Below are 144,179 nucleotides of genomic sequence, written 5' to 3'. Positions count from 1 at the left end.
GGGGACCGTGTGTGTGTGAGCGCGCGCACGCGTGCTTGCGTGTGTGTGTGTGTAAGGAGAGAGGGGGGGGGTGAGTGCGGAACGGGGGACTGTCGGAGAACCGTAAATTAAAAATAAGGTGTCTCCCCCAAAAGTTTTGGAGTCTTTCTTAGCCCACTCTGGAGGCTGAGGGTTCAGAACGGAAAAGAGGAAATCTCCCCGTGCGTTTCTGACTACGGTCAGAAACGAGAAGTCATCGCGCAGGAAAGGTTCAACACTTGGATCAAACTGTTCGGACAGCACAACGTCTGCAAACACTTCCTCATTCAAAACTCAGAGAGAGCACATAAGACGGCCGACCAGCCCGTCCTTTTTACATCCCCGTGCATCCCCTCTGGAGCGCCCAAGGCAACGCCTCCTTCCGTCGCAGCCTTGCCTCCATGACAACCGCAATCACAAAAGTACGAAAGAGGTCCGCGGAATGCAGAAATACTGCCACGTAGTCCTCAGAACGTCCACGTTTGATAGTTTCAGCATTGTATAGTGTAAATGCAAAAATCAGATACGGGTCACTTTTAAAAGATGATGCAAGCGGATCGTCAAAAAAATCGGATATAGTCAGAAAATCGGATATGAGCATCAAGACCTGCAGTGTAAAGGCGGCCGAAATGTCCTCCCCCTCCAATGTAACCACAACTGATAAAGTGGCTCTCGGATGCCATTAAGCTTAGGGAGTCGTCACGCAGCTGACAGGTACCTCAGTCCGTTCATGTCCCTCCAAGAAAGAAATAAGACATGCTGAAGGGAATATTTATCTCATTGGTTGAGCAGCATAACATGGATAGATGATTGGTAGACTAATTACCTTTATTCCTATTTAAAACTTTTCTCTTTTTCAGACCTTACTGCCTGTCAAGATAACCCAACAACTCCACCAGCAACAGGTAAAACAAAATATCCCTTCAGTCCAGTGATACACACTATAAATATATTTTCTATTTTTAACCAAAGTAAAACACTCTATAATTGATTTCTACATTATTTTTAAGTCAAATGTTGCACTTGTAAATCAAGAGAACATGAATATATGTGTACTTTAAAGGTTAATGGAGAATCATTATAAAGTTGTATCTAAACTCTGCATTTTCAGCAACTGCTTGGACTAGCCAAAGTTTCAGAACCACGGGAGCTAATGACTTAACATCAGTCAACACCACAGAAACAACTTACAGTTTGACGACTCCTATTATGTCCCCTACGCCAACTACAAGATTTTCTATTGGAATCCCCACCACACCCAGAGAACCGACAACTGCCAATTCCACAGTTACATCCACCACAAGAAAAGAAACAACTACTGTAATATCCACAGGGTTCCCCACAACTCAAACTGTTGCAATTTCCACTGATATTCCTTCTATAACTGAAGAACCAACTACATCAATTTCCACAGTTATCAGCGCCACAACCAAAGAAATAACAAATGCAAGATCCACAGCTATTCCTACTACAACCAAAACACAAACTCCTTCAGTTACTATGGTTAGTCCTATCCCAACCGAAGCGACTACAAATGCAGTTTCCACAGTAATTCCTACCACAACTGAAGAACCAATTACTGCAATTATTCCAACCACAACTGGTGAAACAACTGAAACACAAACGCCAGCAGTAACTACAGTTATTTCTGCCACAACTGAAGCAACAAGTAATGCAATTTCCACAGTTATTCATACCATAACCAAAGAACCAACTACTGCATTTTTAACAAGCATTACTACAACAACAAAGGAAACAACAACTCCAGCTTCAACAGTTATTTCTACAGCAGAAACACAAATGTCACCAATTACCATATTTATTCCTAGTACAGTTGAAGCAACAACCAGAGAAGTTTCTACAGGTTTTCTTACAAAGACCGATGAACCAACTACTGCAACTTCAACACTTAGGGCAACCACAACCGGACCAATAACAACTGTAAATCCCACAGTCATTCCTACCACAAGTGAAAAACCAACTATTAAGGTTGTCACAGTTATTCCTAACACAATCAAAGAACCAACAACGGCAATTCCCACACTTCTCACCTCTGACAAAGTGCCAACCACTGCACTTATTCCCACTACAACAACTACTACAGCCACTACTACTACTTCAACAGTGCCCACTACGACCACTAAGCCTATGAATAACACAACAGAAACTATTGCTACAACTACCACCGCTACAGCTACAACAACTACCACCACAAAGGCTACCACGACTACCACCATAAATAATACCACTACTACTACTACCAAGGCTACCACGACTACCACTACGGAGGCTATCACAACAGCCACATTTACAACAATTAAGCCCACTACCTTTACCCCTTCTTTTACAGGTAAGACTGTGTTATTGAATAACTTTTAGATAGTTTACAAATGGTCAAAACTTTAATCAAATTCAATGCAGAAAAAAAACGATTTTACACAAAGGTAGATTTATTTCTATGAGTTACACAATTTTGTTTCAACAATTTTTTATTTCTCTGATTACAGTCTTTTTTTAGTTCACATGTAAAAACAGGCTAATTACCGGTATATCAGGTTTTTGTGAACTTTTGAAAATTGTTTTTAAATGTTTACCTTTAAAATAAATATTTCATTGTACTTTTCACTTATTTCAAACAGCAATTGACATTGCAGTGTCAGTCACATTTGACATGGTGTTCAGAAATGAGTTCAACGATAAGACAAGCTCTGCATACCAAAGTCTAGAAAAAAATATTACTACAGAGGTGAGTGCATTTAGTAAAAACGTTAAAACTTTCAGCCTTTTCATGAATGTACTTTGATTTTTTTCTACGATTCTTTTGTCAATTTTTTATCATTTTTCCTATGAATTATTATGCGCAACTGGATATGGGATATGAATTACAGGCTTTTATTTTCCTTTACTTTATTATTTTATTCTGGGATGCCCTGTGTTAGTTTTATGTATGAGAAGTGCTATAGTAACTACAGTTGATTAACATAAACTAAGGTTCATATTTGTTCACATTGTTGTTTCCTAAAACCATAATGCCACAGCTAAAGAAACAGTACAGCTCTATCAACGGGTTTGTCGGAGTGACCGTGACAGGATTCAGGTATGTACATTTCCTAAAATGAACTTTTAACATTCTAAATACTTGGCATCACATATAGAATTTCATTTTTATTTTTTGCGTGTGTGTTTTTTTATTTCTTAGACAAGGAAGTGTTATTTCAGATTTTGTCATTTCAACAGCAGAGGATTCTGCAACACAAATTACTGAAGCAAACAAAGACCTCAAAAACACTTTAAAGTCTATTGCTCCTGTACTGAAGTCTACTGCACAGTATAGAAGTAAGGGCTGGTTTGTCTTCTTTCTCAACAATAAGAAGGCAGGAACTGAACAATTAAGTGTAAAACCATAACAGTAATTTATTATTATCCCAAGGTTCCACCAAGATTAAATTCAATTCTACCTACCTAACTAATACAACAATGACGTTGATATGTGGACCTCCTAAGGGTGATTTACTTGACATTGTAGGAAATATTAACAGTGCTGAGTGGAAATTTGAAAACATAAACATTTCACCAGGACGTCGGACCTTTACTACTCGCAGTAACACTTCTATACTTACTGTAAACAATGTCAATCCTTTCGATGCTGGTAAGTAGAAAATTTTTTTTTACTTGAAAAATACTTGTACATTTTACAATTTAAGTGCCCAAACAATTTTTATAGAATGCTTAAGCATAATATTTTAGAAAGGTAACTAAAGTTTTGATATTACTAAAATCCAAACTCTTTTGTTTTTAATTACAGGGCTTTATGAATGTGTCCTCAAAGGAACAAACTTTGAGTTTTACCAAAATGGAACTGTTGAAAAAGTTAATATTCAAGCAGCTCCTGATGTAAAGGTGGTCACAGTAAAAAACATTGAGTGCAATGTGGGAAATAAAGCAAACCTTAGTTGTTGTGTTCAGCCAATCTATAACATCACCTGGGCTCAGCCTCCATCAAGCGTACAAATATCAAGTAAATATGATTCACAGTTGTTGAAATTTCAATTATAGGATAATGGAAAAGACTGTTTCCAATTTAATAAAATCACCTAATTTTAGGAACTACAAGCTCTCCTGATGAATACTGCATCAACAACGAATATACAATAACCAGCTGCGATGACATAACATTCACATGTAAAGTTAATGAATACGATGGGTACGAAAAAACAACAACACTGAAATTCTTTAAAGGAGGTAAATGTTGAAAACATGTTCACAATTTGTTCTTTTACTGCCCCATTAACCAAACAACTCTATGTCTTAAGCTCCTACATGCACGGGTGATATATACGGGGACGGAAAAGAAGGTTCCATAGCAGATGTTGCATGTCCAGAAGGTCAAAAAGGAAGAAAAAAAGCCATATGTAAAGGAAATAAGTGGGAACTCATTGAAGACAACTGCATTCTAACCGTAATAACTGATTTATTTGATAAGTCAACGGTAAGTAATTTTTCTGTAACAAATATAGCATCAACATTTAGAATGAATACATACTTTCCACCAGCACTTTCTTGCATTTTATCTTTTAAAATAAAGAATTTTCAACATTCTTTTTAATGCTCTACAGATTTGTAATTTTTAGATTACAAGTTTCAATTAACCAAAAGAAAAAGAATCCTTGAACACCATTCAGCCTTGCTAAAGTGAAATGAATTGTGATGTTTCAGCGCTCAGACCCTCATCAGGAAATTTTATTTCTGCAACTGCAGTTATATTAAATTTTTTTTATCTTATTTTTTGCTACACATAAAAATATAAAGCCAATCAAACATGTCTCTTTTAATTATGCAAGTATGACAGAACATACCTCAACAACAAGGTCTGTTGCACATGATTGACAGAAAAAAAGAAAAAATACCCTAAGTGTTTTAGTCAGTAAGCTCTTATCCCAACTGCATACAGATTTTTTGCAAGACCAGGAGACAGTTGTTTATTTTACTTCCATGTGGTTTGGTGGTAAGTTCTGGTTACTTTTTTTTTTTCAATCTTTGTTCTTTTAGGAACTGGTGCAAGAAAATGTACAGACTTTTTCAAGTGATCTCCAAAAGGCTGTTAATGATAGTAAAACTGAAATTGCAAAGTCATCTAAGAGCGTATCTACTATTGTCAACATTCTAACTACCATCGCAAATGTGTCAACTTCTGTCACTACAGATGTCATGAGGGTAAGAGTCTATCTTTTAGTTGACTGCAATTAGAAGACCCCAAAGGTTTAATGGGGTTTTGCTCTAACTATGAAATGTCTGATTTACAGAATGTGCTACAGACCATTGATGTCCTCGCAGATGATGGCGTCAAAGAGTCCTGGGAAACCCTGAATAAAGATAGAAACAATAATGCTGGTTCAAAATTACTGGAATCACTGGAGACACTCTCAGGATCCTTGAGTGGGACGGCTGATATCTCCACTGAACAAATTCATCTCATCAGAACAAATGCTACTAACTTTGAATCTCCAAATTCCACAGTTTCCTTGAAAATCTCAGACAATGATGGTTTTTTTGACAATGATAGTTTAATGACCATCATCATTATGAGCACCTTTAATAATGTCATGCCAGCTCGAAACTCATCCTTTGACTTAAGTCTCTTTAATGGAACCAGTAATGGAACATCTAACCCAAACAATGCAAATCGTGCTATCAATGCAGCTGTGGTTCTTGTCAAAGTAAATCAAACTGTTCAAAATGTCAGTTTTGAATTCCAAACCTTGAATGAAACCCTGAGCCAGGAAACACAGTGTGTCTTCTGGAATTTCACGCTCTTAGAAAACTTTGGTGCCTGGGATGATGAAGGATGCAAGTTTGTTTCTAGAATTAACGATAGAGTAACCTGCAACTGTACCCACCTAACATCCTTCTCGATTCTCATGGCAACAAGCATCCCTGAAGATAAAAGAGACATCCTGGACATAATCACCTACATTGGAGTTGGAATATCTCTGGCAAGCCTCGTCATATGTCTCATCATAGAGGGATATGTATGGAAAGCTGTCACCAAAAACAGCACTGACTTGATGCGTCACATCTCTATTGTTAACACAGCCCTGTCTCTGTTGATCGCAGACATTTGTTTCATCATTGCAGCCTCTTACTCACAGAAGGCCCTTGATAACAAAGATGGAGACTTTAAAGTTCTGATTGGACAATGCAGTGCAGTGACATTTTTTATGCACTTCTTCTACCTTGCTCTGTTCTTCTGGATGCTCGTATCAGGCCTTCTGCTCTTCTACAGGACAGTGATGGTTTTATCCCACATGTCAAAGTCCCTCATGATAGCTATAGGCTTTGTTATAGGCTATGGTTGCCCTCTGATTATTGCTGTTACCACTGTTGCTGCTACAGCACCAAGTCAAACATACATCAGGAAAAATTACATTTGCTGGCTTAACTGGACTGAGTCTAAAGCCCTTCTGTCATTGGTCATTCCAGCCCTGGTTATAGTTGTGATCAACATTATAGTTGTAATTGTGGTTTTGTACAAAATGATGAGAAGAACTTCAGCAAACACCATCCAGCCGGATGAGAAGAACAGCTTTGTAGTTATTCTAAGATGTCTGGCCATCCTGACACCTTTATTTGGACTGACTTGGGCCCTGGGGATTGGAACAATGGTTTCTCCAAGAGGAAAAGGAATCCACATAGCCTTCGCATTCTTTAATTCCCTGCAGGTATTTATACATTTAAAGATAAAAGGCAGCATATTTTTACAAATGTTTCAATATTTTGGGTGTTTTTTTGTCCACACTTTGTTAATGTAAACATGTTTGACTCTCCACAGGGTTTCTTCATTCTGGTGTTTGGCACCTTGTTTGATTCCAAGGTAGGTTGGGTCAGAGGGGGCCGTATAAAGACAAAACAAATCACATCATTTTGCTATTAATAGTAAAGTTCACGTTTTATTTTAATAAATCATTACAGCTGTAAAAAAAAAAAAAGATTTTTGCCAATTTGACATGCCAAACATTAAAGACTTTGTTTTAATTCTTTTCAGATTTAACCCCAAATCAATGAAAAGTAGAAATATCGCATGAAGTCTACCAGAAATGTGTCAAATGTCTGTTTTATTTAGTTGTTTAAAGTTTAAGATGACATTACTAATGATATCACACTGTTTCTACACAGATTCGTTCAGTTCCCTCAAGCAGAACTCCTTCTATAAACTTCATTTCGACAACAGTAAGTCAGTAAAACAATGTATACATTACATGCAGTTGTATTTTTTCACCAGGGGGCAGGGGGGGACTTCTTTTTATGTCACAGAACAGTTTGTTTTCTTTTTAACCTTTTCCAGAAATAATGTAATACTACCTCATTTACCCCAATATAAGTAAAGAAAAACTCACAAATGAAATTTGAATCTTAATTTATGTCCTTCATCATGAGAAAAATACTATAAGAACATACAATAAACACCAAAACAGAAAACATTTGCATCAGCATGGATCTTTAAATACAATAGTTAAAAACAGCTGTGGATGATTATAAACATTAACCTGGTTTCACCAAAACTAAACTGCACAATCTGCAGGAATTTGACATACTGGTAACGTTTTGAAGTTTTCAAGTGAATAATGATGACCCATTTTATAGTAAAATCAACATTAAGCCAAATAGTACTTTATTTGCAGAGTTCAGAACATAAATATGATGGTTTTGACTCACATTTTTTTCCTTACCACAATGGTGTGTTTTTTTCCCTTAAAGGTTCAAACAAATACATTGCTTGCTAGCTAGGCAATGACATCCTATTGTGACTTCTCTGTCAGCCAACAGCTACTTCACTTACTGAAGAGTTGGCAACATTATCTCAGTCACACAGGCCTTTAGGCTATGCTCGCCTCACTCACTGAATGAACATTTACTGAATCCCTCTTAAAACTCAGGTCTTTCCCACAGAACATAGTTAAAGTTGATACAGACATCTCTAGTTACAAAAATACCTTAAACTGACACAAGAACAATGTTTTACATTAAATATTTCCCCAAGCTACATTCTGTGCTTACCTTGCTTCCCGATGCAATTGAGAAAAAGAGCAGAAGCAGCAGAAAGCTGAAACAGGCCTTCAAAATAAAAGCATTTCTTAAAACTGTCATTTATGGAAAAGTTCTGAAATGCAATCAGGATTTAGACAAAATTGACACCAGTATAATTATTTATGTTACATACAAAAATCAAACCTTTTTAAGCTGACTTTGCCATGTTTTGTCTTTCAGAGCACAAGTGGAGGCACGTCTTCTTTTGGTGGATTAGTGAACCAACTCCGTGGAAGAAGAAGTAAGTCAGTTTTCATTCAAAATCTGTCCTTTTTATAAATCTCAATTACTCAACTGTTTTGTTTGTTTTGTTTTTGTTTCCAGATGTTTACCAGGTTTCCCAGGCCAGGAGCCACGGCAACAACAGCGGTTCCTCAGAGTCATACAGCATGATATAAATCCTGACAGTAATGCATATGCAAGCAATAAGAAGAAAATGTGTCTTATTTGAAATGTGTGTTTTGTCTTAATTCTAAATGAGATGTGCAAAAATCAAAATTAAGTGCAGAATAGTTTTTAGTGTGAAATTTTGTGCAATTGTACTCTGAAGAACAACTTTTCAGTTTTTTGTGAATTTTGTGACTTGTAATCCTTTTTGTCCTTTTGTGCAGAAAATAATATAATGTAAAGAAATAACTTAAACAATACAAGTTCTGTCAAAGCTACATTAATGTAAATTAACAAATGTAAATGATAAAACAATGTAAATATGAAAAAAATTAGAGGAAGTGTGTTCTTAATGAGGTGATGATGCACAGATTTTCAACTGTTTAAGCTTCAAGATGACTGAAGCTAGAAACAACTGAATAATTTAACGATGTATGTGAAAAATAAAAATACCTAAACTACTAACTACTGTTTAAATATGATCATTTGTGCTTAGTACAGATCTACTTTGATATGATTGTTTACTTTGCCTCTTCTACTGAAGATGTAAATGACTGTTGGGCCTTTGGGTACCTGGGCTGTCTCTCAGGGGTAAACTTCAGGTGACCAGATGGAAATTTGCCTCAGTGGTAATGCAATGTTTGAAAGCACTTTAGAGTTAGTTGTCATGTGAGGGAGGCTCGAGAGCCGGTAGGACCCAGACGCAGAGACGGGAGGCAAAACGGTTCCAGTACTAGAGGGTTTAATGACCAACAGACAAAAGGCGCTGCAGAGCAGGATGACAAGAACAAAACAAAAACTCACTGTGGCGTGGCGAGGAACATGAAACGAGGACGCTAGACAGGAATGATGTAAAACACACGACCAGACGTTAATGGACCAGCACAAGAGGAAGGCAGAGACAAGACTTATATACAGACAGGGCAGACAAGACACAGGTGAACACAATCAGGGCAGATGGGGACCAAAAAGTACAACTCAAGACACGACAAGACAGGATCCCTTTCAAAATAAAACAGGAAACAGAACCAAACAAGACAGAACAAGAACTAAAGCAAAAACCAAGACAAAACAAACTCAAACCATGACATTAGTCACCACAAACACAAAAACAGCTGAGGTTTGTCAATAGCCAAGAAGACGTATAATATTTTATTTTTTGAGTTTACCATTATTTGTTGCAATTTTGAATCTTGTTTGGAACTGAACCCTAAGAAAGCCATACAAAAACGTAAACATAAACAACCCCTAGAATTTAGGAACTAATAAAAGCCTGCTGGTGCTAGACTCAAAATTTGGTTTCAAAATTCTCTGTGGCTTATGCCGGATGCCCTTCCTGACGCAACCCTCTCAAACAATCCGGGCTTGGCACTGGCACACAGGAGTAGAGAAGGGAACAGGGAGCAGCCCGGATTGGAACCCTGGTTTCACGGACGGAAGGCGCTGCAAACCAGCACGAGCTTAACCGGCTCACTTATGTATCTCAATGATGTTTGATGTAGATATTATTCATAATACTATTATAAAAACTCAAATCAAGAAAACGGCTTTCAAACATTATAAATGTTCTCATTTATTTAAAAGTTATTACATATTTGATCTATATGAATAAAGGATTAATAGAAACTAAAAAACATTGCACATTTCCAACCCTTTAAAAAAAGAATAAGATAGAAAAATGTCTTCCTGGATTAATATAGAAACCTTCCCCCTAAATACTGAATCCATATTTACAATTAATACCTCTAGAAAAAAAAAAGACCAGTTTCATTTCTAGCAATCTGGCCAACTATAGACTAATATTAATACCAATATTAATATCGCCCCATTATTTCAAAAATCCTGGAAAGAGTTTTAGTTAAGCAGCTTTACTGCCACCTACAGGACAATAGCAACCTTGAATATTTTCAGTCAGGGTTCTGAAAATACCACAGCACTGAAACTGCATTAGTTAGAACAGGGATGCTCATTACGTCGATCGCAATCGACCAGTCAATCTTCAAGGACATGAGGGTAGATTGCAGGCCAGCAAAAAGAAATAACCAAAAAAATAAAAATATATTTCTAAAAGAAATGTCAGCGAATCAAAATCCTTAACGGGAAGCGACTTGATTGACATGCAGAACGGCCAGTCGAACGTCCTCTGAGACATATGTCACTGTTCATGTATGTTTAAATACACTGAGCGCAAATTCTGTCTAAATCTTAATTTGAAATTCCAAATGGTAAGAAGAGCAGCATTAACAATTTCAGAATAATTGTGCACTAGTTGAGTAACTTTGAAAGATTTTTCCAGACATTATGATTCTGAAAGCTGACCTGAACCAGCTGTAGAAGAAGGCATAGATTAAAGGGTTCAGCATTGAGTTTAACAGTGCGAGCCAGTTTAGTGTTTCAATCACAGGGATCTGGGGAGGGGTGACAAACAAAGGCTGGAAAACAACACAAATAAAACAAGGAGTAAGACATAAAAGAAACACTCCCATGACAATAGCCAGAGTTTTTGTGGCCTTTCGCTCCATCTTACTAACTTCACTCTTTGAGCTGCTGGTGTTCTGGATGCTGTTCACCTGTTTTTGTGCTACGAGCAAAATCTTAAAGTAAATGCAGAGCATTATGATTGCAGGAAGGTAAAACGAGAAAACTGGTCCTAGAGAGTTAGCCACCACAACTTCACTTGAACAGTTCTCCTCACATGAACCTTGACTGAATCCAGCAACTGTAATGGTGATCCCAATAAACACAGAGATGCCCCAGCTCACCAGGATCATGATGGCAGTTACCTGAGCTGTGATTCTTGTTCTGTATGTCAAAGGCTGACACACAGCATAGTATCTGTCAATGGAAATGCAGCACAGGTTCAGAATGGAAGCTGTGCATAGAGTGATGTCAAAGCTGTCACGGATTTTGCAGAAAAGGTCCTCATGATACACACATGAGCTTACAGTGACGGCCATACTGAAAGGAAAGACTAGAACTCCAACCAGCAGATCAGCAACGGCTAGAGAAAGGATGAGGTAGTTAGTGGGAGTGTGGAGCTGTTTGAAATAAATGACAGATGTGATCACAAGAAGGTTTCCACATGATGTGACAATAGAGAGCGAGCCAAGGAGAATATACAACAAGACACAGACAAAAGAGGGGTTACTTGTAAATACATACGTGCTATTTTGTAAATTATAGCAGGGATGTATATAGCTGAGAACATATAAACCAATAAAATTGTCCTTCCTGTCTGAGCTGGTCATTTCTGTGGAATCAACCTGGAATATAAAAAGAGGAAAAAAAGAAAAAAAATGTTTTTATCTGTATTGTTTGTAAAATTCAGCATTTAAAATTTACCAATGTACTTACCTGAGAAAATACAGATTTCAAATTCTGTTGCAAATTTGTCAAATGTCTTTCAGTTTAAACGATCCTTATTGTGTTCAAATATTTTTCAAAAGTTCTTTTTTATGTTTAGAGGTATAATATGAGGAGGAAAAGTAAGATTGCAGTACTGTAGGTGCTCCGGACCATTTTCAACACGTTTTCCGCTCAAAAGTTGATATTTTTCTTTATGTTTTTCCTCGTCTGGAGTAACCTGCATAACAGTGAAGTTAAATTGTGTTAAATTAATTTTTCAATAAAAACACACAGTGTTCTTTTTGTTGTCTACAAGACGTTAACCTTCAAGTTTTCCAATACATGGATGGTCTCTTTCTGTTAAACATGGATCACCTTAGTTATATTGATTTCTTTAACATCTTTTTGTATAGAATTTCATTAATCGCAACAATAACAAATATTCTCTAACATGCTGTAACTCCTTAACTGTTTACATGTGACAATTTTCTATATAATATTGGCTATGCACCAATATGCAACACATTTGTTAAGTGTTGCATAAAAACACAAAGCTGCTTTTCTCTGCTGATTTACTTTCAAAGGCTGCTTTTCTGGAATTACGTTCATTACATCAACAGTGGAAAAGTTACAGAAGTTGAATGAATGTCAACACTGGAGCAAACACTCTGGTGTGAAACCAGTTGAATTACTATTAGGTTTGTTTTTTTTGTCTTGTTTTGTACTATATTGGATGATGCATTTTTTAGCAAAGCACTAACACAAGTATTGAGTACGGGTGGAAAGTCAAAAAGTTCCTTCTGCATCTGAATTTTCTTTGCTTTTGCATGCTTTCAGTATGTGAAGCTGTTCACCACTAGAGGGCGGTAGTTCCTCACAGACATCCAGCTGATGATGGGTTAGAAAAAAAATCACCTTCAAGACATTTTAGTCTTGAGTAACACTATCAAAGGTTTTTTTTTCTTTGAAGAGAAAAGAAAAGTGTCTATATATTTATGACCTGCATCTTTTTCCTATTTACATACTGCACACATTAACCCGGAAGAGCGACCTTTACATCCTTAACCCATAATAACCAATGGTGAAATCAGTGTAATAGAAAAACATCAGAAACATGTTGGTTTGTGGTATATTCCACATCATTTTATCTTTAGGGGAAATAGGTCTTTGTTCTTCTGGATTAAGAAAATTCCAGCATCTAAGATTCTGGGTTATCTGACTGTTGAAGAACTTAAGCAGCCAACTGTCATCACACCATCTATCAAATCTACAGAAAAATGATAAGGAAGATCAAACACAAAAAAGATGCAAAGAATGCAAAAGTGAGCAGAATAATTTCAGATTTTTTTTTTTTTACCATACTCTTATTAACAATTTGAGTGATTGTGCAATCACATAATCATAGCAGTTTGTTTTCCTTTACCTCCGCAATACTTCCATTTAGAACTGGTTGTTTTGGCTTTTTTAAAACTTCATATTTATTATACCAATATGATATTTCAATGATATTAAACCTTATCTAGGATCCTTTGAAAAATTTTAAGTATTTAAATGTATTTAAAAAAATCATTTTAACAAACCATTTATTATTATGTTTTTATAAGTTTTTTGCAAAATAACATGTCCATGTGGAAAAGAAAACCAGGCTGACAAAGGTGACATCACCTCAGGAGTAAGTATAAAGGGGTGGCCATGGTGATCGCTAGAATTTTGGCATCTAACCCTGACAAAGAAACCCAATTTTTGTTGTTTGGTCAAGTCAAAACTTGAAAAACAACGAAGGAGGAAGGCTGAGCCAATGATTTATGGTTGGTTTGCTTTTTTTCTCTCCAAACTTCTCTTCTGAATTTTTTAAATGTAGCACATTGCACCAATATTTAAAAGGAGCAATTCATAACCTTAGACGCTATGTTAATAAAAGCACGTAGTAAAATCATGTTAACTCAATTACTACAGAATTTAAACCCAGACACAAAATAAATGTAAGCATACAATCTACTCTATTCATGTTATTGAGACATTCAGTCTGTTCCAGAATGCGCTGAACGTTGCTTTTGAATGCACTTTTGTTATGTTGTTCACACTGGACTTCCACTACCTGATACTAGCGCATGTAATAACAATTGGATCAGGCTTGGTCAAAAATGTCAAAGTGGTGCAAACATCGCCAATCTTGCTCAGCCCTTTTCAGTCACAGATCCATTCTGATTTATGAAAGACTTTGTGTTATTTAATTTCGGTCAAGCACAAATAGCAGATATTAATTTCTCTTTCATGATCACTTTTCAAGCAATTGGCTCTTCTGTGTTTTGAAAAGAACACTACTCATACATCACTACCATAGCCGAGGCCCTGGTTGGTCAAAGATCACCTGGTTTAACTTTTTTTGCATTAGTGACATAGTGTTTTGTACATAGAGCCCAAAAACAGACTTTAAAACTTGGGTAGCGATGTGATAACATGAGTGTTATAACCGCAGAAGCCCGACTTTCATAGGAAGCAGTGGCTCTAATGTGTGTCCCAGCTTGGTGAGAAAATAGCATTACAGTGCAGAACTCCAGTGTTAAAGCCTTAACAGTCTTTTGCGAAAGACAAAAGTCACCAAAGTAAAACAAGGATAATATCAAATACTAAACAAATACAAATACAGTGTATTGAAGTGCTTTCTGGAAACAACAGGCAATACCAGCAGTGAAACCTGGCACAGTTTCAATAAGGAAGACCAACCTCGCTTCCAGTAACTTGGAGGTATGTTTTATCTCTACGCATTCCAGGCGGTTTCATCAAACATCCATTACCCAATCCCAATCCTCTGTACTCTTCTATTGTCTGAACTTATTCAAGGTGTCTGGGTCCTAACCGCAAAAAATTAATAGATTTATTAAACGTATTACTTATTTTTAGACATTTAAAGTTTTATGTGGCTACAATATCTTTTTAACATGACCTAAATTTTAATGTTTTTCTTTAATTTAAAGTTTTGCTTCTTTTTTTCCCCTCCCAGCTTGTTAAAAAACTTGATAAAATCATGAACTGTCAATTCATTTATCTATGCAGGACAGTTTAGGTACATGTGTCCATCCACGAGACTGATAATAAAATTATTTTACATATTTTTAGAAAACGTAACATTAGGGATTTTTTTCAAAACCTGGACAGCAAGTTAAAAAAATACAACTGGAAAACAATAAATGTATAAATTGTTGTAATTAAATAAAACTTTCCTTGCATATTTGCTTTGTTAGAAATTTGAGCTTTGTGCTAGTTTAATGAAATTCTACAATTTATTCTCCAAAGCCACAGAGGTGGACCCATTACGAGTTGGTTTAAGGTTTCAGTTAAACTACACAGGGAAGATAATGTGGTTTTAGTGGCATCAATTTGCAGATTGTTATTAGACGTGTGAGAAACCAGCAGAGCAAGTTTCCCAATCTGGACACAGATCTGTTGTTAGATTTGATTGTGAGTTGGTATATTAGTGCAGACAGGAGTTTACTGAGTTTCATGGACCTGTGAGCTGAAGGAGATGTCTGTGGAATACGGAGATGTCCTGATACTTTTCTGTCTGGAAATTTAAAGTGGCGTTTAGAAGCCAAGGCCGTCATTTTTGAAAAAAGGAGATGCTTTTGGATGAAGGCAACTTACTTGTTACCTTTAAATGAAGGTAAGAAAGGATCTTTAGTTTCATATTTGTTGCATTAAAATAATTTCTATAAAGATGATGCAATCTAATTCTTACAGTAAATTTGTGTTGTGAAACTACTAAAGAAAAAATTGATAAACAGGTTATGTGTGATGGTAGAAAATCTGTCCTGTGTAAACATCTGGGAGAAAACTTTCCAAACCTTTCATGATGTGACTTGATTTTAGAAAATATGGATAATAAAATTCAGAAGCTTATATTTATTAATATGTAGATAAATAATATATTATAGATTCTAAAATGAACAGAGATGTAGGTTTAGTTTTTTTTTTTTTAGACGATTCTCCTATGAGCTTTTTGGGGTTTACTAGTTTTGCTATTATGATTGAGTTTGCTGAGCAAAAATTGGTACACTGGAAGTTTATTAAGTGTAAATGAGTATAAGTGTAGCAAGACCATGCACTGAATTTGAACATTTTAGTTTTACTATGTAGATAGTACATACAGAGTAAACTTCAAGTATACTGCCTCACTTTTAGTATAGACAAAGTATACTTGCAGGACACTTAAATTGATTACTTCTTGCTAAGGGTTTTTTAGTTGAAGTGTTTTATATACAGTCAGAACCATAAATATTTGGACAGAGACACATTATTTCTCATTTTGTTTCTGTACATTACCACAGTGAATTTTAAATCAAACAACTCAGATGCCATTGAAGTGCAGACTTTCAGCTTTTATTCCATGGGTTAAACAAAAAGATTGCATAAAAATGTGAAAAACTAAATATTTTTTTTAAACATAATCCCTTCATTTCATGGGCTCGTAAGTCATTGGACAATTGACTTCCATGCTATTGCATGGGCAGGTGTGGGCAATTCACTCGTTATGTCATTATGAGTGAAGCAGATAAAAGGTCTGGAGTTGATTAGAGGACTCATGCTTGCATTTTAAAGATTTCGCTGTGAACAGAGACCATGCGGTCAAAGGAGCTCCGAGAAAAAGATAGAAAGCACTGGTGAACTCAGCAACCCAAAAAGACCTGGGGCCTCATTTATAAACGTTGCGTACGCACAAAAGAAGGCGTACGCCACTCTCTACGCAATAGTTGAGATTTATAAAAAGCAAACTTGACGGGAAAATGTGCGGTCCTTCACGCAAGCTCTGACCCAGGCGTACGCACAAAAACGGGTGAAATGAGAAACGGTGACACCGTCGGCAGATGGAAGAAACACGTGAAAGTGAAAATGACAATACTGCCTCTCATAAATAACATGAAGACTTCACAAAGCAAGTCTTACAATTAACAGCCTACATGAACACCCGTTTGATCGATCAGCAGTGAAACAAAGAAAAAAAATCAAACGAAAATTACAACAGAAATTCAAATGAACACTTATTTGCAAAAAGAAAAGTGAAATATGTTCTGCAATATTGGCATGTTGTGCAATTCATCCTCATAAATAATATAGTTAACAGAACGAAATAATGTACAAAACTGACATTCCCGTCAATGTGTCCGTCTGGCGGAGCAGATATAGGTGCAATCAGACAGACAGATGGATAGATAGAGAGAGATGCATTAATTGTCCACTGGGGAAAGTTGTTTCCATAGTAAAACATGTCTTCATAAGCTACAGAATTATGGTATTCATGCATATGGCTTTAGTTTGTTTTATTCTTGATAAAATAATGTATGGCGTATGTCTCAACCATTCAGAAAGCAACAAGAAATTACATTTGCGCTGAACAATTTCCCATTTCCACCTCGATTATTACCGACATCTGTAGCTTGTCAGATGTAATTAAATGGAGGGAAATAAAATGCCCCATCACAATGCGTAATGACGCACAATGGCTGATCTTGCGCTCTTAGAAGATGTGGAAAATGGAAGAATTTGGAGTGAACGGATATTTAGACAGCAAGAAGACTTGCTGGCAAACGAGGACGAGTGGCTTATGAGCCGGTTCCGACTTCCTCGAGCCGTCCTGTTGGACCTCTGCGGGCTTTTGGGGGGGTGTCACCCCGTGCATCTGGCACGTTGGCGTCCCCCTGCGCCTCAGTCACCACTCCACTAAGGGATTCCCCAATTCTTGGCGCTTGTCTCTCATCAAGAGGGGTCAGCTCCAGTACCCCCCCCCCCCCCCCCCCCCCCGTGGCAGACACACTCTGGCGATGCAGCGCCAGACGTTTTTTTTGCCTCGACTTTGATGTACGACCATTTCTTTTTTATTTAACTTAACCACGGTCCGAGGTTGTGAGGCTACAGTATTTACGGCGTCTGCCACCGTTTGCCACTCACGTGGCTTTTAGGCATTAGTAATGCCCACACTGTGCCCTCCAAACAACACTTTTCTCCTCTTTTCCACCTCGCCAACGATAAATTCTACTTCACATTGAGTGAAGTTACGTTTTTTTCATTTCCTCTCGGTGTGTGCCATGGTTTCGCAATCAATGAATATTCATTTGTGGGCGTTTCACTGACTATTTATGGGCAACTATGGGCGTGTCATAAAGCCGCAAAAGCTGCGCTGCATTTAGAATTTGTTGTGATTTATTAAGGGAAGGATGCGTAGGATGTGCGTGCGCACGGTTTTATAAATCTGAATATTTCTGTGCGTACGCACGTCCTATGTTTCATCCGTACGCCACTTCTGACGCAAATCCTACGCAAAGTTTTATAAATGAGGCCCCTGGACTTCCACGGAAGACATCAGTGGTGGATGATTGCAGAATCATTTCCATGGTGAAGAGGAACCCGTTCACAACAGCAAACCAAGTGAACAACACTCTCCTGCAGGTAGGCGGATCAATATCCAAGTCTACTATAAAAAGAAGAATGCATGAAAGTAGATACAGAGGGTACACTGCAAGATGAAAGCCACCCAGAAGCCTCAAAAATAGGAAATTTAGATTGGACTTTGCTAAAAAGCATCTAAAAAAGCCAGCACAGTTCTGGAAAAACATTCTTTGGACAGTTGAAACCAAAACCAATCTCTACAAGAATGATGGCAAGAGAAAAGAACACTACCGTCCGCTCCAACATCAAAGATTTTCAAACATGATTGAAATTAATAAAGTTTGGCTTCAATTACAAAAGGGGTTTATTCAGACATACCTCTGGTTTGTCTGAAGATTAATAACCCCTGTTGTTAAAGTAAAATATGTCCAACACAAGAGGCCCTCAGTCTTCATCTGCCTGCCCAGCTGTTGGACAGGACAAGTAAAAAAAAAAAAAAGTATGGAGAAGGCGTGGAGAAGCTCATGATCCAAAGTACACTACATCATCAGTAAAACACTGTGGAGGCAGTGTGATGGTCTGGGCGTGCATGGCTGCTAGTGGCACTGGGACACTAGTGTTTATTGATGACGTGACACAGGACAGAAGCAGCCAAATGAATTCTGAGGTGTTCAGAGACATACCGTCTGTGCAGATCCAGGTGAATGCAGCCAAACTGATTGGGCGGCATTTCATAATACAGATGGACAACGACCCAAAACATACAGCCGAAGCAACTCAGGAGTTTATTAAAGCAAAGAAGTGGAATATTCTTGAATGGCCAAGTCAGTCACCTGATCTTAACCCAATTGAGCATGCATTTCACTTGTTCAAGACTAAACTTCAGACAGAAAGGCCCACAAACAAGCAGCAACTGAAAGCCGCTGCAGTAAAGGCCTGGCAGAGCATTCAGAAGGAGAAAATCCAGCATCTGGTGATGTCCATGAGTTCAAGACTTCAGGCTGTCATTGCCAACAAAGGGTTTTCAACCAAGTATTAGTAATGACCATTTTCTTTTCAGTTATTTCATTTGTCCAATTACTTACGAGCCAATGAAATGAAGGGATTGTGTTTAAAAAATGCTTCAGTGTTTCACATTTTTATGCAATCATTTATCCAACTGTCAGATAAATGCATCTAGACATTAAAGAAAAACACAATTATAAACAACAAACCACAACAAGAATCAAGTTTCTCATGCACGAGGGAGAGGAGCAAATGTGTTGGAAAAGGTCCACCACGTTTCTCTTCTCAAAGGTCTGCCTCTCCCCGTGCTGCTTTTATTAAGAACACAAGTGGGAGGTAACAATTCTAGACAAAGACAAAAAGTTCATTAGGGGGTGTCGTCAAATGACCCTTTTGGTTGGATTCTAAGTTCAAACAGTATCCCTTATCAGCTGAGGACAGTGTGTCGTAAACCCCTCATCCTGGGTGGGAGATGAGAAGCAGATGAACAAACACACAACTGTTTTCAGAAGAGGTAAAAAGGTCAATCTGAGTTAACATTTAAACATACATTTAACCAAATACATTTAAGCAATGATAATAATAAAACAAATTCCTTCACATACTCCCTCCTTTTTATCATTGATAAATGTCAAAATCTCACATCCAATATCACATCTCTTTTCAGTTTTCTGTGACATCTTCATTTTCATAACACTTTCAATTTACACTCAGATGAGAAGTTCTTTTTTTTTTTTTTCAAGTCATTTCAATTTCAAAATCATTACAGTCATCTTGTTCTCCCTTTAAAAACAAGTTGTATTCTTAAATCATAAGAACACTCTGTACTCCACCATTCACTGCTCTGGAAATCATAGATTGAATACAAGGAAAAATGCACATAGTGAATACACAACATATGATCAGTACCATAAGAATAGGTGTCACTATTTTTAACAAAAGTTGCCACCAGGAACCAAAAGCAAACCAGGAGAAGAAATCCCAAGATTGGGGTTTCCTGTCATCCTGAATTGCCTGCTGAACCTTTTCAAGCTGATGTAATGCTTCAGTGATGCTGTGACCTTCATCGGTGTTGTCAGGAATAAATGTACAACAGGTATAATTAAACATTATACAAACACCTCCCTCCTGAGCAACCAATAAGTCCAAAACCAATCTGTTCTGTAGAACCATAAGTCTCATGCTTGACATTTCTTCATTATAGCCTTTAAATGCTTTAATTGTAGCGTTCAAAAATAAACCTAATCTATAATCAATGGTCTCAATTCTGAGAGCGTTTTTAGCATTTCCCACTCAGGGAAACAATGCCATAGTTACCTTTTGCCCCGTATTCCAGTGTTTATGGTCTCCAGGTACATCTGATCCCCAAATGGAATCATGTGGCTTGACATCAATAAGGTTACGTCTGTGGCGCAGGTGAGGCCCATGGACTGCAGAAACTATGAAAGTGTGACCTGTGACCTTTACAGAAACACAAATCCCACTCCAGTCTCTAGGCAGACTGAGGTAGAGGGCCTGCCCACATAACCAAAACATTTGATCAACCACATAAGTACCATTGTTACCTGGAATTAAATCTGGATTAGATCCAACACAACGTCCTCTGGGGCAGGGAACTGCATGGGAAACCCTGTCATTGATTATCTGGATCAGCCATCGTCGAGAAATGTTTAGTCTGTCCTCGTTGGTGGTTCTTCTTGCAGGTGGATAATGATTCCAAAAGAACCAAATCCATGTGGTGGCTCCTGTCAGGAATAGCAGGAACAGTAAACAAAATAAACTGTGTCTTAGCCCAGTTGGACACGCCATGGTGGATATGTACCTATCTTCGGGAGGGAGAGGTTACTAGCACATCACCTCCTCAAGTCCTCTAACAGTGTAGGATCCGTGTAGTGCAAAAGAGTTCTGGTGTGCTTTCTTCCCTAAGACTAGGTGGATCGCTCGGCTTCGCTGACGTTGAGACAAGCAGCATCTATACAGCTGCCTCCCTTTGTAGTCAGACTTCCCCACCTAGCAGTTGGAATTAGCCTCACCCAGATGCTTTTTCTTGCAGTGTGACAGGTGGATCCAAGACGTCCTTTCAACAATCTTTACAGCTGTTGGTGTAGTCAGCAGGACTTGGAATGGCCCTTCCCACCGTGGGCTGGACCAACACTTCCTTTTTATGGCCTCCACAAACACCCAGTCACCAACCTGCACTGGTGAAGTGTCCTGTGGAGATAAAAAGGAATCTGGCACTTGATTTGTCCTTTGCACATCTTTAGTGGTAAACATTTTTCTCAAATAATCCACTAAATTTGCATCATCATCTAGAGAATGTTGCTGTGTAGGATCAATGTCTGGTAACCTATAAGAACGTCCATACAACATTTCAAAAGGCGTTAAAGGTTGACCTGCTGTGCGTGTGATACGCATGCTTAGTTGAACTAAGTCTATGCAGTCAGGCCACTGTCTGTTTGTCTCTTCCATGCATTTCTTTAACTTTGATTTGATAGTGCCATTAGTTTTCTTAACTAATCCTGCACTCTGTGGGTGATAACTACAATGTCTCTTTAGATCTATCACTTGATTTACAAAATGTGTACCATTATCACAAAAGCCAAAAGTTGGGATCATTCCTTTACAAATAGCTTTAGCTACTGTAATAGCGTCTTGTGTTGCACATGGAAAAATTTCAACCCATTTGGAAAATGCATCAATAATCACTAAACAATATTTCAATCCTTTACTTTTATTCAATTCAATAAAATCCATATGGATTGTATGGAAAGGAAAAGGTGGTTCAGGAAAGTTTCCTCTCTTAGGTCTAACATTGCCTTGGGGATTATGACACATACATGTTACACATTGTTTACAAAAAAATTTTTTTATAGAGTTTATAGAGCATAAATCCGTAAGTTGTTTAATATTTCTCTAATAAGTTCATCCTCCCCCCTGTTGAATCATGGCAAAGCCCATGACTCAAAATTGCTGCCCATTTGTACATGGATTTTGGTAAAATAGGTTTACCTTCTGTGCTGACATAAAGACCTTGTTCTAACTTTGCTCCTTTTTTTTTTAACCATAGATCTTTTTTGTTGTTGTGGTGCACTGGGTGACATTTCTTTTTAAAAAATCAGCGGTTGCATCTGCAGTCACATCCTCATTTGTGCATATTTCTACATCTTTTTTTGCAGCTTGCTTTTCTGTTGCATCTGCAAAGGCATTTCCTTAAGAAATATCATCTGTTCTTCGTGTGTGTCCCTCACATTTACATATTGCCACTTTAGATGGTAACATTACAGCAGTTAATAATTCTTTCAGTAAGTCTACATGCGTTACTGGTTTTCCTGTTGATGTCTTAACCCTGAGTTCTTCCACTGTTGACAAAATAAAATGCACTGTAGCAAACGCATATTGGCTATCAGTATAGATCGTAACTGGCTTATCTTTAAAAAGTTTGCATGCTTCAGTTAAGGCTGTCAACTCTGCTGATTGTGCTGAGTAATTTCCACACAGGGGTCCTACCTTCAGAACCTTGTCTTGAGTTACAACAGCTAAACCCCACTTTGTTTCTGCCTGTTCAAAGTATAAGTCACTTCCTGCACATGTTCTTTCATTTCTTCCCATTTTTGTCGTGAACCTTTAGTACAAGAAATAAATGGAACTGCATCTGCCATTTGTTTCCAATTTGTCACTCTTTCTGTATACATTAAATTTTTTGCTGTCACAGTACAGAAACTAGTTTCATCTTTCCAATAAAAATCATTTATTGTACATTTTTGAAAACCTAGTTTACTCACTGCTTCATCATATCCCCTGTCAGGGCTAGGAGACTTTTTGCATCTTAACATGACATACAGAATGTCTGAAGACATAAAATCTGCATGGGGTGACACTCTGGCTTTTGCTTTCTCCATTAAGTTTTTTGCAGTCTGTCCAAGATCAGTTTTAGGTAGATCTAAAGTCCAATAATAGTGTGGTTCAGCTCTGCCTTCTAGCACACAGATGTCTGTATCGGGGCAACGTCGTGCTTGCATCCCCCCTTCTCTGGTGGGGTAAATTCCTAACTTTAATCTTATCATGACATCTCTCCCTAAAAGATTAAAAGGACAGTTTGGTGCTAAAACCACAGGAATGCTTGTTGTTTCATTAGTGTCAGGATTTTCAAAACAAACTGGTTTACTCTAATGTTTAGTTTCAATTTGACCATCTGCAGATCTCATTTGTATTGTTTTATTTGACTTAGGAAAATCATTGTAATAACTTCTTATCACAGTTCTACAAGCCCCTGAATCACAAAGAAAAACAAACGGTTGTCCCTGAACATAAAGAGTTATTTCTGGCTTTTCCATAAGACAAACTTCAGTGAGATCTAAAAATTCATCACAAATTCGTTGAATTTCTGGTTCAGATTCATTGTTAATCTTGACATTACTTCTACCATCTAGTCAATCTGATTTCTTCCTTTCAGGACAATCTCTCAGCTAATGATCTCTCTGTCCACAAATCCAACATCCATCATCAACCTGCTCTGACCCTCTGTTGCTACTTCCTCTAAACCTTCTTCTAAAACTTCCTTTTCCACAACCATGATTTCTTCCTCTCTTCACATTCCTTCCAAAAAACACATCACTACTTTCCTCCTGCTAAAATGTAACTACACCTTGATTCCTAAATTTCTTTCTATTCACCATCACTTTTTCTGCATGAACAGCAAAATTCATAAACTGTTGTAGCGCTCCTGTAGGTAGCTCTATGTAATGCTTCCTTATTCAGTCTGCAATCTCTGGTCTCATAGCTTGCAGTAAAGCTTGTTTCAGCTACTGTCTATAGGCACCATCATCATTATCTCTGAGTCCACAATTAGCTTTAAAACCTTTTCAAATCTGACTCTAAAATCAGACACTAACTCTCCATCTTTTTGTTTAGTTTGACCAATCTTTCCATAATCAGGTCTCATTGGAAAGGCTTCTCTAATTCTTTGTCCTAAAAGTGTAAGACTTTGAATTAACTCTTAGACTGTTATGCGGAAGAGGTCTGGGTGGATTGTCATCATTCATAGGATTCCTTTACTTTTGCCCAGTCTGCTTTCATAGCAGTCATACATGCTTGCTGACATTCAATGCCATTCAGATGGTAAGCTCTCTGAACTTCCATCATTTGCCCGTGAGAGATAACTCCCCTCACTGCCTTCCGTACATCCTCTAATGTCCAGGTCCTAAACACAAGAAGTGTAGGCCTCTGGCCATCTTCTCCAGCTCTGGGATTGGGCACTTCAATCATTGGGTTCAGATGACTCTCCAGCTTCTTCCAAACCAACCCCCATAGTTTTACTCCATTCAAGTTTTTTTCTTTTTTCCTCCTAACATTATTTTTTCTTTTTCTGGTTTATTTAAATCAGTCACTGGTGGGTAAAAACCCGTCAACAGAGGAGCATTTGTCCCCTGGTAGGGAGGAGGTGAGAAATCAGCTGGTTTCTGCTCTCCCCCCCTTTCATCCTGCCCCTGCTCGGTCTGCAGCCTGCTGCAGCCTGCTGTTGCAGGGGTCTGAGTCTCACAACTGATTTATCCTCCTTTTTTTTAGCAATCAGACATGCTTCTCTAGTTTTACTTTTCTGAATGCCACCCTTTATTTTTCGTTGCTTCATTTAACCACAGTTTTGCACAAATTAATTCTTCACTATTTTTTTTGTTTCTTTTGTATTTTTTATTCTGTTTTTAATTTGTAACCTTTGAACTAATCCAGTACATTCCCCTTAAAATCCTAGTTTTTATCCCATTTTATCAAGAATGTAGTTGAATCTGGATGAACCTCTTTCCATATATATTTTTTCATTTGAATTCCCCCATTTTTTTTCTTTTTTCTTTTATTTATGTTAGTCACAGAGCGTGATCAGAACCAACAGAGAATTTCTCTCAGGACCGAATTTCACTCCCCGTGCAACAAGCTTCTAGATCAGACCTGTTGTCTGATCCGGTCACACGTTTAGGGTCCTCCCAGGAGCAAAACACGTTTTAGACTCTGAGTTCTTTTCACCTAAAGCCTAATGAGATGAAATCTTGTTCTACTCCAACAAGCAGCCTTGTGTTAACACCGCAAGGTTTCCAGCTGCTCACTGCTTCGAACAAGTTCACTCCTTTCACACATGCACACACATTCACACCAAAAAAAAACTTTTTTTTTATTTTATTTTTGTTGTTATTCTAGGCCTTTTAGGGACTTGAACCCTCTTACGCGTTTTAGGCTGCAGGACTCGAACCTACACCTTTATTTAGAATTCTGGACTTTTCCGGGACTCCAAACCCACACGTGTTTTAGGCAACAGGACTTGAACCTGTCCCTCAGAATTCTGGGCCACTTCGGGGACTTGAACCCCTGAAAAAGCGCTGTACTTGCCTTGTCGTTGTGGTCTGACTGGTTAACGAATAACGTCAATCCGGACCCAGGGATCAGACCAGTCGATTGGCCGGCGTAGAATTCACTACGACGGACTTTCCTCCGGAGACCTAGTCTCACGGGCTGTGCACAGACTTCAATCGGCATGATCCTCCCCCAAGGACGCAGATATGTTGTCATTCCGGCTCGAAGGACCAAAGAATGTCAGATAAATGCATCTAGACATTAAAGAAAAACACAATTATAAACAACAAACCACAACAAGAATCAAGTTTCTCATGCACGAGGGAGAGGAGCAAATGTGTTGGAAAAGGTCCACCACGTTTCTCTTCTCAAAGGTCTGCCTCTCCCCGTGCTGCTTTTATTAAGAACACAAGTGGGAGGTAACAATTCTAGACAAAGACAAAAAGTTCATTAGGGGGTGTCGTCAAATGACCCTTTTGGTTGGATTCTAAGTTCAAACAGTATCCCTTATCAGCTGAGGACAGTGTGTCGTAAACCCCTCATCCTGGGTGGGGGATGAGAAGCAGATGAACAAACACACAACTGTTTTCAGAAGAGGTAAAAAGGTCAATCTGAGTTAACATTTAAACATACATTTAACCAAATACATTTAAGCAATGATAATAATAAAACAAATTCCTTCACACCAACCCATGGAATAAAAGCTGAAAGTCTGCACTTCAATGGCATCTGAGTTGTTTTATTTAAAATTCACTGTGGTAATGTACAGAAACTAAATTAGAAAGAAGGTTTCTCTGTCCAAATGGTTATGGTCCTGACTGTATATAGTTAATCCTAAAACAACACTTCTTTGATCAAAAATCCTAATCGGGCACTTTGCAAACAAAAATGACTTCATCATTGGATCCTTTGAAATTAACAGATGTCCTGTGTTGCACTATTACTTATTAATCTACCATTGAGTTACTGAAATACATGTTGGAAAACAAGTAATTGCCGTTGCTAACATGGGTCTGCAAATCAGTCGATGCAGATGAGAAATTACCTAATGAACAGCCAAGGGTGACAATGCAAATTATAAATCCTGAAACAGAAGCACCCTAAAGTCTACAAGTCCAAATTTCCATTGTAGTCACATCATTAAAAGACTACTGCTAACTTTTTTCTTTTCTTTTCTAGTTTATCTACTATTATTTATTATTTATATATCACACTAATCTGTTGTCTTGAGCTTCACCACAGTTAACTGTTAGTGTTTTAGTGCCGTTTGTGTTTTACCAGCAACAGATCACATAAAAACCAAAAAAAGGACATTTTTAATGTCAGATTTCACTTTTTAAAAATGTAATGAAAACAGAAATGCCTAAAGAAGGAAGGTAAATATTTAACCAGTTCACTTACTGTGAGCAAAGCAAGCCTCCCTCCTTCAGGAAGTATTTTTTAATAGATAGCCATCAGCTTCCCCCTGAAGGCTGCTATTTTGGAGTGGCTGCTTAGCAAAACGCAGGAGCAAAAGACAGCCTGAAAAGATATGGTGAGACAATGACTTTTTGGTCCTTTTGATACTTTAATCTTTTGTTGAACTGGGTATTTTTTTATAGATATTTAGCAGAAGCATAATCCAAATCTATCTTTGCAATTGTAGACGTGAGCAAAATACCACAGAAAGGTTATTTTAAGTATTTACTTTTAAAACGAATATTACTTGTCTTTTGCAAACCGAGGGGGGAACTCTGTACTCTGTTTATTTGTTCATTATTGATTTTTTATATATAAGTTATAGACAACTTAAATTGCAAATAGTGTTTTATTATTAGAAGTTGACTTGTTAAAAAAAAATACAAGCATTTGATTTTTGGTTAACAGAGTTCCAAATACAGTGTTCCCCCTTTTATCCGCGTTTTAATATTCGCATTTCAGTTTTCACAGTTTCATGTTTTGCAGATTTTCTTTTCAGTCACCTGACTCATTCGGTTCATCACAAAGGCTCAAACAACTCAAGACGCTTGTATGAGACTTTTGCGTCTGAGGAGGTTCTGCGCAAATGTTTGAGGAATGGGAGTGGAGATGAAGAGCATGCTGGCCTGTCGGCTGCTAAAGAATATTTCACACCGAGCAACAGCTATTTTCACCGGTTCCTGAATCGCTATAGCCGAAGTTTGTGTCCCAGAATGGAAAAATAGCATCATCTGACTCAAGGCAGACGGAAAATATCCTAATGCGCTGAGGAAGATAATCGCAGAGAATAATTATCATCCGGATGAACGAATGGTGGATGAAACAGGGCTCTTCTGGAAGAAGTAACGCTCAAAAAAAACGCGGCTGCTGGACTGACACGCTCAAATCACGCTGAAGGCTTACACTAACTGATGAAGGAGGAAGCACAGACTTCTGGTTTTAAGACACGGAGAGACAGAGAGACATTCCCAATGTGGGTTATAAAGTACACTACATTACAGTCAATTGCTCTGAAAAAAACAACAACTCTATGTTGAGCAATATTCCAGTGTTCTTTAATAAATGATTGAAATTTTGATGAGTAAGGATATGTGACGGGTGTGGGGGGTGGTTCTCCATATTCTTGGATTTGAAGTGTCTCTGGTCCCTAAATCCCGCCAATAAGGGAGGAATACTGTACTTCTAAGCAGGTTAAGAGAGGTGATTACTACACTTGCAACGCTAGTATACTCTAGTACTAGCTAGTAGTTCTTGGTAAGTTTTAAAAACTGAACAATTATTCTGGAATGACAAGTATTCAAAACCTCCTTTGCGATTCTTGTAAACGTGTGTGAGTGACATTCCATAGCCAACAACTAAGTGTGAGAAAAATTCCTCTTTCTGCACACCCAGGGTTGAACATGGTTACATTATTCCTTAGTCACAACTACTCTTACTGGTGGATATGGGCTGTTTGTGGTGTAAAATGGGCACATTTATACGGGGCACGCAGGTGGTCTGCACAAAATTTTAAGATCATAGACAACCAGTGAACACCAAAAGCCAACATGTCGTTTTAATGATTTGATTTATATCATAATTTGTAGTTGATGACACTATGCCTAGTCGATCTTGGTTCATTTTGAACGATGCGATTCCCTGAATGGATCCAGGACATCTTTAGCTAAATATTCAACCAGTGTGATTCAGAGATAAATACTTAGGTACTGAACAGTGCAGGTGAAGTTTTCCAGATTCCTTGTATTACGATTAAAAAGTTGTTGATGCTGATTTGGTATTGTAGATGCTTGTTTCTTTTTTTGTGTGTGATCATGTTAAATGATTACAATAAGCCACCAGCCAAACATTGGGGTCGCAAGGCATAACAGGAACTTTTTGAGGTGGTATAGCCCTTTCTCAACCAGGAAGAAGAAGACAGACAAAAACTTGAAAGGATTTTGCACGTGGTCGTTTTTACATTAGAGTAAAATAAACTTGCCTCAATTTAAATTATGTTTCCCAAATTTGATAATTGATTAATTTCATTTTGAAATTCCATTTGATCCTACCTCAGACAGATTGATCTGATCGCACAAATAGAAATCGCTTCATCGATACACCCCTAGTTAATACGCATTTTTCTATGGGCTTACAACAGATTGTTAAACAACATTAAAGCATAAAGTAGTTTGAAGTAGGTGAGATGCATTGTGGGCATCCCACAGGCATTTTTCAGCCACATACATATCACATAAAATGACATTGCAAGAAGAGCATTTCCTCAGCCTGTCAGCCTTATCCTCAGCCTGTCAGCCTTATAGCAGTAGGCTGTAGTGGCTGACAGGCTGCAGGCTGCCTGCTGCTTACTTGGCTGTTATGGCTTCGTATGGTTCTTTGGGGTTTGTCTGCTTAGAGGAGGTCACCCCCTTCAATATGAGGCTGAATGAGGCAGCTGGGTGTAGAGTTGGGTATCCTGATCCAACGTTGTAAATGACAGAGCTGAAGAGTTTACATGTGATCATTTGCTGCGTACTACTAGTCAGCAATGATCAGATAGTGATAGGTAAGGAATGTTGACGTGGATGCAGGAAGGGAACTTTGAGTTGACCGTGCAGGTAGCCAGCCCACATCTGAACAGGTTGTTGCCTTAAAATGTGATGTGCAGCAGAAGTTTGGATCTTCTGTGGAGGATGGATTCTGAAGAATAACAGCCTTGTTTTTCAGCAAATAGACATAGAGATAAAAACTGCCTGCACAAAGAGCTTGTTTGCAGAAACTGAAAGGAGAAAGCTGATTTTCCTGATGATGTAAAGCACGTGTCAAATGTTGCCCACCACATTTTATGGGGCGTGAGAGCATTAAAGTTGTTAATTTCTTAAAACAAAAACATTTTTTAGTTGATTACATATTATTTATGTGTAGCTGCTGTTGTTTGCAGGTCTTATGTGTGCATGCAGACAACTTGTCATCAAACCACCAGTGGAATGCTAAACTGGGAACAGCCATTCTTGTAAAATGTTACACGTGTAATACATGTTCTTCGTAGCTCAGTTTAATGTTATTTTTCTTCGTTCACTTGGACAGTTTCATCATGGGTTTTAATAAGCGAACAAAATGTAAAAGGATTTATGCTAGAGTAACAAGCAAACGTGATTTCTATGCAGCTGTAATTGTCACTTTAAAAAGCTTTAATTAATAAATAATGATTTATTTAATATTAAGGAGTAGTTGCATTTTTTCCCCCAATACATTTAGTTACATCTATAAGTTATATCTGGCCCTTTGAGGACAGCCACTATGCTGATGTTGCCCTCGGTGAAAATGAGTTTGACACCCCTGATGTATAGGATCAGTCTGAATAATCAACAAAAACAAATATGATATAATAAAAGAATAGCCAAATTTTACCTTTTGTGTTGTCTTTTGTTCTTTTCAAGACTACCTGGACCTTCAATGGTAAAATCTATGTTTTCTTTTTTCTTTCACTTTTTTCTGAAGGAATGGCAAAAACTAAGAGTGACTTGACCTTCGTTCTTCTGTTGATGCTGTTGGTTGTGGAAACACAGAATTTCAGTGAACTGTCAGTTCAGGTCTCACAGGTAAATAATTATTTAATCTATACCACCCAACATCTGATTGTTTTCCTGTATTAATAATAAAGCCAGTGTTGTAGTTGTAATAACAGTTCTTTCTTTTGTACCAGCAATACCACGGTGAACCTGGATTACCTAACAGGCGGGTAAAACGTGAAGGTGAGAGTGAACAATAATCGACAGTGAAATCTAGATTTCTGTTTTAAAAAAAAACATTACAATGGGAGATAGTGTTTACAAAACAGTTTGGGAAGCTAAAAAAAATGTATCCCGTTTGGTGTGAGTCAGATAAGGTGAATTCTGACTGACCTCAATTTTCCATTTTAATGAAAAAAATCCTTTGGAATGTTTACAATAAATAACAGTGCATAGCGATGTTTTTTTTAAATGGCATCCACTTGACCAGAGAGTTGGCAAAGTGATGGTTCTGAGACGCATCTGTCAGAGGAATTTGTTTTCCTGCTTTTAGTCAATCCTTAGTCTAACAAGTAAAATAACTGTGGGCGAAGAGTTTAAAAAACAAATTTTATATCTTTATAAACAGAACAATTTCTGTGTAAGACTTAATATATTGCAACTATTACAATTAAAATCCTTCAATTTCCTTAAAATGTGGTAGTGTGCCTTATAATACGGCGTTTTGTTGTGTTTATTGACCTGGAACAGAAGTTTTGTGGTACACATTGCTAAAAAATCTATCAAAATGTTTTAGTGTGACTGTCAAACTGTGAAGTCGCATCGCCTAATGAATTGCTGGAGCATTATGGGTACTGTAGTTAGAAGCCTCATCGAGTAACCCAGATTTGAGTGTTTCATTTTGCTTAATGCATCTAATAATCTAGTGCGCCTCATATATGACAGTAGACCGTAGTTGTATTGGATCCAACAGTTGTTTCAATGCTGCTTTAAAAACTTTATAACTAAAGTTGACTATAAAAAAATCCATTCATCAATCCATATTCAGAACCTGCTTTATTCCTTTTAGGGTCACAGGGTTCCTGGGGCCAATCCAGCTACTGTTAGGTTAGGGGGGGTCCAACCCCAAAACAGGTCGCCTGTGTGTCGTAGGGCCACACAATCACACTCACATTCACACATAAGGGCAATTTAGAGTCACTAAGTAACCTCTTATGGTATGTTTTTGGAATGAGGAAGGTACTTGGAGTGTCCGGAGAAAACCCACGCATGCCCTGCATCACTGTGCAACCGTAATAGAAAATGGAAAAATACACTAAATACTATTCTATATTTGAAGCTATCTATTCTATTTATTTACACATTTTATAGATTTATTAAATCTACCATTCAACTTACTTTTTGAAGAAAAATATCTTATTTTTCTTTTTTCATGAAAATATATTGAAACAATTATTCTGTGTGACTATTACTGAGATTTTTGCTCAGCTGACTTAAAAACCTTCCATTCCAGCGATGAAATTTGTATTAAGCTCAAAAAATACATTGAACTAAAATATCATGCTCTTGGCTCGCTAGTTTAGCCGTCTTGATGTGAAAATCATAACTTTTTACAAAAACCTAATCTTTAACTTCTTAAGCCCTGGTTTCTACATTCATGGACATCACATTTTGGGTTGTATTACTACAGTAGTGAATTCTGCTTAGCCTAGCCTTGTGCTATCCTAGGCACTTTAACATTGGGAGTTGGGTCATCTAGACCCACTAGACAAGGGATCGGCAACCTTTTTCACTCAAAGAGCCATTTCGGACCGCCCCTAATGAAAAGAAAGTACCCGGAGCCACAACCCGTTTTGACATCATTATATATATTATGCATGTATATATTATTCAAGGGTGCTCATTACGTCGATCGCGATCGACCGGTCGATCTTCAAGGACATGAGTGTAGATCGCGGACCAGAAAAGATTTAGAAAAAAGTACTTCTTAAAAATCCACCAGCCAATCAAAATCCTCACTGAGAAGTACGGGATTTGATTGACATGTAGATTGGACATCCTCTGAAACATACATCACTGCAAATGCACATTGTGTTCTTTAAAGGATGATACCGCGGCCGCGTGTGGGAGGAGCAACCAGCTGAAGTTCTGGTCTGATCGCTGCATGGAGCGATGTGTTTGTCAATGCATGGTAGACACTGAGAATGTGGAGAGATGAGGTTCATTATTTTGAAGAGTTCTACTTCTACCTCTACTAATCATGTTTCCATTTTTGAGTTCATAAAATCATCCCAGGGAAAGTCTCTGCTTCAACTCTCGCAGTGAAAGCTGCGTCTCAATCTGACGCCCGTGTTTGCATCTCTCTGACAGAGTTTGAAGTGAAAGCCCCTCCCCCGCCTCTCTACCTGTTCACCTGTTCACATCCTCTGCAGCTGAGAGTTGTTTCCCCCCGCGCTCCTCCAGTGTATCATACACAGAGAGCGCAAAATAGGGTCATCATATGTTGACACGATAGTCGGGGCCTCCAGCGAAGCACAAGGATGAAAGAGCCGGACGCAGGTTATAGCGAGATAGAGCGGGTTAAGCAAATGAATGGAAGAAGGCGGCCCGCTGAAGAAATATTCAATAGTGTACCCATTTTATTATTAGTCTGAACTATCTTTTATTTAGAAAAATCTTTTATTTCACTAAATCAGTCCTGTACGAAAAAAAACATCAACAAAAGCTGTGTTGGGCGGTTTTTGGCTGGGTCTGGTGGTTTTCAAAGCCTTTTGGGCTGGAAAACTGTGATTCTATCTGGCAACACTGGCGCAAACTCTCTGTCATCAGAGAGTTGCTCTCTGCCCCGCGGCACGTCAAGTTCCCGGCAGAAGACCGGTGTGTTTATTGAAGCCGCCCCGCGTGTCTCTTCCTGCTATCAGCTCTGCAGTTCTCGCCCGACAAATACAAGCTCATTAAGTGGCACGCGCTTCGTACTGAGCCAGTAGCGCCTTTGAAATGCCATGAAAAATGAACAAACTAAAATAAAATTTAATTTTTATACAAAACTCATTATTTTCCAAAGTCACAGGGAGCCACAACAGAAGGATGAAAGAGCCAAATGTGGCTCCGGAGCCATGGGTTACCAACCCCTGCGCTAGACAGTGCACTGAGTCTTTTTTCTTCAATGATTTGTGAACCTCACTGGTGTCCATGGATTACATGAAATCTTTCCACCTTTATCCACCTTTGTCATGGTAGGGAGAACACGTCAATGTAAGGGTGTGGCAATCTAAGATAGTACAAGGGTTAAATGGGGTCCTGTGGCCACATGTGTGGAAGGTTAGCTCAATGATTAGCTCGGGTCTTCTCTTAAGAGGTTAAATGTCATGCCAGCTGTACGTTGTTTAGTTTGTTTCTGACACAAAGAATGTGATTGGATTCAAAGAGAACATTTAGATTTAAAGAACCGTAAAAAATACTAGCTTATTTGTGAAAGTAAATGAGAAAAATGATTTTTGCCAGTGCAAGTTTGCATCACAAGTTGCACAATCGTTGGTAAATGTGGTTTAATGTTTGATCCTTTACCAGTTTGAGTTACCAGTATTGCAGTGGGCTTGTGTACAGCCTGGAGACGGCAAAAATCCTTTTGACTGAAGATGATTTCAAGCCTTTGAGGTACTTGCTTTGTGAAAGGAGTAATTGCCTCTGTATTTGCTGATTCAACAACAACAAAAATTTAAAGAAATGAACGGAACAGACATGAAAGGACTCATTGTGCTACTTAGTACACACATTTATTGCAGTGTCTCTGTTTTCTGGGTGTAATCAAAGTTTTGCCTATTCAAATTGTGAATTCATAGTGTGAATTAGTAATAATACCATAAAAAAAGAATAAGTGCACTGATGTTGAATTGTTTTAAATGTTAAATTGATATTTCAGTGCAGGAAGATAAAGCCGAGTATGAAGTTGATGTGGAGGTGAATCTGACAGACAGCAGAACACTGGACAACCTGAGGAACTTCCTGAGGACTGGCCAATTTATCCTGACTTTGGATCCTTCAGTGAACATCACACAGATTGACCTAACCACAGGTAAACATTTCAGGCATTACAAACTATTTTATTGTCACTGACAGTACAGGATTTGACCAGCAGGGTTGAACATAAAGTTCAATCTCCTAAAGGCTAGAGTTCAGATATTGAAGCAACACGTGGATCAATGTTTCAATGATTGAGTTTGTTGGATGAAGTAGATTTCCTTAAAGCCTTACTTACATGCACCCATACGGGTGGAATGACCTGTACTGATGTGGGTTTTTGGATTGGCCTAAGGGCTAATGTAGGTTGCAAGCACTTATGACATACTAACGCTGTTGTACTGTGACCTAACAATGTTGTATGATGTTGTTAGTAAGGTGTGGGTACTGGCTCCTTACTGAATGCACTCAAGATGTAAGATGCCCATACAAACAAAAATCTACAAGACATGCCTGCGTCACTCTTACTTACCTTATGTGTGGCAAATGTGTTTGCAGTGACCTTTTGCTCCCAGTGTGCCCTTAAAACTCAACTGGCTATGGTGCCGCTGTACCAACGACGATGCAGTGGTTCAGTCTCAAAAGGGGCTGTCAGGTCAAGGAGATTAAAAAGGGATGAGCAGCCAGCAGCTGCCATCATAGAAATGTAATGTCATTGACAAAAATCCTTCAAATCCATTATTTAAGCAGATGATGCTCAAGTTTTACAGATGGTTTTAAATAAACACAGAAGTCACAGTTTGTGTGTGTGTGTGTGTGGGGGGGGGGGGGGGGGGGGGGTGATCCATCCATAGTTAAAAAACAGAATGAATTGAGAATCTCAACAGTTGAATCAGTTTTTCTGACTTCAGATTTTCTGGGATTACAAAGCAGACTTTGAAATTTTGACTAGAATGGAGAGACAAATTTCAATTACCTCCTAATTGGAGAAACACAATGGTTGCTGATGGGGTAGAGTCATATGGCAGGGAATAGTTTGGTGTTTGAGGGGAAATCCAATGTACTGTGTAGGGTCTAAGGTCAAGACACAACTATGCATAATGTGTATAGAGTAAACAGGCGTGTTTCACTTTGTCTGCAGGTCCCACAGGTTATGTTATAGCAGCACAGTGGCTCAGAGTGCTTTCTATTAGTGCTGTTTATTTTACTGGTGCAGAGCAGAAAATCAGAATTCAAGCCTATTTTCTGATTCTTGATCACCTCCTAACCTGAATTCTCAAGCCCCATCATTTGCTGGTGTGTCTCCATCTGCAGACAGTTCAGTAGTTGGAACACAAATGTTCAATGAATTCCTTGAAGATATCTCTGACAAAAATATTAATTTCTCAAAATGTACAAACTTTTCTATAGTTTGTAAATTGTGTTTCAGCTTTTTGATATATTATACAAAACAAAAGGTTGTTGGTGTTTTAAGTTGGAAACGGCCTTTATAAAGATGGGAACCATCATTAAAGTTGAATCCGTAACTTAAAACAAGAAAGAAAGGCTGTGTTTTCCTCATTCATGACCTGAACATTCCTGTCAAGCTTCACTAATCACTGACAATAGAGACTCGGAGTCACGAGCATGAGAATGACTTGGGGGCGGAGACATGTCACAGATGACCCCGTTTAAAATCTACTGTAAACAGACAAGACAATCAGCACATTTTAAAGGCGATTAAAAACCAGTCTGTTGAGGAACTGTTTCTTGTAAATGAGTCAGCAGTCATTAGATAACAGTCTGTTTCTTCCTGGTTCAACCTGTGGGAATAAATTGAGTATCATTACTGAAAGTTGTGTTGTTTTTTCCCAGTGTGCTACATAAATGGCACTAACATTGAGTGCAGATGCGAGGATCAGTATGCTTGGCCCAGTTCAAGCTGCTTCTTCTATGGAGCCTGTGATGAGATCACTGACAGCACATGTGGATGCATCAACAAAGTACCACTGGACGGGTCATTCTGTCAGCCAAAGTCAGGTGAGATCTCACTAAAAGTTATGCTTCTGCCATTTGCTAGTTTGTAAAATTTGATATCTAGGCCAGATATGAGAAAAAGGAAAAATCCTAACCTGTTGTCACACACGTACTCTGTCATAGAAGTGTATTTATGTTTGTTTAACATTTTACCATAAACTCGTTCTTATCTGATCCTTTTCCACAGTTTCCGTTTACCAATACCGTTTGGACATTCAGATCAACATAAAGGACACAGAACAGTTGAGGAGCAACTTTGCAAACCTCACTTTCCCTCGTCAAATCCGCTCTGACGTAAACATTTCAGATGCTGATGTCACCACAGGTGAGAAGAAATATTTCTATTTCTGACAGTCTTGTTGCTGTATTTCTGTGTTAGACAACATGTCTTCCTGCAGTTTGCAGTCCAGCTGAATCAAACATTCAGTGCAGATGTGAGAGGAACTTCCTGTGGCCGTGTGACAAGTGCGCCACCTATGGGAAATGTGATGAAGGCAGCGCGTGTGGATGCATTAAGGCTGTTCCTACAGATGGACAGTTCTGTCAATCAGAGCTGAACAGTAAGTATTATGGTCTGTCAGAAATATTCAATCCAGATTTGAACTTTTGTGAACGCTTGAAATCTGTGTGTTGCCTTTGTGATTTTCTTTTATTTGTTATCAAGAATGTCATATCGAAAATATTTATCATATGTTTTGCACAAAGGCTGTGAGATATCCTTATCGTATCATAAGTTTCCTTTGAATGTAGGTATGGTGTGACTTTATAATGAAACTTCAGGAAATTATGCAATCTTGTCGATGCAACTTGATGTAAAGTTAACATCTTTAATTTTAATTTTTGCTAACCCCACTGTGATTTATATTTCAGATCTTACGGTTTGTCCATCTACAACACTTGTTCCATCCCTAACATGTAAGTTACAATAAATAAAAAAAACAGAGATGATACTTTGTAAAGAGAGAATTTAATACCTGAATATTAGTCTAAAATGTGATTCTCCAGAGAGAATGTTTGCACGAAAATGTGTTTTATTTCTCAATAGTTGCTTTTTTTTCAATGTCCTTTCTTTACTATTGGCAGAAATTGTGTTGTTAGTACAAAACATCGCAGCTTTATAAAAATGTCATAATTAGATAATTCTATTTCTCCACATGTGTTCATGTGAACAAACTCACCTTAGGTATATCATTCAGCTGTGAAAAATCCTCTAACATCTTTTTAAACTCCTGCATGTTAATGTTTCTTTAGCGTTATCCACTGCTGTCACTGAAACATTTTCAACTACACCATTTGTGACCACATCTGTAACAGGTAACATCTATAAAACCAAGAAGACAAATCATATACAGTAAAAATATTCTTTACCACACAACTCTGTCTAATCAGCCTGCTTTATCTTTTTTTCCTGAAGCTCCACAAACTGCTAATACATACGTGATTTCTCTTGAGCTGAACACCACATTATTGACAGCAATCAACACGATGAGAAGCATTCTGGGAAACATCAGTTACCCGCTCAGCATCAATGAAGACACTCAGATCAATCAGGCCAACATTTCTACAGGTAAATCTAATGACAGAATGAAGGAATAGTCAAGGATTTGTGTCAACATGTTAAGTGGTTTTTATTTCTTGTAGTTTAGTTCAACAGATACAAATGACTAAACTGAAGTTCTTTCATGTTTGCAACAATTTCAACAAAGTTTCTTGGATCATGCTGATGTCCTCCACATTTGTCTGCAGTTTGTTCTCCAATCAGAGATGGTTACCAGTGCATTTGTGAGGACCAGTATCGGTGGTCATGTGACCAGTGTCTGATGTATGGAGTATGTGACCAGATCTCTGCAGACTCATGTGGATGCATCAACGCCATTCCTTCTGACAGAAACTTCTGCCAGTCTCTGGTTCAACACAGTAAGAAGTTTGAATTGGATTTATTTAGCTTATTGTACCAATATTTTAATTTAAGCATGGCTAATTACGTTGATAATCTTTGCTGTTAACAGTTTTGGACAAAAATGTAGATATTGTTTCATCCATACAAAACCTATTTTGCATGAATGAATCATCAAGAAAAAGATGTTCCTTTAAAAACATGACAAAGGACGGAATTTTTGTTTAACTTAAAAGGACCTATGGCTAACTTTTCTTTTTTTTGTTTGTGGAAAACTACAAATAATACAAAGTCTTCTAAGCCTAACATGATCTGCTTTAGCTAAATATTTGTTGACATTTTACTGTTTTCTTTTTTAGATTTTACAGTTTGTCCAACTACAACTCCTGGAACATTTACAACAAGTAAGTCACCATAAAATAATGATAATGATATGACTGCAACAGCTTAAAGTTGGTCTTTATGTGATTCTCCATATTAACTGAAAGAAGTTTTAAGAATTGTTCTAATGTTTTTTTCTTGTTTTTTTACATTTTGTTCAAGTTATTAAAATTCAAAGTTGTTTTGATACTGAAGTTAATTTTCAAAAACCAGGTTTTTCAAAAGTTCAATTTTACTGTAAAGTTTTTCTCTGTATTTGTGTGTTTTTAGATTCTCCTACTGTTACCACTGAAACATTTTCAACTACGCCAGATGTGACCACATCTGTTACGGGTACCTAAAGAATAAAACCTTTATTACTTCAAAGTTTTAATGGATGTCACATATTTCCATTAAAACTTGATTGACCCTCGGCTGAAACATCTAACGTTTATCTTAAATAATATTTACTAGACACTCCAAATATGTTCACTTTGAATAAAATTCGTTTTTTTCTCAATGTGTTTCATGTTTTAGAGTTTTCCTCTGCTGCCACTAAAATCTTAACAACTACACCAGATTTGACCACATCTGTAACAGGTAGTAACATCTATAAAACCAAGAAGACAAATCATATACAATAAAAATATTCTTTACCAGACAACTGTGTCTAACCAGCCTGCTTTATCTTTTTTTTCTGAAGCTCCACAAACTGCTAATACATATGTGATTTCTGTTGAGCTGAACACCACATTATTGACAGCAATCAACACAATGAGAAGCATTCTGGGAAACATCAGTTACCCGCTCAGCATCAATGGAGACACTCAGATCAATCAGGCCAACATTTCTACAGGTAAATCTAATGACAGAATGAAGGAATAGTCAAGGATTTGTGTCAACATGTTCGGCGTTTTTTATTTCTTGTATTTTAGTTCAACAGATACAAATGACTAAACTGAAGTTCTTTCATGTTTGCAACAATTTCAAAAAAGTTTCTTGGATCATGCTGATGTCCTCCACATTTGTCTGCAGTTTGTTCTCCAATCAGAGATGGTTACCAGTGCATTTGTGAGGACCAGTATCGGTGGTCATGTGACCAGTGTCTGATGTATGGAGCATGTGACCAGATCTCTGCAGGCTCATGTGGATGCATCAACGCCATTCCTTCTGACAGAAACTTCTGCCAGTCTCTGGATCAACACAGTAAGAAGTTTGAATAGGATTTATTTTGCTTCTTGTACCAATATTTTAATTTAATCATGGCTAATTACGTTTATAATCTTTGCTGTTAACAGTTTTGGACAAAAATGAAGATATTGTTACATCCATACAAAACCTATTTTGCGTGAATAAATCATCAAGAAAAAGATGTTCCTCATTAAAACTTGACAAAGGAGGGAATTTTTGTTTAACTTAATAGGACCTATGGCTAACTTTTCTTTTTTTCTGTTTGTGGAAAACTACAAACAATAATAAGTCTTCTAAGCCTAATATGATCTGCCTTCGTTAAATCAGTGTTTTTCAACCAATGTGCCGCGGCACACTAGTGTGCCGTGGGAAATTGCCTTCATTAACTGATTTAAAAACATTTCCCATCTCCAGGATATCAGGGGGGTATTCCAGGAAGCATGTTTAAACTAGCCTGACTTTAAGCCTGAACTCTGGCTGAAATCCGCCTGAACTTGCTTACTCTGGGTATGTCGGTTCCAAAAGACCGGATATGAGTTGGCGTAATTACGCTCGACTTGGTAACCCTGGGTTAATGCTCGTGCACAGCAGGTACATAAAGACATCTCAATAGATCGCCGATTTCTGGAGTCACCATGGAAACGCGTGGAGAAAAAAAAAAGAAAGTGGGACACTTGAGACGGAAGTGAGTTTCTGCTTCGAGAAAAATAACAGACAAAGTTTCTGATCTTGTTTCCATTTTCCCTGTGACGCATATATATATATATATATATATATATATATATATATATATATATATATATATATATATATATATATATATATATATATTTACATACATATACAGTGATCCCTTGCTATAACGCGGTTTACTTTTCACGGTTTCGCTACTTCACGGATTTGCATCATGCATTGTGTTCTGCATTCTGATTGGCTAAAAAAGTCACTCCCTTCTTCTCTACCTGTGCGTCAATAATGTTGCAGTTTAATGTAATGTACACGTACGTAAATCAGCTTTCCAAATTACGTACATCCAAATCATCTTGCAATTTCAAGTTTCTCTAAGACCCATAGAAAAAGAGCAACACCAACTGTCAATCACTATGTTCTTATCCTGAACAAACACACACAGCTGCACCGCGGGCTTGAGAAGGAGAAAACACTGCAGCTTCTCAGACTGAAGAGCATTGAAATACACCTGAGCCACTATTTGTCCGTTTGTACTTTGTATTTTTTTCATGATCATTTTAAATTTTCTCCCGTTTAATTCAATTACTCTCGGGTCGCGGTGGGCGGGGCTAATCTCCGCGATTTGAAGCCTTCTGTTTACATCGATGATTCAAATTATTATTTGACAGTAAAGAAGTTATTTGTTGAAAAAAAAAAACGTTTCTAAAGTACTTTGATTTGTGAAACAAATGCTTGAGCCTGTAAAATGGTTTGTTCTTTATTTTCTATGTATAACAGAGTATTTAATTGTATAATAATTGTTAAAAAAAATAGAGGTTTCTACTTCACGGATTTTGCCTATCACGGGTTCTTTCTGGAACGTAACCCACGCGAAAAACAAGGGTTTACTGTATATATATATATATATATATATATATATATATATATATATATATATATATATATATATATATATAAACATACATAAACTTAAATAAATTTCTTCTATTAGTAACAAATAATTTATTTAAATGTATTCAACCTAATTTCTTACGTCTATAAAACTCCACAATTGTTTATACAACTGAAATTTACGTATAAATCTAACTAAATTTCCCATTACTCCATTAATCTTTTTTCCATCTTAATTACTTATATTTCTTGAACTCTCATATGTCTAAGTTTGAGCCGGCAGATATGCTCATTTTATAACAATAAAAAGGACTGGAAAAAATGAACGGAGTGCAAAAATTCATTAAAGAATTTTCCAACATTGTGATTGCAATACATGGTGGTAGGGGTGCTAGATAAACTCATCATCCTCTCCTTCACTCTCACTCATGGTGCAGAGACATGAGCATAGTAGGACAAAATAACTCGGCAAAACACAGTAAAACAGCTAAACAACTAAACACATTTGGTCAAAAACCCACACTTAAACCCAAATCAGTCCAGACAGGCAAAGGGAAGAATATCCCAGAATCCCTTGCGGTGCCGATCTCACAGCAGCACCAAAGTTACACCTACTTAATTGAATTAATTTGAATGAAAGGAAAATAATTGTCTGAAAACTACGTGTTATTTTTAAGGTGACCTAAAAAAAAAAGATTTATCTTAACTGAAGCAAATAATTAAGTTGGATCAAAGTAAAAATGTTTATCTTTACAACATCCATACGTGGTCTTATCATCCTCTCATGTTGGAAAAAGTATTATCTGAGCTTCTTCATCCACTAAATCATCTTCAAATGGACACGCCATGGTGCTTCACCTCGCTGTAAACAAACTAAGCTTCAACTAAACCTGCTCCGGACCAGGTTATGTTCAGAGCATGAGTTGCCAGGGTAACTTGACCTACCCTGAAACATACCTCCATTTCTGGAACCGAAAGCTGGCCGGCCCCTGAGCTCTGAGGACCTCAGGGACCGGCCTCCTGTTGATTCCCAGAGTCAGAACTAAACAAGGGGAATCAGCGTTTCAATATTCTGCAGCTAAAATCTGGAACAGCCTCGCTGAAGTCGTAAAACAGGCCTCTTCTGTGTTCATGTTCAAATCTAGACTTAAAACATTTCTGTTTAGCTGTGTATATGACTGAAAGGTCCTATCTGCATTTTTCCTTCCTTTATTTTTAAATCAATTTTCCAATTTTTTTTCTTTTCTTTTAAAGTAAATTTTACATTGATTATTTCTATGATGTATTGTGATTTTAATGCATTTTTCTGTTTTGTGAAGCACCTTGAATTACTTTGTGTACGAATTGTGCTATACAATAAACTTGCGTTGCCTTGCCTTTCCTCGCTGTAAACAAACTAAGCTTCAACTAAACCTGCTCCGGACCAGGTTATGTTCAGAGCATGAGTTGCCAGGGTAACTTGACCTACCCTGAAACATACCTCACTTTCTGGAACCGAAAGCTGAGGTTATCAACTTCCTTAGCCTCAAACTTATCGTGGGAGCTAGCATAACCTGCTTTCTGGAATACCCCCCAGCTCTTTGTTCATCCAAACAGGCCCTTGATAAAACACTGAGTAGTTAGGAATATAAAAGATCATAAAATTATTTTTTCTTTGTTAACTTGATTCTATTTAAGACATTTTGATAAGAATGATGGTACTGCGATTTAGCTGCATCTAAAGCTGTTTGCGGAAAAGTCCCGCCCCTTTAACTGTCTCCACCAATCATTCTTGAAGGCTTGATCACATGTCATCAGTCTGACCAATCAAAAGTAGTTAAAGTTTTCACTTCCCTGTTTCAATTTAGCTCAAAAAGTCGCTCAGTTCAAACAATAATACCAGCTAAAGCTCGTCTTTAGCTTTCCACAGAATCCGGTATCAGACCGTGGAACAAGTGAACAAAACAATGAAGCTCAGAGACGCTTGTCTGTCTATGGTCGGCGGATTTTCGGACTACATCTCCCATGATGCATTGGGTTAAAGTGACTGTCTTAGCGTACAACGACTCTTTCCTCTTAATGTCTTAAAACAACGAACACACATCAAACAGTTTTTGAATCTTTTAACCTAACTTTTAATACATCTTTTAGAAAAAAAAACAGCTGCAACTTCCAGCTTTTTCTGCAACAATTATCACAAAAATGCATTTGAGATCCCAGATGGGCTGTAGATCAATATAGACTATGAGCTTTTCTTTTTTTTCTTTTTTTTTATGAATGCTGGTGTGCCGCCGGATTTTTGTCAAGGTTAAAGTGTGCCGTGGCTCAAAAAAGGTTGAAAAAAACTGGGCTAAATATTTGTTGACAGTTTACTGTTTTCTTCTTTCTTTAGATTTTACAGTTTGTCCAACTACAACTCCTGGCACATTTACAACAAGTAAGTCACCATAAAAATAATGATAATGATATGACTGTAACAGCTTAGAGTTGGTCTTTTTGTGATTCTCCATATTAACTTAAAGAAATTTATTTTTCTTGTGTTTTCTTTTTTTATATTTTGTTCAAATTATTAAAAATTCAAAGTTGTTTTGATACTGAAGTTACTTTTCAAAAACCAAGTTTATCAAAAGTTCAATTTTACTGTAAAGTTTTTCTCTGTAATGGTGTGTTTTTAGATTCTCCTCCTGTTACCACTGAAACATTTTCAACTACGCCAGATGTGACCACATCTGTTACGGGTACCTAAAGAATAAAACCTTTATTACTTCAAAGTTTTAATGGATGTCACATATTTCCATTAAAACTTGATTGACCCTCGGCTGAAACATCTAACGTTTATCTTAAATATTTACTAGACACCCCAAATATGTTCACTTTGAATAAAATTTGTTTTTTTCTCAATGTGTTTCATGTTTTAGAGTTTTCCTCTGCTGCCACTAAAAACTTAACAACTACACCAGATGTGACCACATCTGTAACAGGTAGTAACATCTATAAAACCAAGAAGACAAATCATATACAGTAAAAATATTCTTTACCAGACAACTGTGTCTAACCAGCCTGCTTTATCTTTTTTTTTCTGAAGCTCCACAAACTGCTAATACATATGTGATTTCTGTTGAGCTGAACACCACATTATTGACAGCAATCAACACGATGAGAAGCATTCTGGGAAACATCAGTTACCCGCTCAGCATCAATGGAGACACTCAGATCAATCAGGCCAACATTTCTACAGGTAAATCTAATGACAGAATGAAGGAATAGTCAAGGATTTGTGTCAACATGTTAAGTGGTTTTTATTTCTTGTAGTTTAGTTCAACAGATACAAATGACTAAACTGAAGTTCTTTCATGTTTGCAACAATTTCAAAAAAGTTTCTTGGATCATGCTGATGTCCTCCACATTTGTCTGCAGTTTGTTCTCCAATCAGAGATGGTCACCAGTGCATTTGTGAGGACCAGTATCGGTGGTCATGTGACCAGTGTCTGATGTATGGAGCATGTGACCAGATCTCTGCAGACTCATGTGGATGCATCAACGCCATTCCTTCTGACAGAAACTTCTGCCAGTCTCTGGTTCAACACAGTAAGAAGTTTGAATTAGATTTATTGTGCTAATTGTACCAATATTTTTATTTAATTATGGCAAATTACGTTTATAAACGTTGCTGTAAACAGTTTTAGTCAAAGATGTAGATATTTTTACATCTATACAAAACCTATTTTGCAACGTTAAATCATCAAAAAAAAGATTTTCCTCTAAAAACTTAAAGGACAAAATTTTTGTTTAATCTAACAAGACCGTTGGCTTATTTTTTTTTTTTTTGAAATCTGTAAATAATAATAATCCTTCTAAGCCTAACATGATCTGCTTTGGCTAAATATTTGTTGACAGTTTACTGTTTCCTTTTTTTAGATTTTACAGTTTGTCCAACTACAACTCCTAGGACATTTTCAACAAGTAAGTCACCATAAAATAAAGATAATGATATGACTGGAACAGATTAAATGGAAGATGTTTTAAGAATTTAACTTTCATGTTTGATACTTTTTTACATCTGTCTTTCCTTTACAATTGCAATGTACATTTACATTTCTTTAACAAGTATTCAACATATTTTATAAATTAGTTGAAATCATATTTAAACTGATCATTCATTTTGATTTGTCTGCACTATGATAAAAAAAGTCACAATTAGGTTTTGTTATTGTCTTTCCATTTCTTGTGTTTCTCCGTCAGTTACTACTAAAATAGTTACAACAACGCCTGACGTGACAACAATGATGACAGGTAACTGAATGATTCAAACCAAATCTGTCATACGTGCGGCTGCGTGTGGGAAAACGAAAGGGGAGGGGTGATGGGCTCAGTCTGCCAGGTGAAGCGGGGCACTGCAAGCCCTGCCTCGATTACGCAACACATGGATCATGGCATGCCTTTAGATTCCTCAGCTCATGCTAATAATGTCATTTTTTATGAACTATTGATGACATTTTGATGACGTGCCTTTATTTTCCATAAATGCATTCTTTGTCTGCCTGTCGTTTAGTTGGTGTCAGTATTTGACGTAAAGACAGCAGGTAATGCAGGAAAACAGCTGCACTTTATGAGATCATAAATAAACAATCCATCATTTAAAAAAAAAAAATCAGCACAATGTTTTTTCCCTATTTTTTCAGACTAAAAAACTTTAACGCTTCATTTATTCAAATGGTTCAGTTGGTCAAATGTTTCTAGTTTAAATGAGGAATGACAGATTTTTTTTTATTTCAGGCACTTTAAGCTACTTTTCTGTTTTAGACTATAACAGGGTTTCTGTGTAGCTAAATAAAGTTAATATTTGTTGAAAGTGGATTTATATATTTTTTTCTTTTGTTATTGTTAGAAGATACAATTGTAGGTATATTTACACTTTGTATAGATACTACTATACTTTGTATAGATATTACTATACTTTGTATAGATACTAACCTAATATATCGTCACCGCACGAGTGAGTGTGTGGGGGTGGGGGTGGGGGAAGGTCTGGGGGGGCGCGAAACATTTTCTTTTTCCTAGGGGGGGCCTGGCAAGAAATAATTGAGAAGCACTGAATTAAGCAAATGTGACTTAAGTGTGTCTTTGTATTTTTAATCCATGCATTTCATCATTGCTGTAATTAGTTTGATAAATCTGTGTGAATTCTGTATTACTTTGACTACAATGCTTGAAATCAATCAATCAATTAAGCATGTTTCTGTCTTTAGATTCTCCTCCTTTTACCACTGAAATATTTACAACTATGCCTGGCGTGACCACATCTATGACCGGTAACTGAAAACTGGAAGATCCCTTCATTACTCAACATTTGAAAACAGAATGTATTGTAACCTCTTTATAAACTGCTGCATGTTTCCAATAAGTATCTTTGATTGTGTTCCCACAGTACCTCCACCTGTTTATAAATACCTTTTATCTGTTGAGCTGAACACCACATTATTGACAGCAATCAACACGATGAGAAGCATTCTGGGAAACATCAGTTACCCGCTCAGCATCAGTGGAGACACTCAGATCAATCAGGCCAATATTTCTACAGGTAAATCTAATGACAGAATGAAGGAATAGTCAAGGATTTGTGTCAACATGTTAAGTGGTTTTTATTTCTTGTAGTTTAGTTCAACAGATACAAATGACTAAACTGAAGTTCTTTCATGTTTGCAACAATTTCAAAAAAGTTTCTTGGATCATGCTGATGTCCTCCACATTTGTCTGCAGTTTGTTCTCCAATCAGAGATGGTTACCAGTGCATTTGTGAGGACCAGTATCGGTGGTCATGTGACCAGTGTCTTATGTATGGAGCATGTGACCAGATCTCTGCAGATTCATGTGGATGCATCAACGCCATTCCTTCTGACAGAAACTTCTGCCACTCTCTTTATCAACACAGTAAGAAGTTTGAATTAGATTTATTGTGCTAATTGTACCAATATTTTTATTTAATTATGGCAAATTACGTTTATAAACGTTGCTGTAAACAGTTTTGGTCAAAGATCTAGATATTTTTACATCTATACAAAACCTATTTTGCAACGTTAAATCATCAAAAAAAAGATTTTCCTCTAAAAACTTAAAGGACAAAATTTTTGTTTAATCTAACAAGACCGTTGGCTTATTTTTTTTTTTTTTTTAAATCTGTAAATAATAATAATTCTTCTAAGCCTAACATGATCTGCTTTGGCTAAATATTTGTTGACAGTTTACTGTTTCCTTTTTTTAGATTTTACAGTTTGTCCAACTACAACTCCTAGGACATTTTCAACAAGTAAGTCACCATAAAATAATGATAATAATATGACTGGAACAGATTAAACGGAAGATGTTTTAAGAATTTAACTTTCATGTTTGATACTTTTTTACATCTGTCTTTCCTTTACAATTGCAATGTACATTTACATTTCTTTCAGAAGTATTCAGCATATTTTACAAATTAGTTGAAATCATATTTAAACTAATCATTCATTTTGATTTGTCTGCACTATGATAAAAAAAGTCACAATTAGGTTTTGTTATTGTCTTTCCATTTCTTGTGTTTCTCCGTCAGTTACTACTAAAATAGTTACAACAACGCCTGACGTGACAACAATGATGACAGGTAACTGAATGATTCAAACCAAATCTGTCATACGTGCGGCTGCGTGTGGGAAAACGAAAGGGGAGGGGTGATGGGCTCAGTCTGCCAGGTGAAGCGGGGCACTGCAAGCCCTGCCTCGATTACGCAACACATGGATCATGGCATGCCTTTAGATTCCTCAGCTCATGCTAATAATGTCAGTCTTTATGAACGATTGTGGACATTTTGATGACGTGCCTTTATTTTCCATAAATGCATTCTTTGTCTGCCTGTCGTTTAGTTGGTGTCAGTATTTGACGTAAAGACAGCAGGTAATGCAGGAAAACAGCTGCACTTTATGAGATCATAAATAAACAATCCATCATTTAAAAAAAAAAATCAGCACAATGTTTTTTCCCTATTTTTTCAGACTAAAAAACTTTAACGCTTCATTTATTCAAATGGTTCAGTTGGTCAAATGTTTCTAGTTTAAATGAGGAATGACAGATTTTTTTTTATTTCAGGCACTTTAAGCTACTTTTCTGTTTTAGACTATAACAGGGTTTCTGTGTAGCTAAATAAAGTTAATATTTGTTGAAAGTGGATTTATATATTTTTTTCTTTTGTTATTGTTAGAAGATACAATTGTAGGTATATTTACACTTTGTATAGATACTACTATACTTTGTATAGATATATTACTATACTTTGTATAGATACTAACCTAATATATCGTCACCGCACGAGTGAGTGTGTGGGGGTGGGGGTGGGGGAAGGTCTGGGGGGGCGCGAAACATTTTCTTTTTCCTAGGGGGGGCCTGGCAAGAAATAATTGAGAAGCACTGAATTAAGCAAATGTGACTTAAGTGTGTCTTTGTATTTTTAATCCATGCATTTCATCATTGCTGTAATTAGTTTGATAAATCTGTGTGAATTCTGTATTACTTTGACTACAATGCTTGAAATCAATCAATCAATTAAGCATGTTTCTGTCTTTAGATTCTCCTCCTTTTACCACTGAAATATTTACAACTACGCCTGGCGTGACCACATCTATGACCGGTAACTGAAAACTGGAAGATCCCTTCATTACTCAACATTTGAAAACAGAATGTATTGTAACCTCTTTATAAACTGCTGCATGTTTCCAATAAGTATCTTTGATTGTGTTCCCACAGTACCTCCACCTGTTTATAAATACCTTTTATCTGTTGAGCTGAACACCACATTATTGACAGCAATCAACACGATGAGGAGCATTCTGGGAAACATCAGTTACCCGCTCAGCATCAATGGAGACACTCAGATCAATCAGGCCAATATTTCTACAGGTAAATCTAATGACAGAATGAAGGAATAGTCAAGGATTTGTGTCAACATGTTAAGTGGTTTTTATTTCTTGTAGTTTAGTTCAACAGATACAAATGACTAAACTGAAGTTCTTTCATGTTTGCAACAATTTCAAAAAAGTTTCTTGGATCATGCAGATGTCCTCCACATTTCTCTGCAGTCTGTTCTCCAATCAGAGATGGTTACCAGTGCATTTGTGAGGACCAGTATCGGTGGTCATGTGACCAGTGTCTTATGTATGGAGCATGTGACCAGATCTCTGCAGACTCATGTGGATGCATCAACGCCATTCCTTCTGACAGAAACTTCTGCCACTCTCTGGTTCAACACAGTAAGAAGTTTGAATTAGATTTATTGTGCTAATTGTACCAATATTTTTATTTAATTATGGCAAATTACGTTTATAAACGTTGCTGTAAACAGTTTTGGTCAAAGATCTAGATATTTTTACATCTATACAAAACCTATTTTGCAACGTTAAATCATCAAAAAAAAGATTTTCCTCTAAAAACTTAAAGGACAAAATTTTTGTTTAATCTAACAAGACCGTTGGCTTATTTTTTTTTTTTTTTTAAATCTGTAAATAATAATAATTCTTCTAAGCCTAACATGATCTGCTTTGGCTAAATATTTGTTGACAGTTTACTGTTTCCTTTTTTTAGATTTTACAGTTTGTCCAACTACAACTCCTAGCACATTTTCAACATGTAAGTCACCATAAAATAATGATAATAATATGACTGGAACAGATTAAACGGAAGATGTTTTAAGAATTTAACTTTCATGTTTGATACTTTTTTACATCTGTCTTTCCTTTACAATTGCAATGTACATTTACATTTCTTTCAGAAGTATTCAGCATATTTTACAAATTAGTTGAAATCATATTTAAACTAATCATTCATTTTGATTTGTCTGCACTATGATAAAAAAAGTCACAATTAGGTTTTGTTATTGTCTTTCCATTTCTTGTGTTTCTCCGTCAGTTACTACTAAAATAGTTACAACAACGCCTGACGTGACAACAATGATGACAGGTAACTGAATGATTCAAACCAAATCTGTCATACGTGCGGCTGCGTGTGGGAAAACGAAAGGGGAGGGGTGGTGGGCTCAGTCTGCCAGGTGAAGCGGGGCACTGCAAGCCCTGCCTCGATTACGCAACACATGGATCATGGCATGCCTTTAGATTCCTCAGCTCATGCTAATAATGTCAGTCTTTATGAACGATTGTGGACATTTTGATGACGTGCCTTTATTTTCCATAAATGCATTCTTTGTCTGCCTGTCGTTTAGTTGGTGTCAGTATTTGTCGTAAAGACAGCAGGTAATGCAGGAAAACAGCTGCACTTTATGAGATCATAAATAAACAATCCATCATTTAAAAAAAATCAGCACAATGTTTTTTACCTATTTCTTCAGACTAAAAAACTTTAACGCTTCATTTATTCAAATGGTTCGGTTGGTCAAATGTTTCTAGTTTAAATGAGGAATGACAGATTTTTTTTTATTTCAGGCACTTTAAGCTACTTTTCTGTTTTAGACTATAACAGGGTTTTTGTGTAGCTAAATAAAGTTAATATTTGTTGAAAGTGGATTTATATATTTTTTTCTTTTGTTATTGTTAGAAGATACAATTGTAGGTATATTTACACTTTGTATAGATACTACTATACTTTGTATAGATATTACTATACTTTGTATAGATACTAACCTAATATATCGTCACCGCACGAGTGAGTGTGTGGGGGTGGGGGTGGGGGAAGGTCTGGGGGGGCGCGAAACATTTTCTTTTTCCTAGGGGGGGCCTGGCAAGAAATAATTGAGAAGCACTGAATTAAGCAAATGTGACTTAAGTGTGTCTTTGTATTTTTAATCCATGCATTTCATCATTGCTGTAATTAGTTTGATAAATCTGTGTGAATTCTGTATTACTTTGACTACAATGTTTGAAATCAATCAATCAATTAAGCATGTTTCTGTCTTTAGATTCTCCTCCTTTTACCACTGAAATATTTACAACTACGCCTGGCGTGACCACATCTATGACCGGTAACTGAAAACTGGAAGATCCCTTCATTACTCAACATTTGAAAACAGAATGTATTGTAACCTCTTTATAAACTGCTGCATGTTTCCAATAAGTATCTTTGATTGTGTTCCCACAGTACCTCCACCTGTTTATAAATACCTTTTATCTGTTGAGCTGAACACCACATTATTGACAGCAATCAACACGATGAGAAGCATTCTGGGAAACATCAGTTACCCGCTCAGCATCAGTGGAGACACTCAGATCAATCAGGCCAATATTTCTACAGGTAAATCTAATGACAGAATGAAGGAATAGTCAAGGATTTGTGTCAACATGTTAAGTGGTTTTTATTTCTTGTAGTTTAGTTCAACAGATACAAATGACTAAACTGAAGTTCTTTCATGTTTGCAACAATTTCAAAAAAGTTTCTTGGATCATGCAGATGTCCTCCACATTTCTCTGCAGTTTGTTCTCCAATCAGAGATGGTCACCAGTGCATTTGTGAGGACCAGTATCGGTGGTCATGTGACCAGTGTCTTATGTATGGAGCATGTGACCAGATCTCTGCAGACTCATGTGGATGCATCAACGCCATTCCTTCTGACAGAAACTTCTGCCACTCTCTGGTTCAACACAGTAAGAAGTTTGAATTAGATTTATTGTGCTAATTGTACCAATATTTTTATTTAATTATGGCAAATTACGTTTATAAACGTTGCTGTAAACAGTTTTGGACAAAGATGTAGATATTTTTACATCTATACAAAACCTATTTTGCAACGTTAAATCATCAAAAAAAAGATTTTCCTCTAAAAACTTAAAGGACAAAATTTTTGATCTAACAAGACCGTTGGCTTATTTTTTTTTTTTTTGAAATCTGTAAATAATAATAATCCTTCTAAGCCTAACATGATCTGCTTTGGCTAAATATTTGTTGACAGTTTACTGTTTTCTTTTTTTAGATTTTACAGTTTGTCCAACTACAACTCCTAGGACATTTACAACAAGTAAGTCACCATAAAATAAAGATAATGATATGACTGGAACAGATTAAATGGAAGATGTTTTAAGAATTTAACTTTCATGTTTGATACTTTTTTACATCTGTCTTTCCTTTACAATTGCAATGTACATTTACATTTCTTTAACAAGTATTCAACATATTTTACAAATTAGTTGAAATCATATTTAAACTGATCATTCATTTTGATTTGTCTGCACTATGATAAAAAAAGTCACAATTAGGTTTTGTTATTGTCTTTCCATTTCTTGTGTTTCTCCGTCAGTTACTACTAAAATAGTTACAACAACGCCTGACGTGACAACAATGATGACAGGTAACTGAATGATTCAAACCAAATCTGTCATACGTGCGGCTGCGTGTGGGAAAATGAAAGGGGAGGGGTGATGGGCTCAGTCTGCCAGGTGAAGCGGGGCACTGCAAGCCCTGCCTCGATTACGCAACACATGGATCATGGCATGCCTTTAGATTCCTCAGCTCATGCTAATAATGTCATTTTTTATGAACTATTGATGACATTTTGATGACATGCCTTTATTTTCCATAAATGCATTCTTTGTCTGCCTGTCGTTTAGTTGGTGTCAGTATTTGACGTAAAGACAGCAGGTAATGCAGGAAAACAGCTGCACTTTATGAGATCATAAATAAACAATCCATCATTTAAAAAAAAAAATCAGCACAATGTTTTTTCCCTATTTTTTCAGACTAAAAAACTTTAACGCTTCATTTATTCAAATGGTTCAGTTGGTCAAATGTTTCTAGTTTAAATGAGGAATGACAGATTTTTTTTTATTTCAGGCACTTTAAGCTACTTTTCTGTTTTAGACTATAACAGGGTTTCTGTGTAGCTAAATAAAGTTAATATTTGTTGAAAGTGGATTTATATATTTTTTTCTTTTGTTATTGTTAGAAGATACAATTGTAGGTATATTTACACTTTGTATAGATACTACTATACTTTGTATAGATATATTACTATACTTTGTATAGATACTAACCTAATATATCGTCACCGCACGAGTGAGTGTGTGGGGGTGGGGGTGGGGGAAGGTCTGGGGGGGCGCGAAACATTTTCTTTTTCCTAGGGGGGGCCTGGCAAGAAATAATTGAGAAGCACTGAATTAAGCAAATGTGACTTAAGTGTGTCTTTGTATTTTTAATCCATGCATTTCATCATTGCTGTAATTAGTTTGATAAATCTGTGTGAATTCTGTATTACTTTGACTACAATGCTTGAAATCAATCAATCAATTAAGCATGTTTCTGTCTTTAGATTCTCCTCCTTTTACCACTGAAATATTTACAACTATGCCTGGCGTGACCACATCTATGACCGGTAACTGAAAACTGGAAGATCCCTTCATTACTCAACATTTGAAAACAGAATGTATTGTAACCTCTTTATAAACTGCTGCATGTTTCCAATAAGTATCTTTGATTGTGTTCCCACAGTACCTCCACCTGTTTATAAATACCTTTTATCTGTTGAGCTGAACACCACATTATTGACAGCAATCAACACGATGAGAAGCATTCTGGGAAACATCAGTTACCCGCTCAGCATCAATGGAGACACTCAGATCAATCAGGCCAATATTTCTACAGGTAAATCTAATGACAGAATGAAGGAATAGTCAAGGATTTGTGTCAACATGTTAAGTGGTTTTTATTTCTTGTAGTTTAGTTCAACAGATACAAATGACTAAACTGAAGTTCTTTCATGTTTGCAACAATTTCAAAAAAGTTTCTTGGATCATGCAGATGTCCTCCACATTTCTCTGCAGTTTGTTCTCCAATCAGAGATGGTTACCAGTGCATTTGTGAGGACCAGTATCGGTGGTCATGTGACCAGTGTCTTATGTATGGAGCATGTGACCAGATCTCTGCAGACTCATGTGGATGCATCAACGCCATTCCTTCTGACAGAAACTTCTGCCACTCTCTGGTTCAACACAGTAAGAAGTTTGAATTAGATTTATTGTGCTAATTGTACCAATATTTTTATTTAATTATGGCAAATTACGTTTATAAACGTTGCTGTAAACAGTTTTGGTCAAAGATCTAGATATTTTTACATCTATACAAAACCTATTTTGCAACGTTAAATCATCAAAAAAAAGATTTTCCTCTAAAAACTTAAAGGACAAAATTTTTGTTTAATCTAACAAGACCGTTGGCTTATTTTTTTTTTTTTTTTAAATCTGTAAATAATAATAATTCTTCTAAGCCTAACATGATCTGCTTTGGCTAAATATTTGTTGACAGTTTACTGTTTCCTTTTTTTAGATTTTACAGTTTGTCCAACTACAACTCCTAGCACATTTACAACATGTAAGTCACCATAAAATAATGATAATAATATGACTGGAACAGATTAAACGGAAGATGTTTTAAGAATTTAACTTTCATGTTTGATACTTTTTTACATCCGTCTTTCCTTTACAATTGCAATGTACATTTACATTTCTTTCAGAAGTATTCAGCATATTTTACAAATTAGTTGAAATCATATTTAAACTAATCATTCATTTTGATTTGTCTGCACTATGATAAAAAAAGTCACAATTAGGTTTTGTTATTGTCTTTCCATTTCTTGTGTTTCTCCGTCAGTTACTACTAAAATAGTTACAACAACGCCTGACGTGACAACAATGATGACAGGTAACTGAATGATTCAAACCAAATCTGTCATACGTGCGGCTGCGTGTGGGAAAACGAAAGGGGAGGGGTGATGGGCTCAGTCTGCCAGGTGAAGCGGGGCACTGCAAGCCCTGCCTCGATTACGCAACACCACGATCATGGCGTGCCTTTAGATTCCTCAGCTCATGCTAATAATGTCAGTCTTTATGAACGATTGTGGACATTTTGATGACGTGCCTTTATTTTCCATAAATGCATTCTTTGTCTGCCTGTCGTTTAGTTGGTGTCAGTATTTGTCGTAAAGACAGCAGGTAATGCAGGAAAACAGCTGCACTTTATGAGATCATAAATAAACAATCCATCATTTAAAAAAAATCAGCACAATGTTTTTTACCTATTTCTTCAGACTAAAAAACTTTAACGCTTCATTTATTCAAATGGTTCAGTTGGTCAAATGTTTCTAGTTTAAATGAGGAATGACAGATTTTTTTTTATTTCAGGCACTTTAAGCTACTTTTTTGTTTTAGACTATAACAGGGTTTCTGTGTAGCTAAATAAAGTTAATATTTGTTGAAAGTGGATTTATATATTTTTTTCTTTTGTTATTGTTAGAAGATACAATTGTAGGTATATTTACACTTTGTATAGATACTACTATACTTTGTATAGATATATTACTATACTTTGTATAGATACTAACCTAATATATCGTCACCGCACGAGTGAGTGTGTGGGGGTGGGGGTGGGGGTGGGGGAAGGTCTGGGGGGGCGCGAAACATTTTCTTTTTCCTATGGGGGGCCTGGCAAGAAATAATTGAGAAGCACTGAATTAAGCAAATGTGACTTAAGTGTGTCTTTGTAGAACGTCCGTAGGGCAGCCATTTGGCTTTTCTACCTACAATGTCCAAGGGACAGCCAAGTGGCTGGATTAGTTAAAATTTACATGCCCAAAGAGCAGCCTTCAACATAGTTTGCACATGAACAAGTTTTCACTATTTCCCCTCACCTCTGTCACTTCTAGTAAGAGGTCACCACAGTTTGGTTTTTCTTTTTTGGCTGAGATTTATCGTTCATGCACAAGAGACTGTTCTTTACCGGCATAATACTGAAATGTTCAAGCAAAGAAATCATGTGGTCAAAGTCATATCTTCAACCCACTATTGTCTGCGCATACTAGGTACTGCCCCAAAATCTCCTTTCTGCATTTGCCACATGGTATACTTGTAGCAATCAACAAAGCGCACTCTGGCATTATTGTTCTTGTACTGACCATTCACCTGGCATATTGCCCGTTTCCCTTTGCCAGGTATGGGAGCTTGTCACCAAACACGGTATTCCTTTTTCACCTTCTCAGCTCCCGCATGTACCTGTGCGAGGTTTTTTTACTGATTCTGGAAGCTCCCAGTGAATTTTTCCTGGTTGAAAGTTTGATGCAGTTTGCAAGAACAAACCCACAAACATTGGAGATTGCAGGAAACCTGTCAGTCCCAACTTGTTCCATGCGCGTGCCCTTGACATCAAAGTGTAAATGCCGCATGATATCTTTGAAGTGGTTTCTGACCATAGTTTTTTTAGATCAGTGGATTTCCCATTTTCGCCAACCATCTTGCATCTTGCATTTTGCATGGGTGGAAGTTTTATCCCCCCCTCACAAGGAGGATGGCAATGAACCCCATTAGTTCAGGGAGGGCCATGAACCAGCTGTCATCTTCTGTCTGACGTTCATGCTGAGCAACACAGTCCCGAATAGTCTGAAGCATGTTCAGAGTGAGGAAACACAGGAATCTCTGTAAGCGAGTCGACACCGTACTTCTGACCAAAGCAGTTGGCTCTTCCTCAGCAGTGTAACATTCAATTGTGCTGTGATGGAGAGGCCTCCCAACCATTTCTGAATGCCACATCGTGCCATCTTTTGCTTTTTCTGTTGGCACAGTGTGTCTCCTCTCTGTCGTCCTCTCTTTTCTGATGGCAATGAAATCTCCTCATCTGTGATCTGATTTCTGAGATCTGAGCAATGCAAACCTTCAGCAATGTAAAGATATATGTTGTTTCACTTGTTTATTTTAATTTTTTTTTGTTTTTTGTTGAATTCTAGTTGAAACTATAAATTCCAAAACATAATAAATAGGCCTCCTTTGCCTCCCCAGTCCAAGAAACATGTGGTTAAATTAAATTACTCTTAATTTCTCCTAGGTGTGTATGTGAGTGTGCCTGGTTATTTATCTATGTGGCCCTGCAATGGACTGGTGACCCATCCAGGGTGTACCCCTCCCCACCTGGGATGTGCTCCAGCAGACCCCTGTGATCCTGACCAGGATGAGCAGGCACAGAAAATAAATGGATAGACAACTGTTAGAATCAGCAAATGAGAACAAGATGTTCATCTTATCAAAAGAAATATAAGTCTAAGTCCAGCTAAAGGACTATCTCTTCTCCCTCAGAGTCAAATGGGTTGACTTGCTCCAGGATAATTTTCAATGTCTGCTCAGTGTTGTAAAATTTAGGCATCTTTGTTTTTCAGTTGACAAACTGGGAGTCAAAGTTTGTCAGAACTTGGAGGCTCTTTTAAAGCAGAAAAACCTCCCCCGCCCTGATCTGAGTAAAGAATGTGGTTAGCTAGGACATTGCACTGTCTTCATCCAGATGATCAGGTAGTTAGTGCTCCATTTACAAATGAAAGGTGGCTAATTGAATGCTGTTGAATTAGTCATTTCGAGCCACCCAGCCATTTGGCTGTGCTCTGGACGCTGCAGGGGGAGTGAAAAATCCTGGGCGTTCTAGTGTTAATCCATGCATTTCATCATTGCTGTAATTAGTTTGATAAATCTGTGTGAATTCTGTATTACTTTGACTACAATGCTTGAAATCAATCAATCAATTAATCATCTTTCTGTCTTTAGATTCTCCTCCTTTTACCACTGAAATATTTACAACTACGCCTGGCGTGACCACATCTATGACCGGTAACTGAAAACTGGAAGATCCCTTCATTACTCAACATTTAAAAACAGAATGTATTGTAACCTCTTTATAAACTGCTGCATGTTTCCAATAAGTATCTTTGATTGTGTTCCCACAGTACCTCCACCTGTTTATAAATACCTTTTATCTGTTGAGCTGAACACCACATTATTGACAGCAATCAACACGATGAGGAGCATTCTGGGAAACATCAGTTACCCGCTCAGCATCAATGGAGACACTCAGATCAATCAGGCCAACATTTCTACAGGTAAATCTAATGACAGAATGAAGGAATAGTCAAGGATTTGTGTCAACATGTTAAGTGGTTTTTATTTCTTGTAGTTTAGTTCAACAGATACAAATGACTAAACTGAAGTTCTTTCATGTTTGCAACAATTTCAAAAAAGTTTCTTGGATCATGCTGATGTCCTCCACATTTGTCTGCAGTTTGTTCTCCAATCAGAGATGGTTACCAGTGCATTTGTGAGGACCAGTATCGGTGGTCATGTGACCAGTGTCTGATGTATGGAGCATGTGACCAGATCTCTGCAGACTCATGTGGATGCATCAACGCCATTCCTTCTGACAGAAACTTCTGCCAGTCTCTGGTTCAACACAGTAAGAAGTTTGAATTAGATTCATTGTGCTAATTGTACCAATATTTTTATTTAATTATGGCAAATTACGTTTATAAACATTGCTGTAAACAGTTTTGGTCAAAGATGTAGATATTTTTACATCTATACAAAACTTATTTTGCGACGTTAAATCATCAAAATAAAGATGGTCCTCTAAAAACTTAAAGGACAAAATTTTTGTTTAATCTAACAAGACCGTTGGCTGATTTTTTTTTTTTTTTTTTTTAAATCTGTAAATAATAATAATTCTTCTAAGCCTAACATGATCTGCTTTGGCTAAATATTTGTTGACAGTTTACTGTTTCCTTTTTTTAGATTTTACAGTTTGTCCAACTACAACTCCTAGGACATTTTCAACAAGTAAGTCACCATAAAATAAAGATAATGATATGACTGGAACAGATTAAACGGAAGATGTTTTAAGAATTTAACTTTCATGTTTGATACTTTTTTACATCTGTCTTTCCTTTACAATTGCAATGTACATTTACATTTCTTTCACAAGTATTCAACATATTTTACAAATTAGTTGAAATCATATTTAAACTAATCATTCATTTTGATTTGTCTGCACTATGATAAAAAAAGTCACAATTAGGTTTTGTTATTGTCTTTCCATTTCTTGTGTTTCTCCATCAGTTACTACTAAAATAGTTACAACAACGCCTGACGTGACAACAATGATGACAGGTAACTGAATGATTCAAACCAAATCTGTCATACGTGCGGCTGCGTGTGGGAAAACGAAAGGGGAGGGGTGATGGGCTCAGTCTGCCAGGTGAAGCGGGGCACTGCAAGCCCTGCCTCGATTACGCAACACCACGATCATGGCGTGCCTTTAGATTCCTCAGCTCATGCTAATAATGTCAGTCTTTATGAACGATTGATGACATTTTGATGACGTGCCTTTATTTTCCATAAATGCATTCTTTGTCTGCCTGTCGTTTAGTTGGTGTCAGTATTTGTCGTAAAGACAGCAGGTAATGCAGGAAAACAGCTGCACTTTATGAGATAATAAATAAACAATCCATCATTTAAAAAAAATCAGCACAATGTTTTTTACCTATTTCTTCAGACTAAAAAACTTTAACGCTTCATTTATTCAAATGGTTCAGTTGGTCAAATGTTTCTAGTTTAAATGAGGAATGACAGATTTTTTTTTATTTCAGGCACTTTAAGCTACTTTTTTGTTTTAGACTATAACAGGGTTTCTGTGTAGCTAAATAAAGTTAATATTTGTTGAAAGTGGATTTATATATTTTTTTCTTTTGTTATTGTTAGAAGATACAATTGTAGGTATATTTACACTTTGTATAGATACTACTATACTTTGTATAGATACTAACCTAATATATCGTCACCGCACAAGTGAGTGTGTGGGGGTGGGGGTGGGGGAAGGTCTGGGGGGGCGCGAAACATTTTCTTTTTCCTATGGGGGGCCTGGCAAGAAATAATTGAGAAGCACTGAATTAAGCAAATGTGACTTAAGTGTGTCTTTGTATTTTTAATCCATGCATTTCATCATTGCTGTAATTAGTTTGATAAATCTGTCTGAATTCTGTATTACTTTGACTACAATGCTTGAAATCAATCAATCAATTGATCATCTTTCTGTCTTTAGATTCTCCTCCTTTTACCACTGAAATATTTAGAACCACGCCTGGCGTGACCATATCTATGACCGGTAACTGAAAACTGGAAGATCACTTCATTACTCAACATTTGAAAACAGAATGTATTGTAACCTCTTTATAAACTGCTGCATGTTTCCAATAAGTATCTTTGATTGTGTTCCCACAGTACCTCCACCTGTTTATAAATACCTTTTATCTGTTGAGCTGAACACCACATTATTGACAGCAATCAACACGATGAGGAGCATTCTGGGAAACATCAGTTACCCGCTCAGCATCAATGGAGACACTCAGATCAATCAGGCCAACATTTCTACAGGTAAATCTAATGACAGAATGAAGGAATAGTCAAGGATTTGTGTCAACATGTTAAGTGGTTTTTATTTCTTGTAGTTTAGTTCAACAGATACAAATGACTAAACTGAAGTTCTTTCATGTTTGCAACAATTTCAAAAATGTTTCTTGGATCATGCAGATGTCCTCCACATTTGTCTGCAGTCTGTTCTCCAATCAGAGATGGTTACCAGTGCATTTGTGAGGACCAGTATCGGTGGTCATGTGACCAGTGTCTTATGTATGGAGCATGTGACCAGATCTCTGCAGACTCATGTGGATGCATCAACGCCATTCCTTCTGACAGAAACTTCTGCCACTCTCTGTATCAACACAGTAAGAAGTTTGAATTAGATTTATTGTGCTAATTGTACCAATATTTTTATTTAATTATGGCAAATTACGTTTATAAACGTTGCTGTAAACAGTTTTGGACAAAGATGTAGATATTTTTACATCTATACAAAACCTATTTTGCGTCATTAAATCATCAAGCAAAAGATGTCCCTCTAAATGTTTGACAAAGGAGGGTATTTGTTTAACATAATGGGTCCCAATAGCTGTTTTTTTTAAACTACAAATAAATAATAAGTCTTCTAAGCCTAACATGATCTGTTTTGGCTAAATATTTGTTGACAGTTTACTGTTTTCTTTTTTTAGATTTTACAGTTTGTCCAACTACAACTCCTAGGACATTTACAACAAGTAAGTCACCATAAAAAATAATAATGATAATGTTATGACTGTAACAGATTAAACGGAAGATGTTTTAAGAATTTAACTTTTATGTTCGATACTTTTTCCAGCTGTCTTTCCTTTACATTTAGCAGAAAGTATTCAACATATTCTAAAAAATGAACTCCAGTATTTAAACTAATGATGCATTTTAATTTATCTGCAACTTGAAAAAAAGATTTACAATTAGATTTTGTTATTGTCTTTCCATTTCTTTAGATTCTCCATCTGTTACTACTGAAATATTTACAACAAGACCTGATTTGACAACATTTATGGCCGGTAACTGAAAGATTAGAACCATAACTTGTTTTTAAATGTAATAAATCAAAAACCATTTCATAAAAATCTGCATATGTCTTGTGTTTTGACAAGTTTGTTTTTTCTGTTTGACTTAACACAAGTTACATTTTGTCTGATACTGAAAATACATATGAATAAACAACTGTTTAGATTTACTGTCTTATACTTTTTGCATGTTTGTGTCTTTAGATTCTCCTTTTGTTACCACTGAAATATTTACAACCATGCCTGATGCGCCCACAACTACGGCAGGTAACTGAAATAGAAGAGGCCTGGGAGCTTGAGGGTACTGTGCAGTATCTTAGGTGTTCCTTGCACTGCGCTCTTCTGGACTGAGAGGTCTGAGGTCTTTCCAGGTATCTGTTGTAGCCACTCCTCCAGCTTGGGGGTTACTGCCCTGAGTGCTCCAATTACCACAGGCACCACTGTCACCTTCACTTTCCATGCTTTCTCCAGTTCTTCTCTGAGTCCCTGGTATTTCTCCAGTTTCTCATGTTCCTTCTTCCTGATGTTCCCATCACTTGGCACTGCCACATCCACCACAACGGCTTTCCTCTGTTCTTTATCCACCACTACAATGTCTGGTTGGTTCGCCATTACCATCCTATCAGTCTGGATCTGGAAGTCCCACAGGATCTTTGCCCTTTTATTCTCTACCACCTTCGGAGGTGTTTCCCATTTTGACCTTGGGGTTTCCAGTCCATATTCTGCACACATGTTCCTGTATATTATACCAGCAAATTGATTGTGGTGCTCCATGTATGCTTTCCCTGCCAGCATCTTACACCCTGCAGTTATGTGCTGGATTGTTTCAGGGGCCTCTTTGCACAATCTACACTTTGGGTCTTGTCTGGTGTGGTAGATCTGAGCCTCTATGGCTCTGGTGCTCAGAGCTTGTTCCTGAGCTGCCAGGATGAGCACTTCAGTGCTGTTGGGGCAGTGTTGTTGGGGCTGTGTGTACCCAAGCTCAGGGTGGGAGTGTGGTATACCCTGCTCTCTGACCTGCTGTTCTTGCTCTCCCGTGGTGGTATTGCAATTGGTTTGTAGCACTTCAATCTCAAGTTGTGATAGGAGTTGCCGTTTGTGGATATTAGAACATTGGGCTACCAGTTGCTTGGCAGTTCACCTTGATTGTGGATTTCGAAGCGTCCATTGATTCCACATTCTCTGCATGTAACCCCTCTGGGTAGGATTTCTTGAGTATTAGCATTCTTACAGAACCTTTTTATTTTTATGTATATATATATACAGTATATTCTTCATTAAAATGTGTCCTTTATTGCAATGTATTCACTGTATATTTTATGTCTTTAGATTCTCCTTTTACCACTGAAATATTTACAACATCTGATGTGACTACAACGATGACAGGTAACTGAAATATTAAAATCTATATATGTATTGTTCTTTTAATACTTTTTTTCCTGTTTGTTTTTAATCTTGAAGTTTCTTACAAATGAACAGCTTCATTAATATGTGTCCTTTATTGTAATGTTTTCATTGTATATTTATGTATTAAGGTTCTCCTTTTACCACTGAAATAGTAACAACGCCTTATGTGACCACAACTATGACAGGTAACTGAAATATTAAAATGTTCACAGTTTTTTTCAAAATCTAAATGAATTTTTGATTAAACACCTGAATGTGTGCCACTTATTTATGTTAATTTCTTCTTTTATGTTTTTCTGTTTGCAACATTTGTCTTAATCTTAAAGCGTTTTTACAAATAAACAGCTTCATTAAAATGTGTCCTTCATCAAAATGTTTTCTCTGTATGTTTATGTCTTTAGATTCTCCTCCTGTTACCACTGAAATCGTTACAACTGCACCAGACATTACCACAGCTATGACAGGTTATTAGGATGGTTAAAACCATCTTCATTTATTTCATATATATACAAATGTAACATGTTTCAATTAACAATTGAATTTTGTGGCTTTAAATTGTTTTGATGTTATGTATTGAAGTTAATTTTAACTAAACAGCTTCATTCAAAAGTTCACTTTTACTGTAAAGTTTTCTCTGTGTTTGTGTGTCATTAGATTCTCCTGTCACCACTGAAATATTTACAACTGCGGCAGATGTGACAACAACTAAGAAAGGTATCAGAAATGTTAAACCAACATATTTTACTTCAGATTTATATAAATGCAACATGTTTCCATCAACACCTGAATGTGTGTTTTTTAATAGTCTTTTTTGCCAGTCTGAATAAACAAATGTTCAGTTTTACTGTCATATTTTCTGGATTCTCCCTCTGTTGCCATAAAAATATTCACAACTACACCTGATGTGAGCTAACTGTGAAGGACAAAATATCACATAATTACTCAAAAACATTGCATCAACATATGTTAAAAACAAATTTGTGTGGAGGGGTTGCTAAAAAAAATTTTTCTCATGATGGAGGATATATATAAAATAATTTAGGCTTAAAACGGCTTTTCTGAATATATCTTTATTCAAACCTTGGTGAATCTGGAGCAGATAAAAAAATGTCACTTGATGAATTTCTAAAAGTGTCACCATACCTAAAATGGGCGGGCCAAAACCTCCCTGCTGCGCTAGACAAATACTTACATGAACACGTCGCTTTCCTCATCTGAGCTGACATCTGAATCAAAACTGTACGGCTGGATAGCTCGAATAATGCTCACCATTTTGTTGTACCAGTAATGTTAGCTTGGGGCTGTGGCTGACAGCTAGTGGGAGAGCGTGTAAACAAAGGGATGATGGGGAAAATCAACAGAGGTTTACTTACGCTCCAACAGTCCTGCTCACAACTCAGAGAGGAATTGCTAAAAAACCTCCTGCCATGCTCCACAAACTATGTCCTAAAGAATGACGGAGGGATGTTTGATTTTGGCTAAAAACAGTATCTTCATTCAGTAATTAAAAAAACACTGGGAACATTTTTACAATAGATCAAGAGTGGGACTTTAAAACGATACTCAGTCTTCTGAGAATTACTGTCATGCCATGTTACTACTTATCACAAAGTAGCTTACTTTATATATCTAATATCATAAGATTGATCTCTTGTTGCCACTGAAATCTATAAAATAACCACAAATGTGGCAGGAAATTGCAAGATAAAAACACTAAAATTGAACAATTGAAATAATGCATGTTTTCAATCTCTCTTTATGTGTTTTTCTGTAGCTTTTTTACACATTTAAAGATAAAGAAAACACCACTATTATTGATTTACTTTATATTCAGACATTTCGGCAGTAGTTTTTACATTAAATGTTTTGATCAACTTTTTTCTAAATAAAAAAAGTTGAAGTTTGGTGCTCCCCCACCCTAAGCAAAGTCTTTAGGTGAATAAAGAAATATTTTATTGGAGTTACATTGAATTTGATTTTAAAAACGCTTTAACCGCATGCTTCATGACTTTTGATGAATGTTCTGTTGCCACAGATATCCTCACAACTACTGAAGATGTAACAACTATGACAGGTAACCAAAAGAAAATTGAACTTTTTGTTTACTAAGCCATCAAATCTTAATGACAGATTAATAATGTGTTGAATGTCACCCTCCAGAGCTCCCCCCACCTGTTTATAATTACCGGCTTTCTGTTGAGCTGAACACCACAGACATTACAGTAATAGATAAGCTGAGGAGCATTCTGGGAAACCTCACAGACCTACCCAGCTTGAACAGACAGATACGGATAAGTCGGGCCAACATTTCTACAGGTAGGACTGTATGAAGGACCAGGACAGTCGCTGTACAAGCAATAAAGCTTTTTAAAGAATTTCTGAAAAATCGAAAAATAAAATATAAAGAATACTAAATGGTTTTTTTTTATTCAGCAACAAATGTCCAAATAAATAAATTACAAAGTCTTCAGTAATTTCACTTTTTACTTTATAAGAGATATTGTACATTTATTTGTTAACTGGTTGATAAATATTGTGATTTGTAAACACGTGGAAATAGACACATTTTGTCAAAGCAAAAACAAGTAATGGAAATCCTCCATTTGATTAGTAAACCCTTTTCATTTAATATATTTTTATATATTTTTATTTCATATTATCTTTTCTGCCTATTTTATTCTGCCGCTACATTTTCAAATGTGCTTTGCAAATTGAAATTTAATTTGTGTGACACTATCATAGAAAGAATACGAAAACTAGTTTTAGAATGAACCTCTGCTCTCTGATTGGTTACACTGCCACAAGACTTGTATTTAGAACGTATAGACTTTAGGAATGTGTTAGGATTCAAACATTTTTCAAATTGAAGGATATGAAAAAAAAATCTTTTACGTTTATTTTTCATATTTGTCTGCAGTTTGTTCTCCTGTCAGCTATGGATACCAGTGCAGATGTGAGGATCAGTACCTGTGGTCATGTGACCAGTGTCAGACGTATGGCTCATGTGACCAGGTCTCTGAAAAGCCATGTGGATGCATCAATGCCATTCCTCCTGATGGACACTTTTGCCAATCTCTGGATCAACTCAGTAAGAGTGTAAAACTAAAAAAAATCTAACAATTAGTTTAGAAACTGCATTGTTTCTATAAACTAAAGTGACAAGTGTTTTATTATGTGTTTTTTTTCATGCTATGTTTGACTTTTAGTTTGTTTTTATTTAACTTTTAATGTTTTGTGCAGAGCAGTACATTTATAAAGATGAAGGCCTGGGTTATTAATAGTGCAAAAAATAAAAACTCCAGACTTTTACATGAAGAAGTTATGTTTTACTGAATCCAGTGCAGAAGATAGAGCTTAAGTGAAATCAGTAGCAATTCTGCCTGAAGCAAATGTTAGTGGTAAAGACAGGTCCTACATGAAAAATTACAATAAACCAATTTTAGAATCCCTGGATACAACTTAATAAAGTAGACTACACTAAAATAAAACTATGTTTTCCAGACCAAACTTGTCCCTGGGTTTCTGCCCTACATCCAAGCCCAACACCATAGCGTGCAGACAAGCACCTCATTACTCAGCTTTCCAACAGAGCATTTAACTGTAAACAAAATCCCCTTTTTCAGAAACACCTAAATAAAAAATGTATGAAATTGAATTTCTGTTTGGCCACCACCTATACAAAGAATCACAAAGGGCTTCAGCTGTTAGATTTGGGTGATGGTCAAATGCAGATCCCTTAATACTCCCATTTGGAGACACAGCTGCTAGCAAAAGGAACCCAGAATTAGGAAATGGAAAGGAGCTTTAACTTGCACAAATAAGTTTAGTGGTAGTGGTAAGTAAGTAAAGTAATTAAATCTTTATTTATAGCACTTTTCTCAGAGAGCGCCTCACAAAGTGCTTCACAATGTTAAAACAATATAAAAACAGTAGCGAGACCCAATAAACACACACAGGCATAGAAGTAAACAACCAGACAGGCAGAAGTGAACACAAGTAAAAGTCAGCTAAAAGCTCTCCTAAATAAAAAATGTCTTAACTTGAACTTTAAAACAATCTGGCGCAGAGACAGGGGGAGGTCGTTCCAAAGTCGGGGAGCGACTGCCAGAAAGACGAGGTCTCCCCTAGTTTTAAAATGATTCTTTGGAACACATAAAAGATTTTTATCAGTGGACCTCAAGGAATGTGCAGGAATGTAGGAAGTTAAAAGATCAGAAATATAGTTCGGTGTTTGTCCGTGCAAGGCTCTAAAAACTTAAATCAAAATCTTAAAATCTATTCTAAATTTAACAGGAAGCCAATGTAGACATAAAAGCAGAGGGGTGGCATTAGGGCGCTTTTTGGTTCCAGTTAAAAGCCTTGCAACAGAGTTCTAGTCCAGTTGGAGACGTTTAAGAGACTTTTCGTTAAGTAAAAAGAGAATTGCAGTAGTTTAAACGAGAGGAGATAAAAGCATGGATGATCAGCTCAAGGTCAGTTCTTTCTAACATTGCCTTCAGTTTAGCCACATTCCTCAGGTGATAAAAACAGTTTTTGACCAAGAGCTTCAAGTGAGAGTCTAGAGACATAGCTTTGTCAAACCAGACACCAAGATTCCTGAGACTGGGCTGGACAGTAGAACTCAGTGAACCAAGGTGTCTTTTGATGGAGGGAATTTTGTCATCAGAAGCAAAAATGATTGTCTTATTAGGGTTCGGGAGTAAATGGTTTTCATTTAACCAAACTTTAATGCTTGCCAAGCAATGTGGTTAGGTAGTCAGGCTTGCTTCTATGATCAGTTTGAGTTCTAAAACACAACTGTCCGACTGTCACATTTGTCAAAATTGGGTGAAAACAAAACTGGGGTAAGTAGGGAAATCTCTATCTGGTGTTAAGGGAAGCTTGAGACACTGAATCAGAGTGGAAAATGTCCTCCCCCTCCAATGAACCACAACTGATCAACTGGCTCTGGGATGACAACACATAAATGTGTTGGTAGATATTGGAAGCAAGAGTTGTCATTAGTCTTAGGGAGTCTTCACGCAGCTAAGAGGTACCTTAGTCCAAGCAAGTCGCAGCACCGGCAGTTGTAGATGCAAAAAATTGGGCTAGGAAGGATTTCAACAATTACTTTCAGAACCTCATATATCCTGTTGATATGCTTTCGACTAGGGAAGCAGAGGATGAAAACTGGACACCGTTCATGTCCCACCAAGAAAGAAATAAGACATGCTGAAGGGAATATTTCTCTCATTTGGTTGAACAACAAAAATTGATAGATGATTGGTAGACTGATTACTTTAATTCCTATTTAACGTTTGTCTTTTTTTCAGACCTTACTGCTTGTGTGATCACAACAACTGCATCAGAAACATGTAAGACAAAATATTCCTTTAAAAAATATGCAAAGCTTTTCATTTCAAAACATGTTTCTGGTCTCATTTACTTGAACACTTTCCTTGGGCTCCTCCATCCACGCACTTGAGTCCAATGATACAGAATATAAAAATCTTATCAATTTTTAACCAAAATATTAAACTCTATAATTAATTTCTACATTATTTTCCTAGTCAAATGTCACACTTATAAATCAAGACAACATGAATAAATGTTTACTTTAAAAATTAATGCAAAATCATAATAATAAAAAATTGTTTCCAAACTTTGCATTTTCAGCAACTGCTTGGACAAGCCAAAGTTACAGAACCACGGGAGCAAATGACTTAACATCAGTCAGCACCACAGAAACAACTAACAATTGGACAACTCCCATTATTTCCCCTATGCCAACTACAAGATTTTCTACTGGAATCCCGACCACACTCGGAGAACCGACAACTGCAAGTTCCACAGTTACATCCACTACAGGAAAAGAAGAAACTACTGTTAGGTCCACAGTGTTCCCCATAACTCAAACTGTTGCAGTTTCCCCAGATATTCCTACCATAACAGAAGAAGCAACAGCTCCAGCTTCAACAGTTATTTCTACAGCAAAAACACAAACTTCACCAACCACCATATTTATTCCTACTACAATTGAAGCAACAACTACTGCAGTTTCCACAAGTACTGCTACCATAACCGAAGAACCAACTACTGCATTTACAACAGGCATTACTAGCACAGCAGAAGAAACAACAACTCCAGCTTCAACAGTTATTTCTACAGCAGAAACACAAACTTCACCAACTACCATATTTATTCCTACTACAATTGAAGCAACAACTAATGCAGTTTCCACAAGTACTCCTATATCAACCGAAGAACCAACTACTGCATTTACAACAGGCATTACTAGCACAGCAGAAGAAACAACAACTCCAGCTTCAACAGTTATTTCCACAGCAGAAACACAAACTTCACCAACTACCATATTTATTCCTACTACAATTGAAGCAACAACTAATGCAGTTTCCACAAGTACTGCTACCATGACCGAAGAACCAACTACTGCATTTACAACAGGCATTACTAGCACAGCAGAAGAAACAACTCCAGCTTCAACAGTTATTTCTACAGCAGAAACACAAACTTCACCAACTACCATATTTATTCTTACTACAATTGAAGCAACAACTAATGCAGTTTCCACAAGTACTCCTATATCAACCGAAGAACCAACTACTGCATTTACAACAGGCATTACTAACACAGCAGAAGAAACAACAACTCCAGCTTCAACAGTTATTTCTACAGCAGAAACACAAACTTCACCAACTACCATATTTATTCTTACTACAATTGAAGCAACAACTAATGCAGTTTCCACAAGTACTCCTATATCAACCGAAGAACCAACTACTGCATTTACAACAGGCATTACTAACACAGCAGAAGAAACAACAACTCCAGCTTCAACAGTTATTTACACAGCAGAAACACAAACTTCACCAACTACCATATTTATTCCTACTACAATTGAAGCAACAACTAATGCAGTTTCCACAAGTACTGCTACCATAACCGAAGAACCAACTACTGCATTTACAACAGGCATTACTAGCACAGCAGAAGAAACAACAACTCCAGCTTCAACAGTTATTTCTACAGCAGAAACACAAACTTCACAAATTACCATATTTATTCCTACTACAATTGAAGCAACAACTAATGCAGTTTCCACAAGTACTGCTACCATAACCGAAGAACCAACTACTGCATTTACAACAGGCATTACTAGCACAGCAGAAGAAACAACAACTCCAGCTTCAACAGTTATTTCTACAGCAGAAACACAAACTTCACCAACTACCATATTTATTCCTACTACAATTGAAGCAACAACTAATGCAGTTTCCACAAGTACTCCTATATCAACCGAAGAACCAACTACTGCATTTACAACAGGCATTACTAACACAGCAGAAGAAACAACAACTCCAGCTTCAACAGTTATTTCTACAGCAGAAACACAAACTTCACCAACTACCATATTTATTCCTACTACAATTGAAGCAACAACTAATGCAGTTTCCACAAGTACTCCTATATCAACCGAAGAACCAACTACTGCATTTACAACAGGCATTACTAGCACAGTAGAAGAAACAACAACTCCAGCTTCAACAGTTATTTACACAGCAGAAACACAAACTTCACCAACTACCATATTTATTCCTACTACAATTGAAGCAACAACTAATGCAGTTTCCACAAGTACTGCTACCATAACCGAAGAACCAACTACTGCATTTACAACAGGCATTACTAGCACAGCAGAAGAAACAACTCCAGCTTCAACAGTTATTTCTACAGCAGAAACACAAACTTCACCAACCACCATATTTATTCCTACTACAATTGAAGCAACAACTAATGCAGTTTCCACAAGTACTCCTATATCAACCGAAGAACCAACTACTGCATTTACAACAGGCATTACTAACACAGCAGAAGAAACAACAACTCCAGCTTCAACAGTTATTTCTACAGCAGAAACACAAACTTCACCAACTACCATATTTATTCCTACTACAATTGAAGCAACAACTAATGCAGTTTCCACAAGTACTGCTACCATAACCGAAGAACCAACTACTGCATTTACAACAGGCATTACTAGCACAGCAGAAGAAACAACAACTCCAGCTTCAACAGTTATTTCTACAGCAGAAACACAAACTTCACCAACTACCATATTTATTCCTACTACAATTGAAGCAACAACTAATGCAGTTTCCACAAGTACTCCTATATCAACCGAAGAACCAACTACTGCATTTACAACAGGCATTACTAACACAGCAGAAGAAACAACAACTCCAGCTTCAACAGTTATTTCTACAGCAGAAACACAAACTTCACCAACTACCATATTTATTCCTACTACAATTGAAGCAACAACTAATGCAGTTTCCACAAGTACTCCTATATCAACCGAAGAACCAACTACTGCATTTACAACAGGCATTACTAGCACAGCAGAAGAAACAACAACTCCAGCTTCAACAGTTATTTCTACAGCAGAAACACAAACTTCACCAACTACCATATTTATTCCTACTACAATTGAAGCAACAACTAATGCAGTTTCCACAAGTACTGCTACCATAACCGAAGAACCAACTACTGCATTTACAACAGGCATTACTAGCACAGCAGAAGAAACAACTCCAGCTTCAACAGTTATTTCTACAGCAGAAACACAAACTTCACCAACCACCATATTTATTCCTACTACAATTGAAGCAACAACTAATGCAGTTTCCACAAGTACTCCTATATCAACCGAAGAACCAACTACTGCATTTACAACAGGCATTACTAACACAGCAGAAGAAACAACAACTCCAGCTTCAACAGTTATTTCTACAGCAGAAACACAAACTTCACCAACTACCATATTTATTCCTACTACAATTGAAGCAACAACTAATGCAGTTTCCACAAGTACTCCTACCATAACTGAAGAACCAACTTCTGCATTTACAACAGGCATAACTAGCACAGCAGAAGAAACAACAACTCCAGCTTCAACAGTTATTTCCACAGCAGAAACACAAACTTCACCAACTACCATATTTATTCCTACTACAATTGAAGCAACAACTAATGCAGTTTCCACAAGTACTGCTACCATAACCGAAGAACCAACTACTGCATTTACAACAGGCATTACTAGCACAGCAGAAGAAACAACTCCGGCTTCAACAGTTATTTCTACAGCAGAAACACAAACTTCACCAACTACCAAATTTATTCCTACTACAATTGAAGCAACAACTAATGCAGTTTCCACAAGTACTCCTATATCAACCGAAGAACCAACCTCTGCATTTACAACAGGCATTACTAGCACAGCAGAAGAAACAACTCCAGCTTCAACAGTTATTTCTACAGCAGAAACACAAACTTCACCAACTACCAAATTTATTCCTACTACAATTGAAGCAACAACTAATGCAGTTTCCACAAGTACTCCTACCATAACCAAAGAACCAAGTACTGCATTTAGAACAGGCATTACTAGCACAGCAGAAGAAACAACAACTCCAGCTTCAACAGTTATTTCTACAGCAGAAACACAAACTCCACCAACTACCATGTTTATTCCTACTACAATTGAAGCAACAACTAATGCAGTTTCCACAAGTACTCCTACCATAACAGAAAAACCAAGTACTGCGTTTACAACAGGCATTACTAGTACAACAGAAGAAAAAACCACTCCAGCTTCAACAGTTTTTTCTACAGCAGAAACACAAGCTTCACAAATTACCATATTTAGTCTTACAACAATTGAAGCAACAACTAATGCAGTTTCCACAAGTACTCCCACCATTACTGAAGAACCAACTATTGCATTTAGAACAGGCATTACTAGCACAACTGAAGAAGCAACAACTCCAGCTTCAGCAGTTATTTCTACAGCAGACACACAAACTTCACCAACTACCATATTTGTTCCTACTACAGTTTTTCTTACAACTGATGAACCAACTACTGCAGCTTCCACACTTCTCACAACCACAACTGGACCAATAACAACTTCAAATCCCACAATAATTCCTACCACAACTGAAAAACCAACTACTAAAGTTGTCACAGTTACCACAATCAAAGAACCAACAACGGCAATTTCCACAGATATTCCTACCACATTTGTCCCCTCTGTTCCAACTACTGCAGTTAATCCCACCACAACAACTACTACAGCCACTACTACTTCAACAGTACCCACTAAGACCACTAAGGTTACGAATAACACTACAGAAACTATTGGTACAACTACCACCACTAAAGCTGCAACAACTACCACAACAATGGCTACCACGACTACTACTACCAAGGCTACTACGACTACCACTAAAAAGGATATCCCGACTACCGAGGCTACCATGATTCCCATCACAAAGGCTACCATGACTACCACCACCGAGGCTACCATGACTACCACCACCAAGGCCACCACGACTACCACCACCAAGGCCACCACGACTACCACCATCAAGGCCACCACAACAGCCGAAACTACAACAATTAAGCCTACTAACTTTACCACTTCTTTAAAAGGTAGCAGTGTGTTATTGAACCACTTTTAGATAGTTTACAAATTCTCAAAAATATAGTCAAACTCAATTGGAAAAAAAAAGATTTTACACTAAGGTAGATGTATTTTAAGGAGCCCGTGTCCTGACATTAAGATATAAAAATATATCTTGTTCCCACAGGTTATTATGTCGTTCGCATGAAATACTATTCCGTTCGCACAAGATACTATTCCGTTCCCACAAGATACTATTGCGTTCCCTCAAAATACTATTCCGTTCCCTCGAAATGATTAACTCGTGCGAACGCAATAATTAATCCGTTCGAACGCAATAATTATTCACGTCATACGTCATTCAGGCAGATATGCTCTCTGTACGCTGGCAAAACTAAGCCGCTTTCAGCGGTAACTTCCGTGTCTCTGTGACCCATATTCGTTCAAAAAAGGAACATGAAAAACAAAAATGATCACTTTATTACTGTCTCAATGAATATAAGAAAAATATCAAAAGATTTATGATAACTAGGCTGCTTTGTCATACGATAGCTCCTGCTAGGCTACTACTTGCGCCGCCGCAGAGCTCTTTGATGTATGCCGGCATTTGGGCAACTGGCTGGTCTGTTGTCAGACAGCTGATATTGTAGTTTAGGGTCGAATAGGAATAATAATATTCAGGACTTGTCTTTTATTAACTTTAGCAGTCAGTTGCTTTACATTCAAAGGCTATTAAGCTACATGCTAACTGATTAGCCGATCATTGATCCTGTTATCCATTTACGTCATAGATTTACAGCAGATCCCTTCACATTTCTCTCTGTGTGTGTCTCATTACATTGCATTGAAGACACGGAGGATGTTTAGAGAACAGATTTATTTATTTCAAAAAGCACAAAAGCATCCATCGTATTCACGTTCATTCACATGGTGATCTGGTACGCCCTCAGTCATCTTGCTGCAAAAGCCGCTTCCTGCCGCTACTTCCGTGTCTCTGTGAGCATTCAATAGGGGTAAAAATAAAAGCAAGAATGGTCGATCTGTCATTTTCTCGATGAAAATCTGAAAAATATCATGTTAAGCTGGCTGCTTCGCCTAAAGCACTTACCGTAGTATTTATATGAGTTGCACAGTTTTGTTTGAACACATTGATTACATTTTTTTTAGTTAACATGTGTAAACAGGCTTATCATATCCAGGTTTTTGTGAACTTTTTACAATGGTTTTTAAATATTTACCTTTAAAATAAATATTTCATTGTACTTTTCACTTATTTCAAACAGCAATTGACATTGCAGTGTCAGTCACATTTGACATGGTGTTCAGAAAAGAGTTCAACGATAAGACAAGTTCTGCATACCAAAGTCTAGAAAGAAACATTACTACAGAGGTGAGTGCATTTATTACAAAACTATGACTTTTAGTCTTTTATTGAATTTATTTTGATTTTTTTTCTACAATTCTTTATTAATGTTTGATTATTTATTCATTGTCTGTTTTGCTCTAAACAGTATTGTTTTCCTATGAATTATTATGTGCGACTGAATATGGCCTATGGATTACAGGCTTTTATTTCCTTTTATTGTATTGTTTTTATTCTGGGATGCCCTGTGTTAGTTTTATGTATGAGAAGTGCTATAGTAACTACAGTTGATTAACACAAGTTAAGGTTATTAATTGTTCACATTGTTTCCTTAAACTACAATGTCACAGCTAGAGAAACAGTACAGCTCTATCAAAGGGTTTGTCAGAGTCACCGTGACAGGATTCAGGTATGTACTTTTCCTAAAATGAACTTTCAAGATTCTAAATACTTGGTATCACATATAGAATTTCATTTTTATTTTTTGTGTGTTTGTTATTTCTTAGACCAGGAAGTGTTATTGCAGATTTTGTCATTTCAACAGCAGAGGATTCTGCAACACAAATTACTGAAGCAAATAAAGACCTCAAAAACACTTTAAAGTCTATTGCTCCTGTACTGAAGTCTACTGCACAGTATAAAAGTAAGGACTGGTTTGTCTTTTTTCTCAACAATAAGAAGGCAGGAACTGAACAATTAAGTGTAAAACCATAACAGTAATTTATTTTTATCCCAAGGTTCCACCAAGATTAAATTCAATTCTACCTACCTAACTAATACAACAATGACATTGGTATGTGGACCTCCTGAGGGTGATCTACTTGACATTGTAGGAAATATTAACAGTGCTGAGTGGAAATTTGAAAACATAAACATTTCACCAGGACGTCGGACCTTTACTACTCGCAGTAACACTTCTATACTTACTGTAAACAATGTCAATCCTTTTGATACTGGTAAGTAACCTAATTTTTTTTCACTTGAAAAATACTTGTACATTTTACTATTTAGGTGCCCAAAACACTTTTTATAGAATCCTTAAGCATAATATTTTAGAAAGGTAACTAAAGTTTTAATATTACTAAAATCCAAACTCTTTCTTCTGTTTTTAATTACAGGGCTTTATGAATGTATCCTCAAAGGAACAAACTCTGAGTTTTACCAAAATGGAACTGTTGAAAAAGTTAATATTCAAGCAGCTCCTGATGTAAAGGTGGTCGCAGTAAAAAACGTTGTGTGCAAAGCGGGAAATAAAGCAAACCTTAGTTGTTGTGTTCAGCCAATCTATACCATCACCTGGGCTCAGCCTCCTTCAAGCGTACAAATACCAAGTAAATATGATTCACAGTTGTTGAAATTTCAATAATAGGATAATGAAAAAGACTGTTTCCAATTTCATAAATCACCTAATTTTAGGAACTACAAGCTCTCCTGATGAATACTGCATCAACAACGAATATACAATAACCAGCTGCGATGACATGACATTCACATGTAAAGTTAATGAATACGATGGGTACGAAAAAACAACAACACTGAAATTCTTTAAAGGAGGTAAATGTTGAAAACATGTTCACATTTTGTTCTTTTACTGTCCCATTAACCAAACAACTCTATGTCTTAAGCTCCTACATGCACAAGTGATCTATATGGGGACGGACAAGAAGGTTTCATAGCAGATGTTGCATGTCCAGAAGGTCAAAAAGGAAGAAAAAAAGCCATTTGTAAAGGAAATAAGTGGGAACTCAGTGAAGAAAACTGCATTCTAACCGTAATCACTGATTTATTTGCTAAGTCAACAGTAAGTAATTTTTCTGTAACAAATATAGCAGTAACATTTAGAATGAATACATACTTTCCACCAGCACTTTTCTTGGATTTTATCTTGTAAAATAAAGAATTTTCAACATTCTCATTAATGCTTTACAGATTTGTAAATGTTAGATTACAAGTTTCAATTAACCAAAAGAAAAAGAATCATTGAACACCATTCAGCCTTGCTAAAGTGAAATGAATTGTGATGTCTCAGCGCTCAGACCCTCATCAGGAAAATTTTATTTCTGCAACTGCAGTTACATTAAATTTTTTTATCACATTTTTTTGCTACACATAAAAATATAAAGCCAATCAAACAGGTCTCTAATAATTATGCAAGTATAACAGAAAATCCTTACCTCAACAACAAGGTCTGTGGCAAATGATTGACAGAAGAAAACAAAAAACACTGTTTTAGTCAGTAAGCTCTTATCCCAACTGCATACAGATTTTTTGAAAGACCATTAGACAGTTATTTATTTGACATCCTTGTGGTTTGGTGGTAAAATCTGGTTGCTTATTTTTTTCAATCATTGTTCTTTTAGGAACTGGTGCAAGAAAATGTACAGACTTTTTCAAGTGATCTCCAAAAGGCTGTAAATGATAGTAAAACTGTAATTGCAAAGTCATCTAAGAGCGTATCTACTATTGTCAACATTCTAACTACCATCGCAAATGTGTCAACTTCTGTCACTACAGATGTCATGAGGGTAAGATTTTATCTTTTAGTTGACTGCAATTAGAACACCCCAAAGGTTTAATGCGGTTTTGCTCTAACTATGAAATGTCGGATTTACAGAATGTGCTACAGACCATTGATGTCCTCGCAGATGATGGCGTCAAAGAGTCCTGGGAAACCCTGAATAAAGATAGAAACAATAATGCTGGTTCAAAATTACTGGAATCACTGGAGACACTCTCAGGAGCCTTGAGTGGGACGGCTGATATCTCCACTGAACGAATTCATCTCATCAGAACAAATGCCGCCAACTTTGAAACTCCAAATTCCACATTTTCCTTGAAAATCCCAGACAGTGATGGTTTTTTCGACAATGATACTTTCATGACCATCATCATTCTGAGCACCTTTAATAATGTCATGCCAGCTCGAAACTCGTCCTTTAACTTAAGTCTCTTTAATGGAACCAGTAACGAAACATCTAACCCAAACAACGCAAATCTTGCTATCAATGCAGCTGTGGTTCTTGTCAAAGTAAATCAAACAGTTCAAAATGTCAGTTTTGAATTCCAAACCTTGAATGAAACCCTAAGCCAGGAAACACAGTGTGTCTTCTGGAATTTCACGCTCTTAGAAAACTTTGGTGCCTGGGATGATGAAGGATGCAAGTTTGTGTCACTAAAAAACAATGACACAGTAACCTGCAACTGCAACCACCTCACATCCTTCTCTGTTCTAATGTCAACCGACATCTCTCTTTTTGTGAATATACCAACCACTGTACCCCCTGGGTTAGGTACAGGTGGTACAGTGACAGGGGAAAACCCTATAAAACCTACAATCACTACAGTGGGTTTAATTTTGGACATAATCACCTACATTGGCGTCGGAATATCTCTGGCAAGCCTCGTCATATGTCTCATCATTGAAGGATATGTTTGGAAAGCTGTCACCAAAAACAGCACTGCCTTGATGCGTCACATCTCTATTGTTAACACAGCCCTGTCTCTGTTGATCGCAGACATTTGTTTCATCATTGCAGCCTCTTACTCACAGAAGGCCCTTGATAACAAAGATGGAGACTTTAAAGTTCTGATCGGACAGTGCAGTGCAGTGACATTTTTTATGCACTTCTTCTACCTTTCTCTGTTCTTCTGGATGCTGGTATCAGGCCTTCTGCTCCTCTACAGGACAGTGATGGTTTTCTCCCACATGTCAAAGTCCATCATGATAGCTATAGGCTTTGTTATAGGCTATGGTTGCCCTCTGATTATTGCTGTTACCACTGTTGCTGCTACAGCACCAAGTCAAACATACATCAGGAAAAATTACATTTGCTGGCTTAACTGGACTGAGTCTAAAGCCCTTCTGTCCTTGGTCATTCCAGCCCTGGTTATAGTTGTGATCAACATTATAGTTGTAATTGTGGTTTTATGCAAAATGATGAGAAGAACTTCAGCAAACACCATCCAGCCGGATGAGAAGAACAGCTTTGTAGTTATTCTAAGATGTCTGGCCATCCTGACACCTTTATTTGGACTGACTTGGGCCCTGGGGATTGGAACCATGGTTTCACCAAAAGATGTAGGCATCCACATAGCCTTCGCATTCTTTAATTCCCTTCAGGTAATTATACATTTAAAGATAAAAAGGCAGCACATTTTTACAAATGTTTAAGTGTTTTTGTTTTATTTGTCCACACTTTGTTAATGTAATCATGTTTGACTCTCCACAGGGTTTCTTTATTCTAGTGTTTGGCACATTGTTTGATTCCAAGGTAGGTTGGGTCAGAGGGGGGCATATAAAGACAAAACAAATCACATAATTTTGCTATCAATAGAAAGGTTCAAGTTTTGTTTTAATAAATCATTAGAAATGTTTTAAAAAAATCTTTTTGCCAATTTGACATGCCAATCTGTTGTTATCACATCTTTATTAACCAAAAAGCCAAACATTGAAGAATTTGTTTTAATTCTTTTCAGATGTAACCCCAAATCAATATAATCACATGAAATTTATTAGAAATGTGTCAAATGTCTGTTTTGTTTAGTTGTTTAAAGTTTAAGATGACATTACTAATGATATCAAACTGTTTCTACACAGATTCGTGCAGTTCTCTCAAGCAGAACTCCTTCTATAAACTCCATTTCGACAAGAGTAAGTCAGTAAAATAATCTATACACTACATGCAGTTGTATTTTTTTAAGAATGTCAGGGGGGGGGCTTTTTTATATGTCACAGAACAGTTTTTTTCCTTTTGAACCTTTTCCAGAAATAAAGTATATTCATTTACTGTCTATACGGGTTAGATGATGACAAAATATATTTTTCTTGAACACATATATGTTAACAAACAAAAACATGATCAGATAAGTCAATAAAAGGGTAAGCCCGCCCCTACTTTCCATCATCCATGTTTACACTCCTTCCCACTAGCTTCCGGTCCCTCACACCACCAATGTAATGTAAAAGAAATGGGGAGCAATATTGGAGTTCTCCATCTGTACAGTTTTGAAAAGGTTGTCAGCTCAGACAAGGAAAATAAAGAAGTACATGGATCTGTTTGTCTCAAAAAGAATGCTACAAGGTTTTTCCACTTCTGTTTCTATTTTTTCTTTTTTTTTTTGGCTACTCCTCATTTACCCCAATATAAGTAGATAAATACTCACAAATGAAATTTTAATCTTAAGATATGTCCATCATGAGAAAAATACTACAAGAACATATTAAAAACACCAAAAAAGAAAGCATTTGCATCAGCATGGATCTTTAAATACACTAAGAGTAAAACAGCTGTGGATGATTAACAACATTAACCTGGTTTGACCCAAACTAAACTGCAAAATCCTCAGGAATTTTACATACTGGTAATGTTTTGAAGTGAAAAATGATAACCCATTTTTATAGTAAAATCAACAATAAACCAAATAGTACTTTATTTGTAGAGTTCAGAATATAAATATGATGGTTTTGACTCACATTTTTGTCTCTACCACAATGGTGTGTTTTTTTTCCTTAAAGGGTCAAACAAATACATTGCTTGCTAGCTAGGCAATGACATCCTATTGTGACTTCTCTGTCAGACAATAGCTACTTCACTTACTGAAGAGTTGGCAACAATATCTCAGTCAAACAGGCCTTTAGGCTATGCTAGCCTCTCTCACTATATCAATGAACATTTAGCATTTCTTACTGAATCCTTCTTAAAACTCAGGTCTTTCCCACAGAACATAGTTAAAGTTAACACAGACATTTCTAGTTACAACACTACCTTCACACTGACACAAGAAGAATGTTTTACATCACATATTTCCCCAAGCTACATTCTGTGCTTACCTTGCTTCCCAATGCAATTGAGAAAAAGAGCAGAAGCAACAGAAAGCTGAAACAGGCCTTCAAAATAAAAGCATTTCTTAAAACTGTCAATTATGGAAAAGTTCTGAAATGCAATCGGGATTTAGACAAAATTGACACCAGTATAATTATTTATGTTACATACAAAAACCAAACCTTTTTAAGCTGAGTTTGCCATGTTTTGTCTTTCAGAGCACAAGTGGAGGCACATCTTCTTTTGGTGGATTAGTGACCCGACTCCGTGGAAGAAGAAGTAAGTCAGTTTTCATTCAAAATCTGTCCTTTTTATAAATCTCAATTACTCAACTGTTTTGGTTTTGTTTCCAGATGTTTACCAGGTTTCCCAGCCCAGGAGCAACGGCAACAACAGCGGTTCCTCAGAGTCATACAGCATGATATAAATCCTGACAGCAATAAAAAGAAAATGTGTCTTATTTGCAATGTGTGTTTTGTTTTAATTCTAAATGAGATGCGCAAAAATTTAAATTAAGTGCAGTATAGTTTTTTTAATGTGAAATTTTGTGCAATTGTACTCTGAAGAACAACTATTCATTTTTTTGTGAATTTTGTGACTTGTAATCCCTTTTTGTCCTTTTATGCAAAAATAATATAATGTAAATAAATACGGTATGTTAAACTCAGTGAAAGTTCTATCAAAGCTACATTACTGTAAATGAACAAATGTAAATGATAAAACAATGTAAACATAAAAGATTTAAAGGAATTGTTGTGTTCTTAATGAGGTGGTGATGCACAGATTTCTAACTGTTTAAGATGACTGTGAAGCCAGAAATAACTGAATAATTTAACGATGTATGTGAAAATAAAAATATTAAACTACTAACTACTGTTTAAATATGATCTTTTGTGCTTAGTACAGATCTGCTTTGATATGATTGTTTACTTTGCTTCTACTACTGAAGATGTAAATGACTGTTGGGCCTTTGGGTACCTGGGCTGTCTCTCAGGGGTAAACTCCAGGTGACCAGATGGAAATTTGCCTCAGTGGTAATGCAATGTTTGAAAGCACTTTAGAGTTAGTCACCACAAACACAAAAACAGCTGTGGTCGGTCAATAGCCAAGAAGACGTATAATGTTGTGTTTTTTAAGTTTACCATTATTTTTTGCAATTTTGAATCTTGTTTGCAACTGAACCCTAAGAAAGCCGTAAACATAAACAACCCATAGAATTTAGGAAGTAATAAAAGTCTGCTGGTATAAGACTAAAAAAGTAGTTTCAAGAAAAATATCAAGAACATTCCCTGTGGCTATAAATAAACTAATATAATAAAAGGGTAGAAAATACTTGTGTATCTCAATGATGTTTGATATAGACGTTTTGGAAGAAAGTGGACATTTTTCCCAATATTATTCTAAAAACTAAAATCAAGAAAACGGCTTTCAAACAGGATAAATGTTTCCATTTTTTTAAAAAGTTATTACATATTTGATCTTCTATATGAATAAAGGATTAATAGAAACTAAACAAAATTGCACATTTGAAACCCTTTAAAAAAGAAAGAGACAGAAACATGTCTTCCTGGATTAATATAGAAACCTTCCCCCTAAATACTGAATCCATATTTACAATTAATACCTACAAAAAAGAAAAAGACCAGTTTAGATTCTAGCAATCTGGCCAACTATAGACTAATATTAATACCAATATTAATATTGCCCCATTATTTCAAAAATCCTGAAAAGAGTTTTAGTTAAGCAGCTTTACTGCCACCTACAGGACAATAGCCACTTTAATTATTTTCAGTCAGGCTTCAGAACACACCACAGCACTGAAACTGCATTAGTTAGAACAGGGGTGCTCATTACGTCGATCGCAATTCACCAGTCAATCTTCAAGGACATGAGGGTAGATTGCAGGCCAGTAAAGATAAAAAATAAAAAAAAATAAAAATGTATTTCTAATAAATCCATCTGCGAATCCATATCCTCACCGAGAAGTAAATGACTTGATTGACATGCAGAACGGCCAGTCGAACGTCTTCTGAGACATCTGTCACTGTTCATGTATGTTTAAATACACTGAGCGCAAATTCTGTGTAAATATTAATTTGAAATTCCAAATGGTAAGAAAGGAAGCATTAACAATTTCAGAATAATTGTGCACTAGCTGAGTAACTTTGAAAGATCTTTCCAGACATTATGATTCTGAAAGCTGACCTGAACCAGCTGTAGAAGAAGGCATAGATTAAAGGGTTCAGCATTGAGTTTGAAAGTGCGAGCCAGTTTAGTGTTTCAATCACAGGGATCTGGGGAGGGGTGACAAACAAAGGCTGAAAAACAACACAAATAAAACAAGGAGTAAAACATAAAAGAAACACTCCCATGACAATAGCCAGAGTTTTTGTGGCCTTTCGCTCCATCTTACTAACTTCACTCTTTGAGCTGCTGGTGTTCTGGATGCTGTTCACCTGTTTTTGTGCTACGAGCAAAATCTTAAAGTAAATGCAGAGCATTATGATTGCAGGAAGATAAAATGAGAAAACTGGTCCTAAAGAGTTAGCCACCACAACATCAATTGAACAGTTCTCCTCACACCAGCCTTGACTAAATCCAACAACTATAATGGTGATCCCAATAAACACAGAGATGCCCCAGCTCACCAGGATCATGATGGCAGTTACCTGAGCTGTGATACTTGTTCTGTATGTCAAAGGCTGACACACAGCATAGTATCTGTCAATGGAAATGCAGCATAGGTTCAGAATGGAAGCTGTGCACAGAGTGATGTCAAAGCTGTCACGGATTTTGCAGAAAATCCCCTGGCGATACATACATGAGCTTACAGGGACAGCCATACTGAAAGGAAAGACTAGAACTCCAACCAGCAGATCAGCAACGGCTAGAGAAAGGATGAGGTAGTTAGTGGGAGTGTGGAGCTGTTTGAAATAAATGACAGATGTGATTACAAGCAGGTTTCCACATGATGTGACAATAGAGAGTGAGGCAAGGAGAATATACAACAAGACACAGGCAAAAGAGGGGCTACTCGTAAATACATACGTGCTATTTTGTAAATTATAGCAGGGATGTATGTAGCTGAGAACATATAAACCAATAAAATTGTCCTTCCTGTCTGAGCTGGTCATTTCTGTGGAATCAACCTGGAATATAAAAAGAGGAAAAAAAGAAAAATAACTTTTTTTTAACTGAATTTTTACAAAAAATTAAAAAAAAAAAAAGCATTTAAAAAGCATTTAAAATTTACCAATGTACTTACCTGAGAAAATACAGATTTCCTAGACAAAAGCACTGACCTCTGGATTCAGTGCTGTGTGCCATGGTGCTGCAGATCTGCATTTATAAATTGTTGCCGTTTCCATGGTCCACACAGTCTTTCATCATCCAATTTAGTGTCCAAATAAACACCTAGCAATAACACACATGTGCAGCAACAGGATATACCCCTTTGGATTTAACTTGAATTACCTTGTGCCAAAATTTTGTGTTGGGTGTTTACATTCCAAATGTAGGAGAGATAAGTACACAAATGACCATTTATGCTTAACATTGTTGTTTTTATAGCTGCTTTAGCTGTTTTTAGATGATTTATCATGGTAAAATTCCCATTGTATGTCATACACCTAGGTGTGTGAAATTTGTTCTCCGCATTTGACCCCGGTGAGCTCCCCCAGGGGCTGGGCAGCGCTCGGGAACCATTTGGTGGTTTAACCCCCCAATCCAATCCCATAATGCTGTGTGTCAAGCAGGGAGGCATTGGGTCCCATTTTTAGTCTTTAGTATGACTCAGCCTGCATTTGAACTCACAACCTTCCAGGGTGGACACTCTACCACAAGACCACTGAGTTAGTTATAACTACAGTGTACAGCACTTTAGCATATATTAGTTTATCACAGGTGGGCTTGATATTTCCAATTTTAAAAATGGGCTCATGTCTTAAATGGAAAGTGAAGCAAGTTAACCAACATTAGTTTTGTTTAGTCTAGACCAGGTATTCTTAACCACTGGGCCACGGCCCCAATCTTGGTCTTTGTGCGCGCAGTAGTGGGCCACAATAGTAAAATCTGTTCTGAATCTGTGGGCCGCGAGGGGCTCAGGACCTGAATGAAGCCTCTAACCACTTGGTGCCAGTTATGCGTTAGCCAGGTGTTGTTGCACGCACCAATACGTTACAAGTCAATAAAAAAATATATTACCGCAAAAAAGTCCTTGAGGTAGCCTGGTTGCTTTCTCTGTCTCCTCTGGTCATCAACGTCGTGGTTTTGTTTCTGTCGTTTACACCCGCTTTCTGCAGCTGATCGCAAGCAAATGCATGTGCAGAGTCCGTCCGGTCCTAGAGTCTCCTGTAGGACTCGGTCAGGTACAGAGCAGAGGAACTGCTGGTGCATGTCCGGGGTTTTGCCGAAAGCCATTTTTGCTGGTGTCCGCACCTCTCGTCCCAACATCACCAGAACAGGAGCGCACAACAGTGGACCTGTATGCCATAAGAACAAGCGGTAAATGAGTGTTCCAATCCCGTGGGTGCTCGGATGTGAGGATGGCGAGTTGTTTTGCCAAAGTTTTGTTGAACCGTTCAACTAATCCATAGCTCTGGGGGTGCAAAGGTGTGGTCCGAGTCTTTTCAATGCCCAGCTGCTTGGATATAGCACTAAATACTGCAGACTCAAAATTTCTGCCCTGGTCTCTGTGGATGACTTCTGGTGTTCCAAATCTGGCAAACATTTCAGCTATCAAAGCATCAGCTACGGTCTCTGATTCTTGGTCTGGTATGGCGTATGCCTCGGGCCACTTTGTAAAGTAGTCCATGGCTACCAGAACAAAGCGATTGCCTTGCTCTGTGCGGGGAAAAGGGCCCATAATGTCCACAGCTACCCTCTCCATTGGGGCACCCACAGCTAGCTGCTGGAGCTGGGTGTGTGACTGATCTGGCGTATGTATGTACAGATATCGCAGCGACGGCAAAAGTCTTCTATATCCCTTTTTAACCTGCCCCAGTAAAACCCTTGTCGGAGTCGTCAAAGGTTTTTTGAAACTCTGAAATGGCCAACTCCTGTAGTTCCATGACAGGATTTTAGAACAGATTGTTTTAAGGAACTGGGGACCACAATCTACCACCTCTCTTCCCCTGTTGCTGGTTCCTTCAAGGCTTTCTGAAGCACCCCATCCTTCACCCATAGAGGCCTGAACTTTTCGACAGTCCTTAAATGTACGACTGAAGTACGCTACCACTCTCTCCCCTTCTGGTCTACCTTGGCTAAGTGATGCCCCCATTCCTTTCTCACTGGCACCAAAGGCCTGCTCGCACTCTGATATCCAGGTAAAATCCCTGTCTTTCTCTGTAGGCAGGACAAGGGGGTAGCTATACAAGAGAAGCCACACACCAATCGTCTGTAGTATGAAACCAGGCCAATGAAACTCTTCAGCTCTCTTAGATTGGTGGGGGTTGGCCAGTCTCTCACTGCTTGCACTTTCTCTTCAAGTGTGCTGATGCCCTCTCCACCAATCCTGTGCCCCAGAAACTCAAGCTCTCTTTTCATAAAGCAACATTAATCAGGGTGGAGCTTCATATTGGCTGCAGCTATTCTTTATAGAACCCACCGCAGAGACCCCAACACCGTCTCAAAGGAGCTCCCGTGGACCACAATGTTGTCCAAATACAGCATACATTCCTGTCGCGGGGTGTCAGCAAGCACCTTCTCCATTAAACGTTCAAAGGTGGCAGGAGAGTTGCACATGCCAAACGGCAAAACTCGAAACTGCCAAAGCCCCCTGCCTGAACAGAAAGCAGTATTTGGTTTGGCTTCAGGGCTGAGGGGCACCTCAGCGAGTCCAAGGGGAAGAAACAGGAAGAACCAAGTCCAAAGACTCATCAATCCGGGGTAATGGATATGAGTCTTTCCTAGTCACGCTGTTCAGCGGTCTGTAGTCATTTTTTAGCTCTTTTTTTGTTCACCATCACAACCCCCGAGACCCAGGGACTGTCAGAAGGCTTAATGATGCCAGCCCTCAGCATCTCATCAATTGCATTCTCAGTAGCCACTTGGTGCGCCAATGGAAGGCGGCAGAGGTGTGTTCTGGTGGGTTTGCATCGCCAGTATTGATTTAAGTTGGACCAGGTGGGTCCAGCCAACTTCCCTTTTCTGACAGTGCAAAGATGTCCTTGAATTCAAACAACACCTGCCACAGCTCCTCCTTCTGCCCAGGGTCTAAGTTATCACAACTACGTTCCCACACCGTTCTTATTGCCGTCAACCATCTTTGCTCCCGCTCCCACACCTGGCTGTGGATCCTGCCTCTGGCTCATCTCTGGCTCGTCTCTGCTCTGTACCTGACCGAGTACCTCGTCTCTGCTCCCGCTCCTACACCTGGCTGTGGTTCCTGTCTCCGGCTCGACTTGCGCCCCTGACTGTCCCCCCAACCACAGCTGGATGAAGCTCGTCTGCTGGACTTTATATATGGAGTTGTAGATTTAGATAAGAGAATCTAAGAGTTCTGGTAAATCGCCTATCCGTCCTGGGGGAGGATCCCTCCTTCATGTGGGCACCCCTGAGGTTTCTTCGTTTTTTCCGGAATCCGTTTTTTTTGGGAGTTTTTCCTTACCGCGAAGGGGGGTCTAAGGGCAGGGATGCCAGTATAGCTTAGTCAGTTTGTTAGTTCATTTTATTATTTTCCTATTGAACTCTTTGAATTCGTGATCCTTTTGAGTTCATGTTTTACTTCGAAGCCCATCGAGACGACTGTTGTTGTGATTTTGGGCTATACAAATAAAATTGAATTGAATTGAACCTGTCCAACTTGTCAACAGAAGGCTGTCGGGTTGAGGCAGGAGGTTGTACAAACAGTAGGGGGGTGGGGATGGTGAAAAAGCAGAAAAGTTTTATGTCTGACTAATGATATAATCTTCTCACTCTAGCAGCTGGCAGTTGCTGTCCGGGTACCTGCGTAGAATGCACCATTGAAACTGTGGGCCCCCAGCGTGCTTTTTCCTAGATCAAGCACACAGCTGGCAGCCCGCAGAAAGTCCAGTCCCAATATGCAGGGGTCCTGCACTTCTGCAACCCACACCTTAAAGTCTACAGAAGGTTCCCCATTTAAGGGGTCTTATTTCACCAGGATTTATCATTTAAGGCTGACATATCTCATGCATGTTAAACTGCATTTTTTTCACCTGCGTAATATAGCTAAGATCAGACTTGTAAAATTGATGCAGAAAAGCTCATCCATGCATTTGTTACATCTAGGCTGGATTACTGTAACTCTGTGTTAGCAGCGTGTCCTAAAATTTCCTTAAGAAGTCTTCAGCTTGTTCAAAATGCAGCAACAAGATTGTTAGCAGGAACTAGCAGAAGAGAACATATCACTCCTGTGTTAGCTTCACTTCACTGGCTCCCAGCTGAATCTAGAATTAAGTTTAAAAATCCTCCTGCAAACCTATAAGGCCTTACATGGTATCACCCCATCGTATATCAAAGACCTCATAGTGCCTTACCACCCAAACAGAATACTTTGATCACAAAATGCAGGACTGCTTGTGGTTTGCCATTTGTAAAAGCACAGTTGCAGGTAGAGCCTTTAGCTAATAAGTCAAAGTTAACCCTTTTCATAAAAGCGTTCGGTTCAACTCATGCTGCCGAAGGCGGTGGGAATTTAGTTTTATACTTCTGACTAAGACATGAAATATGTTGTAGCGTTTGAAGCAATCCCCATTCTTTCTTCCAGAACTACTCCACTATCCAATAGACCCAGTGAAGGTGATGGACAGTTGAGAGGGTTTTTTGGGTAAGCACTGCTTCACTGTTCTCCTTTTATCTCCTCTTTAGTCGTGAAACAATGCTTTATGCTATTAACATAATGCAGGGGGGACCAGGCCTATTTATTTATGTGATTAAGGAAATTGCAAAAACACGTCCAACTGAAAGCACTACTTTAGAGAAACATTCTGGTTCATACAGTTTTCTTAACTTTTTTCTAGCTTTTAAAAACATATTCCTAACTCTAGAATTAAACATATCACACTGTTTCTTTTCTGATGCAACAAGACGACTAAAAGCTCCACCACTGAAGGTGTAAATGAAGGCTGAGACTTCAGGTCCCTAGGCTGCTTAGTGCTTGCTATTCTGTTGAGGTGTCCTTTAAATATATGCAATAAAACTTGCAATTGTGTAGTGTTTTCAGTATTTTATTGAGTATTACAACTTTACACTTAACAAAAACTAGTGTACTGCATAATACAAAGATGATGGTCCAGTTTTCACAACGTAATAAAATCATATCTGACATGTAATGTTGAAGTTTTTGTGTCTGACTTTTTTGTTTTTCCTTTTGTTTAATAAACCTTCTGATTAAGCACAGATCCCCAAAATAATTATGGTTAAAAGTATGACAGATACTGGGTAAAGAAAAATGTAATTCTCTCTTCCTCATTCATACATAAGATATTATCTATCCATCAACGGAATCTGACCTCTGGAGACTTCAACAGGTTTCCAGTCTGTTGCAAGCCCACACACTCACGTGCAATTTAGAGTAACCAATTTTTAACCTATGAAGCATAGTTTTGGACAGTGGGAGTAAGCAAGAGTGTCCCGAGAAAACCCACAAATGCAAGAGGAGAGCATGGCAACTCCACACAGAGGATTCCAGCCAGGATTTGAACCAACTACATCACGATGCAGTCCTTGTATAAGATACCACAATATAATTTACAGTAGTAGTAAGTAATGTTCCCAACATTAAGATTTTTACTTGTATAACTACTAAAGAAAATAAGTTATCTCTTCAAAAAACAAAACAAAGAAAAGCTGACAATTGCAAGGTGAACAAAAATAACTCGAATCATTATAAAAAAAAATCAAATCATTCTTATTGTAAAGGTTTTTCTGGCCAACCTTTTTGGGTTTATTTTATTCAGTCCTTCCACAGCTGAATCACTAGATACCCTTAGACCTGACCTTCTGTGGCTTAGGGTTATAGCATATTGAGGAGATGCTAATGCACTATTTTTGTTTATCCCAAAAGCTTGATTACAATTAAAATGTTTAAAAAGTAGAAAAAACTGCACTAATGGTGCCACTGCATTATTAACCTTTTTTTAAGTGGAACCACACCCAAATCTATTAGTTCAGTTTCACTTCAGTTCAATGAAAACAAACTGAATATGTGTATGGTGTTAGATACCATACACATCTCATGTCACTACCTTGGGATATTATAATTATTTATTATGTTAAATCTTAAATTCTTTTATATATGTCATCCATCAAGATAGAAATGCTCTGGGGGCCTCGCGGCGGTCCTGCTGGCCCTGGCCTGGGTGGCGGTCTTGGTCGCCCGGGGGGCGGTTGTTCCCTGCCTGTTCCCGTATGGCGTTGGGGGAATTCCGGCTGCCGCTGCTGCTGCGGCGGGGGTCTGGGTGTGGGGGTGGCTGGGCGCTCCTCCTCCTTCTTTTCACATTCCACCATCCATTTTAGAAGAACATAAACACTCACTTGAGCACTGGTGTTAGCTCACCTTTGCACTAATAGTTTGCATGATTGAATGAATGAAAGATTTCACACTAGTTGGTTTAAAGGCATAGGTATGCGTTCGTGAACACTATCTGTTTTGTGTGCATGTTGACATGTGGACATTTTTGCAGCTAGCAGGTGTGTTGATAATATTTGAGTGTGTGTGAACAGGCCCCGCCCTTTTTGTACTACATTTGAACCGTACCGTAATGATAAACAACCAGTAAACCTGTCTGCTCTATGCTGCTTCATGGTCTTACCCCCCTTCCCCTCCTATTATCACCCTCCTACCCCCCCCCTCTCTCTAACGTCCCTCTCTCTTCTTCCCCTCTTTCCTTTTCCGTCCGGTCCAACACCAAAGATTTTCAAACATGATTGAAATTAATAAAGTTTGGCCTCAATTACAAAAGGGGTTTATTCAGACATACCTTTGGTTAGTCTGAAGATGAATAACCCCTCTTGTTAAAATAAAATATGTCCAACACAAGAGACCCTCAGCTCTCATCTGTTTGCCTAGCTGTTGGACAGGACAAGTAATAAAAAAAAAAAATAAAATAAAAAAAAAAAAACGTAAACAAAAACAACCCCTAGAATTTAGGAAGTAATAAAAGCCTGCTGGTGCTAGACTCAAATTTGGTTTCAAAATATTTTATCAAAATTGCCTGTGGCTATAAATAAACTTATATACCAAATAGGGTTAGAAAACACTTATGCATCTTAATGATGTTTGATATAGACTTTTTGGAAGAAAGCGGGGATATACTGCATATTTTTCCTAATATTATTATAAAAAACAATTTAAGGAATCTTCTATATGAATAAAGAATAGAAAGTAAACAAAATTGCACATGTGCAACTCTTTCTAAAGGATTGAGATGTAAAACTCTCTCTTCCTGCATTAATACAGAAACCTTCCCCCTAGTAATGAATATTGACATTAATAAATACCTCTCTGGAAATGGGTTACGTGCCACAGTCTTTTAACTTTGCAGTTGTTAAACCTCTTCTAAAAAAAGCCCAGTTTAGATCCTAGCAACTTGGCCAACTATAGACCAAAATTAATATCAGCATTAATATCTCGCTATTATTTAAAAAATCCTAGAAAGAGTTGTACTTAAGCACCTTTACCGCCACCTAAGGGACAAGAGCCACTTTGAAGACTTTCAGTCAGGGTTTAGACCCCACTTTAGCAACTGAAACTGCACTAGGTTGAGTCTCTAATGACTTGTTATTGGCCTCAGAAAAGGGATTACTCTCTATTCTGGTCATGTTAGACCTTAGAACAGCCTTTGACACTGTCAACCATAGTATTTTACTCCAAAGATTAGAGCATGACATAGGGATTGCAGGATCTGCCCTCCAGTGGTTTGAATCCTATTTTTCTGATAGGTACCAGTTTGTCAATGTAAATGGACAGTCCTCTCACTGCGCTTAAGTTAGCTACGGAGTCCTCCAGGGCTCGGTTCTAGAACCCATCCTGTTTATGCTTTACATACATGCTGCCCTTAGGAAACATAATGAGGAAAAACAGAATTAATTATCACTGTCATGCAGATGATTTGCTTTTGTATATACCCATTAAACCTGACCAGAATTACTATATAGAGAAACTGAATGTCTACATCAGAGACATACAGACCTGGAGGACAATAATTACCTTCTCTTAAACCCAGAAAAAACTGAGGTCATTATACTAGGTCCAAAATACTTCAGAGATGCTCTGTCTGATCAGATAGTCTCCCGGGATGGCGTAAAAAAGCATCCAATTCCACAGTTAGAAACCTAAGGGTTTAATTAGACCAGGATTTATTATTTACGGATGGCAAAACTACATTTCTTCACCTGAGCAATATAGCTAAGATTAAATTATATTATCTAAAAGTGATGCTGAATAACTCATCCCTGCATTTGTTACGACTAGTCTGGATCACTGCAACTCCATGTTAGTAACACGTCCAAATGGTTTGCATTGAAACATTTTGAAGCCAGCCTTTATTACTTGTTTACTGTATGCTTGCAAACTGCCCATTAAGGTCAGAGCTGGTGGGAAAAAGTGCTCCAATCCTGGCCTTGAGGGCTGGCCTCCTGCTAGTTTTCCAGAAACCCTGCCACATTACCTGGATGAGGTGTGTTCAGCAAATAAGGACCTTAAATGGCAGGATTTGGGCACCCTTGTTTTAGGCATCTTTGTGAACAACATGATGAATGTGTCAAACGTTGAGCTGAAGTCCACAAAGATCCTCCTGATTTAGCTCTTTGTGTTTTTCCAAGTGGGTGATTTCTATGTGCAACAGTTTTCCTCATGGATCAGTTGGCTTTGTAGGTTTACTGGTGGAGGTCAAAGTAAGGAGGCAGTCCTTGAGTTGCTTGAAAACTCAGTGCTTGTAACCCTAAATATTCATAGATATGAAAAAATGAAATGTGCTGAGATTTTGCACTCATTGTTTCATTAGAACAGAGATTGGCTATAAACATGCACTCAATTTGAATTAATGAAATCAATTTAAAAAATGTTCGACCCTTTTGTTTCAGTGAATAATTTTCACTTCAGCACAGATGGATCAGTGAGTAAACTTTCTTTTAATAGCATGTTTTGCAGATTGAATCATATCACAGCAATTAGATGCAAACAAAATGGTAAGAATCTTACAAATGAGTAATGAGTTGGAATTTTGTTGATTGTAGAATCATTACAGATACAGTAATGTACTGTATATAAGAGCTACCATAACTGAACTAATTGTCAGTCTGGTGGATATTCCTTAAAAAAAGAAGAAAAAAATCCTCAAAACATAATAACAAAGTTAATATTTCCTTCTTATACAAGGTGGATGATTTGTTAATTCTATTTGCTGTATCGTGTCACCCCTCTTTACTCTTTTCATGTGTCAACATCTAATTCAAACAGCAATGAATAAAAATGTCACTTTTAATTTGAAATTCCAAATGGTAAGAAGAGCACCATTAACAATTTCAGAATAATTGTCCACTAGCTGAGTAACTTTGAAAGATTTTTCCAGACATTATGATTCTGAAAGCTGACCTGAACCAGCTGTAGAAGAAGGCATAGATTAAAGGGTTCAGCATTGAGTTTAACAGTGCGACCCAGTTTAGTGTTTCAATCACAGGGATCTGGGGAGGGGTGACAAACAAAGGCTGAAAAACAACACAAATAAAATAAGGAGTAAGACATAAAAGAAACACTCCCATGACAATAGCCAGAGTTTTTGTGGCCTTTCGCTCCATCTTACTAACTTCTGCTCCACTCTTTGAGCTGCTGGTGTTCTGGATGCTGTTCACCTGTTTTTGTGCTACGAGCAAAATCTTAAAGTAAATGCAGAGCATTATGATTGCAGGAAGGTAAAACGAGAAAACTGGTCCTAGAGTGTTAGCCACCACAACTTCACTTGAACAGTTCTCCTCACATGAGCCTTGACTGAATCCAGCAACTGTAATGGTGATCCCAATAAACACAGAGATGCCCCAGCTCACCAGGATCATGATGGCAGTTACCTGAGCTGTGATACTTGTTCTGTACGTCAAAGGCTGACACACAGCATAGTATCTGTCTATGGAAATGCAGCATAGGTTCAGAATGGAAGCTGTGCACAGAGTGATGTCAAAGCTGTCACGGATTTTGCAGAAAAGGTCCTCATGATACATACATGAGCTTACAGTGACGGCCATACTGACAGGAAAGACTAGAACTCCAACCAGCAGATCAGCAACGGCTAGAGAAAGGATGAGGTAGTTAGTGGGAGTGTGGAGCTGTTTGAAATAAATGACAGATGTGATTACAAGCAGATTTCCACATGATGTGACAATAGAGAGCGAGCCAAGGAGAATATACAACAAGACACAGGCAAAAGAGGGGTTACTCGTAAATTTATACGTGCTATTTTGTAAATTATAGCAGGGATGTATGTAGCTGAGAACATATAAACCAATAAAATTGTCCTTCCTGTCTGAGCTGGTCATTTCTGTGGAATCAACCTGAAATATAAAAAGAAGAAAAAAAGAAAAAAAAATGTTTTTATCTGTATTATTTGTAAAATTCAGCATTTAAAATTTACCAATGTACTTACCTGAGAAAATACAGATTTCCTAGACAAAAGCACTGACCTCTGGATTCAGTGCTGTGTGCCATGGTGCTGCAGATCTGCATTTATAAATTGTTGCTGTTTCCATGGTCCACACAGTCTTTCATCATCCAATTTAGTGTGCAAATAAACACCTAGCAATAGCACACACATGTGCAGCAACACAATATACCCCTTGGATTTAACTTGGTTTACCTTTTTCCAAAATTTTGTGTAGAGTGTTTACATTCCAAATGTAGGAGAGATAAGCACACAAATGACCATTTATGTTTAACATTGTTGTTTTTATAGCTGCTTTAGCTGTTTTTGGATGATTTATCAGGGTAAACTGTAGTCTCCCGCACTTTACCATTTCTTAGTTTATCACAGGTGTACCACAATATCTCCACTTTTAAAAATGAGCCCATGTCCTAAATGGAAAGTGAAGAAAGTTAACCAACATTAGTTTTGTTTCGTCTAGATTTCCTTTGTGATCATTTAAAGTTAAATAGAACGGCAAATGGTGATTCAAATGCCCAAATTCAAGCCAAGCCCCACCCCTAATAACCCAAAGCCTGGATATATATACAAACACAATATATTATTTATTACTTCATCAATTGTATAAGTAAAATGTACCTCTATAGTTGAATTCACAATTAAGGTATAGTATGTTAGTCAGTTCACAATTAACACGCATTGCTTTGTGTTATTTTTTTAGGATGGCTGGCTTCTGGTGAAATTTATAAATTTTTTTAGTTTTTTGTTTGTTTTTCTTGAGCCGAACGCAAAACTAACTTTAATTCACTGACATGAGTTCATGGATTTAATGAAATTTCCTTTAGCTTCATGAATGGATGTCAATGGAAACTAACTGACGTATTCTCCTCTTAATGTGTGCTTAAGTACCACATAAAAATGAATAAAAAGAAAACAGATTGTGTAAATTGCACCTGAAAAGCAGAGGAGCATGGATGAAATCCACCAATAACATATTTGAAAGACTGGCCTACTTAGGTGCAAACCTTTATTAGCCATTTGGCTTGCAAAATTTTGAGGAGCATTTGCCAAATTTTGTCACATGGCGCCAAGCGAGTATTACATTCGGACGTTGCCTGCAGACCATTATCTTTGGAGTATTCTTCTTCTTCTTCTTCTCTTTTTAAACTGGGCACCTGGAGCTTCCTTTGTTCATTTTTCTATTATCCACAACCTTACAACCTGTAATAGACTTTTCTGTCAAACACTCATAGCCTAAATCAGGGGTCGGGAACCTATGGCTCGCGAGCCATATATGGCTCTTTTGATGGTCACATGTGGCTCGCAGACACATTTTTAATTTTTTCTTTTTCATTAGACCAGTCCTTCTCGGGCGCGATGCGATGGCAGAGGCGCACAGTAGTAGCGGTGCTTGGAGAGAAGGATCTGCGCCAGCATTATCACTTTACTATTATCTATTATTTCACAGAGTTTGTACCAGCCGGAAACCTGTGAATTGCCGTGCCTAAAATTGCGCGCCCCCGTCTCTGAGAAAGAGCGCGCAGTAGCGGGGACGGGATGTGACTGAGAGGGAGAAAGCAGAGGGTGAGGGTGGAGTTGTGGGCTCGGTCAGTAAGGTGAACCGCGCAGGGATTGTAAAAACATAAAACCTGCTGCCCGTCACTCACTGCAGCGTGTGAGTGTGTGTGTTTGGCTCCGCGTCTGCATGTGATCAGTCTGTCTCACATTTACAGAACATTCAGACCTATGATCACGTTTAAAGTCTCAACGCCTGAACGAAGCAGAAACTCACCACGTATCAACCAGACTAGACCATCAACAAAACTACCACGAGAAATACTCATCATTTATTAGCAACAGCATAACAATGTTATTAAAAATAATCCACAGACTTATTGTACTTTAAAAGTGTTGAAATTATATCAAATGCACACATTCACTTGAATATTTAGTTTTAAACATATTGTAGCGGACTGAGTTTAACTTGGCTGTTGGGCCGCGTTAAAAGTTCTGGAGTTCCTTGAATGCATCAAGCAGAGATCTGATTGGCTCTTAGTTCTGTCGCTCAGCCTGTTGTTAGTTAATTTGGACCAATGGGGTTCAGCTATGGGCCGAATAAGGGAAATGGGAGGGCTGGAGCGGGAGGGGGGAATATAAAGTTGGGAGAAGCGCTCTCGTCTCGGCGGGAGAGATTCAGGAGCTGCTGAATTAATTTACGGCATTTGTTACAGCCTGCATTAACCAGAATAAAGAACCTTAAAAGAGGTTAAGTCTCCGTGTGGGAAAAGGACACTACATTATTGTATGGCTCTTTCGAAATTACATTTAAAAATATGTGGCGTTTATGGCTCTCTTGGCCAAAAAGGTTCCCGACCCCTGGCCTAAATGAACGAGATTATGTAGAATTCACTTTGGCTAAGTTCACACTGCAGGGCTTAATGCTCAATTCCGATTTTTTGAAAAAATCCGATATTTTTTTGCAAGGCCGTTCACATTTCCAATTAAATGCGAACTTTTGTGATCTCCTGTGTGACCGTGAAATGACCCAGAAGTGACCCGCATGCGCAGAAGAGTACTCAACGGTGAACGACGGGACTCTTTGTTTGCTGCAGTAGCTAACGTTTCCAATGGAGCTCTTTTTGGATTATTAAATTTATTTTCACGAAGGAGCCAGCACAATGACAATCTACTCATTTTAAGATGGCATTGGATCCGGGATTGTCTGTACCCACTGTTGTGGAATGAGGATGTTTCTGTGCTGGGGCCGCCCGTGTGTGTGTGTGTGTGTGTGTGTGTGTAAGAGAGAGGAGAGAGCGCGTGCAGCGAGGCAGGGAATGAGGGGGGCAGTGGGGGGCGCATTCATGTTGCGTTAAGGAGGAGGGAGAACGGTAATAGAAGAAGGTTTCCCCCAGATTAAATGCTATGGACTCTTTATTAACCCGCTCTCGAGAATATGAGGGTCCGAACGCGGAAGTGAACCCCGAAGGAGGATCCGCCTTCAGTCCCCCGCGATGACCACGGTCGGAAGGGGAAAAAAAGTCATCGGGGGAAAGGTTCACCACTACGCTCAGCCATTTCCCTGGAAATTTTTTCAAAAACCGCTCGGTTGCGATAAGAGCCCTCGAGTTTGGCCTGAATAGAGCTGTCACCCCATATATTGATCCAATCGGTGACCATACTTCCCTTCAACTGACTGGTCTCAGCAGCATTGTTCGCCATGGTTGATGTTTAGGTTCTCGTTTCCGCCTACTTCAACGCAGAATGATGACGTTTGTAGGGTATCAATGATGTACGGGTCGGATTCATGTGGCCTAGCCGTTCAGACAGCGGTCGCATTTCAAAAGATCGGATACGTATCGGATTCAGGACCACATACCCAAGTGACCTGGCTCGCATTTGAAAAGATCGGATCTGTGTCGTTCAGACTGACATAAAAAGATCAGATACAGGTCGCATAGGGGCAAAAAAAAAATCGGAATTGGTTCGTTTCAGCCTGCAGTGTGAACGTAGCCTTTGATACAAATGGGGATTTTTGGTTTTTATTTTAACAATTTTAAGTAATTTGGTTAACCCTATAAAGTAGCATATGTTAAATTTATGAATGAAAAACCATGTATTCATTCAGTTATTTATGTAGAAGAAGCAGGTTGTGTTATGTGTGGCATGGAATCATAAGAGGTGAGTCCAATCCTCTCCCCAACTCCTCTATCTGCTTTTCCTCTCAGAGTGGGATCATCTACTCACATCATCTGTAGTTGCAAGTGGATTTCCTACCCCTTCCCATGTACGCTCTTTTCTTCATTTTCTACACAGAGAGCACATAATATTGTCATTAGAGCAGCAAGTTGACATGATAGTAGGGGCACCATAGTGCATATTTCATTCATTTCACTTGGAAATGGGAAATGAAATATTTTTGGTTGCCAGTGGTCTTGCCCCACCACCAAGGTTAATGATATTCCCTTCTAACCATCCTATAATAATATTCTATACTCAACCTGTGAGCAAATAATACAACTAATTTCTAGTTGGTGTGCTTTAATGCAGCACTAACGTACTCCCACCTCTCTGTTGTCAGCTCTAGGCCATACTGTATGAGTTGTGATCACAAATAATTCTCATTGCCAAAGAAACACTTGTTTGGATGCCATCACAACTGCTCCTTTAGTTTGACAACACATCTCACTGCATGTTGTAATTTAAATGTCTTTGTATGGTGAGGATAGATCTGCTGATTCTGAAGGAAGAATACTGCCCATATGAGTAAGAGGTGTCCAAAGTTCTAAAGTACCTAAAATAACTGGGGTTCAAGACCGACACAGTTCGAGCAGTTTGGTACAGAAACATTAACATGTGGAATTACCACTTGGTCGCCAGATGAATGTATCCTCAAGTCATCACAGTGAGTGTAAAGCTACGGACACATGAAGTGTGTTCTTGAACGTGCATTTGGCTCAGGGTGTTCAAACTGGACATGCAGAGTGGGACTTATTTTTCTTTATCTAGTGTATTAGCGCATGTCCATCACCGGTTCAAATCCTGCAAATCTTGCACCAGGTTTTTTGTTTCACAGCTCCATTCTGATACATGAAAGACTTTATTTCATATAATTCCGGCTGGAACAAAATGCAATTATTCATTTCTCCTTTATGATCAATTTTCAAATGGTTTACACTTCTGTGAATTAAATCGGACACCATATGTACATCACTACCAAGTCCGAGTCCCTGATCAGTCAAGTTTACCTGGTTTGCCTTGTAACACACGTTCAATGGCCATGCGTATTGTTACTAGAGGCTGAATAAGGTAATTGAAAGCCCCATAGATGTGCATGTACCGGTTAAACACATGCTGCCGAAGGCGGTGTGAATGTAGTTTTATACTTCTGACTAAAGACATAAAATATGTTGTAGTGTTTGAAGCAATCCCGATTCTTTCTTCCAAAACTACTCCACTATCCAAGCAAACCAGTGAAGATGATGGACAGTTGAGAGGGTGTCTTGGGTAAGCACTGCTTCACGGTTCTCCTTTTATCTCCTCTTTAGCCGTGAAACAATGCTTTATGCTATTAACATAATGCAGGAGGGACCAGGCAAAGGACCCGAAGTATTTAATGATGTAATCAAGGAAATTGCAAAAACACGTCCAACTGAAAGCACTACTTTAGAGAAACATTCTGGTTCATAGAGTTTTCTTAACTTTTTCCCCGCTTTTTTTTCCTAACTCTAAACTTAAACATATGACACTGTTTCTTTTCTGATGCAACAAGACGACTGAGAGCTCCACCACTGAAGGTGTAAATGACAGCTGAGACTTCAGGTCCCTAGGCTGCTTAGTGCTTGCTATTCTGTTGAGGTGTCCTTTAAATATACGCAATAAAACTTGTAACTATGTTGTGTTTTCAGTATTTTATTGAGTATTACAACTTTACACTTAACAAAAAACGATGGTCCAGTTTTCACAATGTAATAAAATCACATCTGGCACATAATGTTCAAGTTGTTGTGTCTGTGATTTTCTTGTTTTTCATTTTGTTTAAACATCTTCTGATTAAGCACAGATCCCCCCAAAAATATATGGTTAAAAGTATGACAGATACTGGATAGAGAAAATTTAATTCTCTCTTCCTCATTCATACATAAGATATTAGCTATCCATCAACGGAACCTGACCTCTGGAGACTTCAGCAGGTCTCCAGTCTGTTGCAAGCCCACACACTCACGTGTACACCTTGGGGCAATTTAGAGTAACCAATTTTTAACCTATGAAGGATGTTTTTGGACAGTGGGAGTAAGCCCCAGTGTCCAGAGAAAACCCACCCATGCAAGATGAAGATGTTTCTAACATACTAAGTAGTAAGAATTATTTTTTTCATCATTTTTTTTTCATAAAAAAAGAAAGAATTCAATGGCTTGAATCATTATAAAGATCAAATCATTAAAATTGCAAAGTTTTTTCTGGCCAAATTCTTTAAAAAAAAATGTCACTTGGCCTTCTGTGGCTTAAGGTTGTAGCATATTAAGGAGATGTTAATGCATTATTTTTGTTTTTCCTCTTAACCAGAACTTTATCACAAAACCTTGATTATGATTAAAATATTTAAAAAGAAGAAAAGAAAGCTGCACTGAATGGCGCTATTGCATTGCAAACCTTTTTTAAGTGGAACCACACAAAAATCTTTTAGTTCAGTTTCACTTCAGTTCAATAAAAATAACCTGAATATGTGTATGGTGTTAGATACCATACACATCTTATGTCACTACCTTGGGATATCATAGCTATTTATTATCTTAAATTTCAAATTCATTTATATGTCGTCCATTATGAGAAAAATGCTACAAAGTTGATGTTCTTTACCCACTCCAAGTTCCTTGGAGGGGGTCTTTAAAGTATTCATCACAATATTTATAATAGTATATATGCTATTTATTATCAGAGTGTTCTTAACAGCAGTGGCATTTATGAAAGTTCTGATGACAGTAGCAGTATTTCAAACAATATTTATGACAACATAAGTATTTATGCAAGTTTTTTTTAAAGTAACAGCATCTATGACACCATTTATTACTGAAGAAGTACTTAAAACAGTATTTATGAAAGTACTTATAATAGTAGCAGAATTTATAACAGTATTTAGGACAGTAGCAGTATTTATAAAGGTATTAATGACAGTAGCAGTGCTTATAAAAGTATTTATGACTGTAAAAGAACTTCTGTTTGTTATCTGAAAGCTTGACCCCCCCCACCCCCCCACCCCCCGTAGATTTTTAGAAAGTACAAAAAGAAATGTAAACCGTCCTTTGTTGTCATGTTAGTCCTAAAAACATCAGTTATTAAAATTTTCAAAAAGGTTCATCATGAGCTGTGTGTTTGCTGAGTATCTTTGAAAGATTTTTCCAGACATTATGATTCTGAAAGCTGACCTGAACCAGCTGTAGAAGAAGGCATAGATTAAAGGGTTCAGCATTGAGTTTGAAAGTGTGAGCCAGTTTAGTGTTTCAATCACAGGGATCTGGGGAGGGGTGACAAACAAAGGCTGAAAAACAACACAAATAAAATAAGGAGTAAGACATAAAAGAAACACTCCCATGACAATAGCCAGAGTTTTTGTGGCCTTTCGCTCCATCTTACTAACTTCTGCTCCGCTCTTTGAGCTGCTGGCGTTCTTGATGCTGTTCACCTGTTTTTGTGCTACGAGCAAAATCTTAAAGTAAATGCATAGCATTATGATTGCAGGAAGGTAAAACGAGAAAACTGGTCCTAGAGTGTTAGCCACCACAACTTCACTTGAACAGTTCTCCTCACATGAACCTTGACTGAATCCAGCAACTGTAATGGTGATCCCAATAAACACAGAGATGCCCCAGCTCACCAGGATCATGATGGCAGTTACCTGAGCTGTGATACTTGTTCTGTATGTCAAAGGCTGACACACAGCATAGTATCTTTCTAGGGAAATGCAGCACAGGTTCAGAATGGAAGCTGTGCACAGAGTGATGTCAAAGCTGTCACGGATTTTGCAGAAAAGGTCCTCATGATACATACATGAGCTTACAGTGACGGCCATACTGAAAGGAAAGACTAGAACTCCAACCAGCAGGTCAGCAACGGCTAGAGAAAGGATGAGGTAGTTAGTGGGAGTGTGGAGCTGTTTGAAATAAATGACAGATGTGATTACAAGCAGGTTTCCACATGATGTGACAATAGAGAGCGAGCCAAGGAGAATATACAACAAGACACAGGCAAAAGAGGGGTTACTTGTAAATACATACGTGCCATTTTGTAAATTATAGCAGGGATGTATGTAGCTGATCATTTTGTTCCCATTAATGGCAAACTCTGTGTCTATGTTGGAGGTCTCTGCAGAATCAGTCTGGAAAATAAAAGAGGAAAATGGTTGCAGAAATTCCAGCAAACATCTTCGTTTTGATGAGAAACAAAGATTTTAAAAACCTTTTTGCATGGTCAAGATGAACGATGAAAAAGAATCTGTTTCCCTAGTTCGTCCTCTTTTCCTGCACTACTGCTGGGAAGGCTGGGATGGGGTGTGTTTTAAAATCTCCTTCTCATTTCCATATTTGACACAATTTTTGTTCATCCAATTAAATCTGTCGTCTCTATTATCTTCATCCTTAGTGTAGGAACCATTCCAATGTTATAGAGTTTTTTTCTTAATGCACAACTGTCAAAGTAAAAGCTAAAGAAATTGCTTGACAACTTTAGTCTCACCCTAGTTGTATAGGTGTGACAGATAAAAACAAAAGCAAAAATCCAAAAGCAAAAAATAAGAACGAAAAAAGGTTACAAAAAATGGTCCTCAAAAAATAATTACAAACCTGAACTCACTGTTTGAGCATCTTTATTAGGAGCATCTTTGTAACATTTGATACAAGTTTGCTAAATGTTATGCAGTATTATTTCCATGTCTGGGAACAACTGCTGCAATACATCCATATTTAGAGTAAAGACTCCTGGTTTTTGTCAGTTAAATGCAGCTTTTTTTTGTTTTAAAATATCAAAGGGTTTTCCTCTGTTTCCTCACTAGTTCTTTACTGCATAAACACATTTCCAATATGTTTGTCGTTTGTTAACTTTGTTAGCTTTGACGGGGTGGGGGTGGCTGGCCCCTGCCTTGCTCCTCCCTGGACCCACCGTGGGCCGGGTGGGTGGCTGCCTGGAGTGCAGAGTGGGTCTCCCTTGGGGGGTCCTGGCTCGTACCTGGGGTTGGGGCGGGGGGATGCCCGGAAATCCTGGGTGGTGATGGGGTGCTCGTCTGGGGCTTTGGGTGCCCTTCTCGGGTGGGGCCCTGCGTTGGGCTCTTCCGGCGCGGCGGGGGGCTGCTATCCTGGTTGGGCTGGGGCGGCGCTCTCTTTTCCCTGTGCTTCCCTGCTCTCTGGCTCTGGGGGCCTCGCGGCGGTCCTGCTGGTCCTGGCCTGGGTGGCGGATTTGGTCGCCCGGGGGGCGGTTGTCCCCTGCCTGCTGCCGTGTGGCGTTGGGGGGTTCCGGCTGCCGCTACTGCTGCGGCGGGGGTCTGGGTATGGGGGTGGCTGGGCGCTCCTCCTCCTTCTTTTCACATTCCACCATCCTTTTTAGAAGAACATAAACACTCACATGAGCACAGGTGTTAGCTCACCTTTGCACTAACAGTTTGCATGATTGAATGAATAAAAGATTTCACACTAGTTGGTTTAAAGGCATAGGTATGCGTGTGTGAACACTATCTGTTTTGTGTACATGTTGACATGTGGACATTTTTGCAGCTAGCAGGTGTGTTGATAACATTTGAGTGTGTGTGTGAACAGGCCCCGCCCTTTTTGTACTACATTTGAACCTTACCGTAATGAATAACAACCAGTAAACCTGTCTGCTCTATGCTGCTTCATGGTCTTACCCCCCCCCCTCTCACTATCACCCCCCCCCCCCCCTCTCTCTCTCTAACATCCCTCTCTCCTCTTCCCTTCGTTCCTTTTCCGTCCGGTTCAACACCAAAGATTTTCAAACATGATTGAAATTAATAAAGTTTGGCCTCAATTACAAAAGGGGTTTATTCAGACATACCTTTGGTTTGTCTGGAGATTAATAACCCCTATTGTTAAAGTAAAATATGTCCAACACAAGAGGCCCTCAGCTCTCATCTGTCTGCCCAGCTGTTGGACAGGACAAGTAAAAAAAAAAAAAAGAAAAAAAAAAAACTTTGCTAGCTTTGGGATTTCAGTTTAGCAGTCAGCGAAGCAGCTTTAAGAAAGTAGTTGAAGTGTTTTCGACATGTGACTGGGTGACTTGACAAGCATCAGGGATGAGACAGATGTGGTAGTGGAGAATCCAGTAGTTTTCCAAAATAAAACTTCCTTTACAATCAGATTGTGATTGTGGTTGTTTTTGTTTCTCTGCAGCCCAGTACCAACTGTCTCACGGACAGTACTTGTACCGGTCTACGGCCAGGGGGGTGCCCTAAAAGATGGGAGTGCTATGTTGTCTGTCATAAAAGACAGAGGACAACACTAGCAACATGCAACACGACATGATACAAACCACCATTGATCGGGAAAACTATGGTTGAAATAACGTAGCCAGATCTTCGTTTCTTTTCTACCTTAAATTTTCACTTTAATTAAAACATTTGCTTTCAGTTGTAAAGATGACTTGGGACCACAGAGTTATAACAAAATACTGGATGTTTTTAGTCTCCAATGCCATCTCTGATTCAAAAAGAGTTTGAAACCTAAATGTGTTTGTTAATGACTGTGTCCAGCACGAAACATAAAGGTCATAGACCACACAATGAGCCTGTAGAGTGAAATAGTGACTAGAGTTCAGTGTACTAGCACTGTACAACCATACATCATAAGTGTGCGCAACTTACATTAGCCTTATGAATACTTCACAATACACTTACTATATGCACAACAATGGTAAGTTCTTTTTCAATTAACTTCAAGGTAACTACAAGACACACCTGCGCCATGAACTTCCTGCTCCTCTCTAGGACCCTCCAGGGGCCCAGGCAACTGAAATACCCACCGCACCCACACAGGTCAACCCCAAAACAGGCACATCTGACTATAGCTTGACCCCTTGATGCCTATTAATGCAAATATGGATCAAAACACTTCAAGATTATCCTAATATAACATCGATAACAAAAAATATTTGTATAATAGGAAATAAATTCAGCCATCAAGGATGTAAAGTCCATCACCTGTTTGTTGCGACTTTGGAAGCTACACATGTGCTTCAACAGCTTTGGCAACTTTCCCCACTACATTTGTCTAGTAATGTGTTAGAGCACAGCACTGTGTGAACAACCAGCTGCTTCCACAACAGCCTTTTGTTTCCGGACCTCCTCATGAAAAGTGTTTGCCTCCTGTCAAGCCTATACTCTCCGTTTTGTTCATTTAAATAAGTGGTTTTATCTGACAGACTATTCAGGGTGTGTTGAGTAAATTAACTGAATATAGAGTTTCTAATATTTCACGTTTTTACAGTGTTTCAAAGAAATCAAATGTGGGTTTTCATCGACAGCAAGTTATACTTACGTTAATGAAAAATGATAAATACTTGAAATTATTAACCAGTTTTATTACTAAACAATGAAAATAAAGGGGTTTTGTTGATACTCTAATTTTTTAGGATGCATTTAAGAAGGCCTAATTTAAAATGTCTTGCCCTGCATGATTTCTTTTTGCAGGCTTTTCTTTGTGCACAGTGTGTCCTCGCTATATTGCAATCTCGCTGTTTTGCAATTCTGCAAAAAAGGCTAAACTGTAATTAAATAAAGACGTTTAAACTACAGTAAATGAAATCATGTGTCAGACAGTAATGGTCCAGTTTCAGCTGGTAAAATTATTTTATTGATGCAACTGTTGCTGTCTTTCTAAGAATGAAATGGCATTTACAACATCACTTCAAAACAGAGTAGTGTTTGCATGATTCCCCTGAAATATTCTTCCAGAAAGGATCATTCTGATAGCTGATCTGAACCAGGTATAAAAGAAGGCGTAAATGAAAGGATTCAGCATTGAATTTGACAAAGTTAACCAGTTTAAAGTCTCAATCACAGCAACTGGAGTTTCTTCGTATGTCAAAGGCTGGAAGATGATACACAGGAAATAGGGAGCCCAGCAGAAGAGAAACACTCCCATGACAACAGCCAATGTTTTGGTGGCCTTTCTTTCCATCCGGCTCACGGTTGTTCCACACTCTGAGCTCTGACACGTGGTGCTCTGTATGCTTTTAACCTGCTTCTGTGCCACAGACAAGATCTTCAGGTAGAAGCTCAGCATGACTATAACTGGGACATAGAAAGAAAAAACACATGCCAGGGTGGTCGAAATCAGAGCGTCGATCAGGCAACTTCCCTCACATTTGCCTTGGTTAAATCCTGCAACTATGATGCCAATTCCGATCAAAGCGGAGACTCCCCAGCTTGCCAGAATCATCATCCCAATGACGCGGTGAGTCATTTGACTCCTGTAAGTCAGAGGCTTGCAGACTGCATAATATCTGTCGATAGAAATACAGCACAGGTTCAAAATTGAAGCCGTGCTCAAGGTCACATCAAAGCTGCCGCGCAACTTGCAGAACAGATCCTCCTGATACCAACATGAAGTCACAGTGACGGTCATGCTGGACGGAAAGACCAGGATGCCAACGAGCAGATCCGCAACAGCAAGAGACAGAATGAGGTAGTTGGTGGGAGTATGAAGCTGTCGAAAGTAAACAATAGAGATGACTACGAGAAGGTTTCCACATACGGTGATGACAGACATGAATCCCAAGAAAATATACAACGACACACAGCTTATGGAAGGTGGGTTTGCAAATGTTAAAACTGCATCATGTAACTCATAACAGGGATGTACCACTTTAACAGATTTGTTGGTGGCCAGCTCTGATTCCATGCCTACAGATCTATGAACATAAAAAAACAACACATTACTTCAAAAACTCTTCCAAGTGCGTGATCACAGAGTTGAAGAAAAGAAAAAAAGTCAAAGAGCATCTGTGAGGCTGTTCAATTAAAAGACGGAGATTGCTGGTGGAGAAAGGTGTGTCCTCCTTTGTTGTCTCCTGCACGAATGCAACCAACTTCCTATTTAACCGTTGGATTCATGCATAACCAACAAAAACCAACCAGACTCGACAAATCAGAGGAGTAGCCACCCCCGTGTCTTTGCATATCATTTAAATTATGAAAAAAAAAAAAAGATTTTGTGTGACAAAGTATTTTTCTATGTAACTTCTATATAGAGTACATAACCTTCATGTAGCTTAAAGGTGCAAATAAACATAAATATTGACTAAATGAATTTTTCTCTCTCCACACTATTAGGTCAGGTGGTAAACTAAATGGTTTGTAGTTTTTTTTCAGTTGTTAATTAAAAAAAAAGTCTGTATGTGGAGGGTTACATTCTACCACCAGGACCGACAAGAAGAAGAGAGCAGGACCGGCCATCCAGCACTGAAAAAAATACAACAGTGGTTTAACTTAAAAAAATTGAAGTAATCTGTCACACCTAATATATTTGCATTGTATCAATGTAAATGAATAATTTAGCCTAACCTATTTTTTTTATTTCGGTTAAACTGATTCTGTGAGGTGAAGAAAAGCAATTATTTTGAGTTTCTCTAAATCAAAATAAATAAGTTCTGTTTTTTACTCATTGGAAATGTTCTACTTTATCTAACCTGAAAAAAACGACTTGATATAATCCATTTTTTAATCTTTGAGCAATTTACTTTTTAAAGTTGTCTCAGATAAAAATGTCAGGTTCACAATCTAATTAACTGAATTAAGCTTTAGAATTATATATTGATGTACACAGACTCAGAACACATTTCTTCATGTAAACAATATTTATTGTTCCATGAACATATCCACATCCAAATTTACAAACATGACATCTTTAAGATGTATAAACATCAAAACTGTTTCCCAATACTAATACACTTAAGTGAGGGGAAAAAAACATTAATTGACACTAACTTAAAGCTGGCTGTTCAGTCTGAAAACTTTTTTCATCCATCACTATCTTGATGTCTGTTGGTGGACGGAGAAGATCCTCTCTCCCAGTGAGAAAGATCGCCATGGTTTCAATCTGCGGAGCATCACTGTCCAGACCGTTCTGCAGACATAAAAAAAATTAACATATGACAACTGGCGCGTTGCTCTAAAAGGTATAATTTTGTTTTAGTTAAATAAATAAGCCTCAATGTGTATGCTCACTTTACTTTATCAATGTTTCGGGATTAGATACATATGCCTGTGACCCCATAACATATTTTTGACTGTTAACGTTAAGCAAAAGTTGTATTCAAAGCAAAGAAAATTTAAAACAGAAATGTAAAATGCAAACTAAATGTTGTATTCATTTTTTTTTGGCAAAGTTGTGCACAAAGTCTTAGTATTTGTGCACAACTTTATCTTTATGAATATGTTTCTTGTTGGCAGTGATCTTAACCCATACAGTGCCATGTTCCATTTCCTACATCATAAAAGAGTGTCATAGTTGAGAGGTGGATAACCTTACCTGGTGTTCTTTAATGAGGTGCTCAAAAGATTCACCAAGTAGATCATCAGAGATTTTAGGATGGCTTCTCCTCTGATGGTAATGTCAACAATCTGAAAAGAAAGCTTGTCATTAGTTAAAAGTTCACCTAACCACCCAACTGCTCTATGGACCACTCATGTCATACAGACCCTTCATCCAGAACTTCTAAGATGTTGGTGGTCTGCTCTTTCACACGCCCTCCATTGCTCCTGATGACCTCTAGAAGTTTGGTGGAGTGTTTGTCCAACTGTGCAAAAAACTTTGCCTCCAAAGTAATTGTTGTAACTCTCAAGAAGTCTGCATTTATCTGAAAATGAAATCAGAGAACATGGATGATGATGGTCCAGTTTGTAATGTTTTAGGAGTTCAGATCGTCTTGAATAAGTATGGGCACAGTCTTTACAATTCCACGTTGATGAGTAACTGCGGAAAACAAACAGGTGTTTAGGGTGTAGGGAGAGCAATGTTATGATTGGGCCTTCATCACAATTGCATAGGTTGTACAAAACAAAAAAAAAACTTACCAAAAGTTAGTCAAAGGCTTCCAGACTGGATGCAGAGCAGAAACCGAAGAGTGTCTTTATGAAAAAATAAATAAAAATAGTCATTACAGATGATTACAGACAGTGGAAATCTCAATGATCATACACGATAATGACAGCCACACAGTTTGGAGCCATTCTCTCTGATTATTTTTATTTTTTGAATGTTGACAACAGGGAAAAACTGGGAAGTGTCACAAGCTCCTCCAGCCGCTTTTGACATTAAAAATGTGTCTGTGTTGAGTGTTAAGGATCCTGCTGCCGTATCCCATAAACTCTTTTTTTGTTCAATCATTATAAAAAATTTAATAGGTTTATTATTATTAACCTCCGACGACATACTCTGTCAAGTGACGTAATATTCACGCATGCGTGAACGGTCGGTTCGGGGAGAGCAGTTGTCCCTGTTAAATTCAATAAAATATCCAGTGTAACATAACGTAACACGGCTCATAGATGTTTTCCTGTAGTAAATAACATTCGACAGCAAATACACCACAAACAGTGTTTGATAGCAGTGTTGCATCAATTTGTACTCCTTATTAAAATAAATTCACCAGTCGCAAAATACGGCATGAGAGCCTCACTGTTAGTGCTAAATGTTAGCTTAACTGCACTAGCTTAACTGCACTAGCTTAACTGCACAGCAGCTAAAGTTGAATTTGCAGCAGAAAGTGTAAAAGCTTAAAATTCTTGGGGAAAACTCAAACCAATGCAAGCTTCGAAAACTGCCGACTGTATTTAAATTAGTGCTTTTGTCTTATTAGAGGTAAGAACTTACCTTTAAGCTGCTGCTGTCGGTCTCCTGGCGGCGGTTAGTTCCTCTTTTCCAAACAAACTTACTGCTGCTGGGGGTTGGGGACCGACTAACGTCGTCTGAAAATTGTGTCCAGGCAGTGAAGGAAATCCTCGTTTAAATGTACAAGGAGAAAACGACTGAACTAATTAATATACAATGATTTTTGTTGATGTTGTTTTACCTTACTTGTCGAGTTGTCGCTCTGAGAAGCAGTTCAGATTATGGCAGAAATACGGCCCGCCAAATTTGCATTTCATTTAGTGCGCATGCGCACATCAAACTCAACCTAATAATTGTGCTTTCACAAAACGAAAAAATTTTACTTTGGTACCCTGTTATCATTTACATTAAAGTAAAGTAAAAAAAACAAAGACACATTGCATAACTTATAAGAATTGAGTTCAAGAGAGTAAATTAAAATTTTTATATTAATGCAATGAGTAGAAACGCATCAAACTGATGACAGCAATGGTTTACTTTTTTCAGTGAGGGGTGAGGGTGGACCCCAATAACTGGGGGGGGGGGGGGGGGGGGGGGCTGAAAGGGCCCAGGGACAGTGAACAAGAGGATAAGGCTCCAGTTGCTGTAAACAACTAAGGAAAGGTTTTGGGGCAGCCTGATGCCCAAAACAATTTATTTTAATTATTTTATTATTTTTCGCCCTTCTTTTTCTCCCCTTCTCGGGCCTCCTTACTAAGATGTTAGTGTAAAGAGGAACGCCATCCTCTAGCCCAGGGGTGTCAAACTCATTTTCACCGAGGGCCACATCAGCGTAGCAGCTGTCTTCAAAGGGCCAGATATAACTTATACATGTAACTAAATGTAATGAAAAATAAACGTAACTAGTCCTTAATGTTAAATAACTCATTTTTTATTTATTGTAACTTTTTAGAGTGACACTAACAGTTGCATAGAAAACATATGTTTGCTTGTTACTTTGGCATAAATCTGTTCAAATTGATTCTGTCAGGTTAGGTTATATGGACGGTGTTTAAGTCCTAATGTATAGTTACCCAATCCGATATTTCAAGTCTGATTCCCCCTAAATATGAATAAATATACACCAGCTTTTATTTTTTATTCTAAGAAATTAAAAACTTTTATGCTCTTGCGGGCCACATACAATGACATGGAGGGCCACATTTGGCCCCCGGGCCTTGAGTTTGACACATGTGCTCTAGCCCCTCTCCAAGCTGGATGTGGCAGGTCAAGTGGGTGGCATGCCAGGGGTGCCCTGGAGCTCACCAGCCCCCATTTTCAGCCACCCAAATCCATGTATCTGGGGAGGAGCCAGGCCAGACAGGCTCATATACATATGTTTTTGCGTGTCAAAGTTTCTTTTATGTACTGACAGTAATTTCCAAGCGAGGGAATCAAGCCAGTAACCAACTGAGCCTTTGACAAACAACTCCTCGGCACATCGGTCCAGACTCACCCAAAGAAAAACTTTGAACAAAACATTCACAAATACTGAACTGAGTCAGGCTGAGGTGCAAGAGCGGATAGAAATAAATTCCTCATGAAAGGTGTTCAGTCATTATCAACATTGATTATCAGTGCATGTTTTATTTGGGTTTTTTAACATCTGCATTTAAATGCAAGTTTCTTTTTTTATTCGTATGAAGAATTAGCTTGACAAAAAAAAAAAAAAAAATACTAGTAATGCTACTATCACACCGGCTGCAGCATCTCACATTCATTTGGCTACTTTCAATGAAAAGTCTAACACTTAGACTTTGACCAATCAGAGACTCAGATTTGGTAGTGACATGTGGATGGCGTCCTTTTCAAAACACACAAGTGCAAACCGCTGTAAACAAAATCATTGAGGAGAAGTTGTTAATTACGGTTTGTGCCCGGCAGGAATCATGTGACACCAAGTCTTTTACATATCGGAAAAGAGCTGGGAAAGAAAAAGTCTGGAGCAAGATTCATGAGATTTACACCACTTTGACATTTCACACCAAGCTTCTTCCAACTTTATGTGGCGAACATGAGCTAGTAAACAGTAACACAAAAGAAGTAGTCCCTACCTGCCGCTCCCTGCTTGTCTGGTGCAGCTCTGCTGTGAAGACCACAGGCTGAATAGGCATTCATAAAACATCGTATAGGACGTTTTTGAACGCACAACACATGCAACACTGAACGAAATATCGGTCCATATCAGTGTGCCAAACACACATGATAGACTTTTTATTGTTCTCATCCTCTTTTTTGTAGTAGAAGATGCCACAGCTAAACTATGATGATGTTTAACAGCCTCCATGAAGCCATTCTTTACTTTCTACAGTAGTGAATCAACATGTTCTGTCTGACAACTGTTGTTTAAATCAGAGACTTAATTATAAATTAAAAACGTCAGCTAAAAACTTAAAAATACAAATTTGCTAGGTTCATTAATGAAAGGGGGTTGGAGGAACTGTTTTTATCATTTTGAGCTTTGTTTTTTGTAACTGTCATTTTTGGTCAAACACAAACTGACTTAAGAATTAAAAGGGAAAAATATAGGAAATCACTGAAGTGTCACGTTAGTCAAATCCGTGAAAAAGATCTTCCCTGAGATAATTAACAGAAAAGCAGATCGGAACCAGCTGTAAAAGAAAGCATAGATGAAGGGATTGAGCAGAGAGTTTGACAGGGCCAGCCAGTTCAGGATTTCTATGAGCGGGCCGGTGTCTGACGACCTGCTGAAAGAAACAATGGTGATGCAGAAAAAGGAAGGCAGCCAGCACAGCAGGAAAACCCCCATGATGACAGCCAGAGTTTTGGTAGCCTTCTTCTCCAACTTATTGGCATTTTCTCTAGACTTGGTGTGCTTTTGGAGGCTGTTCGCCTGTTTCTGTGCAACTAGGAAAATCTTAAGGTACAGACACAACATTAAAATAAGTGGCAGGTAGAATAAGAAAACAAAGGATATGAATTGGGTCACTAAAGCAAAGGATAAACAGCGTTGCACACAATTTGCTCTGTTAAATCCCAGCTGAAAACCCACAGCAAACAAGGCTGGGAGAAACCAGCTGATTAGGATCATTATACCTATGACATGATTATTGATTTTGAATCTGTATGTAAGCGGCTGACAGACAGCATAATATCTGTCCACAGATATGCAGCACAGGTTCAGAATGGAGCAGGATCCTAGTATCATGTCTAAAGAACTGCGTATCAAGCAGAAGACACTTCGGTTATACAGACACGTGCTGACAGAGAACTTCATGGTGAGAGGGAGGACCACAGCTCCCACCAGCAGATCAGCCACAGCAAGAGAGAGGATCAGAGCGTTAGTAGGGGTGTGAAGCTGCCTGAAGTACACCACCGAGGTTATCACCAGGAGGTTTCCACACACAGTCACCGTGGAAGCCGTACTCAGAAAAAGACTCAACAGCATACACGCCGTGGAAGTTGCTTCAGTGAGTACAGACGAAGCCAGTTTGTAGCAGGTGTTTAAAGGCAAAGTCTGTGTCTTGTTCCCCTGCTCCATGTTCAGGTATACCAGCTTTCCAACAATCTAAACTGCAATGAAGCTTTACAGCAAAAATCAAAATGGTTCAGCATCTGCCCAAACATTTCACATTCAGGCCAAAAACACTTTTTCACTCATCTCCAGTGCAGCGGTTGGGGTTGTTCAGGTATCGGGTCTGTCAGCTTTGGCTTTGAGAAAGAACGCCTTTATGGTTTTTTGACCCCCGTGGTCTCAGCGTAAAATCCCCACGGCTGGTTACATCAGAGATGCTACACCCAAGATCCACCTGGCAACAAACAAACCAATGGGCTCCTTTGTTTTTCTTCTTTCAGGTTACTCTTATGTAATTTGTTAAGAACATAGCTAAAATGCACTTTGCAATTATTTTTATGTAAGTTTCTCCAATCACCTTAAGCTATGGTATTGATATAAAGGTGTGACCTAACAAACCGATGTCTGACAGCGGAAGTATTTCATTAAATTTGTGAGTAAAAAAAATCAGAACATGTACACACACACACCAACTTTAATAAAGAATGAAGCAAAACACACCTAGTTGGTGTTTAAAGCTATACTGTAAATATTTTAAGTTTTTTGCATTTTTAACATGGAAATAAGTTGAAGAATTTCACGTGACGTCAAAGCCAAAGTGAAAACCCTCTGGTGGGCCAAAGGCTAGATTGTCCTGATACCAGCTAGTTTCCATCCATCCATCTTCTAAACCCACATAATCCTCTTTGGGGTCATAGGGGTCTAGAGCCTATCCAAGCCATCAGTGTGTGAATGTGTGAATGGGTCTGTGACTGTAAATCGCCTTGGGCCTTAGAGGAACATAGAAAAGCGCTACACAAGTATACCATTATAGGGCCACGCAGAGACAGACAACCGCAAATTCTCTTGTTTTTGTTTTTTTACAATTACTTATGTTATAAGACAATAAAACTCCACACTGCACACTTTATACACTTCCTCAGACAGAAATGAACATTTTCAAACTCTTAAAGTTCAAACGTTCAGAGAAAAGCAAGCCCAGTATTATAGAAGGAAAATAAAGACATGCTTGCAGTTGAAAATGTATCTAATTTTTGCTAATTAAATGAATGCATATTTTACAGGAAACACAGCACAGCAGAGAATTATTGACGATGGTCTGCAGTAAATCAGGATGACAAAATCAATGAGCTATTAAAAAATAAAAACAAAAACATGGTAAATTGCACAAAAAAACTGTGAATTAGCAAGACGAAAAAATGAGAACTGCCTTATAGCAAGGGACCACTGTATTGTGCTACTCAAATATTTACAACACCTTCCCGAAAAACCCAGTATGAATTTTGTGCAACGTCTGAGGTTGCTAATTTGCAATCTTTAGGAATGTATCAGACTGCAGCAAAAACCCACTCTCATCACACTTATTGCTCTAAAATTTCAGAATGAATTTGGATTTTAAATACATATACTAAAACAAACTGAATGTGCTACTTTCCTCTGAGGTAAATTAATGTTTTAAAGTTAAGTGTTGGTGAGCACAGGTGTTAGCTCACCTTTGCACTAATAGTTTGCATGTTTGAATGAAATATAATTTCACACTAGTTGGTTTGAAGGTAAAGTATGTGTGTGTGAACATTATCTGTTTTGTGTACATGTTGACATTTGGACATTTTTGCAGCTAACAGGGTTGTTTATAACATTTGAGTGTGTGTGGACAGGCCCCGCCCGTTTGAGATTTGTATTACTTCCGAACCTCACCGTAATGTGAGAAACTTTATTTCGGTTATGTTAAACAAACAAACTTAAAAACATCAACATAAACATTGACACTGATCAATGTCAACATAAACATTGAAAATAATAATAATAATAATAAATAAATAAACATAACATAAACATTGAACAAAATTAACCGAAAAAGGTGTTGGGTGAAGCCAAGGCTTATTTCCCCAACCCTGAATACAAACATTACATCTACCTACAAACTGTTAGAACCTTAAATCAGAAAAGAAAACAGATGAAAAAAACAAAAACCAAAAACAAAACAAACACTTCTCAAAATGACCTCACAACCACCAAAGTCTCTCAGTCCTGAAGGTATTTTTGAAACATTTTAACTTTATACATTTTCTTAAAGTGCAGTATGGATTTTGCATTTTTCAGTTCGTCTGATAATAAATTCCACATGTTGACCCCCTGAACAAAAACACTATTTCTTAATGCGTTAGTTCTGACCACTTTCTTTTTAAACATATCTTTACCTCGAAAATCATAATTATCAACTTTTATTTCGAACAAACTCAGTATTTTGGCAGGTACACATTGTTTTTTAACTTTAAACATAAAAATTCCAGTACTAAGATAAACTAAATCATAAAATTGTATTGCCCTTAATTTAGGAAATATTTGTTTTGTGGATTGATTGTATGAAGAGTGGTTTACAATTCTAATTGCTTTTTTTTGCAGAATAAAAATAGGCTTTGTATTTGACTTGTAACTATGCCCCCAGATTTCTAAACAATAGGTCAAATAAGGAATCATGAAGGAACAATATAGAATATACAATGTAGCTGTGTTTAAAAAATATTTGACTTTATGTAAGATGGCTAATGATTTGGACAATTTAGAGAGAATATAAGTTATGTGTGGTTTCCATGATAATGTATGATTCAAGATTACTCCCAGAAATTTTATTTCATTTACTCTTTCAAGAACATCCTCAATTTTTAACTCAGAGATGTTTTCCCGTTTTCTATAGCCAAATATAATGTACTTGGTTTTATTTTGATTTAAAGACAGTTTGTTTGAATCAAACCATTGTTTGATTATGGATAATTCTTTTGTTATGTCTGAAAGAAGCTTTTCCAGGTTATCTCCAGATAAATACAAAGTAGTGTCGTCAGCATATAAAACACAATTTAACAAATCAGAAACTTTACAAAGGTCGTTTATGTATAAAATAAATAATATAGGACCCAATAGGGACCCCTGGGGTACTCCACATGTAACAGGACACATATCAGATTTTTCGTTATTGAAATAAACATACTGACATCTGTTAATAAGATAACTTTCTAACCAGGAATATGCTATTCCTCTAAAACCATATTTCTGTAACCTACTAAGTAACATAGTGTGATTTAATGTATCAAATGCTTTTTGAAGATTAACAAAAACGCCTACAGTAAATTTCTTCTTCTCTATCGAGGAAGAAATATGATCAACTAGATGCATTATCGCCATTGAAGTAGATCCACCAGCCCTAAAACCATATTGATCCTCATGCAATAAATTAAACTTTCCAATGAAATTGTTCATTCTTTTAACAAAAAGTTTTTCTAATATCTTGGAGAATTGGGATAATAATGAAATTGGTCTGTAATTTGTAAATATATGGCGATCTCCATTTTTAAAAATGGGAATAATTTTTGCTATTTTCATGTTATTTGGAAAAATGCCCTCCCTAAAAGACATGTTAAATATATGAGTTAATGGTTCAACAATGAACTCAATTGTGTTTTTAATTAACGACATATCAATGTCATTCCAATCTTTGGATCTTTTATTTTGAAATGTTCTTACAATTTCTAGTATTTCATTTGAACTACCCTCAGACAGAAACATTGAGAACTTGTTTGATACTAAGTTCTTTCAACTTCTTTATTGGCTCTTTTATTTCCATTGCAAGTTTATTTCCAACATTAGCAAAGTATTTATTTAATTCATTTGCAATAAGCATTGGGTTTCTGATCTGAATATCATTTTTTTTTTAAATAACTTGGATACTCTTGTTTCTTATTGTTTTTTTTGGTTAATTTGTTTATTATTTTCCAAGTCTCTTGCATGTGTAGTTTGTGTTGCTCAATTAACTTATGATAATACTGTTTTTTAGAATTCCTATTATATTCACCAATTTATTTTTATAATTTTTATATGTATTTTCTGCTTCTTTACTTTTTTCTTTTACAAACTGTCTGTATAGTGCATTTTTCTTTTTACAAGCCTTTTCAATACCTTTGGTTATCCAAGGCTTTTCGTTATTTTTTTTATGACTAATTTTAATTTTTGGACAGTTTAAATTATAAAGCTCTATGTATCGATGCAGAAAGGCATCATAAGCTTCATTCACATTGGTAGAAGCATAGATTTCATTCCATGTTTGATTACATAGAGCCCTCCTAAATGAATCAATGTTATCAGAACTGCAACACCTTATCCATTTTCCCTGGGTCTGTGTATACATTTTCTTTGAAGACACATTTTTCAACACTGCAAACACAGGCAAGTGATCAGTAATATCACAAAACAAAAGGCCTCCCAAAATTTCTTTATCAGTTCTATTTGTGAATATGTTATCTAGCAACGTTGCTGATTCTGTGGTTATACGTGTAGGCTTATTAATTATTGGGCATAAACAGTTGCCATACATTGAGTTGATAAACTCTCTTGTTTGATTTAAACCAGTTGGATTGATTAAATCTATGTTAAAGTCACCACATACTATTTTTATTTTATTTGTGCCCATAGTATTTAAAACTTCAGACATTTTTTCATTGAAGTTGGCCATATTTGTTCCCGGTGGTCTATACACACAACTAATCCATATCTTTTTTGAAAGACCATCTTCTATTTCTACTGTGATACATTCCAGAACATTATCAATAGTGTAAGATAATTCATCGACAATTTTGCTATTTATTGTTTGTTCAATGTATAGAGCCACTCCTCCACCTTTTCTTTTATTTCTATTGGTAGTATAAAGCTCGTACCCCTCAAGGTTGACTTCCACCATCTTGTTATCATCAAGCCAAGTTTCTGATACAGCAATCACATTAAATCTTTTTAAAGATTTAAGAAACAATTCTATAGAAGAAAAATTCTTATATAAACTTCTGCTGTTGAAGTGAATAACTGATAAGCCTTCTTGAATGTCCACATTGCTTTTAAACTGTTCCACTGTATAATAATTACAACTAATTTAAAGATCATTATAATAGTTTGAGTCCGGGTCAATGTCATTTTCAAAGTCATGCTTTGTGTTTTCAGATTGATCTTGGATGTATGAATCAGACTGATTTTCTGTACACAGCAATAAGTGATCCTTTGTAGCTGAGTTAACTTTGCAACTTGTTTTATTTTTCATTGTATTGTCTGTCATAATTATCAGGCATCCAGTCCAGTTTGAACAGTCCCAAACCCGATCCCAGCATACCTTCTTATGTCAGTCATTTGAAACGGTCCAGTTCTTTCATGTTCCTTATCATCATTGAGCGTGCAGATTCCACCCCGTTGGGTCTGATGTAAATTTTCCCATTCCTGGTCCAAGTTGCTTGAATTTTGTTTTGTTTCTTTGGCAGTCGAGCACATCTTGCTATTTCTGCATTTTTTTTTGTAAGACTTTCGTTTATGTAAACTCCAGAGCCTTTTAATTTTTTTGATTGTCTCAGTAGCTCAATTTTTTGCTTTACAGAGATTACCTGCACAACAACAGATGATTTGATTTTAGGATTTTTGTTTGGAATCGTGTAGCAGCTGGAGATGTTTTGCTTTTCCAGAGTGATATTCTTGGTGTTCAGAAATTGCAGGAGTTGTTGTTCCAGTGACTTTAATTCCTCTGTAGGAGCGTCCTCACCTTCATCCACTCCAGATGCTACTTTGGCATAACTGCGATGTTTAGTTTCAAATCCTGTGATGATAACATCTTTGTTTTTTGCTAGTTGTTCCAGATCATCAATCCTTTGCTCCAGGAGTTCAATCTTGTGGTCTTTTTGAATAATTATTTCTTTCAGTTGCCTGATATCCTCAGGGAGATCCATGAGACTTTTTTGCTGAGTCACAACTTTACTTATCTCAGAACTCATAAAGGATAGTGATTTTTTAATTTCCTCCATCTCTTCTGACAATTTTTTGGTTGCCATTGTTTTTTACAGTCCAAACTACTCACACGTGTCCAAGTTAGTAGGTAGATTTGGTGAGGCTGCTTTGTCTTGATGGTTCAGGTGTTCTTCAGGCTGAACAGGCCTGTGAATTGATTCCCCAATATTCCACCGAATATCCAGCTTTAACTCGGAATATTCTTCAGATATTTTAAGAGTTTGTAGATTAGGCACTTGAAGGCTGTAGATCAGTGTAATTCCATTGGATCATGTAGATTTTAGTGGGATTGTAGAAGGCCATTTAGCAGCAGCAAGCAGCAGCAGCATGATAAACATCCAGTAAACTTGTTGCTTTATGCCGCTTTATGCCGCCCCTCCTATTATCACCCTCCTACCCCCCCCCCCTCCCTCTCTAACGTCCCTCTATCTTCTTCCCTCCTTTCCTTTTCCGTCCGGTCCAACACCAAAGATTCTCAAATATGATTCAAATGAATAAAGTCTGGCCTCGATTACAAAAGGGGTTTATTCAGACATACCTCTGGTTTGTCAGAAGATTCATAACCCCTGTTGTTATAGTAAAATATGTCCAATACAAGAGGCCCTCAGCTCTCATCTGTCTGCCCAGCTGTTGGACAGGACAAGTTAAAAAAAAAAAAAAAGTTCGTCTTTTTCTAAGCAAAACCATCAAGCATTTTTCGTAGCTGTTTTTGAAATACTGTAAGTTCTGAACAAACTTTTTTTTTAAATGTAGTTTTCTATTTTATAAAAAGAACATAAGTATAGAGTTAAGAATGAAAATCTGAAAATGACCCATAATGCGATGTAGCGGAACAAAGAAGTCATACAGGAATGCGTCCGCACCGCAGTCAGCATAATCATGAGCAAGCTGAAATACGGGTACGGGCGTTGGTTTTGAGTTGTCTTTTCTCTGTTTAAATCCCACAGCTAGTATTAACAGTAAGAAATGTAAAAACATTCAATTATCAATATTTATTTTAGGAACAACATAGTCTGCTGTGTGTATATTGTTTTATATTATAGACAATGTGATATAAAATAGCAAGTTATTTTATATTTGGATTTTTCATTTTTCCTTTGTAGCATTGTATGATTAATTATTAGATGCAAGCATCTGTGGCACAAATTACATCGTGGGTTACAAGGTTTAAAAAATCTATTTTTATACACAAGAAAATGAAAACAACAACCAAAAATAACATAAAAGAGAACAGTTTTAAAACTCCCCAAAATAAAATATTACAGAATTTCAGTTTGTTAGAGAATTGGAATACAATAAAACTTTTAAGCATCAACTAATGTTTGTGAACCCAAACTCCATCTTCTAAGGATGAACAATGCAAAGGTTTTGATGAAAGAAGCTTTATTTTTTATCAGACAACAAAAAAAATCTAATAACATCTTTCCTTTCCTAAACATTTGAATTCTGTCATTGGAGTTTAAAGTTAGAACAATTCCATTGAAATATTTTTCCAGAAATGATCATTTTAAAAGCTGACCTAAACCAGCTGTAAAAGAAACCATAAATGAATGGGTTGAGCATTGAGTTGCACAGAGTAAACCAGTTCAGTGTTTCGTACAGCGGTACAGACACGCCACCTAACACCTGCAGGGAAAAGCAAAGAAAGAAAGGCAGCCAACACATGAGAAAGACTCCCATAACAATGGCCAGAGTCTTTGTGGCCTTCCTTTCCATGTGGCTGACAGTTGCTGCAGAGTTTGTGTTCTGGATGCTGCGAGCCTGCCTCTGTGCCACAAAGAAGATCCTCAGGTAGATGTAAATCATTATGAGCACTGGGAGATAAAAGGAAAAGACAGGCGCCATAACCTTTTCTAGCACAACATCAGAAAAGCAGTCATCTTTACATTTTTCTTGTTTTAACTCTGCAACCACAAATCCAATGGCAACAAAGATGGAAATTCCCCAGCTCATCGTGATCATGACCGCAACGACCCGAGTGCTCATCCGAACTCTGTACGTTAGAGGCTGACACACTGCATAGTATCTATCCACAGAAATGCAGCACAGGTTAAATAAGGAGGTTGTGCTCAGAACCACGTCAAAACTGTCTCGAATTTTACAGAATATGCCTCTGTCGTACAAACAGGAGCTGAGAGCAAACACGATGCTGATGGGAAGCACCACAAGTCCAACCAGAAGGTCGGTCACGGCCAGAGAGAGGATGAGGTAATTTGAGGGAGTGTGGAGCTGCTTGAAGTAAATGATGGCAATGATGACAAGCAGATTTCCACAGACTGTGACAACTGACAGCGAGCCCAGAAACATGTACAACAAAGAACATTTCGTAGAGGAAGTCCTAGTCAGCATCTCAGAAATGTTATTTCTTTCATAACAAGGATGGACATCAAAATCAAGATTAAAAGTAGATCTTGCTTCCATTGCTCTCTGTTTGCCAGCTAAAACAATGAATCAGTGAAAGCAGAATTACATCCCAAAAGCTAAAAAAAAATGATTTTACTCAATAGAAACCAGCCAACATTTCATTTAACCACACCTGCAATGCTCTTGCTGATACTATAATGCAAAAACCTGCCTCACTTATCTCCCTCTTCTGTGATAACGTCACCATGAGTTTGTCCAATCAGACAGAGGTAAACTGCAGACCAATGACGATTCAATGTTTTTGTTTTTGCCAACAGGAATCTAAAAGTTTCCAAGAATGGAGATCCCTTATTCTTTTTTTTTTTTTTTTAACTTGTCCTGTCAAACAGCTAGGCAAACAGATGAGAGCTGAGGGCCTCTTGTGTTGGACATATTTTGCTTTAACAAGAGGGGTTATTCATCTTCAGACAAACCAAAGGTATGTCTGAATAAACCCCTTTTGTAATTGAGGCCAAACTTTATTAATTTCAATCATGTTTGAAAATCTTTGGTGTTGGACCGGACGGAAAAGGAAAGAGGGGAAGAAGAGAGAGGGACGTTAGAGAGAGGGGGGGTAGGAGGGTGATAATAGGAGGGGAAGGGGGGTAAGACCATGAAGCAGCATAGAGCAGACAGGTTTACTGGTTGTTTATCACCACGGTACGGTTCAAATGTAGTACAAAAAGGGCGGGGCCTGTTCACACACACTCAAATATTATCAACACACCTGCTAGCTGCAAAAATGTCCACATGTCAACATGCACACAAAACAGATAGTGTTCACGAACGCATACCTATGCCTTTAAACCAACTAGTGTGAAATCTTTCATTCATTCAATCATGCAAACTATTAGTGCAAAGGTGAGCTAACACCTGTGCTCAAGTGAGTGTTTATGTTCTTCTAAAATGGATGGTGGAATGTGAAAAGAAGGAGGAGGAGCGCCCAGCCACCCCCACACCCAGACCCCCGTCGCAGCAGCAGCGGCAGCCGGAATTCCCCCAACGCCATACGGGAACAGGCAGGGAACAACCGCCCCCCGGGCGACCAAGACCGCCACCCAGGCCAGGGCCAGCAGGACCGCCGCGAGGCCCCCAGAGCCAGAGAGCAGGGAGGCGCAGAGGGAAAGAGAGCGCCGCCCCAGCCCAGCCAGGAAAGCAGCCCCCCGCCGGAAGAGCCCAACGCAGGGCCCCGCCGGAGAGGGACGCCCACAGCCCCAGACGAGCACCCCATCACCACCCAGGAGTTCCGGGCATCCCCCCGCCCCGACCCCAGGTACGAGCCAGGACCCCCCAAGGGACACCCGGCCCAAGGTTGGTCCAGGTAGGAGCAAGGCAGGGGCCCGCCGCCCCCGCCCAGCAGGGGGGAACCCCGGGGAAAAAAGGGCGGCCCACAAGGGGTGTTATAAATATGGCCCGACCAGGCTCGGCCATGTTGGAAGTTTGGCGGGGCCCAGCGCTCAGGGTCAAGGACCAGGACCCACCCCCAAGGGACACGAACACCCCCGGCTCAGGTGTAATATGAACCCCCCCACCGTGCGGAGAGAGCACCGCCGGGCCCAGGGAGCCGGCACCCAAGGGACACGGCCGCCATCGCCAAGGGGCCCGCACCCCCCACCAGGGAAGGGGTAGGGGACAGATGGACCCAGGTCCCACCTTCCTTGTAAAATGTGTGTGCGTGTATGGGTGTTTGAGAGGGTGTTTGTGTGCATGTGTGTGTGTTTATGTTTGAATGTATATATTGAAGGGGGAGGGGTGTGTGTACTAAGGGGGGTGCAGTTAAAATTGGCGAGTAGGGCACTAAGGGGACATCTCCTGATTACTCACAGTGATGTCCCCTCACCCTCCACACCAAGGGGCCCTAAATGTCTAAGGTGCGGTTAAAATTGGCGGGTAGGGTGCCAGGAGGACATCTGCTGCTTGCTTGCAGTGATGTCCAAGCACCCCCCCTACCAAGGACCCTACATGTCTAAGGTGCAAATAAAACCGAAAGAGGGGGGGCCCACTCCATACGGCAACCATAGGAGGGGGGCCACTCCCAAGTAGCCCCCCCCCAAGACGCATCGCAGGCTAGACCCCCCACCCCCTCACCCTAATATGAGGTTATATGAGGAAGGGGGTAAGTTGGGGACAGCTGGTAGACTGTCCCCCGGTGGTCAAACAGCCGTCCCCCAGCCCACCCCCAGCAAAGGGGCCAGGGCCACCCAGCCCAGGGGCCCCACCCCCGGAGGCGCCGACACCCCAGGCCCGGCACCACCCACCCCACACAGAGAGAGAGGAGCCAGAAAGCGTCGCCCCCCCCGGAGCAAGCCCAGGCCCCCACCCCCAGACGCCGGCCCTAGAAGAGCTCTGGTCAGGCCTCGACGGGACCGAGGAGGCCAACCGGCCGAGGCAACCACTGATTGCCTCAGCGGAGACCCCGACCCGCTAGCCCCCCCGACCCGTACCAATAATGGGCCCCCCCTCCCCCCCAGAACGCCCCCCCCACAGGACAGGGCCGACAAGCCCCCCACCCCACCCCACCCCAGACCCCGCAGCCGAAGCGGGTGACACCCAGAGCGACCGGGGGCCCCGAGAGGGTTGTCCCGTCCCGTCCCAGAGCCAGGGAAGGGCCGATCCCAGCCCCAGGTGCAGATGGGCAGCCCATCCGGCGCCGCTGGGCCCCCCCCCGAGCAGGGGCCCCCGCCAACCCCCCCCAGCACAGGCAAAGGGACCACTCCCCCAAGCCAAGCCAGAACACCACCCCACCCCCCCACCACGCACCCCCACACCCAAGCCCAGAGGACCACGCAGCGCCCCAGCCCGCCCCACCCAGGCACCGGACCCGACCCCCCGACCAACGGAGCCCCCCACCGCCCCCGCCAGGCACCGGAAGCCCCGACCCCCACCCCAAACCACGGCAGAAGGGCAAGGAGCAGCGACGACCAAGCCCTCCACCCCCTAAGTCATGGAGTCAACCACAGGAGACCAGAGAGACTGAATTCTTTCAAAGTTACTTGAGCTTTGGGCTGACATTTTTTCCAAGCTGATATGATCAAACAGCAGATTTCTGTGTTGACTTATGTTTATATTTTTCTTGTTTTTCCAATTTATTAAAATAGTTTTTTTGGCAATACAAAGAGTTATGAAAATGATAGATGCTAATCCTTTTTCTTTATCGATGGCACTCATGTCACCAAGCACACAAAGTGACGGTGAGGCCGTGATTGAAACCTTAAGCCAGACTGATAAATCGGCACATACCTGCTGCCAGAGAGCCTGGACAGGAGTGCAGAACCACAGTGCGAGCATGTAGCTGTCGGGTAGATTATTATCACAGTGCTCGCAAATGTCTGAGTTACTGAGACCCATCTTGAACATCCTCTGTCCAGTGTAGTAAATTCTGTGAAGAGTTTTGAGATGGATTAGCTGCAGATTTGGACTTTTTGTCAGTTTAAAGGTGTTTAGACAGAGTTCTGACCAGAAGCTTTCATCTGTGCTGATGCTCAAATCTGCATCCCATTTTTTTGTTGGAAAGGCAATATTGTTATCTAAATTACATAAAAGTTTGTATATTTTGGAGAGAGTTCTATTCATTGAAAAATTAATCAGAGTGGTAACTACATCTGGTAGCTTTAAATCGTCCTCTTTAATTTTATACTTTTTAGTAATACTTGATTTAAGTTGCTGATATTCCAAGAAGTTATTTATTCCATGTTTGTCTTGAAATTCCTGGGGAGTTATGAATCTTCTATCAATAATTACGTGCTCTAGTTGTTTTATGCCCCCTGCTTGCCAAGCTGGGAAGTGAATCATTTTTTTGTTTATGAGGATGTCTGGGTTGTTCCAGATGGGTGTCATTTTACACGGTTGAATTGATGATTTTGATATTTTGAGAAATTCCCACCAGGCTGTTAAAGTGGCATTTATATTAATGCTTTTGAAACAATCCTGTTTTTTAACTGTTTGGCTAATAAATGGAAGATCTGACAGGTTGATCTTTCCACATAACGCCTGTTCCAAGTCTAACCATGAGTTGGTTTCTGGATTATTTTTTAACCATTTTAAGATATATTGTAATCTATTTGCAAGAAAGTATTTGTGGAAGTTAGGTAATTCTAATCTTCCACAGCTTTTTGCAGATTTTAAAGTTTTTAGACTAATTCTTGCAGGTTTGTTGTTCCATAGAAAGCTTGATATGGATGAGTCTAATGTTTTGAACCATTTTAATGGCGGTTGTGTGGGAATCATTGAGAAGAGATAATTAACCTTGGGTAAGATTTTCATTTTAACCGTGGCTACCTTGCCCATAAGGGACAGAGGCAGGTTGGTCCAGCGTGTTAGATCGTCCTGTATGCTCTTCAGTAATGGGGTGTGGTTTAGCTGCACCAGTTCTGATAGTTTGGGGGAAAAGTAGATACCCAGATATTTGATATTTCCTGTTTTAACTGGAATTGTGAGTCTTTGTGTCAGGGTCGGGTGGTGGACACAAATGCAGGACGCCAGCGGATACGTATAACTCGAATTTAATCGACTATTGTCGTGAGAGAACAAACAAACGAAACGATCCTGTGACCATGACTGGGTTGACAAAGAATATATACAGTGACTAAAGTGGAAACAGGTGAAAACAATCAATGAGGTAAAGACAACGAGTGTAACTAGTGACCAGAACCGGAAGTGTCAAACTAAAACAGGAAGTGAATCAAAAAACAATATCGGCCGCCCTGGCCCCTGCTGGTACCTAACACTTTGTTCCATATTCCTGTTGAGTGGTAATAAAACAGACTTATTCCAATTAATGGAATAGTCTGATATGGAGGAGAATTCATTTATGATCATTGCTGTTTCATTTACAGAATGTAAATTCCTTAAAAACATTAATATGTCATCCGCATAAAGACTAATTTTATGATGGCTGTGTTTGGTTTTTATTCCTATAATGCTCTCATTCTGTCCTCATTTTTTCAGATGAGGAACCGATGGCAAACGTGAAAACCATGTTTTTAAACTGTAACCTAACACAACAAAAAGATTTAAAGAAATATATGTAAAGCGAAACATTACGATTTTTATTGTCAAAGTGAAAGCGATGAGGAGACACTGCATAGTAAGGTTCAATGCCTTCTCTATTCTCTATTATGTAGGGCCTCCAACAAAAAAGCTAAAGTTACGATCAAATAAGCCAGAGAAGTTAACAACAAAGTGTTGCAACTGAACCGTAACAAAATAAACAACCCAGAAGCAATTCAGCACTTGGCGAGTGAATAATAAATATTTATAAATGAATTTACTTAGCAGGAATTTAATCTTTATTTTCATTAAGGTGGCAGTGGAGTAAAGCTTGTAGGGTATGAAGTTAGGGAAGATTGTTTGTAATCCAAACAGGAAGTAGGTATCACGTTTGTGATATAGTTCCAATGGATCCTTGCTCTTCCTATGTTCCGGGAAGAGCAAGGTTGCAGACCTGGTCAAATTCCCAAGTGTTCAAGCTTACAGTAATGGCTGCAGGCCTCACTGTTGTGAATTCTTTGATTGGATAGCAGTATAAGGTCTTTTTAAAATGTTTGTTTTGAGTTGTTATGCAGCTTAAAGCCAGCCTGGACATATGGCTAATAGGTTAAGTTTTTTGGGGAAAAACACCAGCCATCCCCTTGACTACTGTTCTTCATCCAATTATCCATCCATCCATCTTTCAATGTCACTGGGTTGCCAGGCCTGTTCGGCAAGGGAGGGGTACAACCTGGAGAGATTGCAAGTTAGTCGCAGGGCTGTACAATGATTCCCACACACGATCACACCTAAGGACAGTTTGGAGTCACCAATTAACCTATGAAGAATGTTTTTGACCTGTGGGAGGAAGCCGGAGTTCCCGGAGAAAATCCACGCATGCACAGGGAGAACATGCAAACTCCACACAGTAAGGTCCTTGATGGGATTTAAACCAGGTGCTCCACCGTTCTTTATTTTTTAAATCTTGTTATGGTTTTTCTTTATAGATCTAGATGATATAATGAGTGTAATATTTTACAATATTGTAGCGGGAGGTGGCCATCCAAGTGGCTGATTAATTGTGATGGAGTTTCCTGTGGTTGTAACTTCAGCTCGTGTCTGTAGATCTGTGTGTCCACTTCTAAAAAAGAATATCTCTCTGTTCAAGTGTTGTTTTGAAGGTCTGAAAATACACTGACCAAAAATATAAATGCAACACTTTTGTTATTGCTCCCCTTTTTTTATGGTATGAACTCAAAGATGTGAAACATTTTCCACATACACAAAATAAACCGAATCAGTTCTGGATCCAAGATGGCTGCCGCCGCTACGTCTGCGTCCACCTCCACTGCCGTGACTGCACCAACAAACCCTGACACACAGATCACTAACCTCAAAAAGGACATCCAGAAACTCTCTGATGAGTTGAGGTCAAATAATGATCTGTTGAACTCTTTGCTGGACCTGGCCCATCAACAGTCCATGCATATTGCTTCCCTGAAAGCGGCTGTGGAGGACACGGTTCACTGGGATCCTGACACCTCGCCGCGGCCTTCCTCGAGCTCCACACCAAAACCGCTTTGGTCTGAGGTGGTGTGCCGCGGGAAAAGACCCCTGGACCGTGATGGGCTCCTTCTCTCCAACCGCTATGATGTTCTGTCGGGTCCAACATCTGACGACGTTCTGGAAGCTTCTCCTCCACTCAGCGGAGAAAACCCTCGCCCTGTCGCTGCTTCTCGGCCCGAGAAAGAAAGCCGCCCGGCATCTGCCTCTGGAGGTTTATCGTCCGCCAAACACCGACAGCTACTGAGAGACGCAATGAGTAGACGCCCTGACAGCCGCCGCCGCCCGAACGTAACCCACGTCCTTGTGGGATCAGCAAGCAATGCGGGTTCTCCATCTGCGGTTGCGACCGGGGCGTCAGGTTCAAAGTCCGCTGCGTCTCCCCCCGCGGCAGGTGTCGCGGCGACCGCCGCCACCTCTCCTCTTCCTGGCGGCTCGCCCCACTCATCGGCCGCTTCCCCGGCTCGCGCAACAGGTGTAACGCCAACTCCCGCTTGCCCTCCTGTTGCGACGGGCCCGCTCACTTCGGCGGCAAGATCTCGTGGCCGCGGGGACCCCCCTGGTTCCTTCGTCGTGGGAACCTCTATGGTCAGGCATGTTCGCGTTAACGGGAGCCGCACCTTCTGTCACCCAGGCGCCCTCGTACGAGACATCACCAACTCTGCCCACCAGCTCTCCCTTCGTAACCCCTCCACACACACAATAATAGTCCACGCAGGAGTGAATGACCTAAAGCTTCAGCAATCTGAGACCCTCAAGAAGGACTTCATCACTCTGATCAACTCCATCAAGCAGCTGGACAAACAGTGCATCATCTCCGGTCCGCTTCCATCTCCCCGCTTTGGAGACATTAAATTCAGCCGTCTGCGACAACTCCACATCTGGCATAAAGGACGCTGCCTTTCTAATAATATTCCATATGTTGACAATTTTACCACCTTCTTCGATAGACCAAATCTCTTTAAACCAGACGGCATCCACCCAAACCAAACAGGACTCAACTTCTATCCATGAACATTGAACTCACACTCCGCTCTGCTAAACTGCTCACTGACTGACTGGACCACCGGCATCCAGTTAAATTCACGGTTATCACACAACAAATTCCAGTTCACATAACAAGCAGATCTCACAAACATCCCCAGATCAGATCATCCAGATCCACAATTAGATATCTCCATCATATTCACACATTACCGGACAAAAAAGATAAATCAATCCATCTGCACAAACACACTGTTTTGAACTTTGCTGTTTTAAACATTCGCTCTCTGTTAAACAAATCTTTTATCATGAATGAGCTCATTTTAGACAACAATTTATATTGCCTTCTTTTAACAGAGACCTGGCTGGGTGCTGATGCTTTTATTACCAGCAGATTAGATTATTGTAATGCCCTGCTCTCTGGTCTTCCCAGAACAAGAAGGGCAAATCTTCAACTGCTGCAAAATTCAGCAGCACGTGTTCTGATGAGGACCAGGGGGCGGGAACACATTACACCAGTTTTAAGATCGCTGCATTGGCTCCCTGTGCAATTCAGAATTGATTTTAAAGTTCTTTTATTGGTTTACAAATGTTTTTATGGTGTCGGGCCTTCATATTTATCTGACATGATTTCAAAGTATGAGCCCTCGCGGACCCTGAGGTCCTCTGATACAGGCCTTTTGGTTATTCCAAAAGTAAGAACAAAGATATACGGCGAGGCCTCATTCAGTTTTTACGGACCTCGCCCGTGGAACAGCCTCCCAGAGAGCCTAAGGGCCGCAGAGACTGTTCATGTTTTTAAAGGAAGGCTTAAGACCTACCTTTTTAATTTAGCTTTTAGTTGAATTTTAGGATTTTTTTTATTATTATTATTATTATTATTATTATTATTATTATTATTAAAATATTTTAATTATTTATTTATTTATTTATTTATTTTTCTTTTAACTAGTTTTATATGTGTTTGTAAATACATTTATTTATTTATTTATTTATTTATTTATTCCATTAATTTTTAAATCGCTCTTACCAGTTCATATGCCTATTAAGGTTTATGTAATTATTTGTTTTTTGTCCATGTTTTATAAATATTTTAATTTTATTCCTTTTACATTTTATTACACTCCAGTGTTTTCCTCTGAGGGATCCTCCACATCAGTGACTGACCCTTCTCAGTGAGCGGGGACGCTGCAGTGGGATCTCCTGGGTCTGACTCTTTTGATCGGATCTGGGGGGTTCTGTGGTAATGTTCTCCGTGAACTTGGGTTGGGGGTCGCCGGTGTGGACATGTCCCCAAAATATCGTTTCCCCACGTCAGGACAAAGCCTGGTCTCTACATTCTATCATTTTATCACTTTTTTATTTATTTATTCATTTATTTATTTATTTATTGATGTGTGTGTGTGTGTGGGAGTGTGTGTGTTTTTGCGGGGGGGGGGGGGGGGGGGGGGGGTTGTCGCACGGTTTGTCTTGTCATCTTGTTTTTAGATTTTCTTGTTTTTTATGCACAGCACTTTGAGTGACATAGGTTGTTGAAAAAGTGCTATATAAATAAAGGTTGATTTGATGATTTGATTTGAATAACCAGTTCCCTGAAATATTGTACACAAATCTGTCTATATCTGTGATAGTGAGCACTTCTTTGCCAAGACAATCCATCCCACCTCCCAGGTGTGCCATATCAAGATGCTGATTAGACAGCATGGTTATTGCACAGGTGTGCCTTAGACTTGCCACAAGAAAAGGCCACTCTGAAATCTTCAGTTTTGTTTTATTGAGAGGGTCAGGGGACTCAGACAACCAGTCAGTATCTGGTGTGACCACCATTTGCCTCATGAAGTGCGACACATCTCCTTCGCATAGAGTTGATCAGGTTGTCTATTGTGGCCTGTGGAATGTTGGTCCACTGTTCTTCAATGGCTGTGCGAAGTTGCTGGATATTGGCAGGAACTGGAACACGCTGTCGTATACGCCAATCCAGAGCATCCCAAACATGCTCAATGGGTGACATGTCCGGTGAGTATGCTGGCCATACAAGAACTGGTATGTTTTCAGCTTCCAAGAATTGTGTACAGATCCTTGCAACATGGGGCCGTGCATTATCATGCTGCACCCCAACATCAAGCTCCAACCTCTTCATCAAGTTTGCGGATGAAACAACAGTGGTGGGTCTCATCAACAACAACGATGAGACCCTACAGGAGTGAGGTGAGCAGCCTGGCTCTGTGGTGCAAAGACAACAATCTCCACCTGAATGTGAAGAAGACAAAGGAGATGGTTGTGGACTTCAGGAGAACTCCGACCCAGCACGCTCCACTGATCATCAATGGTGGTGCTGTGGAAAGGGTGAGCTGTACCAAGTTCCTGGGGGTGCACATCTCCGACGACCTGTCTTTGAACCACAACACTGCATCACTGGCCAAGAAATCCCAACCAAGCCTGTACTTCCTCCGCAAACTGAAGAGGGCCAGAGCTCCTCTCCCCATCATGCAGACCTTCTACAGGGGCGCCATCGAGAGCATCCTGACCAGCTGCATCACCGTGTGGTATGGAGCCTGCACCGGATCCTACCAGAAGACTCTGCAGCATTGTGAAAACAGCTGAGAAGATCGTTGGTGTCCCTCTTACTGGCCTCTCGGACATTTACCGCTCCCGCCTCACCCGCAAAGCCTTTAGGATTGCAGGGGACCCCTCCCACCCATCCCAGAGACACTTCAACCTGCTGCCATCAGGGAGGAGGCTGCAAAGTCTCCAGGCCAGAACCAGCAGACTAAAAGACAGTTTCCTCCATCAGGCAAAAGGACACTCAACTCCCTCCCTTCCCTCCTCTGGCCCCTCCACTCCATCCTACAAGCTCACATTGAAAACTTCACACCATTTCAGAACACCATCTTCACCAAAGACTACCACCACTGACTCATCCACTTACTGTTCTCAGCACTGATGTCACTTTAAACTACCACTTTAACCATGTCATTGCTCTTTTGCACTGTTTAGATTACTGTTATTCTTCTTATTATTATTACTGTCTTTTTATCTATTTTTATGTTGTTTATTTATTATTTTACTGTGGGGTGAGAGAAAAGCAATTTCATCTGTGCTGTATGTCTTATGGATGCAGCATATTTGAAAAATAAAGCTGACTTTGACTTTGACCTTACTTGAAACATGAGGTGATGTTGTTGGATGTACGGCACAACAATGGGCCCCAGGATCTCGTCACGGTATCTCTGTGCATTCAAAATGCCATCAATGAAATGCACCTTTGTTCTTCGCCCATAACATATGCCTGCCCATACCATATGCCTGCCCATACCATAACCCCACCACCACCATGGCCTACTCGATCCACAACATTGACATCAGAAAACCGCTCACCCACAAGACACCACACACGCTGTCTGCCATCTGCCCTGAACAGTGTTAACCGGGATTCATCTGTGAAGAGAACACCTCTCCAATGTGCCAGACCCCATCGCATGTGAGCATTTGCCCCCCTCAAGTCGGTTAAGACGACGAACTGGAGTGAGGTCGAGACCTCGATGAGGACGACGAGCTTCCCTGAGACGGTTTCTGACAGTTTGTGCAGAAATTCTGTGGTTATGCAAACCGATTGTTTCAGCAGCTGTCCGAGTGGCTGGTTCAGACGATCTTGGAGGTGGACATGCTGGATGTGGAGGTCTTGGGCTGGTGTGGTTACACGTGGTCTTCGGTTGTGAGGCCAGTTGGATGTGCTGCCAAATTCTCGGAAACACCTCGGAAACACCTTTGGAGTATGGTGGAGAAATGGACATTGAATTTCCTAGCAACAGCTCTGGTGGACATTCCTGCTATCAGCATGTCAATTGCCACGCCGGCCATCCTCCGGACCTGCCTCACCGGACTGCGCGGCCTCCCGGCCATCCTCTGGATCTGCCACGCCGAAAAATTAAAATCAAAGAGGTCAAAATAAACAACAAAATATAAAAGATAAAACAAAATAAAAATGTGAAGACTCAGAACTAAACAGGCTGAACAATGTTGGGAAAGAACTAGCAGAACAACTGTTATCAGGACAGCCTTTATAGTATAAAGAGTATAATTGTCAGGTTAGGAGGGCTGGGGAGCATGAAGGACCCCGAATGCAGAGACGGAGGCACACAGTTCCAGGGCAAGGGGTTTAATAATTTAACAAAAAGCGCTGCAAGGCGGAGGAAACAAAACCAAAACTAAACTTACTGTGGGCATTGCACGAACAAATGGGAAGGGAGTCAGGGAAGAGACGTTACATTAGAGACATTACATGAGAGACATTAAAGACATTAATGGACCAGCACAAGAGGAAGGCAGAGACAAGACTTTTATAGAGACAGGACTGACAAGACACAGTAGAACATGATCAGGGCAGATTGGGGCCAAGGAAGTAAAACTCAAGAACATGACAAAACAGAAAACCTTTCAAAATAAACCAGGAAACAGAACTCAAACATGAGTGAAACATGACAGAAAGCAAAAACCAATACAAAGAAACCCAAACCATGACAGTACCCCCCCTCAAGGAACCGTACCGAGGTTCCAAAAGTCGACCAAGGATGACGGCTAGGAGACTGTGTAGACCTGCATGGTGGGTCCGGAGGACGACCAGGAGGCCGCATAGACCTGCGTGGCGGGTCCGGAGGACGGCCGGGAGGCCGCGCAGTCCAACGTGGCAGGTCCGGAGGACGGCCAGGAGGCCACATAGACTTGGGCGGCAGTTCCGGAGGAGTCGACTGAAGGGTCAGGCTTAGAGTCGACTGAAGGGTCAGGCATGGAGTGGACTAAAGGGTCAGGCACGGAGTCGACTGAAGGGTCAGGCATTGTGTCGATTAAAGGGTCAGGCATGGAGTCGACTGAAGGGTCAGGCATGGAGTCGACTACAGGGTCAGGTATGGAGTCGACTAGAGGGTCAGGCATGGAGTCGACTAAGGGGTCAGGCATGGAGTCGGCTAGAGGGTCAGGCATGGAGTCGACCAAAGGGTCAGGCATGGAGTCGACTAAAGGGTCAGACATGCAGTCGGCTAGAGGGTCAGGCATGAAGTCGACAAGAGGGTCAGGCATTGTGTCGACTAAAAGGTCAGGCATGGAGTCGACTAAAGAGTCAGGCATGAAGTCGACTAAAGGGTCAGACATGCAGTCGGCTAAAGGGTCAGGCATGGAGTCGACTGAAGGGTCAGGCATGGAGTCGACTAAAGGGTCAGGCATGAAGTGGACAAGAGGGTCAGGCATTGTGTCGACTAAAAGGTCAGGCATGGAGTCGACTAAAGAGTCAGGCTGGGAGTCGACTAAAGGGTCAGGCATGGAGTCGACTAAAGGGTCAGGCATGGAGTCGACTAAAGGGTCAGGCATGGAGTCGAGCTGCGGCGGGTCGGGCCAGTCGTCGAGCTCCGGCGGGTCAGGCATGGAGTCGAGCTGCGGCGGGTCTGGCCAGTCGTCGAGCTCCGGCGGGTCAGGCCAGCCATCGAGCTGCAGCGGGTCGGGTCAGTCGTCGAGCTGCAGCGGGTCGGGCCAGTCGTTGAAATGCGGCGGGTCGAGTCAGTCGTCGAGCTGCAGCGGGTCGGGCCAGTCGTTGAAATGCAGCGGGTCGAGTCAGTCGTCGAGCTGCGGCGGGTCGAGTCAGTCGTCGAGCTGCGGCGGTCGGCCAGTCGTCAAGCTCCGGCAGGTCGGGCCAGTCATCGAACTGCGGCGGGTCGGGCCAGTGTGTTTTAGGCACCCCTTTGGATGTGCATCCGGGACCACCACCAGAACAGGAAGGGGCTGGGATACATGCGGGACCACCACTGGAAGAGGCTGTGGTGCGTCCCGGACCACTGCCGGAACAGGAAGGGTCCTGGGGTGCATCCGGGACCACCACTGGAAGAGGCTGTGGTGCGTCCAGGACCACCAACGGAACAGAAATGGGACGTTGAAGAGGACGGCATTGGCGACGACAACCCCCCCTCCTGGCATGACAGCTCCCCTTCATGACAAAAGCGGAGAACTGGGCCTGGTCAAAATCCCAGTATGTCCTGGTCTGCTCTGCTACCAAGCAGTAGGCCTCCAGAAGCGGCATGTCCCGCTCTGCTGGGTTCAGGAAGAAATATGGCTGGTCAATTCTGTCTTTAATGTCTCTCATGTAATGTCTCTAATGTAACGTCTCTTCCCTTACTTCCTTCCCATCGGTTCGTGCTATACCCACAGTAAGATTAGTCTTGGTTTTGTTACACTGCTCTGCAGCATTTTTTGTTAAATGTGTGCTCCCGTCTCTGCATTTTGGGTCCTTCATGCTCCCCAGCCCTCCCCACCTGACAATAATAGTTTAATTCTTTTTGCTGTTTCTGCAATACACCCTTTAAATTCGTAAAAGGAGTTTTAAATAAACTATACTTTTTTGTTGAAAAACTAACTCGTCAATAAATGTTTAGAAAACATTAAAAAATTACAAAGAGACAATCAAACTTGCTATGACTTGAAAACATTGCAAAATAATGTGAAGTCCAACCAGCTGACTTCAGCTTTATAACTTTGGGAGCAAAGAAATAGTAGCTAACATTTCACCTCTGAATTGGTTAAAAAAAAGGGAAATTAAACAAGTCAGCTTAGTTTGGAATTGGCAAAATTACCCTGAAATATTTGTCCAGAGACAATGATTTTAAAGGCTGACCTGAACCATTGGTAAAAGAATGCATAAATGAATGGATTGAGCATTGAATTTGACAGAGTCAGCCAGTTAAGTGTTTCGATCACAGGGACAGGGATTGGACTGCTGGTAAAAGGCAAGAATGTGATGCACAGAAAGGAAGGAGTCCAGCAGCAGAGAAAAACTCCCAGAACAGTAGCCAGAGTTTTGGTGGATTTTCTCTCCATCTTGCTAACAGCTGCTGCACACTTTGCTGCCATCTGGATGCTGCGAGCCTGTCGCTGAGCAACAAGGAAAATCTTCAGATAAATACACAACATTATGATCACCGGGAAGTAAAAGGAAACGGTCGGCCCTATGGTGTTAGAAATGAGAATATCAATAAAGCATAAACCCTCACACTTATCATTATTCAACCCAGCAATTATCACTCCAATCCCGACAAGCACCGAAATCCCCCAGCTCACCACGATCATGACAACAACAACACGTTGGTTGATTTTAGTTCTGTACATCAGCGGCTGACACACAGCAAAGTATCTGTCAACAGAAATGCAGCACAGATTCATGATGGAGCAGGTGCTGAGCGTGATGTCGAAACTGGCCCGTACCTTACACAGCAAACCCTCATAAAACAAACAGGAGCTGAGAGAGAACGCCATGCTGAGAGGGAAAACTACAATCCCAACCAGCAGGTCAGCCACAGCCAGAGACAGGATGAGAGAGTGAGTGGGAGTGTGCAGCTGCTTGAAGTAAGCAATTGAAATTATCACAAGGAGGTTCCCACAAATTGTGATAACTGACAACAGAGCAAGAAAGAAATATAAAATCACGCAAATGACAGATGGACTTGAGGTTAGTTTGTAGCTGAAGTAATCAAACTCGTAGCACGGATGTAGGTCAATCACAGCTTGAGTGAAATTGACAGCAGCTTCAGATTCCATGACTCAGGTCTCCTGTAAAACCCTGCAAACCATGTCATGAACAAAGCAGAGAAAATACAGACAGTGAAAATTTCCAGCTGAACACCTTCAGCCACAGCTGCTGGGTTTATGGGCGTTGTCTGAGTTTCGTGCTTCTGAGAAGACTCTTTATCAGCCCTCTCACCAACCAGTGTTGCATCATCGTAACTTTGATCCAATAAGGACTGAGACAGAAAAAGTAATGACCAGTTATACAAATAACAGACATGTCTACTTATTTCACCCCCACAAACTAATTACATTTTGATCTTACTCTGAGTTGAATCATAGACTTGCAGAACCATCAACTAGTAAGCTCAACTTTTGCACAATCAACTCCTTATTTTAGTATGGGAGGCAGACACAATTTCTATCTCTAAGTCCAGACTAAATACATTACTTTTTAAAAAAAGATAACAGTTAAGAAGGGTAGGTCTGGCCTCAAACCATCCCTTCAGGTGTGCCTATATGGGCCTAGACTGTTGGGGATTGGTTTAGGATGCACCAGGCCTCCTCTCACACCAGCACTTACTGTGTTGTAGTCACAAACTTGTATTTTTGCTGTCTTTAAACAAAATTAACACTATTTTTGAGTTTGTCTTCTTCTTGCTGGGTTGGCCATGGGGAAAAGGTGGAGAGTTCTAACATGTTTCTTTAGTCCAACATGTCTTTGTCTCTTAACTACAGCTACTTTCTTCATTTTACCAATAATGTTTCAATATTTGTCTGTCTACTTCCTGTTCTCTCAGACACCTCCTGGTCATGGTACATAATCATCCTTGCTAAGTCTGGTTCTTCCTGGGATTTCTTCAACCTGGAGAGATTGCAAGTTTGTCGCAGGGCTGTACAATGACTCCCACACACACTCACACCTAAGGACAGTTTAGAGTCACCACTTAACCTATGAAGAATGTTTTTGGGCTGTGGGAGGAAGCCGGAGTTCCCGGAGAAAATCCACGCATGCACGGGGAAAACATGCAAACTCCACACAGTAAGGTCCTTGATGGGATTTAAACCAGAGCCTTCTCGCTGTGAGGCGAGGGCCTTAAGGTGCTCCACTGTTCTATATTTTTAAATCGTGTTATGGTTTTTCTTTATAGATCTAGATGATATAATGATAGTAATGTTTTACAATATTGTAGCGAGAGGTGGCCATCCAAGTAGCTACCAATATAGGAAAAAGAAGCAGATTGGTTGATTGATTACTGGCGATGGAGTTTTCCTGTGGTTGTAACTTTAGCTTGTGTCTGTAGATCTGTGTGTCCACTTCTAAGAAAGAATATCTCTCTGTTTCAGTGTTGTTTTCAAGGTCTAAAAATACTTCTGAAAACAAAACATTTTGCAAAGAGTGGAAATCTGTTTATATAATTATGATTCCGTACTGTATGCTCTAATGTTAACTACAGCCACAAATCTTTTTCACACAAAGACAAATTGCCATTACATTCTTAGACTGTCCTTCATTAGACGTTAAAGTGTCAAACATCCAAGTTGGGGCCTTAAGTTTTGACAAACATGTACCCCTTAGATCCCTGGCCTTGCAACAGCTTGAAAAGTCACAGTAAGTTTGGGAGGCGAAGTAGAACGCACAGAATAATGGAAGTTGGTTTAGGGTAAAAAGAATTGATACATTTTACTGATAAATGTACATCACAAGTAATGACAATAAAAACTTGTGAAGTGCAAAAGTTTAGATAAATCATTTCTACAGAAAGTGTGATTTTTTTTATACAAAAAAATGTTGCTTAGTGCAGAAATGCAAAAAAATATTAAAAATGAGTTAACCCCTTGATGTCTGAATATATTTCCAGCAATGAAAAAAAAAAGAATAACTTGTGTTTTGCTTTCAACTAGACACTAAATTAAGGTAATAATATTGGGCAGAAGTGGATTGATGCATACTTCCACAAATAGGAATCAAGGGGTTTAAACCATAACACAATATTAATAAATATCCTAAATTCTTTACATGCAAGTTAAATGCCAATCCAACTTCAAGATAGTTGGCATAATCCAAATTTCAAACCGTGCCAATTGGTTCATTGAGGAACCGTTAGTATACTGAGGAAAACGAAAATAAGCCAACTGATGTTTAACAATGTCAACATAATTGGTAAATCAGCTAAACAGATGTTGATGGAATTCACAATGGATAAATGCAAAACATGCTTAACAAACCTTGAGGCTACCAAATGATGTTGAACAATCTTTGAAAATCAAAGGCCTGATTCTCTGAGCAAAGTAGACAAGTCCTAAAATGACCTTAAAATGTAATATAATGCTAACAATGCTATAGAAATTACCTATACGAAGCCCATCGAGACAACTGTTGTTGTGATTTTGGGCTATACAGATAAAATTGAATAGAATTTAAAAATGAATTTAAAAATGACATAAATAATGCACATCATGTGGAATAGTCCATAAAAATGTTGAATGACACTAAGATAATGTCTAATGTTCAATGAATTAAATTGTTAAATGTCAACATTAGCTCAATAGTTTTTAACAACATTTCAAGGTAGAATGTTAAATAACTGACCAAGCAAAAAAATTGAAACTAGCTGAATTGTGTTAAAGGTGGGATTTTAAAGACTAAAAGCCAAATTATTTAAACTAAATAAGGTCAAAGTAAACAAGAAAATTTAAAAGATAAAAATAAAAATGTGAAGACTCAGAACTAAACAGGCTGAACAATGTTGTGAAAGCAAAAACTAGCAGAACAACTGTTATCAGGACAGCTTTTATAGTATAAATTGCATATTCAATGCTTTCTTGCTGTTTCTGTGACACACCCCTTTAAATTCTTAAAAGGAGCTTTAAATAAACTGTACCTTATTGTTGGAAATGTGTCATTTTGTTTGTGTTTCAAAAACTAAATAATAAAACAAAGCCCCAAAGGATAAAGGCATTTTTAATCTTTGGAAATTATAAATACTTAAGCTGGGGTGCTTTAACTAACTCGTCAATGAATGTTTAGAAAACATTAAAAAATTACAAAGAGACAATCAAACTTGCTATGACTTGAAAACATTGCAAAATAATGTGAAGTCCAACCAGCTGACCTCAGCTTTATAACTTTGGGAGCAAAGAAATAGTAGCTAACATTTCACCTCTGAATTGGTTAAAAAAAGGGAAATTAAACAAGTCAGCTTAGTTTGGAATTGGCAAAATTACCCTGAAATATTTGTCCAGAGACAATGATTTTAAAGGCTGACCTGAACCATTGGTAAAAGAATGCATAAATGAATGGATTGAGCATTGAATTTGATAAGGCGAGCCAGTTAAGTGTTTCGATCACAGGGACAGGGATTGGACTGCTGGTAAAAGGCAAGAATGTGATGCACAGAAAGAAAGGAGTCCAGCAGCAGAGAAAAACTCCCAGAACAGTAGCCAGAGTTTTGGTGGATTTTCTCTCCATCTTGCTAACAGCTGCTGCACACTTTGCTGCCATCTGGATGCTGCGAGCCTGTCGCTGAGCAACAAGGAAAATCTTCAGATAAATACACAACATTATGATCACTGGGAAGTAAAAGGAAACGGTCGGCCCTATGGTGTTAGCCATGAGAATATCAATAAAGCATGAACCCTTACACTTATCATTATTCAACCCAGCAATTATCACTCCAATCCCAATAAGTGCAGAAATCCCCCAGCTCACCACGATCATGAAAACAACAACATGTTGGTTGATTTTAGTTTTGTACATCAGCGGCTGACACACAGCAAAATATCTGTCAACAGAAATGCAGCACAGATTCATGATAGAGCAGGTGCTGAGCGTGATGTCGAAACTGTCCCGTACCTTACACAGCAAACCCTCATAAAATAAACAGGAGCTGAGAGAGAACGCCATGCTGAGAGGGAAAACTACAATCCCAACCAGCAGGTCAGCCACAGCCAGAGACAGGATGAGGGAGTGAGTGGGAGTGTGCAGCTGCTTGAAGTAAGCAATTGAAATGATCACAAGGAGGTTCCCACAAACTGTGATAACTGACAACAGAGCAAGAAAGAAATATAAAATCACGCAAATGACAGAAGGACTTGAGGTTAGTTTGTAGCTGAAGTGATCAATCTCGTAGCACGGATGTAGGTCAATCACAGCTTGAGTGAAATTGACAGCAGCTTCAGATTCCATGACTCAGGTCTCCTGTAAAACCCTGCAAACCATGTCATGAACAAAGCAGAGAAAATACAGACAGTGAAAATGTCCAGGAGAACACCTTCAGCCACAGCTGCTGGGTTTATGGGCGTTGTCTGAGTTTCGTGCTTCTGAGAAGACTCTTTATCAGCCTTCTCACCAACCAGTGTTGCATCATCGTAACTTTGATCCAATAAGGATTGAGACAGAAAAAGTAATGACCAGTTATACAAATAACAGACATGTCTACTTATTTCACCCCCACAAACTAATTACATTTTGATTTAACTCTCAGTTGTATCATAGACTTGCAGAAACATCAACTAGTAAGCTCAACTTTTGCACAATCAACTCCTTATTTTAGTATGGGAGGCAGATGCAGGTGTGCCTATATGGGCCTAGACTGTTGGGGATTGGTTTAGGATGCACCAGGCCTCCTCTCACACCAGCACTTACTGTGTTGTAGTCACAAACTTGTATTTGTGCTGTATTTAAACAAAATTAACACTATTTTTCAGTTTGTCTTCTTCTTGCTGGGTTGGCCATGGGGAAGAGGTGAAGAGGTCAACCTCTGATAGGAAGATCACAAGTTTGATCCCCACCAATATGTCTAAGTCACTGAACCCCACATGGCTCCTGGTGGTTATAGGTTGTGTATGAATGAATGTGTGTAAATGGGACTGTGGTTGTAAAGTCATTCTGACCTTCAAGGAAGGTGTTACGGGGAATCAGGATGACCCCAATGCAGGAAACGAAAAAGCAAGTCGAGTGAGGAGAATAATTCAATTTAACCAAAGTACTACTCCAAACATAGCAAGTCAAGCAAATAGACAAGACATGGAGAACCAACAGAAACTTTACTCTGACCCAGAGTACAGAAGCAGGTGAGCTTAAATAGAAAATGAACTAAAGTGCAGGCAGCTAAGCGCACTTCACGAAGACAAGAGAAGAGGCGGGGCCCTCCAAGAGCCCACCTGTGCAAAAACAAAGGAGATAGAACAGGGGTCGGGAACCTATGGCTCGCGAGCCATATATGGCTCTTTTGATGGTCACATGTGGCTCGCAGACAAATCTTTAATTATAGTTTTTTTTTTTCATTAGACCAGTCCTTCTCGGGCGCGATGCGATGTCAGAGGCGCGCAGTAGTAGCGGTGCTTAGAGAGACAAATCTGCGCCAGCGCTATCAGTTACTATTATCTATTATTTCACAGAGTTTGTACCAGCTGGAAACCTGTGAATTGACGTGCCTAAAACTGCGCGCTCCCGTCTCTGAGAAAGAGCGCGCAGATGCGGGGACGGGATGTGTGAGGGAGAAAGCAGAGGGTGGGGGTGAGGGGTTGTGGGGACAGCAGGTGAATCGCGCAGGGATTGTAAAAACGTAAAACCCGCTTCCCGTCACTCACTGCAGCGTGTGAGTGTGTGTTTGACTCCCCGTCTGCATGTGAGCAGTCTGTCTCACATCTATAGAACATTCAGACCTACGATGACGTTTAAAGTCTCAACGCCTGAACGAAGCAGAAACTCACCACGTATCAACCAGACTAGACCATCAGCAAAACTACCACGAGAAATACTCATCATTTATTAGCAACAGAATAACAATGTTATTAAAAAGAATCCACAGACTTATTTTACTTTAAAAATGTTAAAATTAAATCAAATGCACACATTCATTTGTATATTTAGTTTTAAACAAATTGTCGCGGACTGAGTTGGATGGCTGTTGGGCCGCGTTAAAAGTTCTGGAGTTCATTGAACGCGTCAAGCAGAGATCTGATTGGCTCTCAGTTCTGTCGCTCAGCCTGTTGTTAGGTAGTTTGGACCAATGGGGTTCAGCTATGGGCCGAATAAGGGAAATGGGAGGGCTGCAGCGGGAGCAGGGGAATATAAAGTTGGGAGAAGCGCTCTCGTCTCGGTGGGAGAGATTCAGGAGTTGCTGAATTAATTGAAGGGCGTTTGTTGCGGTCTGCAGTAATCGGAATAAAGAACTTTAAAAGAGGTTAAGTCTCCGTGCCTCAGTGTGGGGAAAGGACACTACATTATTGTATGGCTCTTTCGAAATTAAATTTCAAAATATGTGGCATTTATGGCTCTCTTGGCCAAAAAGGTTCCCGACCCCTGAGATAGAACAAAAAACACAAAAGGAGACCAACAGAACGGAAAGAAGGTAAAGGTACAGGTTTACATAAGTATAAACCATTTACCATTTTATCTCTCTGATAGTTCCAGTTACTAGCATTTCTCTTTTGTCTTAAGAGAAACTGTGAACTGAGGTTGTCTATTTTTATCCTTCCCTCCATTTGCTTCAGTTACTAACATGTTTCTTTAGTCCAACATGTCTTTGTCTCTTAACTACAGTTACTTTCTTCATTTTACCACTAATGTTTCAATATTTGTCTGTCTACTTCCTGGTCTCTCAGACACCTCCTGGTTATGGTACATAATCATCCTTGCTAAGTCTGGTTCTTCTGGGATTTCTTTCAACCTGGAGAAATTGCAAGTTTGTCGCAGGGTTATACAAAGACTCCCACACACACTCACACCTAAGGACAGTTTAGAGTCACCACTTAACCCATGAAGAATGTTTTTGGCCTGTTGGAGGAAGCCGAAGTTCCCGGAGAAAACCCACGCATGCACAGGGAGAACATGCAAACTCCACACAATAATGTCCCTGGTGGGATTTAAACCAGACCCTCTGGCTGTGAGGCGAGGGCCTTAAGGTGCTCCACTGTTCTATATTTTTAAATCTATGGTTTTTCTTTATAGATCTATATGATATAATGAGCAGTTCTCCACAGGCACCATCTTCAGTGCAGGTGGGGGACTGTTGACTTCAACTGGGGACATTGTCGGGAGGTGGAAGGAATACTTCGAGGATCTCCTCAATCCCACTGACTCGCCTTCTTTTGAAGAAGCAGAGAGCGAGGACTTTGGGGTGGGTTTGTCTATTACCCGGGCTGAAGTCACTGAGGTAGTCAACGAGCTCCTCAGTGGCAAGGTCCCGGGAGTGGGTGAAGTCCGCCCTGAGAACCTCAAGTATCTGGATCCTGTAGGAGTGTCTTGGCTGACACGTCTCTGCAGTGTCGCGTTGCAGTCGGGAACTTTACCACTGGACTGGCAGACAGGGGTGGTGGTTCCCCTCTTTAGGAAGGGTGACCGGAGGGTGTTTTCCAACTACAGGGGAATTACACTCCCCAGCCTCCCTGGGAAAGTCTATGCCAGGGTACTGGAGAGGAGAGTCCGTCCGATAGTCGAACCTCGGATTCAGGAACAACAGTGCGGTTTCCGTCCTGGTCGTGGACCAGGGGACCAGCTCTACACCCTATTGAGGGTACTGGAGGCATTGTGGGAGTTCGCTTACCCAGTCCATATGTGTTTTGTGGATTTGGAGAAGGCGTTCGACCGTGTCCCCCGTGGTGTCCTGTGGGG

General features: G+C 38.9%; 10 protein-coding genes and 1 long non-coding RNA gene across 14 annotated transcripts in view; 3 read left to right on the top strand and 8 right to left on the bottom strand.

The window, feature by feature from the left end:
* Window positions 1-9,551, top strand: part of LOC101175121 (mucin-3A-like) — a 93,724-nt gene extending 84,173 nt beyond the window's left edge. The window contains exons 50-64 of the mRNA XM_023952758.1: window positions 879-923; window positions 1,130-2,368; window positions 2,658-2,764; window positions 3,057-3,115; window positions 3,218-3,354; window positions 3,449-3,667; window positions 3,824-4,036; window positions 4,123-4,260; window positions 4,332-4,507; window positions 5,068-5,232; window positions 5,322-6,737; window positions 6,848-6,889; window positions 7,192-7,245; window positions 8,284-8,344; window positions 8,428-9,551. Coding sequence (XP_023808526.1) covers window positions 879-923; window positions 1,130-2,368; window positions 2,658-2,764; window positions 3,057-3,115; window positions 3,218-3,354; window positions 3,449-3,667; window positions 3,824-4,036; window positions 4,123-4,260; window positions 4,332-4,507; window positions 5,068-5,232; window positions 5,322-6,737; window positions 6,848-6,889; window positions 7,192-7,245; window positions 8,284-8,344; window positions 8,428-8,501 — 4,145 coding nt within the window. The 3' untranslated portion in view covers window positions 8,502-9,551. The remainder of the gene's footprint in view (window positions 1-878; window positions 924-1,129; window positions 2,369-2,657; window positions 2,765-3,056; window positions 3,116-3,217; window positions 3,355-3,448; window positions 3,668-3,823; window positions 4,037-4,122; window positions 4,261-4,331; window positions 4,508-5,067; window positions 5,233-5,321; window positions 6,738-6,847; window positions 6,890-7,191; window positions 7,246-8,283; window positions 8,345-8,427) is intronic.
* Window positions 9,552-10,739: 1,188 nt separating this feature from the next.
* On the bottom strand, window positions 10,740-11,738 carry LOC110014112 (trace amine-associated receptor 1-like). The gene has a single exon (XM_020700816.2). The coding sequence runs from the start codon at window positions 11,736-11,738 to the stop codon at window positions 10,740-10,742; it is 999 nt and encodes a 332-aa protein (XP_020556475.2).
* Window positions 11,739-26,925: 15,187 nt separating this feature from the next.
* LOC105357978 lies at window positions 26,926-39,217 on the top strand. Its single transcript, XM_023953288.1, has 12 exons — window positions 26,926-26,942; window positions 27,524-27,723; window positions 34,435-34,587; window positions 36,327-36,491; window positions 36,676-36,813; window positions 36,887-37,048; window positions 37,359-37,403; window positions 37,740-37,802; window positions 37,903-38,055; window positions 38,235-38,405; window positions 38,745-38,789; window positions 39,037-39,217. The coding sequence occupies exons 1-12, from the start codon at window positions 26,926-26,928 to the stop codon at window positions 39,105-39,107; spliced, it is 1,383 nt and encodes a 460-aa protein (XP_023809056.1). The 3' UTR covers window positions 39,108-39,217.
* Window positions 39,218-43,784: 4,567 nt separating this feature from the next.
* LOC101154998 (mucin-3A-like) lies at window positions 43,785-81,653 on the top strand. Of its 3 annotated transcripts, XM_023952756.1 has the most exons (59): window positions 43,785-44,234; window positions 44,415-44,477; window positions 44,582-44,734; window positions 44,914-45,084; window positions 45,415-45,459; window positions 45,739-45,789; window positions 46,746-46,808; window positions 46,925-47,077; window positions 47,257-47,427; window positions 47,759-47,803; window positions 48,083-48,133; window positions 49,091-49,153; window positions 49,270-49,422; window positions 49,602-49,772; window positions 50,104-50,148; window positions 50,428-50,478; window positions 51,431-51,493; window positions 51,610-51,762; window positions 51,942-52,112; window positions 52,439-52,483; window positions 52,763-52,813; window positions 53,771-53,833; window positions 53,950-54,102; window positions 54,282-54,452; window positions 54,784-54,828; window positions 55,108-55,158; window positions 58,038-58,100; window positions 58,217-58,369; window positions 58,549-58,719; window positions 59,055-59,099; window positions 59,379-59,429; window positions 60,361-60,423; window positions 60,540-60,692; window positions 60,872-61,042; window positions 61,367-61,411; window positions 61,661-61,723; window positions 61,934-61,996; window positions 63,059-63,115; window positions 63,265-63,321; window positions 63,538-63,600; window positions 63,791-63,850; window positions 65,172-65,210; window positions 65,297-65,452; window positions 66,054-66,224; window positions 68,449-68,490; window positions 68,792-73,627; window positions 74,882-74,988; window positions 75,312-75,370; window positions 75,468-75,604; window positions 75,699-75,917; window positions 76,080-76,292; window positions 76,378-76,515; window positions 76,587-76,762; window positions 77,322-77,486; window positions 77,576-79,081; window positions 79,191-79,232; window positions 79,559-79,612; window positions 81,002-81,062; window positions 81,137-81,653. In XM_023952756.1, exons 3-59 carry the CDS (start codon window positions 44,653-44,655, stop codon window positions 81,208-81,210), a joined length of 11,754 nt encoding a protein of 3,917 aa, XP_023808524.1. In that variant the 5' UTR covers window positions 43,785-44,234; window positions 44,415-44,477; window positions 44,582-44,652; the 3' UTR covers window positions 81,211-81,653. The 3 variants fall into 3 exon arrangements, with proteins under 3 accessions (XP_023808524.1, XP_023808523.1, XP_023808525.1); XM_023952755.1 differs by having other exon boundaries at window positions 43,785-44,477; XM_023952757.1 differs by lacking the exons at window positions 44,914-45,084; window positions 45,415-45,459; window positions 45,739-45,789; window positions 46,746-46,808; window positions 46,925-47,077 and having other exon boundaries at window positions 43,785-44,477.
* Window positions 81,654-82,918: 1,265 nt separating this feature from the next.
* Window positions 82,919-83,987, bottom strand: LOC101175700 (trace amine-associated receptor 1-like). The gene has a single exon (XM_020714811.2). It carries the CDS (start codon window positions 83,915-83,917, stop codon window positions 82,919-82,921), a length of 999 nt encoding a protein of 332 aa, XP_020570470.1. The 5' UTR covers window positions 83,918-83,987.
* Window positions 83,988-93,269: 9,282 nt separating this feature from the next.
* LOC101175452 (trace amine-associated receptor 1-like) lies at window positions 93,270-94,297 on the bottom strand. Its single transcript, XM_011491706.3, has one exon. It carries the CDS (start codon window positions 94,272-94,274, stop codon window positions 93,270-93,272), a length of 1,005 nt encoding a protein of 334 aa, XP_011490008.1. The 5' UTR covers window positions 94,275-94,297.
* A 6,904-nt stretch (window positions 94,298-101,201) lies between these two features.
* On the bottom strand, window positions 101,202-102,191 carry LOC101175211 (trace amine-associated receptor 1-like). Its single transcript, XM_020714810.1, has one exon. It carries the CDS (start codon window positions 102,189-102,191, stop codon window positions 101,202-101,204), a length of 990 nt encoding a protein of 329 aa, XP_020570469.1.
* Window positions 102,192-105,780: 3,589 nt separating this feature from the next.
* On the bottom strand, window positions 105,781-106,776 carry LOC101163058 (trace amine-associated receptor 1-like). The gene has a single exon (XM_004085890.3). It carries the CDS (start codon window positions 106,774-106,776, stop codon window positions 105,781-105,783), a length of 996 nt encoding a protein of 331 aa, XP_004085938.3.
* Window positions 106,777-107,716: 940 nt separating this feature from the next.
* Window positions 107,717-110,091, bottom strand: LOC105353754. 2 transcript variants are annotated; one of them, XR_002872936.1, is made up of 6 exons: window positions 109,949-110,091; window positions 109,750-109,844; window positions 108,951-109,004; window positions 108,576-108,733; window positions 108,406-108,497; window positions 107,717-108,000 (listed from the first exon to the last, which is right to left on the bottom strand). It is a non-coding gene; the product is annotated as an uncharacterized LOC105353754 (long non-coding RNA). The 2 variants fall into 2 exon arrangements; XR_002872935.1 differs by having other exon boundaries at window positions 109,750-110,091.
* Window positions 110,092-112,279: 2,188 nt separating this feature from the next.
* Window positions 112,280-113,248, bottom strand: LOC101174969 (trace amine-associated receptor 1-like). Its single transcript, XM_004083634.1, has one exon. The coding sequence runs from the start codon at window positions 113,246-113,248 to the stop codon at window positions 112,280-112,282; it is 969 nt and encodes a 322-aa protein (XP_004083682.1).
* Window positions 113,249-120,544: 7,296 nt separating this feature from the next.
* Window positions 120,545-121,801, bottom strand: LOC101174719 (trace amine-associated receptor 1-like). The gene has a single exon (XM_004083633.3). It carries the CDS (start codon window positions 121,514-121,516, stop codon window positions 120,545-120,547), a length of 972 nt encoding a protein of 323 aa, XP_004083681.3. The 5' UTR covers window positions 121,517-121,801.
* Between the last annotated feature and the right edge of the window lie 22,378 nt (window positions 121,802-144,179).

This window comes from Oryzias latipes, chromosome 24 (genome assembly GCF_002234675.1).
Source record: "Oryzias latipes chromosome 24, ASM223467v1".
In the NCBI taxonomy this organism is placed as follows: domain Eukaryota; kingdom Metazoa; phylum Chordata; class Actinopteri; order Beloniformes; family Adrianichthyidae; genus Oryzias; species Oryzias latipes.
This window is presented reverse-complemented; position numbering and strand designations above follow the sequence as displayed.

What these genes read in the sequence shown, in the direction of transcription:
- LOC110014112 (XM_020700816.2), bottom strand. Translation starts at nt 11,738, where the DNA reads ATGACCAGCTCAGACAGGAAGGACAATTTTATTGGTTTATATGTTCTC.
- LOC105357978 (XM_023953288.1), top strand. An exon ending in CCTGAATCGCTATAGCCGAA is followed by an intron (nt 27,724 to 34,434) that starts GTTTGTGTCCCA and finishes TTGATATTTCAG; the next exon opens with TGCAGGAAGATAAAGCCGAG. An exon ending in CTGTCAATCAGAGCTGAACA is followed by an intron (nt 37,049 to 37,358) that starts GTAAGTATTATG and finishes TTTATATTTCAG; the next exon opens with ATCTTACGGTTTGTCCATCT.
- LOC101154998 (XM_023952755.1), top strand. Translation starts at nt 44,363, where the DNA reads ATGTTCACTTTGAATAAAATTTGTTTTTTTCTCAATGTGTTTCATGTT. An exon ending in TCCTAGGACATTTACAACAA is followed by an intron (nt 52,484 to 52,762) that starts GTAAGTCACCAT and finishes TTTCTCCGTCAG; the next exon opens with TTACTACTAAAATAGTTACA. An exon ending in TAAACTCCATTTCGACAAGA is followed by an intron (nt 79,613 to 81,001) that starts GTAAGTCAGTAA and finishes TTTGTCTTTCAG; the next exon opens with AGCACAAGTGGAGGCACATC.
- LOC101175700 (XM_020714811.2), bottom strand. Translation starts at nt 83,917, where the DNA reads ATGACCAGCTCAGACAGGAAGGACAATTTTATTGGTTTATATGTTCTC.
- LOC101175452 (XM_011491706.3), bottom strand. Translation starts at nt 94,274, where the DNA reads ATGACCAGCTCAGACAGGAAGGACAATTTTATTGGTTTATATGTTCTC.
- LOC101175211 (XM_020714810.1), bottom strand. Translation starts at nt 102,191, where the DNA reads ATGATCAGCTACATACATCCCTGCTATAATTTACAAAATGGCACGTAT.
- LOC101163058 (XM_004085890.3), bottom strand. Translation starts at nt 106,776, where the DNA reads ATGGAATCAGAGCTGGCCACCAACAAATCTGTTAAAGTGGTACATCCC.
- LOC101174969 (XM_004083634.1), bottom strand. Translation starts at nt 113,248, where the DNA reads ATGGAGCAGGGGAACAAGACACAGACTTTGCCTTTAAACACCTGCTAC.
- LOC101174719 (XM_004083633.3), bottom strand. Translation starts at nt 121,516, where the DNA reads ATGGAAGCAAGATCTACTTTTAATCTTGATTTTGATGTCCATCCTTGT.